This window comes from Netta rufina (assembly GCF_964035555.1).
Source record: "Netta rufina genome assembly, chromosome: 9".
In the NCBI taxonomy this organism is placed as follows: Eukaryota; Metazoa; Chordata; class Aves; order Anseriformes; family Anatidae; genus Netta; species Netta rufina.
Genome location: NC_140132.1, coordinates 15,265,524 through 15,409,702, shown reverse-complemented (window position 1 = coordinate 15,409,702; position 144,179 = coordinate 15,265,524). Strand labels below are relative to the sequence as shown.

At 43.2% G+C, this 144,179-nt stretch overlaps 3 protein-coding genes across 4 annotated transcripts; 1 reads left to right on the top strand and 2 right to left on the bottom strand.

Moving 5' to 3' along the window:
• Positions 1-21,012: 21,012 nt before the first annotated feature.
• GMNC (geminin coiled-coil domain containing) lies at positions 21,013-27,576 on the bottom strand (the record flags this gene model as incomplete). The annotated part of the gene is made up of 5 exons (XM_084292138.1): positions 21,013-21,657; positions 23,161-23,277; positions 24,427-24,512; positions 24,594-24,753; positions 27,361-27,576. 5 exons carry the CDS (start codon positions 27,574-27,576, stop codon positions 21,013-21,015), a joined length of 1,224 nt encoding a protein of 407 aa, XP_084148264.1.
• Positions 27,577-50,572: 22,996 nt separating this feature from the next.
• On the top strand, positions 50,573-122,554 carry OSTN (osteocrin; the record flags this gene model as incomplete). The annotated part of the gene is made up of 4 exons (XM_084292342.1): positions 50,573-50,605; positions 117,205-117,303; positions 119,503-119,720; positions 122,470-122,554. The coding sequence occupies exons 2-4, from the start codon at positions 117,205-117,207 to the stop codon at positions 122,552-122,554; spliced, it is 402 nt and encodes a 133-aa protein (XP_084148468.1). The 5' UTR covers positions 50,573-50,605.
• A 4,899-nt stretch (positions 122,555-127,453) lies between these two features.
• On the bottom strand, positions 127,454-134,935 carry UTS2B (urotensin 2B; the record flags this gene model as incomplete). 2 transcript variants are annotated; one of them, XM_084292318.1, is made up of 5 exons in its annotated part: positions 127,454-127,479; positions 129,146-129,239; positions 130,168-130,205; positions 132,694-132,795; positions 134,782-134,935. In XM_084292318.1, 5 exons carry the CDS (start codon positions 134,933-134,935, stop codon positions 127,454-127,456), a joined length of 414 nt encoding a protein of 137 aa, XP_084148444.1. The 2 variants fall into 2 exon arrangements, with proteins under 2 accessions (XP_084148444.1, XP_084148445.1); XM_084292319.1 differs by having other exon boundaries at positions 134,812-134,935.
• Between the last annotated feature and the right edge of the window lie 9,244 nt (positions 134,936-144,179).

Genomic DNA, 144,179 nt, shown 5'->3' with positions numbered 1-144,179 from the left:
GAATGCATTCAGCGTTTATACTGCATCAAATACAACAGGGTTCTGAATTCACTTTTTGGCTGGTAAAATAGGATGTCAAGTGAAACTCATTACCCCAGGCTTTAGAGAATTAAAAATTCAGTTATATAAATATATTAAAGGAGCAGAGAAATTCTTTTACCAAGGGGAAAACAGAAACACAATATTAAAAATTCACAGTTATTCTTTTTATAAGAAAATAAAAATTAAACAAGGGAGGTCATCTTCCATAAGCCAGGTTTAGTTTCAAACCAAGCTTGTCTTTACCAGAACGCAAATTTCACTGCTCAACCAATATCTAATTGGGGTCTAGAGTGAATCTCTACGGTGAATCTCCACGCATCTCTTCATCAATTAGTCAGGATATTTACCTCTAACCTCATTTTGAACTGAAAAGCGTGAACAAATTCCAATATACCATTTTGGATAAATGATTTAGAAACAAAACTAATCAGAGATGTTTTCTGATACGTAGAAACTTCATCACTTTCTTCTAGTAGCTAGAGGAACTACAGGCAAATATACAACCACAACCTTTAAGGTAGGCCTCTAAACCTAGGTCAGGCCTCTGATGGTACTAATAGGCCTCATCTGGGCCCTCTACTAATGGCCCCTGCCCAACAATCCTATTTAAACTCATGCTGGGGGCTTTAGGCCTGGTTTGCGCCATGTTCTGTAGCTTGATACTCCTTTAATTTTAGCAATTAGTGCTATTGAGTAAGGCTCTAGTGCCTAGGATGATTTTCTGGCCTCACCCTGGATGTGCCTTGCCACTGCAGGCCTGGCAGACTATTTTTGGATCTGACCCATGGATTGTCTTCCTGGTTGACTTTGAACCTGCCTCATCACCCTGAACATTTCTAGATGTCTCTAGTTACTTAGGGTCTTGGCTAAGCTTGGCTGCTTTCCAGGCTGGATGCGTGTGATGGGCTGGTAAGGCCCTTATGCTGCAAGTCCTTGCTGCTCCTTCATGATGTGCTTGGTGCCTTGAATGTAGAAAATCTCTTTGAAATTCCTACATTTGATGTTTTAGCTGTGGAACTATCCCCTCTTCAAAGCAGGTAAGTGTGTTGAAGGCAAACATTTAATTTCAAGGTTTCCTTTCTGTTGTGACAAAAGACAGAAGGATTAGGGTGCACCCCATATAGACCTTGCTTTGAGGAGCGATAGCTATGGCAGCCTGTTCTCAGCTACTCTCTTCCTCACATGCTCATCAGCTGGACATAGCACAGGAGATCTGACCCTTGACAGGACTGTGTATTCACTGAAGCTAGTCTTGGCAGAGGGAGGATCAGGTCTCTGACCCTTGGAGGTGTCAGCAGCATGCTAATAGGCTTAACGAAGACCCTACTGTATGCCAAGCTTGTAAGCTTGTTTTGGCAAGAAGTATCTTTTTAGTGCATATACAGCATGTACTGTTGTGTGGTCTCGGTCGCACTTCATGGTGCTGCTATAATGTAAATAATTATTAAAGTAATATCAAATTTCCAGAAGCCTTTGTTATGCTTTTCATAAGTGTACATACCAGAGAGGGCTGGAATTCAGGAGTTACCAGGAACAGACTGTAATCTAAAGGTGATCCCTCTGGCAGAGGGAGTGATAGTATATAGAGGTGAATGAGGTATGTTAACAGGTAGCAGACATAGTGGCTCTTGAGGGGAAAAAGGCTACAATTGCTTGTGAATGCCTTGAGAATTATTTAATGCACAGAGCATGCCATCCTTGTTTAAAATGTTAGAATTATTTATTAGTTCGGATTGAACTTGCTCTCTTTACCACTATGAATACTTTTTAAGTGTACCTCTTATCTGTCTAGGTTAAGCTAACTAATACCGGTGACAGGTTAAACTATTTGGTGGGTTTTGGAAATTTGCTCTTGGTGACTAGTACTGGGAGGATGAAGGATGTTGGTGAATCTGAAATGAATCACAGCCCCAAAATCACATTAGAATGACAAAAGGAAGAAAAGTAATATTGGATGAGGCTGTCTGTAGGGACTTTATGCACATAAAATGCTTGAACAACAGAGTAATGGACTCAATAATATCCTTTGTGTAGTGATGCTTATACTGCTGTGGTGGTACCTGTAGACCAGCATCATATGGACACTGTCAAGGCTCCAGTCACCCAGTGCTTTGTGTGGTGGATATAGAGAATTTGAGTGTCATGAGCACTAATCCCAGTGAGCTGTCATCCTTGATGAAAGGTTTGTAGAGCACTTGGGACTGTGGGGCCATGATCTTACCCGACACCCCTTGGGCCTCATTACAGATGATAACACAGCCTTTCAAGACCTGCCTGTAGCCTGCACTTGTGTTGCAAGCTGACACTTCTCAAACAGCAAGTTCTCTGAGATAAGAAATTAAGTCCTGAGATGACTGTTTTTCTTTGCAATTTGGATTTTTTTACCTTAGACCTAGAAACTTAAGTGGTTTTAAAGAAAGTGTCTTTTGCTTCATACATCTTTCTAGTACAATTTCTCTCTAATTCTTCACTATGGCAGAGAGTCTTGTAGATGTTTAGCATTAGTGTAGTGTATTGCTGGTGCAGCTGGAAATGGACAGCTCTGGTATTTGGGTTTTGAAATGGAAATCCGTTCTTTGACTGTTTTTCCTCCTGCTGAGGAAAAGCCTCAGATCAGTTTGATTTGGAAATAGATAAAACATTTTGTGTAGCAGCACAAGTACTTGCACTCTTTGTAGTGTTAGGTGTTATGATGCAGAAGCGACATCAGCTCAGTTTACATAAGTGCTGTCAAATACCTTTTGGACTTTCTAATAAAATAAATATAAATCAATAATATATACACAGTTCTGTCCCTGCAAATGCATATGCCCTTGGTTACACGTTTTCCTATTGATGTAAATGGCAATGTTCAAATAAATAAGCATTTAAAGTTTCAAATACCATTCGTATATATATAGAGAGAGATGCAAAAGTACATGTGTACATATAAAGTTTGCTATCATCCTCTATCAAAATATAGGAAAGAACCTTCTCTGATAAGGGTAATGGTGTGGGGAAGAGAAATGCAATTGTCTTGGTCTTAATTGCAGCCTCCCAGAATTAGGAACTGTGCTTGAGCAATGCATGCCAGAAGGATTTCTGACTCAAAGTTACTTCTGACACTTCCAAATCAGCTCAAGCAAGCATTCCTCCAGAAAACCTGCCACAAGTGGGCTTCATGTCTCATTCACAGAAGTTATTAGTGCTTGCATTAGTTATACTGGGAAAATACATGTGTGTGTGGGAACAGAACCCAGTGATTGCAGGACGTACTGGCCAAATTCCTAGACCATCTTAGAAGGCTATGGTGTTTAAGAAACTAGTGTTTGTTTCAAAATTTATTTTGTCATGTGATTTAACTGAATTATTTCAAGGGAAAAATCCTTTGGATCAACCTACTCTTTTTTAAAGACAAAACCAGAGCCTTCGCTGTGCAAACAATAGAGGCTGCAGTGCCAGCATCTCCCTTGCTCTGCTGCAATTGTCCATTCACTTCTTATGCAGCTAGACTGGAATCTCAATCCTCATGTCTGATCTGTTTAAAATGAGACAGATAAAAGGGCCTGGGATCAGAGTAAGACTGAGGATTAAAGTCCTCAAGGGAGAGGGATGAATCGTGGGTTCTGCTGTGGCCAGTTGGTTTTGGTAACCATTCACTTGTGGATCATGGCACTGTTCAGTGCAGTCCTTCAGGCAGTACTTGTGCAGACATCACAGGGGATTCCAGTCTTTGATTTGGAATCAAACAACTCAAGAGAATATTCTGTAGCGTCTGATCAAGCTGCTTTGGAAACTGTTTCTGTTTTCCTTCTCCTTCTCCACCTAATCCTCTTTCTTGAATCTTTTTTTAGTATGTGAAAGCTGAAATTATACAGAATATGGGTACTTAATGCAGGCCACCTGCACACATCCAGTGTCTTCTATACAGTCCATGAATTGTATGCCTGACAACCTCAGTGTAAAATGCACTGCAACAACAAACTGCAGATATGAGAGGGCTGTGCTGCTGCTAAGACATAGTGAAAAGCCTAAATGGTTCATATGTGGCTCCCTTCCTATAAGTTTTATTTGCATAAGTTCAGAAGAGCCTCCTGGACTTCCTTAAAGCAGCAGCTGTTCCACTGGATTAACCTCAGCCACCTCAATTTGCTCTTCTGTGTGCTACAATTCTGCCAGCACCCAGGGCTGTCTGTGGGGCACAGCTCTTTGGGTGTGTATGCTGCTCTTGACCTAGCATGTCCAGTAGCTGCCAATGGTGTAAAGTGCTATTAATGGGACAGATCCAGAAGTTTAGACACATTCATAACTGCTAGGAATTTGGTTTTACAGTAGTTTTGTACAGAACTCATGCTGTGAAGCTTAAATCTGTAAATACAACAACAGAAGTAGCAGATAATCATAATCAAAGTGCCAATGAATGTTTCATAAGCACTCCTGGCATGATGTTCTCATGGGTATGCTGTTATGCAAGCCATTTCCCCTTATTAATTGTTAATTGCTTTCAGTGTGAATGATCCCTTAACTAGCTTAACATGGCAGATTTAAGCAAGAAAATATTTCAGTTGCTCAAAGAATAAGTAGAACAAAGCCAGAATAGCTCCTGGGCTTGTCTTTCTCTGCTACTTGGTCTCCTTGGGAATGTTTCATATCACTGCTTTCAAACTCAGTGGGCTGTGTGGCTTGCAAAAGGAGAATACAGGTGATATCTGTTGCTTCTCTCTAGTGCAAGTGATTCAAGGACCATTTTTTTTTATTTCAGAACACCAGCTTCTATTAGATGTAAAAGCATATTATGGTGATGCCAAAGATGTGCCTTGAATGCTTAACCAGTAACACCATCTCTGAGGCTTTTAAACAATGGCATCAGTCAAAACAAATCTGATCACTTGGAAGGTGGTGGTGCTTCCAATCAAATCTGGACAGAGCCTTTTCTTGAGATGCTCACACAATACTACACATTTTCATCCTCAGAATAAATAGCTTTAATGGCTTGGATCTCTTCAGAAGTGTTTAATTTATGGGACTTGGATGCCAGTGCTTACCCAGAAAAGCAGGGCCACTGCTGGGTGAGTGTATAGGTGAAGGCTGATCTCTGTATAAACATATACAGAGACAGACTCAATCAGATTGTGAATGCAACCTGGCTTTAGCACCCTAATGGTATTTGCTTAAAACAGTTGAGTGAAATAAATGGAATCTATAAACAAATAAATATGTATTTGGGTAATCCGCCTCCTTATTTGTCTACTAAACTGCTTAAATGATTGAGGAAACCCAAAGTGTGCAAGGTCTTGTTGAGCTGCTTGCTTGTAGCTTGTAAAGCAGGAATATACGAATGGTTATCACTCAACCCCAGGGCTCAGAAAATGAGTCTTTGAAAACATGTCCTGGTAAAAGACCTTGTAATCCTGGTTTTAACCAAGTTGCATGCTGGAACTGTCACAAACCAGAGGTGAAGAGAAATCTGTGGTTCAGATTACCAGAAATGGGAAAAGAGCAGCCAGTCTGAGACTATCGACTGCCAGCACTGTCACAGTAACACATGATGGATAACCCAGGTGCTGGAGAAGACCTGGGCTCCCACTGTTTCAGCAGCAGGTGGGCTTTGATAGGTAGAACAAAAGTGGGCTGTGGTGGGAGGAAAGAGGTGGTCTGGTGTGCGAGAGCAGTCCCCCCCCAGCTGCCAGTATGTGGTGATGCTTTAGATGAAGGACTCTTCTGAGCTGTCTCCAAGAGAGCAGAGGGAAAATGGGGCAGCTTGAAGAGTGTCCAGGGAACCATGAGCAAAATACCCACACTGTGTTGCTCTAGGAAGAATGTAGAGACACCAGGAGCAGCTCTCAGGAACTGCCCCACTCCTTGACTCAGTCAGGTGTATTTCTGCAAGAGAAGCAAGGAACTTGGCTATTGCTAATACCTCTGTTTGTTTTCCCTACTATACCCTCTTCTGATTCCCTCTTTGGTTAAACTTATTTATGTTCATTGTTCCTTTCTTGTTCTGCTTTAAATTCACAAAACAGTTAAACTTTCCCTCTTGTTTAACTAAAGGCTAAAGGGAGCAGGGCTTGGGGATTGGCCAAAAGTTTTCCAAATGATCTAGTCAAGAGGTATGACGTGAGTAAATATTCAACTGCTTCCCTGTTGTGTGTGACTCATGGCCAGAGGGCACATCTCAGCAAAGTGTAGGCAGGTATAGGGCATCCAGTCCTCTGTCCTCCAGTCTGCAGGGAGAGCTGTGCAAAAGCCCTTAAGTTTTCTGGAAATCTGAAGGAAGCTTTGTGTTTAAATGAGCTGCAGGTGAAGCTGCTTGGGATGTTGTATTCAAGAAGGAAAGCAACTGGGAAAACTGAGTTTGAGCAATGCTCTTCTGTAATAGTGTGAGGAAACCAGTGTCTGCAGCTTAGATAAGGAGCCTTACTTCATGTAAATGATGTCAAAAGTAGCAAGGACCAAGTGTAATTTTTGCGTGCAGATGCCAAGGTCAGCATGGCAGTGAACAGAAGCTGTCCTGTCTGTGCCTGTTTTGTGCATAAATCAATTCCCCGGCAGGCCAGTGGTGCAGCTCTGCACTCTAGGGCCATAGGTATGCAACCAGATCCCGGTGATCTGTGATGTGTGTACCTACAAGGCTACTTTGCACCCAGATCAGAAGTACTGGTGTGCTAGCACAAGGAATATTCACTGAATGTAGCTTAAGCGTGCTTTAGCCTGGCCCCAGGGATTCAAGCTCTGAGGGTAGTGATCTAGAAAATATCAGACTGTAACTACAGAGTGATTTTTTTTTAAAGCTGTTTTTCATTTACTCAGCATAATTAAGACTGAAATATTTGACTAATAATCATTTTAATATCGCTAGAGTATGAGAAAAAGTCGTTTAAGATATTTCAGTGAGCTTTGGTCTTGCACATTGAAATTATAAGCATAATTTTTCACAGAATCACTCTTCTGAGCATCTGCTACAGAGGGGCTGTGAAGGCAGGAAAGAGCTGCTTTCTTACCTGTCCTGCACACCAGCACATCACTGCAGCCTAATCAGAACTGTACTTGTGACCCATCTGTGCCCTATATTGCTGTGTATTTTAGCAAGAAAATACACTACACCACTCTGACCAGAAGATGGCAATGAGAAATGAGGTTTTAAACTTTACTCGTAACTATTTCTTTGTCAAGCATTATGTAGTGATCCTTATCACAGATTATGCCAAAGAATTCCAAACAAATTCTTTTGAATAATTACAAATGAACACCTTTATCTCCGTACAGATGAGCTATCAGGGCAGCATCTGAGGGATAAGAGGTGATTTAAGATCTCTTTTCCTATAACTGTGTTTTCACAGCTGGTTTCCATGGACTGCGTGGTGGTTAAACCCCTCAGAAATGCTCAACGGTTGGGCTTAAATGAGTTCAGCAAGACCTGGCTGCTTCACCCAAGTACTGGGCTCCCTGTGCAGCTACCCCCTTAGGGTCTCAGCTGACAGGTTTCCCAGGTGTCTACCGTGAGTTTAATTGTGCAGTGGGGAGCTTTTAGAAATACTTGATTTCTCAAGGGTTTCTCACACTCAGCAGGAACATAGCAGCTTAATAAAACATTCTTTGTAAGAGTTTCCTTGATACAATTGAAGACAAAGCTGTGTGATCGCCCTTCAGGAGCTGTTGGAGACCTGTTGCTCACCAGCCACGGGGACATGAGGGTGTTGCTCCTCTGAGCCAGGAGTGGCAACTCTGTGTTGTTATATGTGACCCCCACAACACTTGGAGCTGCGTTGCTTTGGCTTTTATTCTCACTTCTGGAAAGCTCTTGATTCTTGGCACAGGATGGGAGATTTCTGGAAGTCTTCAAAAACCATTTCCCACTAAACTCCTGCTACTGCTATCACGCTGGCTCCTAATGTATGTCAGGAGTAGCATGGTGGAGTTGCAGGGGTGTACTCACATGGTGGTAGAAGAAAACTCTCCTTTAGTAATTCTATGCTTGATAGCAAATGCAGCGTGCATCCCAGGCAGATGAACTGTGTCAGTAAATGGAGGGTGGCTTAAAATGGAATCGTTCCTCTGGCCAGAGTGAATGACCAATTCTTTCAAAAATGTCTCTGTGAAACAGGAAATGAATTGCTCACGATCTTCACAAGGTCACCTTTGCCAATTCCTAGGAAATGAGATCTGTTTCCAGCAGGAGAACAGATAGTAGATCACCTAACAGGCAGTGGAGGAGAAGCAATACCACTCAGGGGAGAGGCTCGGGAGTTAGTGTCAGAGCCAGGCCAAGAGCTTGCCTTATCACCTAACTCATGCTGTTTCCACAAGGTGTTTCTTGAGATCAGGAGCTCATACCTCACTGTTTCACAGTCCTGCTGGGGCTAACTAGCTCCTGGACCTGCCTGGAGGGACGACGTTGTTGAGGCTCTCACTGTAGAGTTCAGTAGATGAGTCTCTGGTGGATACTGAGCACAGTGATGGTAATTTGGGTACCAGTGATTTACTCTAGCTTCCTTGTTTGTACTCATTTCAGCTGTTACAGTGAAGAAACTCCAGTGTCCTCTGCTGTTCAATTCAACCAGACCAAGTGTCAACAAGGAAGCAGCTAATCAAAGGCTGCTGGCGTAAATGATCAGATCCAAGATAACACAACTAATGCCCATGTGTCCACAAGCGCCCCCTCTGTTTGTCATTCCTTGGTTTTGCACTAACCTGGCACTGTTCACCTTCTCTGTGGGTGACAGTCACAACTCTGATCTCATGGGACTGTACGTGGAAGTATCTGGGCACGTGGTTTTCTCTACCTGCTGTAGTCATTTGCCAGAGCAATGTGTTTTTAGCAATAAGTGTAAGGCCTCCAGTTTGATGTTAGCATGTGCCCTCCTAGACTGAGACTAGGTTTCTAAAAAGTTGAATCTCCAGAAGTGTCTGGGGATTCTGCTGTCAAGATGTGCAGAAGCATCACAGGTGGATGCTAGCCAAGTTTTTGGCAGAAGGGAGGTGCCAAGCAATCAAAACCTTTTTAAGCTGTGGCATGTAGTAAATCAAGGCTCTGATATTTTAAGCAGTGGGTCATGCAACACCCGAAGGAAGAATAGGCCAGCCATGCTGTTATTCATCATTTCCATCAGTTTAGGCAGTCTCAGGTATTCAGGTTGTTCTTTCCCTCCTCTTATTTCTCAGTAAGCATTACTTTATTTTGTAGAGAGCACAGAAATAAGAATAGGGGAGGAACATAATGATGACAAATGGCTGCTTTGGCCTTCTCTGGGAGGACTGTGATAACCTAGGTCTGGTCTTTGTGTGTTCCCTCTGCCTCGCAGTATGGGTTCACCGAGGTGGCTCTGGACTGGCAGACCTCCAAATTGGCGTGTGTCTGACATTGTTCAGCAGGAACACTCTGTGCAGACCCAGGCACGCTCCTCTCTTTAGCATCAGAGGAAAGAAAACAAAAGACCTTGGTCCCAAGTTTGCTGGCTTTATCAGCACATATTCTGGTTGCTTCCTCCATCTTCAAAAATCTGTTGCAACCCCAAGACCAGATCATCAGTAGTGTCTGGTAAATCCTTCATTTACTAGTGAGAGGTAGCTGGCTGGCTTGGAGCTGATGCAAAATGCTTCTCTGCACACTGGCTATAAGCAGGGAGGAACAGCTGAACATCAATACATCATAGTCACTGTCACCCCGACTACCTGGTAGTGCAGCTTAAGTGTGGCTCTGGTGCAAAATTGATTCAGCCAAGGCTGCTGTATGCAGCTGGATCTCCCATGTGAGAGCATTTGCAATTGATGGCTCTGTTTTCCATGCCCCATATTTTCCTTCAAAGCTGAGAAAAGCTTTCTGTAAAAAAATCCAGCAAAAATATTTTCCATCAGAAAATGCATTTCCATAAAAATCAAAATACTTCAAGAAATACTATTGATTTCTGAGATTTCCACTCCAGGTAGAAAATGCATCCCAAATATGTTTCACTTCAAAGTCTGTCTTAACTTTTTAATTTTCCTTGTACAGCATTTTTTCAAAACGGAAGTAAAAGGCTGTGTCAAACACTATAAAAATGGAATCAACAGTTTTCAACTTAGCTTTAGGGGCCATCAGTCAAACCACAGCTGTAAAGATTGCTCTCAAACTTCTCAGGTTGATATAAGGGATGGATTACAGTGGAATTGCACAGCAATCTCACAGCTGATTTTTAATCAGCCTTCGAGTTGGGATGTGAAACTGCTTTTAGTCAGCCTGGACACAACTCTCCACTTCTGAAGCAAGAGATGGATTTGGTCTCCCCACTCGTGCTCTAGCTATAGTGTGAGGATGGAAATGAATAAAAGGAACACTGTTGGAATAGTTATCTGCTAATACTAATACCAGCTTGATTGTATTAATATGTGCAATGAATGAAAGGTGGTGTGAGAAATCCAGGTTGTGATCTGCATCTCGTACTCCATCCCCTGGTTATGAAAACTTAGCACTGCTGCAGCAGAGACCTGAGCACCTCCTCCTTGAGTCTGCAGCTCTGGGAAGGACGGCTGCTTGTGCCCAAAGTGGTGCTTGAGGCTGCGCAGTTGAGCCCCAGCACTGAGCTGTTTCTCTCTGCAGGCTTTCACTTGAAATTTCTCCTCTGAAATGCAAAAGCATAAGTTCATGTTAGACTATGCCCACTTCACAGAAGAAAAACAAGGGCATAGCATCCTCAGGGGACTTCTGCTTCAGAGTAAAGCCCCAGTACTTTGGTCTGGGCCAAACAGCATCCTGCACTGCTGTAAAAGTGAAGGCTTTGTACAGATTTTACACAGGGATGACAATTGCCCGGCAGAGTGAGCTCCTGGGGCTCTAGTGAACCTGGGAGTGTGTGTGTGGGAGTCTGCATCCCTGCTTCCCTACTGGCATGTTAGAAACAGTACAAGAGGAGAGGCTTCCAATTGCACAGGCTTTTTCCAGGGTTGCTGCCATCGGTTGGGTAACCAGCTGAGGAGCATTGAGTGCAGTTGGAACAGTTGGTGTCTCTGATCTGTCTTAATGTGGAATTACAAAAGACAAAAATTATTCTACTCATATTAAACATTAAACACGAAAGAATCACATTAAAATGCCATAGGAGAAAGGAATTAATTGAGTCTTTTTGATCTGCGGGTACTTCTTTTAGAAGACTTGACCCTGGCATGTGTCTGACTTGGTGCACCCAGTTATATTTTAAACATCAGGAGTTGAATTGTCCTTTTGAAATTGAGTGACTACGTAGCCAGGGTTAATACAGAAACCACCAGAAATGGCTGTCCTTTGAAATGCCTAGAGGAGGACATGCCTAGAAGAGTTAGAGTGGATAAATGGGATTTCTGATACATTTGAACAGAAGGAAGAGTAAGGGGTGACAATGGAGATCTGTAACCCTATACTACAGGGAAAAGGGAAGTGATGGATCATACTGCAGGTAGTGATGGCTAGTCTAAGGTGGATGAAAGGTGAATGACTCTACATGCAGGTAAATGGTACGTGAACAGATTGCTGATTGAGCAAGCGTGGTCTTAGAACCACTGAAATGTTAACAACTTGAGGTAGAAGGGGATGTATGGAGGCATTCTTACTCAAACAGGGGTAACTTCAAAGCTGAATCAGGTTGCTCAGGGCCTTGTCCACCCAACTTTCCACCTGCAAGAAGGAGGTGGTACACCACCTCCTGGGGCCTTGTTGTGTTTCCTGGGAAAGTGTCTTTCTCTTTATATCATGGGGAATTTTATCTGGAAGTACATGTATCCTTGTTTGTTTATGCTTAACACGGATGATGAAGAGATGAAGGCCAACATAATACTACTGAAGGTTGCCTAAAAGGGACTGGAAACCACCAAGGAGAGAGGAAAGAAGACTGTGTGAGTGAATGCTGTTACTCAGGTAATAGGCTTTAGCTTCACAGGAAATGAAAACGAAAGAGGAGAGGATGTTGCTCACCTGTAGCTGGATCTGAAAGAGCCCAAGAACATGAAAGTCAAAATAATCAGCAAATGCTCACCATTTATTGTCCTCCATGCCACTGAGCATTACTTGGCTTCCCTGTCTCTTGATGTCCTGTTGCCTTAGTAAGAGACCAGAGATCTTGAGCAAGCTGTGTAATTTCCTTCTCCACTTCAGGGCCTGCCAGGGAAGGCAAGGGGCTTCCAGCTGCCTTGGACAAGCAGGGGTTGCCGATCCTACGGGCTAGTGGCCAGTACATTTGCTTTGTTCATTGTAGCCTTTATTGGGATGTGAAGAGTGCCAGCCACGGATTTCATTAATTCCACCATCAGTAGGTCTGAATTCATTGCCACTAATACAATGCCTTTTTCTATGTACTGTGCCAGGGGTATTTTTTTGACACCATGTGTGACCTCCTGTTATTTCTCAACAAATGTTGGCAGGCGCAACACAGCCGGCAGAGCAAAACAGCACAGTGTGTCACAAACTGCTGAGTGCATCCATGCTGAAATGAACAGCCAATTCCAAAGTGGGCTGAAAACGAAATCAGGGAGAAAAGAATACATACTAATATTGCTCCCTGCTCCTCCAGCCTTGCTTCCTTTTGCACATTACCTCCCTTGAACTGGACTCGGGCAACAACTAAAACAAGATTGTATTTTTTTTTCTTTTCTAGCCATCCAAAAATTCTCCATACTACTGTAACTGCTGTTTCAAAGATAATTCAAAGCAATTTACCAATCAGTTCCTTCCTCTAAATTGATGTTCATACCACTTCTTGCCTTCTACAGAAAGTTTTGACCTGGTCAAATCAGCACAGATAGCTCCTGTGGTAAATGGTGATTATCACTGTAACCTCACTTTTCCCTCCCTCCTTTTTCTCTGGGGCGTAGTTTCTCCCCTCCACGTAGCTGTGTACTTCCTGCTGTGGAAGAGGAGAGCAGGGAGAAGTGTTGCAGTCAGCTGCAGGCAGCCTGAGCTTGTCCAGTGACAGAAATAGTTGTGAAAGCTTTAACAGCGCCGATGCAGGACAGGGCTGTGTAATGTTGCAGTATGTAGGGGATACTGGGTTTGCTTCTTTATTAATAACCACCTGCATCGTGTGATAGGGAGCAACCATACCAGAAACTCCCCACCACGCTACCTTGGTCTCACTGCATGCCTCTCCCCTCTGCTCAAGCCAACGAGGGGCTCAGTCACTGCTGCCAGCCCAGGGGTCTGCCTGCTCTGCCTCACGCATTCAGCCCTTGGGGAATTCAGCTCAGGTTGGTTAACGGTGTTCAGCTCTGTCCCTCAGGGTGCCTAATACGCACTGCATTTGGGCTCATCTCCTCATGGGGTTTTATTTAGCAGCTGTCAGCTATGGTGCGATTAATTTGACCTGTCTTAGGATGACCGTGGTAGGAGGTAAATGCTCGCAGAGCAGATTCATGCTGGGCACCCTCTGCACTCTGTCAGCCCTGCACGTTCTGTGGGCTCAGTACGGGGTGCTGGACTTGAGTCTGGAGACACGTTCCCCTGCCAACATGCCTTTCAGGAAAGCAAGGCAAAAAGAAATAGCTTCAATACAACTATCCTGCAAGCCTGGTTCTGTAGCGAATTGTCATTTTTTTGGCATCAAGGAAAGCATTTTAAAGTTGATGAGAAAAGGCAATGGGCTGATTTACTTGGATGCTTCAGTGTTTCTTTGACTTTAGCCAGGGGAGGCCACAAGGGGGGTAGAGAAAACCAAAATAGAACGCTGCACAAGGCTTGTTTGTATGCACTGGGGCTTGCAGACACTTGCTGAACTTGTACCTGCACGTGGGCCAAGTGGAAAAGGAGGGCAGGCAAGAGTAAAAAGCAATCAGCCCTTGCAGAGGCAGATTAACTTTCACTGTCAGCAGCCACAAGTGATGCTGTGTGGCCTGGAAAAGTTCTTAAACAAAGCATGTGGATGTGGGGGGGTGTCTTATACCTGCATGTTCATGTCCTCTCTGCAATCAGGCTCCCTTGGAGAGGAGTTTGGCTGTTGCAGCTCCTCTGACTGCACCCTCCCCTCCCTTCCCATGGGAGTGGGCCTGTAGAGCTGGAGCCCACCACATGGCACTGGCGAGATAAAATACCCTGCAAAAAGTACTCCTAGAAAAAAACATGTCCTTGGAGACTTTGACTTCAGAATCCCAGTGCATTTAGGGATGGAGATGCAAGAAAACCCATGCTCCCATTGCAATAGGGAGCATGGTGTTGCGTCTCTGGAGTAGCAGCACATGATGGCTCTTTCTGCAACAGCTGCTGGACCTGTTACAGCACAGAAACATGGGTGGAGAGGGTGACCAGTCTTGTGCTGCTGTCTCTGGTGATACTTAGATCCTTTTTCTGCTACTGTAGGAAACAAATGAGACCACAACTCACTGGCTGATCCTCCCCTTTACTGTCTTTTTGTTGTTAGAATCCAGGGGCTCAAACACAATTGCACCTGCTCTCACAGGCCTTCTGTGGGTTTTGGTCACATCCTTTGGAAACCTAGCCCAACAGTTGGGTACTGGCAGTTTTTCATTTTCTGGCTGACCTAGCAAAAATTTCTGGAAGTGGTCTTGGCTTCTGGAATTGTGGTGTATACTGCTTGTCTTGCCCCGTGAGGTCTGAATTAAATTAGGACTTGCTTTACAGGAAATCTTAAATAACGCCTGCCTGTGTTCGCAGCTCAGCTCCTTGGGTGTAGCCCAGTAGTCTGAATAGACTGTGATTTACTGCCACCAGTGGAATGAAACAAAAATCACTTTCTCTGATTTATATCCCCTATTGTAGTTAAATATTTACACAGTATCAAGATCTTAGTAATTGAATGGCTAACAGATAGGCAACAAGTGTTTATACACCTCTGAAATGGCCACAGAGCCATTGAGGTAATGATATTTCAAACTGATAAAAGGCCTTTCAGTAAGGAGAAACTTAAAGCTCTTTCAGCTCCATTTGTTCTCAGGGATAGTACTAACTCATGCAGATTTCAGTGGGCAGTGCAATTTTTAGACTGCGAGAGATGAACAACTTATTTCAGAAAAAATAGTGCTGCTGAAACAATTGGGGAGGCACACAGCAGCTTTCACACAGCAGTATTGTTGAATGCTTCAGGTAAGAAGGCAAGAATAAACACCAGATTAACATCAGTCTGTGAAGGAAACTGAAGCTGGCAAATTTAAACAATACCTAGCAGTATTAAATCAGGACTTCTCCATTCACTTGCAGAAAGGTATCATTAAATATTTCATGACCCATGGGTAATCAAAATTAGCCCTGTTTCCTGAAGCAAGGAGGGATCACTTAATTCCTACTTGTTCCCTTTAATTCTAGGCCCAGGTGAGGAAGCTGGAATTCAAAGCAGGTACAGCAGTTGCAATTGAGTTCAAATACTGCTGAGCTAATTTTTAACTTGTTCTACAGTAATCTTCTGAGCTTTTAAGTAAAGCTGATCTGGGGATACGCTGTTGTCAGGTTAGGATTTTGTCTGGGGCTGGCCAGTGGTGTCTATTTCCCAGAGGAAGGAGTTACTTGTGCCTTCAAATTGTGTCGCTGTATAATGAAAGAGATGTCAGCACTTCTTAAAACTGAAAACTGCAAGGAACCTCTTTATTTACATAGATCTTTCCTTTTCACTATTGTTTGAAGTTGCCAGATAATTTTGCACTGCTGGGATTCATCACTGGCAAGCCAGTTCTTATTTTCTGTCTTTTGATTGCTGCAAATCATCACAGCAGCAGCCTGTCATGTAATTCCAGGGTGGATGATGGAAAGTGCAGCGGAGTACTATATATCTCAGGTCCCATTTATGATGGTTTAACTTCGGATAAAACTTTTTGAAAAGAGGGAGGATATCTGAGATCCTAATTGGTGGAAAGAAGAGCAGAATTCACTTGAGAGTATTTAAAGACTGAATACCATTCCCCAAATAACAGACCCTATATTGATATCTGGATGGTCTACCTAACCCTATAACAACAACAACAAAAAAAGTGATGATTACTTTAACTCTAACAAGCTTTAGCATCCAGGTATAAAAATTAGGGTGTGTGAAATAAATTAAGTAATGTTTGAGATGCGCAGGGCCTTGCTCCGCTGTGCTGCAGTTTCAGCACCATGGCCAGAGCCGGCGGCCCCGGCCGGGCTCCGGGAGCTCCTCGCTGCTGCTGCCCGGGCTGGTGGGGCTCCTGGCCTGCCCTGCCCCTCATCCAAGGGCACTTTCCCAAGTCCTGGAAGTGCTGAAAAGCGCCCACGCTCCCGACTTTTTTGACCGTTTCTTCTGCGATCATTAACAGGGAACGCGGTGGTGGTGGCAGACGTTAGCCATGCGTACGTTGCTTTTATAAACAACGAGTGTGTTCTTTGGATAATAGGCTTCTGGAGAGGTACCTGGGAGTTTCGGCTGACCATACGTGTGTCGCAGCTACTACTCGAGTGGGAATTTTGACTAAATCAGGAAATATGCAGCCCCCCCCAGATGTTCGTGCCCCTGATGATTTCTATACTCCGTTGCTCACACTCCTCTATTGTGCTGATTTCCTTGGGCTGCGGTGCATGTAAATATTTAGCCTTGAAATAACTCAGTGATGCACAACTAATGAACCAGAGGAATGGCTGGAAAGATGGCATTTTAGGTGAATCACAACTCATTCTACGAATTATTTATAGACTGCGCTCTCTGTGACAGGGTGTCATCTACCTGGCAACAAGCCAGGGTGTTTGTGAATCATCTGCTAGGCTAACAGTGGCTTCTAGAGGACAAAAGAGTTTAAAGCAGAAGGTTTTTTGTATCTCAGGAGCAATACAAATAATAATCTCACTTTCCAATGAAAAATTGATCTTGCTGGTCCTAGCTGGTGTGTGGTCACTACTAAACCCTCCCCCAGTCAGACAGGGAAGTTAATAAATAACAGTTTTACTTTTGGTGTTGAGTATAGCTGACTAAATAGAGCCTTGCATTTTTTACTCATGCTTATCTCTCATCTTCAGTCTCTTTACATTACACCTCGGTGCCACTTTACAATTCATCACTTCAGAGTCAAAATCAGGAGTATGCAGAGTACTGTCACAATGCTCAGAAGACTAAGACAGGAGGTGTAGTTCTATTAAGTGAGTTTGCTGCAAAAATAACAAACATAAAGCACAGTACTTCCCTCAGTCCTAGTCATTCTGTAGTGTGGAATCTCTTAGTGAAAACAATAATGGATCACTGAAAGGCATTGTGCAAGCCCTGGCTGAAGTGGCATACCTGTGGCTATTGCATCTTTACTTCTGTTATAACATGCTCGCAAGCTGCACCTGCTTGTGTGGACACCCATGTTTGCAGGAAATAAAGATCTCCCTCAGTCCTCTGAAGAGGCGTGTAGTTGCTAGGTGTTACGCTGTGCAGTGTGAACAATGGTTGTTTAATAGATGTTGAAGTGTATAGTTGTGGGCAGATTTGCATCAACTAGATGTTATTTCAAGTTTTATTAGGCATAACTTAAACTTAATTATACAAGTAAAATTGATGCTTATGTATAATCATAGACTCTCAATCACAAAAATCAAACATCATGTTAAATTAACTTGTTTCTAATAGCATACATTCTAGAAACATGGGTTGTTTTAAAGTGTGCAGCTGCATGTGTTCCATTCACAAAGAAAAAACTTCAAATAAAAAAATAAAACAGATATGTTAATACAAAATGGATATTTACAGATGATGAAGTTTCCATTGCCCAAAGAGCCTCCCAGTGCCCTTGGGCCATTCAAGTCATGCCTCCCAGTCCCAGGGGTACACATCTGGAGCCGCTCCTGGGCAAGAGGGAACCTCACACATTTTGCAGCAGCAACTATTGTGTTTTCTTGTTAAATTGCTATGAACTGGTCTGGTGGTGGAACCAGTAGAAATCAAAGCACAGAAGTGAAGTAGCATACCAGAGGCCATATCAGAATCCTGAGCTTCTTCCTCTTGTTTATAAAGAAACAGAAAAGCAGAAGAGTCTCAGTCCTCACATTGCTTATTGTGCAGTGGTGCTAGAGTAGGCTTGTTTGCATTGTACTTAATGATAGATAAGGAAATACTTGTTCAAATGATGCTGTCGGCGGGGAAAAAAAGTCACCTTTAGTTATCTGGTGAATTTCCTTTCCAGTGTGCTCCTTCTGCTATGATAATCAGCAGCATTGTTCACATGGAGCAGACAGAAGATACATTTTCTCACAGTTTTCTAAACTAGAATTGTAAGTTTTTGTATTTGCAAGCCAGGAGCAGCACTATGGGACTTAACACAAATTCCTGCCACAGGACTCCATATTTTTGTGCTGAGCAAAACTCAGGAGCCTGCAGCAAAAGAGGAAGACATGTTTAGGTGAAGTATTTATTGAACTATTCAGTTACATCTATAATTTATTTGCTATGAGACAACGGGGCCAGTCATCCTCTAACAAAATGCTGCAAAGATTCAAGCACTGTTTCAGTTCCACTGAAACCCTGCTTGGAATTGTACCAAAGATCTGACTGCTTTGTGCTGGTTCTCTGCAAAGAAATTTTCAAAATGAGTTGATCTAAAGATGTGGAAAGCAAACATCAAATGGGAAAGGTTTTCTCTCCTTAGAGAAAACAAAATATGATTTATTATTTGTTTTGTCAGCAAATATTGTATTTGTTACTGCTGCTGAGTCCGTATCATTGAAAAACTTAGGCAATATTATTTGGCACCATTAGAATACAGAGATCTTTCTCTGCTTAAGTTTTACAGCTGCTTTGAACGATGTGATATCTACAGCTGCGTTGGGTATAATCCTCTGGCCACACTGTCTATTTGCCTGCATGTTGTTCATCCCATATCACCACAAATACTAGGGTTTTCCATCACTTAAGATAAGTCCAGATATTTTCTGTACTATCATATGCAACAATAAAAACTCCAATGAACGAAGTTATTTTCTTCAGTGCCACATTATATAGTAGATCTAGAGTCTATTAGTAGAAAAATGCCTTGAGAGAGGAAAAAAAAACTGTACACGGTTTCCTTAAACACTTTTCTTAATATACTTTCACTGAAAAGCAGAAAAGTGCTATAGATCAGTGGTCTTGTCAGACCAGTTTTTATCAGCTGGCCACGTTTTCACAGACTACAACAAAACCCCAGAAAAAACCAATCTTGTATTTATTTCATGTGCATTATTGTTTTTAATCTAGTGCAATAGTGCCTACAATCATGCTTTCAAATAGCCTATTCTGGAAGTCTGCCTTACGACTTTAAAGTAACTACACAGAAAGACAGTTATTTAAAAGTCTTCTGGGAAATCACTATTGCTCCCCATGGAGATATCCAAATATTGCAATTCTAAGGCACAGGAGGCTGTTTGGGAGATGCTTTTATCCCTTTTAAAAAAATAATAAAATACCTAGTTTTCTGTAGAAAAATAAGCCCACTGGAAGGAAATCCTCACATATGGTTATTTTTACTTATGAAAGTACTTCCTCAATGTCACTGGGGCCATTCTGAAAGCCAGAATAACCAAATCCTTCCCTTCACTTTCAATGTTTAGGCATCGAACTACTATAAAGCGGCAAACAAATGTAACACAAACATCACCAGTGAGCTTACTGCAGGTCATATCATTATTATCTGCATTATGACTTCGTATCATTAGTAGTGTTACCAACAGCCCTGGGCAGTGCTGGAGCACCTCCTCACCAGGCATTTTAAAGCATTCTCAAGGTAGTCATGGTCTTAGCTTCAGGTCACCACTGCCTGACAGAGACATGGAGAAGCAAGAGATGGTGTTGAAGGTCGAGTTCCCAAACACTCATTAATCACTAAGTGATACTGCCTCCACAAACCAGGAGAAACATAAGAAGCATTTCCCACAGGAAGCATGAAGGGAGGAGGAAACAGCCCCGATTCTGGGCTGATGTTGATTGCAGATAGATCTGCATGATCTCAAAGATCAAGACAAAAAGGTCAAGAAGCTGTTCCCTAGAAACATCATCTCCACTTTCACAAGTGCAAAATAGCCCAGAGGAATCCACAGAAACCACTTCTGAAGCCAAGAGTGGCTTCCTTCTTAAAACAAACAAACAAACAAAAAACAAAAACAAAAAAAAAAAACACCACCACCAACAACAAAAAAATCATTATCAGGCCAGTAGATAGGGATGAAAAATTGATCTGAAGGCTATTGGGATCCTGCAGCTGAGGGGAATGCATGTTTTGCAGAAGAAAGAAGTGCTCTGAGTATACTTCAACCACAGCTGAGAAAATGGGCCTTGGCTGTGGAGTAATAACACTGCCATCCCCAACCATCTTCAAATCTAGTTCCTGTTCTGTAGCTAAAGTTGGTGAGATACAGGGCTCTAAATGGTTTAATTCCTGACAGATAAAATACCTTTAAAACATAATGCAGAAAACACATCGGTCTTTTAATCACAGCAGAAGAAAATCTCAGACTTGCTGAATTGCTTGTAATTATGTAGCCTTTAGGCAACAGAAATTAAGTCCTGCTTTTTGAATCATTATCAAAAAATAAAAAATGACAGCACCAAGTGACTGCAGGTAGGACAACCTAGTGTAACATGTTAACAAATAGAGTGGTTGCCTTAATCCAAGGTAATCTACGTAGCCAAGAGACCCAAATCACAGACACTGCTGACCCTCAGCCTATGCCATCTTTGTCACCTGTGGGTGTTGGGGAGAGATGTTACTTCCAAACTGTATTCCCCAAATCCTTTCCAGTTTGATGCATGTGGGCGTGACCATCAATGCTGAAAGTAGTTCAGTCTGGAAGAAACCAGTTAAGAAGGAATAGTTGATGATAGAAACCACGATGTAAGAAAAAGTAAGTATCTCAATACAGGCACAAGAGAATTAGGTCCAATCTAAACACCTGGCCTGGGGCAGATACCTGTCTCAGTGCAATCTGGAGCCACACCTGTGAAAATCTGGAAGGGAATGATGAATGGGTGGGTGGCAGGGTAGCATTTAACAGGCTTGTTTCTGATGTCTGAACTTGTCTTGAGCACAGGGTGAAGTGTATGTCTCTTACATCCCCTCTAGCTGACCCTTCATGCAGGTGCCTTATTCAGCCTGATTGGGCACCCAGGTGAATCTCCATCCTCCATCATCTTCTCTGCGCACAAAAGCTTGCCCTTGGTGGAAGGTGTGTGTTCTCACATTGCGGTGAGGGCTTAGAGATGTTGTGAAGGCCACTTCTGTTCTGTTAGGTGACAAATCGTTAGTCAAATATGGCAACCCGTAGGCTGGGAGGGAGGAAACACTTGGCACTGGTGACGAGACGCATGGTGCTGAAGGAAACTGGGGAAAGAAGGTAGAGTCTGTGCTGCATGGATGGACGCTGCTGCTATCTGGAGGCACGTGGCTGTAGCTGTATGCTGCTGCTGCTCCTTCGCTGTGGCCATAGTCTATTGCTTCATCAGGGCTCAGGCAGTATGAATCTTTTCCAAGGTCTGAGGAGAGGGCACTGTAGTTAGCTGAAGATTCATCGATGGTGTCGACATCTTTCAGTCCTAAGGTCTGCAAGACCCAGCTGTCCACAGGAGGACTGGCTTGCTCTTCACAGGCAGTGAATTCATTGAAGAGGTTCCTTCTGGCTTTGGAAGCATGAGGAGTTTCTTGAGGAGTAAAGCAGTAGTCCTCTTTTAATCTCCTTTTGGTGCTTTTGAGAATAGCAGAGTTTTTTTGGCCATGGCAGGATAGCACTTTCTATTAAAAAAAAAAAAAAAAGAGAGAGAAAATTAAAGGTCAATTATTTAGTTACCAGTAAGTAACGAAATTCTGATATCAGATTTTAGATGGGCAAAGCAGTTACTACTGTCCTTATAAAAATATTTTTATTTCCCCCCTGTGCTCTTTTTGGACTCCTTAAACATATGGAATATGACTAATTATTTTGTCCTTACTGCCTTTGAAACAACCAAGTCCCTGAAAGAGAAGAATTTGACAATGTCAATAAGGCCTGTGCTTTGATTGCATTCTCACTCAGTAAGGCGTGAAATGAGAGCTCCTGTCTGGCTGTGCTGCACTTCTCTGTGCTGGTGCTGCCAGCAGCATTTGGCAGGTGAGTGGGGTATTGGGGGGGAATGTGGCAATCTGACAAAGAGGGAGGATGCTGAGGTAAGTCATGCTGGGGCAGGTGCATTTACAGCCAGGGAGCACTTGCAGCTGCAGCCTCTACAACTCTGAGCTCTTTCATCCACCTCAGCTGCTGGGAAGAAGGCCCTTCAGGCCCCTGGGGATGGTCAAAGAAAGGCAGGAATAACAAGGAAGGTCCCTACCATGTCATGGACTTGCTGCTTGGCCACCTCCCATGACAGTGTCACACTGGACTCTCCTTCACATAGCATCGAGGGGTGGCCATGTCTCCCTGCTAGGCCCAATGAAGGAGATCTCTTCTACTACCAGGAGCCACGTCTTGGCATGGCAGAGGGATGGATGTGCCACATTGTCAGCTGCGAATAGGATGTAAAAGGAAAGGCCTCTATTTTTTTTTAAGCCTTTTTACTGCATGCCCAATCCAAAGAGCTGAGCAAATAATCACTTGTTTTCACGGGAAAGTCTGGAATGCTTTTTAAAAAAAAAAATAAAAAAAAATGTTCAGGTTGATGAGAAATACATATTTTTATTTTCTTTAGGGAGAGAATTAAAATTAAAAAAAATAAAGTAAATATTAAGATTTTTAACATGCTAATTATAATACTAATACATAATACTAATTAATAAATTGGAAAAAAATGAGATCAATGTTCTAATGTAAATGAATAAAATGTACCATGGCAAGGTAACAAAAACAAAACAAAAAAGAAATCACCCAAAGCATACAAAATGGAAAATTTAGTCCTTATCCAAAGGAGTGAGTGACAAAACAAACAATTTTAATAAATATTTTAATATGATCAAATCTGAACTTCTCACTGAAAAAAAAAAAAGTTTTAGACCAAATAATTTTACCTTGCTCTACTTATAACCTAAATTTAATCATGCTATGGGCTACAATGTTTTCACAGTCAGCACCTGATAGGATGTTACTCCTGAAGGAAACCATCACCTTAGACCCATAAGCAACAATTCCACAGCTCTGTGAACTTAAAAAGCAGACCTCAGCTGCAGGTTGTCTGCACTCTTAGACCTTCCATGTATTTTAATGGCATGTATCTATTCAATGTGTTTCTTCTGCACACATTTATACAACAGGTTTGAGTACAATACCTTGGCTTTTTCTTCTAAGCATTTAATCAGGGCAGAATTCAGGTATTGTCGGAGGTTATTATTTTCTTCATGTAACCTAGCAAGTTCCTCTTCCTTCTGAAGCAAAGTATCTTGAAGCTGTGGAATAGAGATACTGCTGAATAGGTGTTGACTCTGTAACTTAATAGCAATTGCCCTATGGTACAGGCTGCTTGGATTTAATGAACTGGCTGTTTGCTTTGTGAACGCAACCCATCCCCTCAAGCCTCTTGCTTCTGTGTATCTAATTGGCAAGATTGTTCAGCTTTCATTTTTGACTTTTATTCTTTACTAAGTGTTTGAAAAGATTACTCCATTGAGAGAGAGAGAGAAAACAAACCAAAACAAAAACACCTAACCACCTGTAACTGTGGAATAATAATAGAAAAGAATTACAGGTAGTCCCATGAACAGCCAGAAACTGTCACGGGCATGACAGTAGCTACCAGCTCTCCTCCACAGTGGCAGTAAGCATCCTTTTACATCCCTCTCATTCCAGTGTATAGTTGGCTGATGGAGAAAAGGAGAAAGAAGCTGGAGGCTAACAATTTATGGGGATGGGACACAGAAGAAAGATGCACTTGTCATTGGCAGGATCTCCTGCACCCAGCATCTGCTGACCACAGGCTGAAAAACAGATTTAAATGATTAAGGTGGAGGCAAAGGTATGCTGATGTCTGGAACTAGGATTTGATTCCAGGGACTTTAAACTTAGTAAATGAGGTTCCATTGACTTTAATGTGTCAAAACATCACTCCAGGTGTTTCTTCAGAATGATCTCTCTGGAATTCCTTCATCTAGGACTGTTCAGAATTTGTCCTGTTGCTTGATGCGATTCACAAAAAAAAAAAAAAAAAAAAAAAGGAAAGGAGAGAAAATTACAAGGCAATGCTTGTTGGTCAAAATGGTTGATCCTCCGTATGTATGAGTAGGTAATTCTGGTGGAATCGTTTCTCATGAAGGTAATCCTGATGGATTAGGACAGACGTAGTGTAATTTCAGTTAACAGCATGAGGCTCTGCAACATCAGAGCCTGAAGTCCCCGGACTTCCCCTGTGCACTGTGCTGTAAGAGGGGGGAAGGTGAGCAGAGAACCTCCCAACAGTTGTTCCATCTTCGTGGGACAACATGGGGAAGACAAACACTTCAAGCAAGGACCGGAGAACCCCCAGAAGGGGGTCAGCCCCTCTCCCCACCCCCAGAAGATGCGCAGCGAAGTGCGGGCTGCCGGGGGGGGAGCACCCTTACCTGCTTGTTCCTGTAGAGCTGGGAGGACAGCTGGTCTCCCCGCCACACCTCGTCCTGCCCACCGAGCTCGGGGGTGCACAGCCGGCCTGGGCGACAGCAGCGCGGGGTTAGCCCGCTCCGACCGCTCTCTCCCTGCCGGGACCGGGCCCCCCTCGCCCCCCACTTACCGGGCGGCCGAGCCTCCCGCCGGCCCTGGCCGTGCAACGGCGGCTCCGCGGCGCAGCCGGCGGCCCGGCTCTCCCTGGAAACCCCACCGGGGGCCGGCCAGGGACAGGAGCAGCCCGGCCCCCCGCTGAAGTCCGGCTGCGGGCACGGCCGGCCGCCGCTCTGCGGAAGGAAAAGGGGTCGTGGGGATGGGGGGGGCGGCGGCTGGGTCCCCCCCTCTCCTCTCTTCCTGCCCCTCCGGCTGCGGAAAGCCCCGGGGGGAGGGGGGGGGAACGGTGTCAGCCCTCCTCTGGACCCTCAGCGGGGCGCATCCCAGTGAGGAGCATCCCAGCGCTCCGGGAGGGTCCCTCCTCGGCGGAGAAGAGCTTTTTCCCCCCCTTACCCTCTCCCTTTACCCCCTTCCCTTAATTATCCCTTCCCCTCTGTCCCAGCTGGGGCTCGCTCAGGTGCCTGGCTCAGGAGGACACCGCTGCCCCCCCCCCCCCCCCAGCTCCCAGCCCCGCCCCGGGTGCCCGCTCGGGGACCCGGTCCCTCCTCATGTCCCCCCCCCCCAGCCCGGTGGCACCGCAGCGCCCCGCTCTCAGCCGCTGGGCACCCGGCGGTGCCGCCCCCGCCGCAGCCCCCCGTGGCAGAGGGGCTCCGAGCAGAGGTGTGCGAGGGATTGGGCTGAGTTTGCTGCGGTGCCTTGGGAAATGCTACGGTCCCGAGCGGGTTTCAGATGGAGAGAGGAGCCAGGTTGTCCTCGGCCGGTTCGTCCGTCCCACCTCGAGGGCTTGATTCAGGTCTACAGCTGCACAAAACTAGCGGAGTCACCTCCAGGCTGCTTGCTCTCTTTTCTGCCCCTGCCGTTCTGCAGGAGTCCCAGGCTGCACAGTAGCAAAGCCTGGGGGTTGTCTCTGGAGTCACCCCTTTTCCCTCCTCCAAATAAGCACGATCTCAATCTCTGCAAAGCAACGGCAGAGCCTGGAGCCTCGAGAGGGGAATCTGCCCATCCTTAGGAAGGCAGAGCAGCAGGGACTGCTCCTGCAGGTAGAGGAGAGCCCTCTTCCTTCCCCATCTTAGAGGGCACGAAACCTCCTGCAAAGCCCCAAGGCAAAGAGACCAGCTGCTCCTTTTCTGCCTCCAGGTCGAGAGAAATGCAAAGAGCACTTACCATGTTAGAGGCAGAATGAAATGCAGGTCTTGGGAGCAGGTTTCTGTTAAAGCCCCAGCGAGGTTTAAATGGCTCTGAAGGAGGGGGAGAGGGGGGAGACCGGGGAGGCGAGTTTAATCTAAAGGAGCTCCCAGTGACGCCTCAGAGCTCTCCTGAAACCCAGCAATCTGATTTGGTGTAAAGCTGTCAAACTTGTGACGTGAATAAACAGCAAACTTGCTGAAATCAAAGTCATTCTGGCCCCACAAATCAACACAAGGAAGGAGGGAAAAGAAAAGAAGGAGAGAGAGAAAAAAAAAAGCCTCCACACACTTCAGGACAGCACCGAGCTGGTGTGTCTGTGTTTCACTACAGGAAATGAGCAGGGATCCAGGGAAGCATCCCACATGTTCAGAGCAGGGCTGTTGGTGTTGCTAGTAAGTTTGTTTTGTTTTGTTTTGTTTTGAAGCCTTGTTTGCAGCTGTAAAATCCAGCAGGAGGAAGCAAGTTTGTCCAACATGCCTGTCTGAGGGAGTGAGTTTTCCACAATTTCCTGGGGGTGTGTAAAAGCAAACATGATCCAGGGCAGGTCTGAGGACAGTTCTAATGAGAAAGAAAGTGCAGATTTCAGAGCAGTGCAATCTGCAATGACAAGATTCTGCAAAAGTCTCACTTTATTGGGAATTAGATTGCTGTCAAGCCCCAGGCTTCCAGGAGAAGACCTCAGGATAAAAATGCAGTGTCAATGGTATAAGATTTACTATCATACAGGGTAATGTTGCAAAAGCCATATGCAGATGTGTAAAAGAAAGATTGTCTGCATAGTTGCCTCTAACTCAAAGCAGTTCCATGGCAATTAAAATTCAGAGATAGACTTTGTTTCTTCACAGAAAAAAAAAAAAAAAAAAAAAAAAAAAAAAAAGTCAAATCAAAAACCTCTTCAGTGAGGGTCTGTCTTTGAATAGCATAGGGGATGGTGTGAACAAGGCTAACAGCAGAGCAGTTGTTGGGTCAGGATCCTGCCTCCTGCCATGGTGAGGGCTGTTCAGGGAGGTGACCCGACCTGCTTGAGGACACAAGCTGCAGCCAGCTGAGGGTGAGGCAGGGCCAAAGGCAGGCCAGGCTGGCATATGGGACAGTCTTTCATTTCCCCCCGAAGGATGCTCAGTGCTGTGCCCCATTTAGCAAGGCTCTGGGACAATAACAACCAAGAGGGCCACTTATCTTATATTCTTTTCTTACTGGCATACTTTCCTAGGTTGCTGCCCAAGGTAAACTGGCAGCTATGCCAAATTAAATCGTTGCCATCACCCGCCTCAATTATGTTTTCTTCCAAGAGAGGCATTTTATAAAGGACTGGTGCTCCAGAGCCACACCGCACCCAGCCCTGGGTCACCCAGCTATGTCAGCTTTCCTAAACCCCAGCTCTGCACACTATATCCCCTAACTGCTGCAAGAAACCCACACTCTTCAGGTGCCAGCATGGCTGGGGGGCTCGCCAGGACCACAAGCTCAACAAAATGCTCCCTGTGGGCATCAGGGCCCCGTACTGCTCTGCTTGGCTCGTTTTTATTCCCCTCACTGGGCTGCTTCAGGGGGCCTCCCAGGGCTGTGCAGCAGCGGCTGCTCCCTCACACCGGGGGCAGTAACACGCCGGGGGCAGGCAGGCAAAGCCCCCAGAGGCCGCAGGGTGGGAGAGGCGGCGGGCAGGGCAGCCTCGGGCGGGCTGGAGGGGACGGAGGGGTCCGCAACAGCGCTGCGTGAGGCGCCGAGGCCGTGCGGGACCCGCCCGGCCCCGGGAGCCGCTCCAGGAGCTGCGGCTTCAGCCCCGGGCCGGCCGAAGCAGCCGCCATCTTGGGGCTGCCTCAGGCAGCGGGAGCGCCGGGCCCGCCATTGGGAGAGGCGAGCGGGCCCGGTGACGTCATCAGCCGGCGTCTGCTGGGGGGGGGGGGGGGGTGTGATGGTGGCTGAGGGGTGATGGTGGCTCCAGGGGGCATCGCCTCAGCCAGGGCAGCCCCGGGGTGTTCCTGCTTCTGGGCCTCCCCCGCGGTCTGCAGGCAGCTCTGCTCGGCCCTGTGGGTACCACAGGTGCCCTCTGCGCAAGGCTGCTTCTTGTAGTGCCCCCTCGTCACAGAGTTATTAAGGTTGCAAAGGACCTCCACGTCATCTGGTCCAGAAGTTCCCCTGCAATACCATTTCACATTTTGTTCCTCACAGAGTGTCTAAAAGCACGCCTGCAGGTGCAGGGAAAGCTTCCTTCCTGCCTTGTGCACCTGGGTGGGTGGATTGCTGCTCAATCAGATAATGATGGGATGAGGGGGAATGGTTTTAAACCTAAAGAGGGGAAATTTAGATTAGAGGCTAGGAGGAAATTCTTCACTTAGAGGGTGGTGAGGCACTGGAACAGGGTGCCCAGAGAGGTTGTGGATGCCCCATCCCTGGAAGCATTCAAGGCCAGGTTGGATGAAGCCCTGAGCAACCTGTTCTAGTGGGTGGTGTCTCTGCATGCGGCAAGTGGGTTGAAACTGGATGATCTTTGAGATCGCTTCCAACCCGACCCATTCTATGATTTTATGATTCATTCTGTGCTGGCCCACAGCTGCTACTAGGTGGCCCTTTGCCTGGCACAATGCTGGTGGCTCTGTGCTTCCTCTTGGCTGAACCGTGTATGTTCTGGCACGCTATTTGCCTCTGAGAAGTGTAGGAGGAGTGCGGACACACTGAGTGAAAAACAAGTACGAACAAAACCTGTGGTCACCCCATTGTTGCATCTACAAAGCTGGCATCTTGTTGGTTTTTACTGTTGGCTTTGCTTTCTAAGCTCAACTAATTCATTTTGACTCCCTGCATCATGGTTTCCATGCCCGACAATGAAGGATGGTACATGGTAACAGGCCACCATATCAGAGCCCAGCTGCCTCATTGGTTTGGGGAGATAACTTCTGAGTCATATTCTGTCAAGGGAAGGCCAAATGCAGTTGGTGTAAGAGAGAAGGAGCTAATTTTGCAAAGTGGCCTGGGGATGTTACACATGATGATAGAAAAGCTTCAAGTCACACTAGCAATTATACATCAATGTATTGTGTAAAACAAAACCAAGTAACAATCACCTGCTAATTCATTTCCTGTTTATCTGAGGCAGCTGGTCTCAGAGCTCTTACTGCTTGTTGTAGTTAATCTGGCACTTCAGTTGGAGTGAAAATTCAGGGGTGAGATGTTTGTGAATACTGTAGTATTACTGTTGTAATAAATAAACTGTGTAGATACATTTATCAATGTTTTAATTAAATTTAATTTTCATTAAATTTTATTGTTATTTTTGTTTAAATGACAATAATGAAGCTAATCCTCCTTGGATTTTTCTAATTTAATGAATTTCTATGTAGAAATGGCTCTAAAATTGTGTTTGGACCATTGTGAACTGGCTTCCAGAAGTGATGGCTTACAAAAGTATAAAAGTTTTCTTAAACTATTTGTAAATATTATTATTTTTTCTGGATTTACCTCAGTCTTACTTTTTATGCTATCACCTGCACAGATGACTCACCCAAAAGCCTCCTCATTTATTCTGTCATACTGCTGCTACAGTGCTTCTTATCCCTCTTGGGAATAGCAAGCGTATTGGTGGCAAAAAAAAAAAAAAGAAAAAGAAAAAGAAAAAAGCTCATATAATATGCCCTGGTATTGGTCCTGTACTGGGGTACATACAGGTCTGGCATTTGCATGATTTTCTGATGATGTTTGTGAACTAAAGGTGTGATTAGTTAAGCCTGATGAGACTAATTTGCAAGAATGCTTTTCAATGGAAATTTGTTCAGATACAGGTCCTGATTCTTTCTGTGATTAGTTGTCCTCCACAAACACAGGTCTAAAAGGCACTTCCCAAACCTAATCCCCTGCTGTTTACTTTCATATTTTTTCAATCTCCCTCTTAAAACTAATTAGGTTATTTTCCTTATGTCATTCCCGCTGAGAGGCTCTCCGAGCTCTGATGGCTAGGCACTTCCTAGTTTCCAGACTGAATGTATTCATAGCTGGTATAATCCCTTTTGTCCTAGTGCCAATATCTTGCTTGATTTTAGACAGTCCTTGTTCCTCAGTGGTGTTTATCTTTGATGTCTTTGCAGAGTGCTGTCACGTACTGTCTTTTCCCTTGCTTTTTAAGTCAAATAAGGCATGCTCTTTTACAATCTGCCCATAATATATACACCACAGGGACCCATCTCAGAGAATATTCCAGCTGACATTGACCTGTTTCTCAGATGGATGACAAAAATTACTCAAGTCTGCTGTGTAATTCGCCAACATTTTAGAGAAGAACATTGGTAAATCTTTTATTTCTTCCTGGTATATTTTAAGCTAATGTTTAGCTTTTCTATCACTCTCTCAGATGAGTGACTAGTTTGGAAATTGTTGTCAGCTGGCAGTAAATACAGCAAATGAAGTCCACAGGTGTAAAACACAGTTTGTCAAATTGAGCCCCAGCCTATTGAGCTCCATCTCTTCTGTTTCTATGCAGTATAGCGCTGTGGCATTTCAAGAGTTTTTGGAAGCCAAAAAATTCAACAGACAAACAAAAAACTGTAACAGACCCTTCTGGATTTGCCTGCGGTTTCTCACAGTGAGGGTGGTGAGTCAGTGATGGAGTCTATACTACACAGACATGATTCTTTTGGTGGCTTCAACGCTTTCTTGTGGTTTGAAATGAAGGCATACAGTACATTTAGATATTTGTGACTGCATTTTTGTGTTTTTCTGGTGCACGCGTGCTGGATGAGATTTATCTCTGACAGATCCCCAGAAGTGAATTTGGTATTAGTAGTGTTTAGTTTGCTGTTATTTGAAAAGGGTCACTTGCTATTTTTTGTTAACCCCCTGAAAGAAATAAGTTGTATTTTAGCAGCAACATGGAAAAGGGTAACATTGTGATGATATAGAAAGTTAATTTGAGTAATGAATATTATTTGATGGATTTATATGCATGTGGTGCTGTGTGCGCTCAAATTAAATAACAAAACGCCAAATGAGTATCTCTTACTTTTAGTTAATCTTGAATGGCTTTGACATTATTTGTGGTCTTTTAGAAAGTGTTCTACAGTGCTTAAGGTCCTGAGAAGCTTATACGCCTCCCAGTTTGCAGTCATCTTCCACACTTATCCTCTGGATAACAGCATTGCAAGGAACTCATTATCACCCTATGCAGACACTAGGATTTTGAAAGGATGTTCTTTATTGGACATGCTTAATTTTAAAGTGAAAAATCACATTACCTTGCATCACATTTTCATGTATAAACGGAATTCTGTAAATTTGTGGCCATGCTTCAGATTTATCTGAAAACATTAACTTTTATACATAGGTAGCATGCTTCTTATGTATAAGAATATCCTTACAGATGAAGTATGTAAGCAATGTGCTTGAATAATGTAAGTGGTGTTTGTGTGCCATGTGTTGTGTGCACAAGTGCTCACCCATCTGTTACCACCCGTGTTCTGTTAACAGCTCAGCCTGGTTGTCTAACTGCTGTTTTAAAAGAGACCAAAGATCCCTGCTTCAGAGAGAGATCTGTTAGCTAAACCCTGGACAACAACTTATGGTAGCCTAGGACTTGAAGGGGCTTGTGAGTCATCTTGTCCCATACCCTGGTTTTGTTAGGCAGTCAGTTCATAAAAAATTTTAATGACAACCCTCCTAAGTGTTCTTTTATGACATTGGTACTACTTCTTACTTCTAGACAATTTGAAGTGTTATCCTAACTTCCTATCTAAATTTATTCGTGGAGATTAATCTCTTCTGCTTTTTTTTTGGATTTTAGCTCATGTAGTTCTTTTTCATCCTGTGTGTTTGCCATCTCAATGTGCTTATAAGCAACAATCTATGCTGATTTTATCTGTTTTTGTAATCATTTTTCTGTTTTCCTGATCATCTGAGAAACAACACACCTCTAGCAGTTAGATCTCATCTTTCTTCAGTGTGGAGTACTCTAGATTGCAGTTCATCGTATTTCCAGATATGGGAATGAGTAATCACATCCTGAAGTGAAAAGACAAATAAAAAAGTGCTGTTCTTATGTAGCGTGGGATATGTTTATAGAACTCACTGCTATACTATGTCATTGAGGGTGAGAGTATCATGGTAAATAAAATAAATAGAAGAAAACTTTTTATCATTCTGGAGTTTTCTTCTAGATATTCTATCACAGGAGGACACTAATTGCACTGCTTTTGTGTTTATCTCAGAACAAATCCCAGTCCCTTTACTTTGTAGGTGTCTTGCTATTTCCTTTGAAGGAGCTGAAACTGTAACATGAAAATAAGGCCCTAAAGAGATACTGATCTCATGTCTGCCTCTTGACATCCTGATAGGTTCACTTGAAAACTACAGGTGGGAACCTGTTTCTATTGCCAGTTTGATAGCTGTATAAAAGATAAATATGTTCTGCTCCTGGGTCTGTTGTTATACAGTGACAGCAGTGTTTGTTCTGAGGTTTCAGACAAGCTCGTGGGATCACCCGTTGTCTTTCTTTTTAGCAGAGTCTTCGTGGGAGCTCTGTGTCACCAATTTACTTTGTATGCCCGGGTCATTCTTGCATCTTTGTGTTCAGTTGTTCATTTCTCCATCAGGAATGGTGCGTCTGCTTAGATTTTATATTGGTGTAATTGCAAATGTATTTATATAGCCCATGGCCAAATGAATCCCTCTGTTCTTGGCTGTGACCACTGGGGTCTACAAAAGCCATGTTAATTTTGAACAGGAAACTTCTTTCATGAATTTTAGGGACTAATTGGGTGGGAGTTTTAACACAAACCTTGATGTGGTTTTGGACCTGAAGCCTCCTCTTTATGTGGCACCAGCAGCATGCTACTACCGTGTTTGTTTTCCTCCATCCAGAGGTTACCATTGAGCCGAGTTGCCATGCTGCAGCTAAGTAACCTTTTCATCGCAGAACTCTGATTCTGCAGTGCAAACAAATGCACTGAGGTAGCCCCATGGTTAAATGACAGATCATAGAAACAGTTTCTCTTGACTATGTTATGAGGGTTGACCATCAGTCACCATTTGGGTGAAATTGCTGAGCATATGAGAGAAACAATGGTGTGCTGCGAAGCCATGTTTTTCTCCATGGTGTTTTCTATTGAAGTCAAACTATTTTGCAGGGAGACCTGCCAGAAGAGCTTAGCTCGTGGGTTTTATCCAAACTGGGATGAATTTTCATGGGAGCAGATGCAGAGCTGGATGGAGCTCCATGTCTCATCAGCCACTGACACGTGCATCTGTCTGCTTCATAACCTGGTCTGTGGGCTCTCCGGTGTGCACCGTGTTGCCGGTACCTATGGACTGGACTTCACCTATTTAGTGCTGCTTTTCCTCTTGGCTGGTGCTCAGGAGCTGGCAGTCTGGCTCCCCTCCATCTCTCCTTGGGTGTAGTGCTGGGCACTTTCCATTCTTGGCTGGCAGCTGGGAGGCTTGGCAGAGATCTCTGATCTGAGTAAATATATGTGAGGGCATCTCTTCATTGCAGAGCTGTATAGCGCTGCCTTCCCTAATCAATAATGAATGAAAGATCCCAGGATGCGTGGAAATGTGTTGGGGGTCAGAAGGTGAAGGATGTTGTTGTCACGAGCTGAGAAAGATGTCAGGGTTTTTGTGCACGCCATTCAAAGGCTGAGTTAAAACAGTAAGTCACTAGGGAGACGTTCTAGTAAAACAGCTCTGTCCGTATACACAGACTCTCCAGCTCCTAGTCCGTGCAGGTAGTGTTCGATGAACTGGTGATGAAAAGGAATTAGTTGGCTGGTAATTCATCTAAAAGATTGGCAGAGGATTTTACAGGCTTACACCAGAGCTGGCTGGAGACAATAATCTCTTTTCTCAAAGAATGCTGAGGTCCTGACGCCCAGCTCGTTGGAATGAAACCTGAATGCTTTTTAATTCTCTGTGAAAGATTTTTTTTTTTTCCTCTTTGGTTTTTGTTTTTAGGAAGGAACAAAATGTTTCATTGTGATTTTGTCAATGATTTTGATATAATGGATTAAAAGAGTAAATGTCTTCCAAATCCCAAAGCTTTTTAAAAGAAGAATTCCATTCCAAACACATCAGAGCTGTTTTCTCCTTGGAATTTTTGCTGAAATTTCATTTTAAGGAAAAGTTTACACATTTCAATGGCAGTGTGGGTTCTGTTGCAGCAATGATGTGCAGTAGAGATTGACTGCTAGCAGGATTTTTTGTACAGTTATACTCCATGCTATCCTGGAGGTGAAAGGGGTGGTGGGGGAGGCTTGCATCCACTTCGCAGCCTTTTACTATGCCAAAGCAATGTAAAAAGGCCTCAGACGGAATAAGAAACAAGAGAAATGTTTGGTTTTTAACTGCCTCAGATGACAGAGCAGGATTCATCAATGCCTTACTGTAATTTTACACTTGTACAATTGCATTGCAAAATGTAATAGGACAACAGGGAAAGAAATGAGATTAGCAAGCTGCTGCAAGGTAGGCTTCAGAGAAGAGGCTTCTGTTGGCTCGAGGTTCCTGTGTAATACTCTCCTGATGTGACATATTGCCCTCCAAGTCCCTTGCTTCTTCCTTCTTCCAGGGATATACTCTCTGAGGAGACTCTACCTTGCAGTAAGAACTTTCATGTAGAGTTTGTGTAGAAAACACAGCTGTTTCTCTGAAACATGGCTTTGGGAAAATGAATCCTTGTACGTTTTACAGTTTCCATGGAGTCTCCCTGCCCTTGGTTCTGGAGACTTGTTTGTGTTTGTGACATTCAGGCCTCCAAGCATTCTGATATGGGCCACAGAAGACACCTGATGCCCATCACTAGATTCTGGCTTCTGTCCTTGTGCTGTGCTATGCATCTCCAGAGCTTGTGGTCTCTTTCTCAGTATTCTGCTGAAGTGCTGTGGCCATTCTGCAGGCATTCACTTTCTGTCTGTGCCCTTCTGTTTCTGTGGATGCAAGGTGGAACTGAGCCATGCAATTTGGATAGGAACCCTAGTTCATGAGGTTTTCGAAGTTTTGGCTGCTGTTCTGTGATTTGTCAAATATCAAGGGAGTTACTTTTCAGTGACAGAGCTTAGACCTAGGTGAAACCCCCAGCACTCAGAACCTACAAGGAGGTGTCTGGCGAGCATACCTGATGCATCAGGCACAAAGGAGCTGGATCCCCCCAAAACAAAATCCTCCACTGGGAAGCTGAAAGGCTCTACAGTGCTAATTCTGGGTCAGCTCCTGCCTGCAGGATAGTCTTCAGCAAGTCACTTTATCTCTTTGTATACAAATTTATGCCAAAATGTGTGATGAAGAAAATGCTGGTTTAGATGTTCTGACCAATTAATAGCCCTCTGCAAGTGCAGGTATTTTTATTTTCAGGAGTAACACTGATTGTAGACTTTAGTCCTTCAAAGATGTGGTTTGCTGCTGTGAGTGAGGAGGGATAAGACTGAAAATGTTTTGGTTTTCAGGCATCCCTGCGTGGTGGTGTGTGTTACAGAGCTGTGCAATGTGTGGACGCTAGAGGGCTTGCTAGCATCCCTCCATCTGCTCCCACACAAACAAGCAGATCGAGGTTGTTCAGTGGAATAAATCAGGGAGCCTTCACTCAGGTTCTTGCCATGGGTTTTAAGTTTTATTTTTGGGACAGCCTGGGAGCAGTCAGCAGTTCTCTATCATTTATTCACCGAGCACAATTATTCACCAGATTATTTCCATTAATCAGTCCAGGTCTATTGTGTGTCCTCTGCTCCCCCCAAAGTTATATTCTTTTACCAGCATTTTCCAAATCCAGAAGAATTGGTTGATTTCATCTAATGGCACAGATAATTCGATCTGTGTGTTTGCTTCAGTGGAGCAATGTTTTTAAATCAAAAAGGAAAAAAAACAACAACAAACACTTTTTTTTTTTTGATACTGAAATCCATATTGTCCATGTAAAGAATTAAAATAGTGTAAGTCATGTTCCCTGAATCTTAAGACAAACTGTAAAACATTTTTTCATCATTTTTATCTCTTGTTAGATTTACCAAGGTTCAAATTTTCTTTTTTGTTTTGTTTTGTTTCATTCTGGTTTTTTGTTTGTTTGTTTTTGCAACTCTGAGACCTTCTAAGCAGACATTCTTAGGTAATTGTGTAAATATAGTCCCTGAAATTTGTGCTTTAAGACAACTCTTTCACATAGCGAAATATCTTTAGTATAGAAGAAAAGAAAAAAAAAAAAAGTGTGCCAGTAGAAGAGGGATGTTTACTCAGATTCTGTAGACTTGATTTCAGAAATCATTTTTTGAAGTGCATATTTTAAGCAATTAAAGATTTAGAAACTTCTTTTCAGTCATTTGAAAAAAAAAAAAACTTCATGAAAGTCTGTTTTTGCATTTCATTGGACTGTCATTGTAAGCTACTAGCTATTACTTTTAAAGAATTAATCCAACATTTTGTTCTTCAATAGCATTTGTAAATGAAGAAACAATGATAGATATTAGCGGTTTTATGTCAGGATCCCAGCTTCTACTTAAGCATTGTCATCTTAAAGTCTACAACTAGCGATTGGTCTTTCTTTGTAATTGTGGTCTTAATAGTGCCCAAATACATCTGTTGTATTAACATAGTTTTGTGGCCATGTTAACTTCAGCTGAACAGCATGGAGATAGCAAGGCATCGCTTTCTGAAAGAAGTTCATGACACCTGAAGATGTTCAGGTATTCTTGAGATCCCAGCATCTGCACTTCCACATCGTTTCCCAGCTCTGCATACTGGATGAATTCCAGTTTTATCTGGGGTAGAATAAAGCTGTTGTGTTTATCACCAAAAAGCAACCAGGCACTGTACTGCCAGATACGAAAGCAAAACATCTGCGTTTGAAATGTGTGTAAGCTGAATGTAGGTTTTTGAGTGTGGCAGTTTGGCTGTGATAGTAAGGTTTAACATCCTTTTTGGTTGTTTTTTTGTTTGTTTGTTTTTGTTGATTTGTTTGTTTTTGGTTTTCCCCTGAAGGGTTTAGAGGCCATGCCATGGTTTCAATGTGGTTACACAAAGTGACTGATTGGCAAGACTACTTAACACTTACTGAAAGTGAAACAAAAAGATCAAGGAACTCTGGCAAAATCAATGGTGTCTCTCCAGCTACTTGTGTTTTGCAGCAGTCTGATTTTTAATTAGTCCAGATTTTTAAAACTCAGCCTTTTTCAGAACAGCGTAGTTCTGTTTGGTTTTCATTCAGGTGTGTCAGTGACAGAGGAGATCATGTAAAAATAAATAATTTTTTTCCCCTTATTGGACAGAACTGAGAATTTCAGTGAATAGATTTGGTAACTAAAATGTAGAAGTGTTCTAAAATTCTGTAGGAGTTTTATTTCCATAGTTGTTTGTTTGTTTTTTCTTTTAATGCATCAAAATGAAGAAAAAGAGCTTCCTGCCAAAGGGAGAATACTCAACCAAGAGCAGGGCACCAGTTAAAGCACCTGTCTGGGAGGGAAGGGCTGGCCTCTCAGTTCAGTGCCAGCAGCTGTTTGTGGGTTCTGGCCAGCAAATGCTTACTGTAAAATCTGAAACAGGGCTGGAAGCAGGATAAGAGTTGTCTTCATCTGGGAGGTATATCCTTAGCACTGGGCCAGGAAGTTATTCTTGCTTGCTTTTGGCTGTAAAGAATCTCGAATCTTTTTCTCCACGTCCTCTGGGATGTGTTAAGTTTATTCTGAGATTGCCTGAGAGGCTGATTGCACTAGCAGTTAACTACAATCATTTAAGCATTTAGTTTTCAGTGATGTTCGGGTTGGCTGAGTCTAAGTGCTGAAGTTAGACTGGTTTTCCTACAAAGAATCTCTGTAGTGCGTGGAGGTGCAAGGACCCTAGGATAGCCAAGCTCCTGATCCAAGTGCTGTGGATCACTTTCTAGAAGCCTCCAGCACTCTCCATTGATACAGGGAATGTGGCTTAGTGTGGGCAGCATGACTATTGCCCTGTGTGATCCCAAATCAGAGCAGTACCCGATCTCAGTCTGATACCAATGAACAGAAAACACAGGAGCTTTTTCAGTGTGGCACACTTAGGACTGGCCCACCGCTGGGCCTATTGTAATTTACCATTTTCACTGATATTTAAAAAGGTGTTTTTCTTTTCCTCCCTATAATTGCATCTCCTGAGGCTCAGAGTGGAGCAGTGAGCGCAGATGACTGCTGTGCAGCCTGCTGGAAATTTGGTTGTTTGCAAGGTATCCCCTAGTCGTGCTGCTGCTGCTCATGTACGAGGCTGAGCACAGAGCTCAGTGCAGCACTCACCTCGTGGTGGTGTTCCCAGCCACTCTGTCTCACCCTCGATCTGTTGGCTCTAGTTCTGCTTTACCTGCTGGCTGGGCTGCTACTTCACATTATGTTTGACTGGTTTAGAAACAACTACATTGCTGAGTCTCCCATTTAGAGTTTAACAAGAAACCTCTGACTGCAGCACTGGGGAATAAGAGACAGAATGGCTTTCGAAGTTAGCGTGCTGCCATCAGGCAGCCTTACAGCAACGGGTTAAGCAGGTACATCCCTGCAGTCCGTCACTCACCAGGCCTTTTTTGAGTTGACCTGCTAGGATTTTTCCCTCTGCTCCCACCCCTTCCTCTTTTCTTTTTCTCTCTATTCTTTTCCTCCAGTCTCTTGATTTCATGCTGGCTTTTTAAATTGAGGATAAAGGTAATTCACTTCACAATGCCACAGCTGGAATGAAATTCGGCCGCTCGCCTGTGTGGCAGGGAGGGGTGCGTGCTGGCTGGGGGTGGCTCATTGCATCTCCTAAGGCCACTACGGGCTGTCGCTGATTTATTGATAGTGCCTCTAGCGACAAAGCAAGAAGTTAACTAATTGTGAACATATGGTTCAGCTCATGCTTGACTCAGCAGAAACCTTGTTAGCCTGGAGCTGGCTAGGTGTTCAGAAGCAGAAGAGGAAAGTTTTGGGTGGAAGTTGTGGTCCAAAGTCCCACTGACAAGCCAGAGGGAGACCTGATTGATCCTAATCTATCCTTTTTGTTAGCAGGCAGCATGCTGCTGTCAGGAACAGCTTGGTAATAACAGATTTGTGGCCTCTAAGTCCTTGTGGTTATAGTCAGCACGCGACACTCAGTCGGCTCCTTGCATGCTCTGTACTTAATTGGTCTCAACGGTGGGGTCTGAAATGAGACGGTAGTTCAAGGTGCAACACATGCTGTACCTGCGATTGCAGCCTGCGAGCTGCCGCACAGATGTCAGCTTTTTGCCCGTGGGCTTACCACTGGGGAACCGGAGGGTCCCCACAGAAAGGGACAAGGGATGTCTGAGAGGACCCTGCAGATTTTTGGTGCTTAGTATGGGCTTAATTAGAGGAAAATGTAGAATATGTGTGGCTGGTAGAGGAAGAAGGAGGGAGGCGCACAGAACTTGTTAGGAAGTTCATCAAGGTGAATTGCAATTTTCTCTGCATTGAGTGGTCAGTCTGGACACAGGAGTGTTTAACAGGAACTGATACCAGTGAAAGGGGGAGGAGGGTGTCTCTTTCTGTCCATCTGTTGGTCTTTCGCAAGTGAATTGGGCTATTCCACAGGATTCAAAATGATGTAGTTAGAGGCTATTTTTTTTTCCATGTGTGTGCATGGTCTCCGGGAAGAGCAGGCTTGTTGCTGTTTGGATTGTAGTGAGTTTAAAACAATTTTAGGGTTCTTGTTTGCTTGACTGGAAGCGTTGAGGATAGAAAGATAGCAATTTTAATGTTAGGCAGCAGAAAGAACAACAGAGATGTGTCATTTCAGACAACCAACAAGTTATCTGTGACTACCCAGACAAAGCGGAAGCAGGCAGTGAAGGCTACCTGTGTCCTGGGCATGCCTGCTCACCTCTACAGGCACTGGTGAAGCTGTATCTGAAGTACTGCATCTGGTTTTGGTCTTCACGGTACAAGAAAGATGCTGAAAAGCTGGAGAATACAGCAGGAGGGCCACGAAGTTGGTCAGGAGGCTGGAGCACATATGTGAGGAGAGGGTGAGCGCGCCGGACTTGTTTAGCTTAGAGAAGGGGCTGAGGGAGTCTGACTGTGGTCTTTACTGCCACAGGGGAGTGCAGGGAAGACTCTTCTCAGTCATGTGCAAAGGTCAAGTGGCCAAAAGCTGAGACAAGTTACATTACAACTAGATAAGAGGGGGTAAAAAAAACACAATAAGGGTAACTAAACACTGGAGCAGGGGCTAGAGAGGCTGTGAAATCATCATTCTTGGAGGTTTTCATAACTTGATTGGAGCAGGTCCTGAGAAACATGATTTAAATTTGGAATTGAGCCTTAGTTTTTCGATGATTTTGTGGGTTCCTGCTTAGGGAAGAGCAGGATCTTGCTCAGACCAGGCAGCAGCTGGAGCCTGGCCCAGGGTGTGGGACAGTGACATGGCTCATGTGCTGCTGGGCACTGCTCTGGCATGGTTGTGGCTGCCATGCCAGTGTCATACCACAATGCGCATGGCAATTATCATTGTCTGTCTTAAAATGTAATGAGGTAGAACAGTTAATTAGTGGATAGAGTCTGTATGCTTGTTTGGAATATAGTTCACCCAGGTACAGCCATAGCTTTTCTTAGTGGAGGCTGTGCTTAAATGGTTAGAGCAGAAACAGATCTTGGGCCAAAGAGGTGCCTGTCCCTCAGCTATTTCTTATCGCTGCTTGTGAGAGGATGCTGCAGGTGAGTTGGAGACCAGAATGTGGGAAGCCTATGTGTAAACTCCTGTGGCTGCTGAAAGTGGTTTGAGCTCACCTGGCTGACTGTACTGCTGCAGGTTGGAAGCACTCGTGTAATTTATACTATGGGTTCAGTACACTGAGATGTTAATCCCTTGTTAAGTCATCTAAAGGAAGCGGAGGAATAAATTCTTAAGCTATTAAGGCTGCTCTTGCAGTGTTCTTCTGACTAAAGCTTTTCCTTTTATTTGCTTTTAGGGATCTTCTTTGATGGAAAGCTTTGCCTGCTATTGTAACCAAATAACCGTGTTACTCATCGCAATCACTGTGTCAGCATCTCTGCTGTGAGCTCTCTCAGTTCTTTGTCTGATATTAAATGTTCAGGCGTAAATCCTCAATAAATTCTCATTTATGTTGCTCTAATAGTGTGAGGAAGAGATCTGCATGGAATAGCACTTAAGCCCAGCATAACCTCTTATTAGCATGTCTGCATGGTGCAAAGCAGCTTTGGAGGAAAGGAGAAGCAGGATTTGATGCTTTTCATTTTCTCTCAGAACTCATTTTCCTTTGATTCCTTACCCAGTGAAGCAGAGTGGGGCAGCGGAGACCTTCTCAAGGTGGTGTCAGCATTCCTCACTTCTAAAAAAAACAGCCCCTGCTCTGGTTTGTGACAAACGCATGTTATTTCAAAAGAGGAGGTGGTGTTCATGAACGTTGAGGTAATTGAGCTCAGGTTTGAAAGTGTCTGGATCACCGAGTGGCTTTGTACCTAACTCAGAAAGGGAGCTGGGAGTGAAGGTAAGGATTTAAATCCTGATCCAGAAATCCTGTATGATACTCAGGAGGATCTGACTGGGCAGTTTCTGACTGTGTTTCCCTGTCTGCTAATTGTCTTTGGCTTCCCAGCAGAAATCCAGCTCTTAGCAGTCGCCGTGCCGCGATGCTCCTGTGTTGACACCAATTGCTGCTCCCTTTCCCGCCAAACGCAGATGCAGCAATTAGGATGACTTGCATCCTGCTGCAAGCAATATGTCCGATCTTCGGCGCACAAAGGTATTGTTTGAAGGGCTCTAAAGATTTTGAACAAACTGGCCTGGCAGGGGGACTTTCAGCTTCCCCTCCCTTATGGGCACAACAGCCTGTGTTTGTAAACAGAGCCTTACAGGACTAGTGGGAGCCACTAGAGGACTGTCAGCTAGTTAATTGGATGTCAGCTCCCCGCCGGGGATAAAGGCTAATGAGTCATCCCGCATAAAGAGAAGGGCCCTGAGAGAAAGGCAAGGAATTGTACAGCAATAATCACATCCACAGAGGAGCCCAGAGCTTGCCTGTCGGGATAAAGGCAGAGCAGCATTTGGGGACAGAGGGCTTCCGTGGTTGGATTTAGTTAAATAGAGATTAAGCAGGTTATGAATCTATAAAGATGAGGTGTTGCTGATGTGTGTTGTCCATGCATACATGCATGTGTGTAATGGCTATATATACAATATAAACAACATTTTTAGTCTTAATATTTTGTCTCCCTTTATGTTTTATGAAAAATATGTGCTCATCTTTATGAAGTAAGGAAACCAAAATGCCTTACTATTGGGGAGTTTGCAGAGAATGGCAAAAAGGAATCAGGAAAGGAATACTGCAGCCATTACTTCAAGCTATGAAGTTACTCTTTTTCCTGTGAAAAGTTAAAAATAGTTTTTAGCAAAAAACTGTCTTCTAAAATGATGAGGTTTTCATCAAGAACCTGATGTTCTCCAAAAAAAAAACGAAGTTTTTTTTAGAATTTAGCATTTTGTGCATAAATCCATCATATTTCAAAGAACATTTTGATTGAAAATATATATCAGTGTAGTTACATGAAAAAATAGAGGAATTTTTATTTCCATCTTTTTCAGGAGATGAAAGAAAAACGTTAGATATTGGCTTCAAGTTGTATAATAAGGGCATGTGTACCATTTAAACCATTTTGCCAAAGGAAAGGCTAGTAATAGAGAAGTAGTCAGGCAGACACACAAAAAAAGGTAAATAAAGCTTAAAAGAATCAGAAAATTTGTCTGTATGAGATTCTGGGAAGTTATTAGGCTTGGCTTTTATGCCTAAACTCTGCCTGACAGGTGTTTGCCTAGCCAGTTCTTAAAATACAGAAGAATGGAAGTTCCTTAGTCACCCAGTTCCAGTATGTCACCATACCTCTGTTGAAATTTTCTTGACTTTTAAGTTAAGCTGTTCCTGTAGTTATTTAAGTCTGATGCTTCATGACCTGCGCTCCTTGGACAAACAAACAAATAAATAAACAAATCCCATTTCCTCTTTCAGCAACCTTTTCTGTATTTGCTATTGTAAAACTTATTCAGAACAAGCAACATGTTATTTTCTTCCTCTTTCCTGGTATCCAGACAACTGATCTTTCTGGTATCTCCCCACAGGGACTTCTCTATTACTATTTATTACTTTCTTGAACAACTAGGAGGGGGAGAAAGAAGAATAAGGAGGTTTTTTTTGTTGTTGTTTTTGTTTTTTAAACAACAAAAAAAAAAAGGTGAAGATGCTGCAAAGACAATTTGTTAGTTGGGAGAACTTTGTAGGCAGGAGCTACCTGCTAATTGAAATGTGTCAGGGATGTGGAGATGGTGCTGGATGCAGCCAAGCCACAGTTATCATCCTAAAACTTCAACACTTCTTGGTCCTGTGTGGCCCACTCGTCTTGTCCTCTACAGCACACAAGTAGTTCGCACCCTGATCCTATTATAGCTCATGGCAATAGCACCAGGAAGACCTGTATGCCTCAGTGCTCTTAAGTCATTCAAAAGTGGCAATTTGTATGGGCTGAGAGCCAACCGAGTAAATGAGGCGTTGGCTTCTCTCCAAATTTATGCAACATGCTGGATTTTATCAGTGCTGCTCTGAGTTTTTCAAAATAGGCTTGGAAAACAAACATGCAAAGTGATGTTTGTATTTGATCTACAGTCATCTGCAGGTACAGCTGAATCGGTCCCAAACTGTTCTGAAACAGTTGAGGAAATACTACCTCATTTCTATAATTGCTGAGAGACTGGAAGGTGGTCTGGGACTGTGGGACTTCTTGGTTAGGGAAACACTCAGTTTTGAAATCTGTAGATCCTTCAGCATCTGTGACAATCCTATGAGCTCCCCCTCTTTATTTTCCCCTGGACTTCTCTGTATGTGCCTTGTAACAGAGGAGCTGTTTTGGAAATAAAGTTTTCTAATGAAGCAGTATTTATAAAAAAAAAAAAAAAAAAAAAAAAAAAGCTTGCAGAGAGCTGGAAGGGTGGTGTGGTTCCAGTTATCCAAGGGAGGATGAAGCACCGTGCCACCTCCTTCCCAAGCAATAGTGAGTCATGTTAACCATATAGCATGGTGTATTTACCTGGCTGCTGCTAAAGCTGGTCAATTCTGGGGAGAAAACTCAAAAGGCTGTCTGTCAATCCTGCACCAAATTAAAACAGAATCATGAGAATTAATGTGCTTTATAAATGCAGGTTAAGCACACTATAAGCACGCTGTAATTACAGTCAGCTGCCTGGCTAGTGCAATCCAGTAGCACTGAGTTTAGGATTAAGTTGAATATACAATTAATAGGAGCTTATATTAAAGGCATTAGTAGAGTTACAAAAGCTTTGTAACAACAGTGTGACCCAGGCTTGGACACAGACAATGGGTTTTTGTGTGCTATAATTAGCACACACAAAAACTCCCTATTAACTTGACAGTTTTCCATTTGTTCTTTAAAGAATTGAGCAGTGCAAAGTAGCATTGGCCCATCGGGAATGGGAGCTGTGCTCCAGCACAGGGATCTTAGTGGTGTCTCCTTTTGGGAATTTGGGCAGTGCCAGCTGGTTGGTGGAGATACCTGATGAAATCACCTCCAAGGGCACTGCTTGTGCCTGCCCGAGTAATGCCAGGACTGGGGCACAAAGAGTTGCAACCAGCCCTCTGAAGTCCCCTTTTGCTGTCATTCTCCAATTTTGGGGACAGGCGTTAGACCCCCCAAAATGTTATTTCTTTAAAAACTTGCCTGCTGCATGATGTTGTTTGGACCTAAACCTTGTTCTAGTGCTCTCCTGAGATGGAAGCATCTGTCTGCAGCTTTCATGTACTTAGAGTAAGGGGATGCTACTTCTATGTAAAAGAGCACGCTTTTCTGGTGCCCGAGTTTCAAAAATTTACTACTCAGAAAAACTGTGTATTTCCAAGTGGTTGCAGAGAAGGTCAGAATTGCTGGATAAAATCATTCCTTACTGCTTCCTTTCTTTTTCTATTAAGTACATCGTCTGTGCTGGAGGATTTTATGAAGCGCGCGTTACTAGTGGCTGTGGCTTTCCTGTAGTGCACTAATATGTAGTACAAATGACATCTGTCATGTTAGATTTGTTCTGGTGCTTAATTTCAGGCAAGAATAGCTCTCACTTGTGATGGAAAGTTTTGAGTATCTTGCTGTGTGTTAGACTTCTGTAATTTGTTAGGGGCAGATAAGAGGGATGTTCTCTGCTGAAGCTAGGCTAAAAGTCCTACTAATGCACTAATTCATAGACCCCTGAATGGCTCAGGTTGGAAGGGACCTTAAAGATCATCCAGTTCCAACCCCTGCCATGGGACGGAATGCCACCCACTAGATCAGGTTGCCCAGGGCCTTGTCCAGCCTGGCCTTGAGCACCTCCAGGGATGGGGCATCCACAGCTTCTCTGGGCAATCTGTGACAGTGCCTCACCACCCTCTGAGTGAAGAATTTCCTCCTAGCATCTAATCAAAATCTCTCCTCTTTTAGTTTAAAGCCATTCCGATTTGTCCGTCATTTATCTGCGTGAACAGAAAGTTGCTCTCCATCTTTTTATGAGCCCCCTTTAAGTACTGGAAAGATGCAATGAGGTCTCCCCAGAGCCTCCTGGTTCTTTGGTACCTTTGTATCAACATATTATTTGTAAAGATCAACTGATTAACTTTCACTCCTCTCCCAAAAAAGGACCAATTATCCAGCTCTCCAGTGTCATGTTGCTTTATTTCTTCTGTGTGTGCCACTTCTCATCCCAAAGGTGCTGATAGCTGGAGGGTTAATGTTATCTGGGGTTTTTCCTGTGATGAGTTAGAAAGATGACTAAAATAAAATGTTCCAACCAAGACAGTGATTTGCTGTCTTATCTTCATCCTGAACAGTGACAAAACTCAAAATAACAAATTTCTTACTGAATGTTACTTTCAAGATAAATTAGAAAATATCATTAGATTTGCTTCTCTTTTTGGTCTGTCCTAGAAATGGTTGTCTTAGGTTGCAAGTCCTTCTGCGCTTCCCAAGTCTTGGCTATCTGTCCTGTATTACTCCCTGCCCAGTGACACAGTCTGTACTGGGGATGCAAAGGCTTTCTACTGCATTTCATATGAACTGTGGCTCACTTCCTCACTTTTTTTTTTTTTTTTTTTTTTTTTTCCCCCTTGGTGCCTGAACCCTTCGGTTTCTGCCGTTCTACCTTTAGTTCTTTGATGTTGATGTAATACTTAACTGAAACATTCTTAAAGCTGGTCGATGGTTTGCCTGAAATACAAGCAAATAGATTTTTCCTGTTTTGTGTAGAATTGTAGGGGAAAGCTGTGTTTGCCAAGGTGTACTCTGATGTGCACGTGCTTTTCAGTTTTATATGAGCAACGTATATTTTTTCTCTACATATGGACACACACACCTACCTACCTAATCTGCTTTATCACCCTGTTGTGTGTGCTCCTGTTGTACGCCCTGCCTCCAGATAGATTTCATACACCCAGCCCGACCGTCTGATTGTTGCTATTATGCTTCAGAGTATGTTTTCAAAAATAATTTCCTGCCACATTCCTGACTGTATTTGTAGGCTGAGTTTATCCTCTTCCCTGCTGTTCCATGATCTGCCCCTAGGTTACTAACAACCCCAACAGACAGCCTGGCTCATGCTACCTGCTGCTTAGACGCAGATTAACTCACTACCAGCCATATGGACTACCGACTTCACAAATTCCTCTCCTTTTGCTTTCTGCGCTCAGAAAAGTTAATGGACAGTTTGCTGGTTAAGAAAACACAAAACAAAACCCCAAACCTGTGACATAATCACCTGGGTTTAACACAACTGGCCCCTCCATCTGCCTTTACACTGGGATTTGTGCACAGAAAGCAGAATGAGGTGCTGTGCGCAGTGTGGGTTCATGGTGGCGACTTTTCCCTTATGGCATATGGGCTTGTTTAGAATACAACGGAATTAGAGAAAGGTATTATGCATAAATCGCATGCACACATAAACATATATGACTTTATATTTCTCAAGTAATTCCCATTGAGGGACTGGGCTTTACTCAGCAGTAACACTTGTGTTGTTGTTGGTTGCTTTCTTTGCTACCATTTTCTGGCCTGAGCTCTGGTATTGGAAAGCTACACCACGTTAAGCATTATTAGATTGGAAGACCATATTTCAAAGTGATTTTCACAGTGATGTATGAAGGTATACAAGGTAAAGATTTGGGGAGTGGATGTGAGACCAGAAAAAAAAATAATTTCAGGAGGTTAGGATGATGTGACATAAATAAGGAGAGAGCTGGTTATCAGAAAACTGAACTCTTTAATGCCCAGCATTGACATTAGCGTGTCCTTTCTAAATATTATTCACTGCCAGTGTTTTAGAGATAGTGAGCCAAGAACCTCAGGAATTACTGCGCTGAGTAAAGTACTAAATAATTATGAAAATGAGGAGGACTTGAGGCTGTTGATACACAATGATGTAATTCCTGTAACTGCTGTGACAGTTGGAACAGCAGTGGGTTCATGGGTTGTATACTTTGCTACACACTAGTGGAGTGGTTTATTCTTTGAGCGTTTTGGTGAATAAGAAATTTAAAGCTTTAGAAAGAAACAAGTGAAAAGTAAAAATATAATTTATACTCTTTAAAATATTTTTTGCAATAATCTCAGGCTTCTAAATAGGAAATACAAACACTTTCAAAATACCTTTGACTTTACTACTTGTATTGCACCATAGAAATTCAAAGCTATCTTATTGGAGCTGATACAGTACTTACCAGGCAACCTCTTTTCCTTACTCCTCCCCCAAATTAACATTTTTGGCTAACATTTTTGCATTTTCTGAATTTTTCAGTCTTTGGGGAAAGAAAAAAAAAAGAATTGTACAAGCAAATAATCCTGTATGGCTTCTCCAGTGACAGAAAGCAGAGTGGGTTAGAATAAGGGAGAAGAAAGAGACTAAAGTATAGTGTGCTTATCTTCCAAATGATGAAGGATTTTCAACAAAATACTTCTGCGTTTTCTTTCTTTTTAGAAAAAAACAAAACAAAATATCACAACTTCTGATTACATTTTGAGCTCTTTAACAGAACCTGTGCGGATGTTCACCCTCACCCTGTGTGGGAAATACTGGGGAAAAAAAAAAGTTTGAGGTTCAGATTAGATGATGTACTCAGGTGATACTAGCTTTGATGCCTCCCTTGAGCTATAGCAGTTACTACTGATTTATTTATATATATATACATATGTGTATATATATATACAGATTCTGGCTTAAATTTTAATGAAGGAGATTTATTGGTGATCTTTTAAAAGTGATAATTGATCTGAAATATATCCTTTCTTGTATAGTCCATTTTGTAAAATGTGTCTTCAAATTGTCAGTAGAGTCAGAGGTAAGCCTTATTCCTGTTTTTATTCCAGACGGTAATAGGGAAATGGATCACAGAGCCCAGAGTGGCTGAGGTTGGAAGGGACCTCTGGAGATCATCTAGTCCAACCCACCTGCCCAAGCAGGGTCACCTGCAGCAAAATGAAATTAATGGAATGAGCTGGTTCTCAGGTAGATCCATTGAAAGATTCTGCTGGAAATTTGGATGCTGAATCTTAACTGAATAGAGTCAAGTAGGGCTGTCCCTCATCCCTGGGATGCTGGGGAGCTAAATATCTGGGGACATCCATCCTCACCACTTGCTGACTATGACCCCGTATGTCATTCTGTGAAGCTAGATGGATTTACTTGTGTGTCTGAAGAGAGGGAACCTGAATTTTCTACCTCTGAGTTTAATAACAAAAAGCTCTCATTTACATCTCAAAACTAGATTTGACTTTGACTTCCCTGTCTTGAACCAAACAGATTTTATCCCCTTGGGTTTGCATGGATGTTGAGGCCATCTGAAAGAGCGTGGCAGAGGCAGGCCTGAGGGCTGGTATGTTGGGGAGGAGGGAATACAACCGTCTTTCTTTTGTCTTTAGAAAATGGGAATGTTTCTTCAGTTCTAAGGCTTGAAAACCCTAAGGCTTCAGCAAGGAGGGAAGCTGAGACAGTGGGCCCAAGGTGCAAAGCTGTGCTACAGCCCAGTGCCAGAGCAGCCCAAGAGCAGATTCACCTGGCTGCACCACAGCAGCAGCGTGGGAGGAGAAGGGGTTTTGCTGTTCGCTTCGCTCTGCCTGGCTTATGTGGCCTTCTGACTGGCTGACGGCGTGCTCAGAGGAGCGGGCACGATGTACAGTTGTAACGTTTTTGCTTCTCTGATAATACACGTCCAGCTTGAGTCCTCTGTCCCATCCTCGTGTAATGAAAATTTCCCAGCAGGATGGTGACTCGTGCTGTGGCCCCAGGGCCTTGGGAGGAGGGGCAGGGGGGGAGGAAGAGATTTCTGTATCAGCAAATACCTCGGGAGTGGACGCAGGATTTTTAGTGAGCACGTGCAGGCCGCCATGAGAGCAACAGGGAACCAAATGCTTAATGAAACCCTCTGACAGGAGGGTAAGGCTGGCTGGCGTGGTCACTGGCGCTTAGCTCTGGTGTAGACGCCAGCCAGGCCCTGCTGAAGTAATCCTCTTAGGAAAGAAAGAGGAGAAAGCATTTCCATCCGCTGCATGTTCTTGTTGGATGTGGCAGTTGCTGGGTCCCATTCTTCTACATTTCACCCTGCCTTCCCTCTCTGAGGCATGGCAGGAGATCTTAGGAAGGGAGAAGCACTTAGAGTTGTAGCCTTCTTCATCTGAACCTGGATGTAACCACGGATATGGGAAGGAAAGCAATAGGAGTTGGTCTGCCACCCATGAATCACTTTGAGTATTGGCTGGCAGTCCTTATAGCCCCACTTTCTGCTTCTGTTCTTACATCTCTGCTTTATTTCTCCTTTCTTTCTTCTCCAGTGCTGGATCACACTGCTGCTCTCTTGATATGGCTGCCTCCTAAAGATCTCATACAGAGACATTCTGCTTTCCACAAGCTGTCTTCTAAGGTTCTGCTGATGGTTTGGTACCTCTTCGGACTAAATGAACGCTGAGATCAATATTCTAGAATAATTCAGTTTTGGCATCTAAATCCTGAATACAGACATGTTTTATGCAGGGAAGGAAGCTCTGGTCTGAATATTGCTGGTAATAATCTGAAACAAATCTGCACTTTTTTAAACAAAGGAGTTACAAAATCAGATTTCCCACTGAATTTAAGGAGTCTTAAAGGCTTTAAGGGCTTGCCATCTTCAGCCTAAAAGGACGGGTCTCTACACCTTCCGAAGAAGAATCAAACCTTCACACACTGTTTTTGCTACCACTCCTGATTATTATTATTATTTTTAATGATGTGGACAATCTCTGACACTTCCTTTGTAGCATTACAAAGGTTTCTAGCCTAGTGCCATACAACACTCAGTGTGCTGTGTGCTTGCCATTCTAGGAGCTGGTCCTAGTCATGTGGGGTTTGGTCTTTGTACTGGCCAGGTCAGGTAGAGGAGCAGCATGTTTATTTCAATATTAAGCCGTCAGCAGATTATAGCAATATGTTGTAAGGAAAAAGAGGTTCCTGAACATTATTAAGTCTTTAGTTTGGGATTAGGAGGTTTTAAGACAGATTTAATTAAACAGAGCAGGGACACCTTTATAAAACTGAAGTTGGGGTTAATTCACTCCCCTAACGTGCGCCGTTTCTTGATTACACAAAGATGAAACAAATTCCATGTCCTACCTGGGGAGCCCTGCAAGGGAATGTGGAGTTTCATCTCCAGACAGTTCAGTGCCCTGACAGGCCATGATTAATAACCATGTCAGGGGACTCTCAATGATGAGATGAAATGAAATCAAGCCATGTCTGACAGTGAGCCAGTCCCACACAGGGTACTTTCATGGAGATAGTGGCCCTAGCTGAAGGGACAGGAACTGACCCGGTGAAAGAGACCCTTCAGAGCTGCAGCAGGATGGGAGAAGAGGAGAGTGGGATCCTGAGGTTGTCAGCAGTTCATGAGTAATGGGATCAGAGAGAGGTGTTTGATTGGTTTTTGCTTGGCATCTTTTGGACTGTGAGGAGCCTCTTTCCAGTTAAGCGGTGAAATGGGTCAGCAAACTGCTACCACTACAGTGTATTAACTGTATTAATACAATCCTGAATTGTGAACTTTATGCAAACTGTGTAATAAAGAAATTAGAGTATTTGATCAGGAGAAATGATTGAAAATGTCTGGATGTTTGGCAGTAAGACAGTAAATACAATTTTGGGGATATAACAGCAAATTTTCTGTTCTGTATTAATGTGTTTAGAAATCATTAAACCCAAAATGCACCATCTTGCCTCTTGCAATATAGCTCTGATGTTTTTTTTTCTTAGTTTTCTCTGTACTGAGACTGATGTTTTGTATGTGATTAAAACATCCTTTCCCAAAAGGCATCTGCCCTGGTTTTGAGTTTCTAGGGTAGGGGAAAGTTGCAGTGTCTTCTGAGAGCCAGTTCCAGTGCTTCATCACTGGTGTTATTTAAAGTTTCCATTTCCTTCCCATTGTGAGTGGCAGCTTCCAGCTGTTGAAGGAAAGACCCCTTGTGTACCTGGAACTGGAAGCATATTCACATACTGCTGTTGCTCTACATCCCACTTACATTTTTCGGTGGACTGAACAGACTGGCCTCTTTCCATCTCTAACTGTTCGGCAGGCTCCCAGGATACAGTCTTTTCTGTCTGTAAGTTTTATTTCTGTGCTTAACCCACCATTGTCTCCTGAGCCATGGACTCACTATGCTTGCACAGAGCACCCTCCTTCACATCCTTGACAAAAGAGATTCTTAATCCAAACACACCACGAATACTGGGCAAGATGAGGGAAAAGTTGGTTCCCTGTTCCGTAGTTTCAATTGTGTACCTGAAATGTACTGCTACATGCTATCTTAAAATAAATAAATAAATTTCAAATCCTCTGTGTGAACTGAAAGTACATGAACGTACAGACCTAGCTTCTGTATCCTTTGCAACTGTTTTTTGTTCTAAGTATCTGTATAAAGCTGGTGCAAGTTCATGGTGTAGGCAATCACAGCTGAACACTGAGCCAAGGATACAAATTAAGTCCAGATTTTCAAAATGTTCTTTTAGAAGTCCTCTACAGTTAATGCACTGTCAGCCTAATAGCAATGCCTTTGGTCAGACCACTTCATACACACAGTATTCAGGGAAAATTTGAAGCTGGGGAGAGGGTCAGAATTTGCCTTTGTGTAGTATTCTGAATGCCACTTGGTACAGCCATTATTTTCTCCTTTTGTTGGTGGTGTTGTTGTTGTTTCTGGAATACCAAACAGCTTGTTTGCAGCAGGGTTGTATCACTACTGACATGCGGATCTGGACTCTGGCCCTGCAGATAGTTAACGAAGGGAAATAATGCCACCTTATGTCCTGATTTGTCACTGCCGAGCCTGATGTTTCGAGTCAAATGCATTTTCAGCAAGGACTGTTCTGAACTGTTTCCCCTGCTTTGTGGAGTTATTTCTACTTGATCGGAATGGGTATGAGATGGATGTGAAATGCTTAAGTGTGAGGGTAATGATTTGGCTCCTACTTTGCATGAGCTTGGTAGCATCAAAGCAAAAGCAAGTAATCATCAGCCCCAAAGGGTTAGCACCAAGCCACTGAATATTCACATGAAATACTTCTTGGGTTACTAGCAAATGAGAAAAAAATATATAAATGCAAAAAGGTTTAAGCATGTGTTTCATTGATTTGAAAATCTACACAATAAATTTAAAAGACTTTAAAACAAATGACACTAAAAGTGAACTGCATTGGAAATGTATGTTTACAGGTAGTAGATTTCCTTGTGTTTTAACTGTTGCTTTGTGTTTATGCTATTTTTTTTTTAACACAAGTTTGATTTTTTTTTTTTAAAGAAAGTACAGTTACTTTCTGAAATCAAATACACACATTATATATACAGAGAGAGAAGTAGTTGAAGTATTAGAAGCTAACTGAGCATGAATATGTGGAGAGCAACCTGCTAAAAGACCAATTACTATTTTACTTGGACAAAGGGAAATAAACCTGCCAAGAGGGGTGGTGCTGAACTCATTGGAACTCTCTGAAGTAAGTGGAAGTTGAGGGTGATGTTCTCCAAAAAGAGAGACAGTTTAATGAAAATAATAACTTTTCATCATATTTTAAGGAGCTTAAAGATTTCCTCATCTTTATTGTACAATATTATAAATGACCAAGGCAGATTCCTGCCCCTCAGAAAGGAACAAGTATAAAAGATATTTTATTTTCATTAGTCATACTCTGTTAGGAAGGTTGGTATGCTGCTCTAAATAATCTCAGGCATGCTCAAATAATAGACAGGTTAACACCTTCCCCTCTTCTCCCAACAAAACAATAGAAATAAGAGCTTAATACTGAAGGAGTACCAAGAGGTCACAGCTACAATTTTTAGAAATTGTTAAAAGCAGGGCAGTGATCAGATTGGATCATGGCAGAGGAACTGCTGCAAGGGATGGTGGCCTTCAGAAAGGAAAGATGTGTTTCCTATAAGACAGTGAGTTTACTCTTGCAATGGCATGAGTGTATGCTTGTTTACCTGCTCCTTGTGCTGACATACAGGAAAATGCACCATAGATTGGCATGTCAGCTTTTTCCACATTGCCACAATAGAATTTATTAAAAATAACTGTGCAAAATCGTTGCTTTTGTGGTCTACTAAATTATTTTGTGTAATTCTCTGCAATCAAGGCTTTATACAGGACTCTAATGCAGCAGAAATTGTGCTTCTTTATATCTTACAGCCTGAGGAGAAAATATGGTCACTTGCTACAGAAACGGGCACTTGAGTATTTCGTTTCTCTGGTGAAAAACAGAGGTTCTGATCTTTGAGTTTTACTACAGCAAGAATTTGTTTTTCCTCATGCTCAGATTGCATTCTAGGGGGTTGCTGTTGTCTAAGCAACTTCTTTGGGATGGAATACTAGAGAAAGAGAGAGAGAGAAAAGAATCCACTCACTCTCCTGCTTTTGTAGTCTCTTTCCAGGGTTTTGGCATCATCTCTCTGTGTATCTGGTGTGCAGTTAAGAGAACATTTAACTCTGCTTTTGCTGTCTTTATGCCCTAGAGGGCTCCTTCATAGGTAACACCTCCTTCTTGGAACACATTCATTTCACTTGCTTTTGTCCTGAACCCTTATCTTCCTTGGTTAAATAAAGTGAAATAGTTGGCAAACTTTGGGCATCTTTAATTATCATTAGTAAATTATTGAGAACACAGCGGACAATTGATGGTCTGGTCTTCAGAGCACCATTAAAAGAGATTAGAAAAGGCTGTTTGTGTGCGTTGTACAAATTTGTTTGTTTTCAAGCACAGAGTATAATGAAAATGTCGCAGGAAGGCTTAGCTGTTGCCGTAGTACCAGTCAAAGCCTGGAACATACGATCGAGGCATAATTGTTCTGGGTTACCCAGGACCTCTGGGTTACTGAAGCTGGCCCTTCTGAGTGGAAGGCTCAAAGGGAAAATGAAAGACAAGCGTAGACCGACTGCCCTACCTCAGGACAGGTCTGTAGACCTCAGACCTGTCCAGGAGTGTCTGCCTGTCAGTTGCAGGTGGATTCTGAAGGCATTTCTTATATAATGGCATCACTTAATTATATAAATCAATAATATATTGAGTGAATATCTCAGGTGGATATATGCATTACCTCCAGCAAAAATCAATAACAAATGCTTTGGTTAAGAATGCAAAAAAAAAATAAAATTGAATGAACGTTCAGCCTGTTCTCCAATTAAACAGGCAGTTAGGTGTTTTTAATTGTAGGCTTTGTCTAATATAAAAATATATTCTCTTACTACTCATGCAGGAGCCTTTCTAAACATTTGGTGTCAGTAATGTCTTACGTCTGATGGATTTCCCAGAATAAATTTCCTAGTGCCAGAGTGTGTCAAAAGAATATGGTGAAATGTGAAGTACAAGGGTCAGAAGGATGGAGTCCTGCTGCTAGGTGTAGGTCTTCTGACTTGGTTTAAATTTCTATTGAAAGTTTTTCTGGTTTGCATATATCTTAGTTATGTGTGTCAATCAGGAAAGATGCTGGAAACATCCGTCACACTTTGCAGAAATTCATCTGGCTTTTCCCTCTGCATTGCCCATGTGTTTCTAGCAAAGAATCTGTCACTTCATTTTTGGATTCATACATGAGTTTGAAATATTGAAGCGGAGCTTGACAAAGTGTCTTAAATTTCTCACTTTCATCAAAATTCTGAATGGTTGTGTTTCAAATCAACAATACTTTCTCTCAGGTTTCCTTGGAAGTGTGCCGAACTCTAGCAAATGCCTACAGACATCCAAGCTTCTCATAATGTCTGGTTGGTTTAATACAGTTTCTAACAGTGTTTTGCTGAAAAATTCACAATTGTCTTGATTGTGCAGATATTGTTGTCTCTGTACAGGTATATATATTCACTGTAGGGTGGAATTAATGGGTGTCTGGAAATGGTTTTCAGTTCCTCCAGCAAAATGTGCTTTGTGAGTTCCAGTACTCTGCCTAAGATACGTTGCCACAGTTTATCATATGAGACAGATCGGATGTGCAGGAGAGCCAGTTTGGATTTCCTCACGTGTAAAGTGTTACGACAGTTTTTGAAAGAGAGGAGATGGTCATTTTGTTGAACCTACAAACTGCCAGACGATGGTGTATATCACTACCTGATGTTATAAATAGCAGGTGAAAAACCTTACATATTAGACTGAGTGTCTACTTGCCAAAAGATGCTGTAGAGGATAAACTTTTACATGTGTTCGAATGAAAACTGGAGCAGTTCAGGAAAGAGAAATGCAGCCAGGTTTACTAAACATGGAAAACACCCATCTGACTCGGGAAGTTCCTGAGCTGAAAATAGTTGGAGATGCGATGAGTTTAAGGGTGAAATATCACATGCGTTTTGGTGTCTGTCAAGCCGAGGTCAGGGTGCTTGGTTGGGTTGATATTCAATCTGATCTGATACAGCGAGCTTTCTTATGTTTTTACATAAAACTTTGTTTATTTTAACCCATTTTTCTCATAATTCAATACTTGTTAAAACTACAGTATAGGGTTATCAGATGATTGGGTCTGGCTTGAAATATTTCCATCCAGAGCTGAACGAATCCCTTGAAGTTGCAGACCTTTGGGCACACAAGTGAATCTAGACTTGATGCAAAGTTACTTCCTTAATTAGACCAAAAATCATACTATACTAATGCAAAAAAAAAAAAAAAAAAAAAGTTTTTGCTTTCTGTCCCATTAATTATGCCCCCTCTTCTGTGTGGCTGCTATGCATTGAGCTCCTGCAAATCCTAGAGGAACAGTTAAGAAAGCTACTGTCTGCTACTCTGTGCCCTAGAAGGGCAGCATGTACAAATGTGAGCATTTCTTCTAGCCACTCTGCCAGCCAAATATTAATTAATTCAGCGATTAAGCTAGATTTGAGCAGGATAGCTTGCTACCTATTACAGTGACAGAGATGAGGGCGTGAAATTCTGGTTCAACCAAAAAGAAAGTTCAACCAGACCAGGGGGAGGAGTGGGTTTTTGTCCATTCCTGAAGGTCTTCGAATGGCCCCATCATTGCCACGTTCTTTTGCACACACCCTGCACCCAGACACCAGAGTGGCCGAGTTTCACATGGCACTGCACGCGATGCAGTTCTTCGGTCCTTCCTCTTTTTGTCCCCCTAATCAATTTTTTCCACTTTCTTTGGGGAAGACATAAAAGGTTGTGGAGGCGGGGAGAAGCAATTTCCTTTTAATTGCTTGTTTGTCCTTGTCTACTCTCCCATCCTTTCACGTTTCTCAGAGAAGGGTTGGGGGTGTTTTTGTCTCTCTTTTTGTATTTTCGCTGGTACTGATGGGGAAGAATGACATTTTCTGCTTGGATGGAAACCAATCGCTTCCCCAGACCCCCTTGAAAAAGCTTAATTTGCTCAACTAGTCAGTATTCCGTCTTCGTTAAAAACTCCCAGACTGGAATTTGGATTTAATCCTTTGACTCACGTTTTTCCTTCTCTCCCTTGCCTTCCACATACCCACTTATACTTCCCAAAGTACTTTCCTCACCACCTTTTTTATTACCATAGACTCAAGTTACCCTTCGTTTGGTGGGAGGAGGAAGGACAAAAACCCCAACCCCCTCCCAAACAAAAGCAAATAAAAAAGACCCTCACCAAAATAAATAAATAAGTAGCTAGAGAAAACAAATTGCTAGTTCATAGTCTTCTGTCTTTCCCCTAAGGCATGAGGTAATGCCAAACTATTCAGCATGTGATGCAACTGCCTGATAGACATTCAGAGAATCTCAGCAGCAGCAAACACAGAGTTTACCCAAGCACAGTTTGGCAGCGAGACCAGTCTTCCCAACAAGAGGCTATTTAAAGCCACAATGCGACGCATTTTTAACATTTTCATTCAGCACAGGATTTAATTGCTCACTGACAAACCACCTAGACGTTTGTGCCAGTGTGTTTGTGACTGGAATTGTTTGCTATCTGCGTATTGTGTCTGTACACTTTCTCCTTTTTTGCAGAGCTGTTCAGTTGTCAACTGAGGTTCTGAGGCAGGAATGAGAATGCGTTCCCTTAGCACTTGCTGTCTGAGACAGGTCAGGAGGGGCTTTACCCTTTGGTCATGTCTTGCATCCTCCATTTTTCTACAGTTACTTCTTAGCAGCCTTTCCCCTTCTGCCAGCTTGTTCACAAGCTGAATGGGATATGAAGATGTACTTAACTGTATTATATTCATATAAAAGTGAGAAACTGTAGCACAGAGAGGTTCAGTGTCTTGCTGAAGGACGTGGAGATGATTTTTGACAGAACCAGGAATAACCATGGTTCCTGACTCAGTGCCACCAGGATGATTGGGCCACACAGGCTTTGCACTAGCTAGCTTTGTGGCTGCACAGCCCAACTGCCAGAGCTTTATCTGTGCCCCTATGGATTATGCTGTCACTATATCCACCGTAGCTATCTGATGGTAGCTCATGGATATCCATACACCTTGGTGTTCCAAGCCTTGAATAAATGTCAGTGCATGCCAGAAATATTACATATACTCCCCCTGAACAGAACAGCAAGCTATGATCCTCAGTGCTCTGTGCATTTCTTTTTGTTCTTACCTGCCTCATCGGAAAGTCTTGAGGTTGAGTTAATTTTACCAATTAAAAAACACCAGCACTTTAAAATGTGCTTAAGCTGCATCAAAATTAAATCAGGTCAAATCATAGGGCTCAGACATGTTTTGACACTTTGTTGAGCCAGGGCCTTGATATCTGTTGAATAGTTTGACATCCGTAGATAGGAGTAGTTTTGTGCAAGTCAGTGAAGGAAGATGGAGTTACACATGCTGATCATAGTTTTATTTCATGAGAACTCTCCAGGTCGATGAGCCTTAGTAGTATCCTTTTGGAGATGTCCGCAGCGAGCCAGCATTTTCAGCAACTAAATCACCAAAGTTGGATTCAGGGCAGCTGGATTCAGGTAACCCATTTGTTTACTAATCTGAGCTCGCAGAAGTCACTGTATCTGTCCGTACCTCGGTTTCCCCACATGCCATGATGATTGTCTTCCTCTGTGAAGTGCCGCTGGTTTGCAGGAGGTCACCATGGGTGCTGATCATCTGTGTACATTGGCGATGGGAAGAGTCCAAGAAATGCCAGGCAGCTCCGCTCCCTGCAGCCTCCCTCCCATCACAGCACAACTTCCGGTACTTAAGTGTTAATTAACAAATGAGCCAGTCCAGAAGCACTTAAATGATTGGCTTGGGTAGACTGTCCATTCCCTTGAGGCTTCTAAGCTCTTTTTTTTTTTTTTCTTTCTTCTTTTTTTCCTTTTAAACCAAGGCAATGTCTCAGATGTGGTGAACGTGTTGACATTGCACAATATGGAACCATCCGCTCCTCTATCGGTGCTTTTTCTGTGCTTTTTCTGCCTTTGCATAGGACATTACTGCAGAAATGCTGCTGGGACGTTACGCTTCATGCCATCTCGTTGCATGGCAGGAGTCCAGGCCAGCACCCGGGAGCGAGTCAATGTATGAGATTAGTTTAATCCTCCCTCAGAACCCTCTGATGGGGAGGGGAAGGACAATGACCTAGTGCCAGCGTTTATTTTGTCCACAAGTTCAGCTTGAATAGAGAGGAGAAGGTGGCGGTGGTGGAGAAAGGGGAGAGAAAACCTTCCTAGAGTTCATTGGGTCTGGAGGGGTGCCAAGCCCTGGGGGTGGCTCGCAAATGGGGAGCGAAGAAAAGGGGGGAAAGGAGAGTGGAATGGTGATTAGAAATCACAAATGAAAGAATCCCAAGGAAGGGGGAGAGGAAAAAAAAAAAAAAGACAAAAAACTTCTCTGCTTTTCTGAATATGGGCAAGAAGGAGAAAAATTCCTTGCCTTTCTAAGGGTCCTATTCATCAGCAGACACACTTGCTCTTTTGCCAAGGGAAAAGGAGTACCCTGAACAGTCCTCCCCTCTCTCCTTGGGAGGCACCTGCTGGTGTGAGAGAAAATACTGTCTGTCTCCTGCTGAAGCTTCTTTTACAGTCCTATTTCTTGCAAGGTTCTTTGGTCTCTATCTCCTTTTGCTCCAGCCCCACTCTCACCGTTGTTATGCCTCATTTCTGTGGTGTGTGTGTGTGTCTGTGGGCAGCTCAGAGACTGCTGAACAAGGCTTCTCCAGTCTGCTTAGCAGTGCAGAATCAGCCTGTAGGAGGATGCCTTCTAACACCTCACCTGTGCATTGCTGTCAGTGCAGAGCTGTTCCATACAGACATTTTCACATCTCAGGAGAAATCACCAACACACAGGATCCAAATCCAGGCAGAACTCCACATTCTGCGAGTGGTCCTGGAAGTTGGGGCTGTTTAGATCTCTGTGTGGTCAGTAAAACACAAACTTCAGTCCCTCTGCCACTCTGTGCACCTGCAGCCAGGCGGGGTGAGAGTTGTCTGGATAGCCAGGCTCCCTCCTGAGGGGCAGAGGGACTGTACTCTGCAGGTACTTGGACGTGAGCAGCCCTCAGATGGAAAGCCAGCAGCACACACAGAGGAAAGCACGTTGCAGGGTGTTATCCATAGCAGATTTAAGAGGGAACCTAAGTTGCTGCTTTACAAGGGGGCTGTTTTTGTTCTTTTCCACAAAAACTGTATGCAGGAGTGCATTTAAGAGACCTCTCTTCCAGTCTTACACCCCTTGTGGAGTTTATTTTACTCATGCCTCTCTTCTGCTGTGAACAAGCCCGCAGTGACGTGCAGAGACAGTGCACCTGTGGCCCTCTGGACTCACCAGCATTTTATGTTTCCCTTTTACAAACCCTTCCAGCTATTCAGGCTCATTTAAAAAAAAAAAAAAAAAAAAAAAAAGCGTGTTGTGTATCCTGCTCTCCCTCCTTTATGCATAAAGCAGCTTTAAGCTAGTACCCCTTTCCATGGCGTGCAGCAACTCTCAGCCTTGGTGGGGCTCACGCTCCCTTTTGGGGAGTGAGGGTCTCGAGTCCCACCTCTTGCCATTGCAGCTGACCCAGCCACAGGCTCTGTCTCTCAGGTGAATGAAACCGGTGAACGTGCCTTTCTTTTTCTAAAGTGAGACACGCTTTTATGCCAAGAGCCATCCGGGCAAGGTGCATCCTCCCTTTTTTCCTCTGGCACGCTGCCTAAAGCCCACCCCTCGGACACCTCTGACTGCTGGCAGCTGCTCGGCTTTCCCCTTTCCACCAGGGGCTGAGCAAGAAGACCCCGAGCAGCAGCACCCAGCTCCCACCTCCCTCTCCTCCTGGGCTGCAGCCTAGCAGGCAAACAGGATTTTTTTTTCCCCCGCATCTGTGTCGGGAGCTTTGCGCAGCGCTCGGACAGCCCCACCTGGCGGCAGCGCCACCGGGAGGCAGGCGCGGGCCGGGGGAGGGAGGTGGGGAGGCAGAGAGAGTCGGAGCTTACCCCGTAAAGGTGAAACGGATTCTAGCCACTTGCTGCAGAAATGAGAGTGCAGGGGTGTGTGATTTTAATTATTATTATTTTTTTTTTTTTTTAAACCAGATGTGATGTTTGGACCCGAATCCAAATCCGGATCTGAATTTTCCTCCCAGATCGGGTTTCCTTTGTTCTGGGACCCCATTTTAATTTGTAGACAGCTAGAAAGACAGAAACACATGTTCCCTGGAAGCAGCCGGCGTGATGCTGGGCCGTTAAATATCAACAGAAATGACTGAAATACCACATGTGAGTGCTAGTGGACAGAGTAACAATTCTGGAAAAAGTCTTTTTGCCGGAGTGCTGCAAGATCCAATTGTTTAATCTGGTAGGGCAGAGTGAATGTATTTGGAAGCTGGAAGCCCAATTCCTGCAGGCCCTGTTTCCTGCTGTTCTCACTTCCCTGTGCTATCTATCAAGTGTGCTTATTGAATTAGTTTTTGCCTGTTCTTTTTAATGACTTTTGACTGCTTTTTAACACATCACTGGGGCTCTCTAAGAGTGCTAGAGCTGCAGTGGAGTCTAACTGAGAACCTGGTGGAAGGTAGAAGGCACCCCTGCTGCTTGCCCTTTCTGAGCTCTGTCTGATTCTTATTCTTCACTGTCAGCAGGGTACTGAAGTTCACATCTTTCCATCTGATGTAATTTGGGAATCGGGAGTGAAGGAGCTGTGTAATCCAAAAAGACTGTAGGGACTTTGCTACTAGCAAACAAGCTCAGGTTCTCTTTTCCATCAGAAACCGAACTGGGTGTACCAGGATTCCCCACCCCCAGCTGACGGGGCCATGTGCAGTAATACTTAAACGCAGCACATCCTAGCGTGACAATACAAGACACAGCTATCCTGGCTTTTCAATTACTTCACAGGAAGCTGTCAGGAACGAAATATTCCTGGAGCAGCCCACTAAGTCTAGGATTTAATTCCTCTGTATATTTTTCTAAAGCAATCTCAGATTATAACTCTCAAAGTGGAAATCCAGGGGGTGAAATTTGCTATATGTTTCCCTCGTGAAGAATGCGTGTGCTTGAAAGAGGTGGAGAGAGAAAAGCCAAGGCTGTTTTCACTGCTCAGCTGTCCACTGAGAGCTGTCTAGAATAAACATAGGTTTACATTGCATAAAAAGTGATTGATGCTTAACCTGTGTCATTGTTCTGTAACTATCTTCTGGAGGAAAAACATGTCTCAGGGATCATTCATAAACAGATTGAACGTATCTTATTTTACATGTATGTAAAATGTGGATCAAGCTTTATCAGTGTTTTGCATCCTTTCCTGAGCTATGCACTTGACTCATCCTCATGTCGCATCAGTATAATTACTAAAGCAAAATTCCAGGCAGCAAGGAATCCCTTGCAGTACAAATGCACTGGTTCGTTTTGGGGACTGATTTCAGATGGAGCCTTTATTCGTAGCCAGCGTTAAATCCTGTGCAAAAACCAAGCAATAACTTACGTGTTCTGTTATTTTGTCTGTAACAAGCTTCATTATTATTAGCCATCTCACATGAGGGGAACAACCTAAGTCTGAAAGCACTGCAGCCTCATTGTCACTGTGCTGTGCCCAGGCCAAAAAACCCCGCTGCCCCTCTGCTGACACACCTTCGCTTTTGGTGGCAATGGTACTGGAAACTCTCTTAGCTCAGCCATCTCAGCCCATACTGCTGTTCCCGTGTGGTATCCCTGTGCTGCTCACTATAGAACAAAGAGGAATTGGTCTAATCACTCTTTTATTTTCATTTTTTCCTCAAAGTGCTCTTTATGTAAGCCAAGACCTAGAGATATTTAAAGCACGGGTATTCAGGTTCAGTACTTCTCATCTGGCTGGGAATCACATTTTTTCCACTGGGCCGTTCTTCCCTCCAGGAGGCCAAGGAAAACCAGCAGCATTGCACAGCATAGGACCATGCAGGTTCCTGGCTTTGGCATCTCTGTCCTTGATGTTTGCAGGAGTGCCCGATATCAGATGAAGTCATGTAAGTGCTTAGGTGCTTTAGAGGGTGAGCTCTGCTCAGCATATGGGAGCAGCATGTTTGTCATGGAGATATTTGGGTGCTACTTCTGTGCATAAAACAGAAAATACTGTTTTTTTTTTGTTTGTTAACAAAACCTTTTCTGTATGCTTAGTGAAATTTTGACACCCATTCCACGTTCGTTCCACCAAGCTGCCTTTGGTCTGATTTTTCTTTCAGAAGGCTGGATTTTGTTCATATTTATCCCCTAACCAGCTCTAGAGAACACCATCCTCTCCACAGCATAACAGTACAATTTTTTGAGTATGTGTTTTAGCAGGGTTTATCCCTCTGATCCATCATCGTGTAGTCTGGCTTAACACCTTAGCCTTTCACACAGAGGGCAGTTAGCAATATACCTGAAAACTGTTTGCTGTAAATTCAAGGTGAGACCCACGTATGTGGCTATCAAAACTTTTTCATGTGAGAGACATTTATGGGGGAATCCTGGCACAGGTTATCAACAGGGAGAGTTTTTCTGTTGACCTCAGCGAGGCAACCATTTCACCTGAGGCCCCTGATGAGATGCAGTGGATGCAAGCCAGGACCCCAGAACACCCTGTTCTGTATCCCATTGCTAGGATCCCGCAGCAGCTCATCCACCTGCATGGCACATGGTAGAACCTCAGGATAGTCTGCAACCCATAAAAATGCAGCACGCCTTCCCTAAAAACTGGAGGTAACAGCAGCATCTTGGCTGTATCACATCCGTTTGTGAACTTGTTTGCTGGGTCTGGTCGTGTTCGTGTTTCTGTATCCTGCTGTACCACACTCCACAGCTTACCCAGTGATCTGTCAGAGCTGCTGGATCAGTCCAGGGAAGTTTTTGTATGCCCTCCTTGCTGGCTGTGACAGCTGCTTGGATAACCACCACAGCTCTATATCCTCCTAGCCATAAAAGCAAAAGCATTTATTTGAAAAGCAGCTCACTGAGGGTTCTTTATAAGGCTTCAGATTGATTCTGGGAGGCTGTAAAGCCCTTTCTAAAGCTCATTAAGAACTCAGTGAACAAAGGGAGTTGCAGCTGTTTGACAGATTGTCTCAGGGCTGTCACACAGAGGCTTAACGTGACCTGTCATGTGTTATTTAGGCTCATGAGTGATGGAGGAAGAGAAGTTCTGGAAATAGGAAAGGGAAACCATAATAAGCCAAGGGAAACTGTGTTCTGGGCTTTTGGCCGGCAGTGGCTTTAAGCATAGATCATTTGTATGGCAGGCTGTTGGGCTGGCATTAGACCTGTAGCTTATTTAAAAATAGCAGCATCTTAATAATTTAAGAGAGTATGAGTATCAGTATGTGTGAAGTGATCAAAAATACACTGGTATAAATACACTGGTATAATTCCAGGAGCCTTCTGCTGCATGACTGGACTCACTGCAGTAGGAGAGGATTTGGGACATGTCTTAACAGTTGGAAAACATCTAGAATGAATGAATTGCAGGAAGATTTCACGCTGTATTGAATCTGCATATGTAAGCACACACATATTACAGCAAACATATATTTTTCCATGCTGTTTTCATGTTTCTATGATTGATTTCTAATGTATTAGGGGTTGAAAACTGTCACTGGAGGAAAAAAATGGTTTCTCGGTTTCTCTAGTGTAGACAGAGGACTGTCTGTTTGATTTAAGGTCTGTTGTTGTGAGTGATGGTGTTTGCTCCCTAAAGCTACCATACATGCAGGCAAACTTAGAATTATGCGGTAGACATGCTAAATGTTTATATGTTTTTCAAGGCTAACCACAAATAGAAAATGAAAAACAGAAGGGAAGTAAACTTTTTTTTTTCTTTCTTCTTTTTTTTTTTTTTTTCTCTTTTTTTTTTTTTTTTTCCTTCAGGCTTTCCTCTGACTAGTGGAATGAAACATCTCTGGGCTGGTTAGTGAATCACAGTCCATGATGGAGGTCCCAGACCCAGCCTGTTAGTCATGCTTGAAATTAGCCATTGAACTGATCAGATCTGGTAATTCCTGTTCTCTTTACCAAAAAATGCTAGCACAGATTAATTATGCGCCCTTGGATGCTAATTTCTGCTTGCAGCCCCATCCCCACCATATCTAGGAAGCAGAAATTGCCTTTCTGAATTTCCAGATCACCACTCTGTCACACCCTGAAGAGAGGAGGGTCAGTCCTTTGTGGTCTCCCTGCTAAAGCTGCTGCTTAGGTTGCAAGACGTACATTGTTTTGCCTCTCTGCATGCAGACATGACACCTAAAACTTCAAAGTGATAGCAAAAGTAAAACAAAGGGTCTTCTGCCACAGAAGGAATCTTGATAGTTCCTTGCTAGATGTTCTTCCTACTGTCTGGCAGAAGGAGATGGTGCACATGAACGCTTACAGATACCCACAGGCAGCCACTTTGCAACAGTAACTGTATGGTGTGCAAAGACTTTTTCTTCCTTAAGAGGCAGCGTGCTTCACATTTCATTTCATTAAAGTCAGAACAATTCATGCCAAAGGGATCAGGAACCTAATGGAAAAATCAGTCTTGGAAAATGCTTATTTGGAAAGGGTTACTACCACACTGGGCGGTTGGCATTGCTTTGCTTATTAGATTTGCTAGTGCTTGAGAGTGATGGAACGCTTCAGCAGAGCAGCAGTATTAAAGCAGCTGAATGGCTTAGGTTTCCCCTTTACTCCTAGGTGAAAGGCAGAGGAAAGAAATGGTTTAAAAGAAAAGCAGCAAGATGAGAATTTGCTGCTTGCTACCATCAGCTCTGGGAGGAATTTGACCAAAATGAAGGACTGCACTGGTAAATATCAGCTTTGCCTTGGGGAGAGTAGAGTTAATTAGAAAGCCAGAGCCAGCCTTGCAAAAATCGCATCTGTGCTGTCATGTACACCAAATAACCCAAAAGAATGTGGTTTGTCTCCATAATAGTGACTTACAGGGCCAAATAACACTTCTCCAAACCTTTGGCTAACAGCCATAGAAATCTTCTTTAAACAGATGCTGCCAACATGAAAAATCATTATATGTATTCGTTTGGAGATATATATCTTTATTAATGTTCCTAACCTGTGTTACTAAAATAAACTCTTTGCTTTAAGCCTCACTGAGACTTTGCCATTTCTGTGGTCTATTTGCCTCAACTCAATTTGGGTTCCCAAATTTGACTCATCAAGTTCCCCTTCGCCCCGCAAGCCTTTTCAGTGACAGCACCAGTAAAAGGGAAAATGACAGCTCTTAAATTCAGCTTAATCTAATGTGGGACCAAAGGTGTTTGGGTGCGTTTTCCCCAAACTGCACATTTTCAGCTTCCCTTGTGTTAGGAGTTCTTCTCAGTTGAATCACTACAGTGCTCTTTTTCTGTTGTCTTAGCACCTGGTGAGGTGATCAATACCATGTCTCTGTGATGTATTTTATTAATATTGGGTAGTGATTGCTTAGGTTATGGTATCATTTTGTCTAGAATATAAATGGGTTGTTGCATGGGGCTATCTTATTCATTTTTTTCCCTGATAAACTGAATTCCTCAGACTTAATTTAGTCCTTGCCACACAAGTTGAGTCTGAAGAAAAAAGATAAGACAGGAAAAAAAAATATAAAAATAAGCAAATGGAAACAAACTGTTAACTGTTCCTGAAATGTTTGGAGGTAGTTCTTGGCTTTTTCTGAGGGAAGAGTAAACTCAGGCCCATCTCCATACGGGAGGGGGCATGTTTTTTCCTATTAACCATACCTTTCTCTTCACTTGTTTCAAGATAGCAGAAGCACTGGAAACCTTTCTTGCTTCTTTTCCAGACTGACCATAACCTGCATTCTACTGTGTGATCTTACAGTGAAAGGTAAAATGTTCCAGTGTGTCTGGTCAGCGCAGAGCTTTGTTTCCTTGGCACTGCCAGTGACTTGTTCTTCAGGACCCTTGGCAGTCTCCTCACCCCTGCATTTCACAGGGAACGAGTGATTAGCCCAGCAGTGTGGAGGGTTAATGAACATTTGCAGAATGTTTCAAGATCCATGGAAGTAAAGCACTGTATGGTTTCCTCTAAATCCTCTTGGCTACAGCTCCGTGGGATTCACTTCTTTGCTGTGACTTCCTTGCCTACATTCACTGAGACCCTTTTCTCAGCGTGCACATTTAATTTAAATTAGGACTTTCACTTCATCTCTTAGAAGAAACTATTTTGCTTTCTTGGTGTATTTTCTTACTGAGCTGCTAAGTCTAAGGCAAACACTAACAGGTAAAGGATATTTTAAACAACAACAACAAAAGGCCGAGGCAGAGCTATTCAAAGCCATCACAAGCAACATTTTCTTTGGCATCAATTCAGGTAATTGTTGTGACACGTTAGTGACTTACAGTGAAAGAATCCAGGTCTGAGAGCAACGGTGATTAGATAAACATATCTTTATGATGGGAGCAGACCTTGTTAACAGCCTGTGGCATTTATGTTCCTCTCAGATCACTGGTTTATGGTCAGAAGCTCTCCAGTGGGAAACACAACTGCAGTTTTTCAATATGCACCTGACAACACTTAGTTTCGGTGACTCTTTTTCTGGCTCTGGTGCAGACCATGTGTACTTTTAGCCATCTCACTTGATCTCTCAGTGGTCCAGTTCCAAAAAAGCAGGGGTCTTCATCGTCTTTTGTTAGCCTCTGGGAATGGTGGAGTGGATCACCAGGGAAACCTGAGTCAAAGCAGCACATGCTAATGTGAAACAGCAAAGAGCATGTGCACATAGCTGTCTTGTGTCTAACTGCTAGTCCAGAAAAGATTTCTTATAGAAAGGCAGCAAAGTTCAGATATGAATTTACCAGGAAAGGCCTGGGAACTGCAGCACTGGAGATATTTGTCTGGATGGGGTTGACCACCTGGGATACCCTCTGCCCCTGGTTTAGTCTTGGATTCTGTGAAATTAGGACACATAGCAATGAGCACAATGATGCCATGCCCTCAGTTAGGTTCACTAACCATTGCCATAAAGCAGTTCTTAAATGGATTGACTTGAAATACTGTGTTTTCTTCTTGTAAATAGAACCAGTCACAAGTATTTACCGTCATTAGCTTTTTATGCTTATTTGTGACTTCTCCTTTTAATCACTGGGGACAGCCACAGATTAAGGAAGTTTTTAGTAGTGTAGAATTCTTAAAAGTTCAATATTATTTATATCCTGAGTTTGGGGTAGTGTCTACCTTTAATAACAATAGCTGAAGTCAGTGAAGTGCAAACAGCAATTTAACTATTGGAGGAGAAAATATTAATGAACAGTCTGTGAGCTCCCAATGCTTTGATTCAAGTTTTGGATGATTGTTCAGCTCAGTTCTGCTTCTAATTGAGTGTGCTTCCACCCTGACTGTATCAATAAATAAATAAATAAATCAGTCTCCGGAGAATTCTCAGTAGACTGTATTAATTATTGCTCTAGTATCTGATTGATCCAGAAAATAATTAAGGCTAGCCTCATAACTGAGAATATTCAACATGAGAAGGCTGTAATTCAGCAAGGCCCAGGAGGGTCTTGTACTATCTGCGGTCACTTTGGTTCTGACTATAGGCACTTTTATTTTAGTGTATTTTTGACTATGATTACATTTATATTTTTCTATCTCCAAGAGTTAGTTTATACTTTCTGCTTTTCAGTCATGGTGGTGGAGCTGCATATTAATTTCAGATTTCCTGTATCAGATCATCTATCTCGAGACACTCAACTACCTTTCTATTTTGGTATTGCATTACAAACCCATGCTTATCTTGATGCAAACTGAAGCAATTTGACTAAGCGGGGAATAACATGTTTGGAAGGTGAATAATACTGTCGCTCCCCAAGAAAATGGGAGCTTTTTGTGTCGTACCTAATAACATGGAGCTGTATGAATTTAACCTGTTCTTATTTACAGTCTTCAGATATTTTCTTGCATTACCTCTGTAATGCAGGAAAATCTAATCTGATACCATGCCGCTATTAATAAAATGCATCTCTAGTTTTAAGAGTTTTTTCCTTTAAGTAATTATGTTTATTTTTTTTTTATTTTTAATTGAGGAATGTGATTCTTTGTTAAGTAGTCTTTTCTGATTATTGCTAAATTCCAGGGATTAGGGACTGGTACTGCAAGACCAAAAAAAGAAAAAAAAAAAGTGTTTTTCATTAAGAGACTAAATCCTTAGTTTCCCATGGTAAGTAACAGAGATTGAATCAAGTCCACTAAGATGGTAGGATAAAGTCTGTATCACACAATCCACAGGAGTAAATAAATATATCTATTTTAAAAAGCACATAAACATGGCTAAGAATAAGTTGCAATACAATCAGTATTTCCCCAAAGGTTGTTTAGTTGTTTAGCTGTCAGTGCTGTTCTTGCTGCTTTGGTACAATCAGTTCCCTGTATGTTATCCAACAGATTTTAGGAGATTATAGGAAGTTTCAATATCAATGAACAACATCTGGCTTTTTGACATTCATGACTGCATGGAGTAGAATTTATTCTGCAATTCAAGAACATCATTATAATATTTGTTTCAATATTTCAAAGAGTACGTCTGTTCATCTTCAGGAATTCTGTAGGGATATGTACTGTTTCCACTGTATTTTTCAAGTTGCTGTGGTAACAAGGAGATACTGCACTTAATATTTATCACGTGCCAGATCTGTGCCCTGGATTTTGGCCCAGTTCTTTGAGGTATTTAATACTGCCTAAAAGTGTCAGAGAGCTGTCAATTTACAAGTAAACCTGAAGTAACTGAGGGCATTTAATCAACAACACTGTTGTGAAAATGGTTATACGCCTATTGGTAGCCATGGAAGGATGCAAATTCAATGCCCCCCTTTGGCTGCAGGTACTTGCCAAGAGATACAAGTGTCAGCCAGACCTGTTGACCAAGAGAAATCTGATGAACTTGTCCTCAGGAGCAAGAGAAACAGAAAGGAATAATTTTCCCTATTTTTTTTCCCTATTCTTGTCTCTAACTTTTTCCCTAATAATTTTCCTGAATTATTAATTTTCTTTAACACCTAGAGGTTATTTGTTTTTCCAGCCTATGTCCCCTGTAATCTGTAGTTGGATTTCTTGGGCAGAATACTCAAGAGAGTGAGTGTCAACAGGAGAGGTGTGACTTTGTGTAGGATCTCCCCAGTTATAGCCTACCTGGAACCTGAGGTCTGGGGTTCCATCCAGTCCTGTAGACCATGGCCTGAAGTATGTTTGCTACTGAAGTCCAAGAAACTCGACAGTGAATAACTATGGAATTAGCTAAACACAGCTGAAAATTTATTTTTGTCAAGATGTTCATGTCTAGAAAGAATCCTTTATAAGCTTTGTTATTGCAAGTCTGCTATAAATCTGTATTATTACTGATCTGATGCTTTCAGTAGCTGTTTAAATGAATAATACTTAAAAAAAAAAAAAAAAAAAAAAGGGAAGGAAAAGAAAAAAACAACAACTACCATATTGAAGCAATTACAGAAAGAGTGGTCTTCTGATAAAGGGATACACCTGTATGTTATTTTTCATTATCAAGTGAAGCAGGGAAACACTGGCACTGTATTTGTGGTTCTGGGAAGCTGTTAGGTCCTGCAATCTGGTGTGCTCTGGGCTTCTTTTGTAGCCATGGGAAAATAGCTTGGATTCAAATACATGCTCATATTGCTGTGGCTCAACGGGTAATTACTGCATGTTGTCTGAGCTGTGGTAATTGTCTCAATGCAGGTGCTCAGCCCTCTCTTTGTGTAGGGTCATGCCGCCTTAGTGAAACTCCTTTTACTGCATGCTAAGCTAAGTCCTACTGCTGTGTGTTTGCTGAGAGGTGAGAGCATTCATGGATTTGGTTCACCCAAATCCAGTGGTACCTGCTAGCTTACTGGTGCCTTGGGTCTTTCTGTCTATGTGATGTTTGTCTTAAGCATAAGTTTGCCTCTGCTACATGATGTGCTGCAAGCCAGCTGTAGTGGCAGCTGTACTGGCTGTAAAGTGTTCTTTTGTTCATTTTCTGATTTCCTGTAACTAAAACTCTGTCTTTCTACAGACACAAAACAATGTCAAGCACATGCACACAGTGGTCATGCTATTAAAAAATGCAGGTGAATGCTTTGAAAAGAGAGTGATAGCTGCCACAGAAGGTTAGGCTTATGCCTGGATTTAAGATGGAATCTGTGCTGAATTTTATCTTACCTGTTTTATTGACAGTTTCACATGGAGAAAACATTGGACTGGAACTCGGAAGCCCTGACATGTATCCTTTGTGGCTGTTCCTGACCAGGTGCTTGATTGTGGGTGAGTCACATCATACCCCTCTGCCTTGTGTTTCCCATGGGTAATTACATCCCACAGCTGTAAAGTGCTGTGAGACTTTCCAGCGAGAGCTAGGTGTGATCCGTTATCTTTAGAGTAAATATCCAACACATGCTGTCTAGTATCACAGGTAATGTAGTTCCAAAAGCTTGGCAGCCTGCCATTAGAGGTCACTGTAGCTCTTTATGTACTAGATATAGAAAGCTGCTCAGAATCATAGCAGTAGTCACTTACCTTCCAGTTCAACCTGGTTTCATGGGTGTTTGTATAGGAAAGAATAGCTTGGAGTTAAGTGATACATAAGTTTGCTGAGATCACATCTGGGGAAGTCACATGTTGAATAAAGATCACCAGTCTCAAGTTTGGTTTCCCTAGTGATACTACAAATAGCAAAACCAAGCCAGAAAAGATTGCACGAGAGTGTTAAAACTGTGCTTCTCTCCGGTCATGAGGATGTGAATCTGTCCAGTTTGGCATGCAGGTGTGGTTTCAGCAAAGCATTAAAAATGATCATGAGAAGAGAATAGCACAGATGGTCTAGCTACTACTGAGTCCCCTGAACTTGGGACCTCTTACTCTAAACATACTCCTGTCTCTTGTGGATTTTGAGATAAACCATGTAGTTTGTTGTGATTTGTGTTTGCTACTATCATGTAAGAGAAATGGATAAATAACACTTTTGAAACTTCACAATCCAGTAGGATGTAGATATGGGGGAGTGAAACATGAAATATGCATTGCATAAAGCATGTCTAGATGTGGTTGGTGCCATACAAATTTCAAGTATTAAACAATCTCAATCTTAAAGAAGTTGCAGTAGAGTGATATGAACAATTGTTATTATGGTATGATTTCATTGTTTTTCATTGACAGCAAACTCTGGCCAAACTTTCCTCTATTTACTTGAGAATGCAAGACACAATTTCCTTGAACATTTGTTTTTACCATTTTGTGTTATAACCAAATATCAAGAGACATTTCTCTTCTGCTAATATAGCCACTTTAGAAACGAGGAAATGATGTGGACTTTACAAAAATGGTCAAATGGTGACAGTAGATAATGCAAAGGCTGGCACATTTTCAGTCACCTTTATGTCTGTTTTGTGGTGATTACCCAGAGTACTGGAGGATGCTACCAAGCATCTGTATGGGCTAGAGTGTACTATGTGGAGTACTGCCAAGTTAGAGATACCTGAGCTAGGTCTGAACAAATTGTTGTATTTGTAATGCACAGCATAGTATTGTATGGAGCCTGTAGCTCTGCCACATCAGCCTAGTCCTGCAGTAGCCTCATTTTCTGTATCTTTCAGCAGCATTAATTTATCCAAGTGGAAGAGAGTATGCATGCATTATTCCAGATTCAGGGTCACCTACTGTGGGACTGTGTAACCACACAAGGACGTGCCCTCAACACGCTAGAGCATTTTTCTCTCTTACATGAATGAGAGTTGCTAAAGATAGTGCTGATCAACAGAGATAAATGTGGAGAATAAAAGTAACTTGTTTGGATGGAAGTAAACAGAATGTGGTGAAATGAAATGTGCAGAGCTAAATGACAAAACCATGAGATCTTCAATAAGGGAGTCTGTACACGGATCCCAAAGTGAGCACTGCCCATGATTAGACTGGGAGCTGCTCAGTTCTGTCAGATCAGAGGTAGCCTGACTGCATCCCAGTTCATAACGTTACAGAGAGGAGGGTGATGCTGTGCAGCACGACCTGTGCACCAAGTTGGTCTATCATTTAAATCACACAGCTCTCATGTCCTTAAATTCTTGGTTTAGTCTTAGTGGATATGTTCATCACCTCTTTGTGGTGAGACTAATGAACCTATTACCAGAAAACCTGACAATGATTTGAGAAAATCAATGATGTAAAGAAAGGCTGTTAGCACTTAGTATGCTTTGCAAGCATACCAGCTGGAAGGTCGTTGCTAACAGAAGAAATTATTTTCCTCCCATCAGTGGTATGGCTGGAAGCTGTTAATGTCACGCAGCCCTGTGCTGGCCTAAGAGAAATAAGTGGCATGAAACCTGCCAAGTTTTACTCAAAGGGCTGCTGTTCATATCAGAAACCTTGTCACCTCAGTGAACTTAAAGGGAGGAGTGGGAAAGGAAGTCCTATTCTATCATTTACATGTGGCTGTGGGTTTTTGTTTGTTTGTTTAAGCAATTTTCCATATTAAAATTGAACTGAAACATCAGTGTGCAGTGTTGGTGCTCATAGGGTGGCAGTACTCTGCCAGTACAAATACAATCCAGGTGTATTAAGCAGGTGACCTGTGGAGATAGGGATGTTTTAATGACACTGCACAAGATACCAGCAAGATACCTGGAAATGAAGCTGCAGTGCAGAGCAGAAAGGCTCTGGAAGTGATTTGAGTGCAGGCTGAGGTTGTTTGGGATGAGGAATCAGTGGGACAGGAAAGAATAATGTATGAAGATATCTCAAAATGAAACAAGATGGAGAGAGAGAACTGGTCCTCACTGGGTTGAAAGACAGCTGGGACAAATGTGATTAGCTCCTTCCACGTGATTTAATTAACATTTTTGAGAGACCAGCTGGGCAAAGAGCAGAGTAGGCTGAGTGACAGGACTGACCCTGTGATGAGAAGCTTAAGGAACAGGTGTTGGGCTAGAGCCTAGGTAAAGACTCTGAGAAGGCATAGAAGAAGATCATTACAGGGGTATGAGGAGTATAAGCATGTCTGAGATCCCTGTGCTGTTCTCTGAGAGGCTGGTGGATGTCTGTTGGGGCCTGGGGAGGACAGTTTTGCAGGCCCAAGCAAACCTCTTGGACTGCAAGTGGACATAACCTCCCGTGTTCTTTGGTACACAATACGTAGGAAAATCATACCCAAATACTCACGTGCCAGTGGATTTGGCATCAAGAAGCCACATCATTCAGAATGCTGCCCTGCTTCACTCGCAGTGCCTTTGAACATGCACCAGGCAGTTTGGCAGGAGAGCCAAGAGATACTGGAGGAATGCGTGCCTGAAGGGCTGTCCTGCCCAGCTCTGGTGAGCTCCTGCTGACCCAGAGAAACAAGGGACAAGAGAGCCACTGATGTCAGAGCTGGACTGAGCAGCGAGGTTCTCTGAGACTGTAGTAGAGCAATTTCTCCAGAAGTCTCCGAGTCAGCATCGTATTTGGATAGTCTGACGGGCTTCCTGCACACCCGTGTATTCTCACTGAGCATCTTGAAAGCCTTTTGGCCAGCATCACAGGTAGAAGTTCCCTTCTGTTACTAATATTCTTCTTCCTGCACTTTAATTTAATTTCCCCTATCATTCCTTCTTTTTCCACTGCACATTTCCCCTTGAAAGCTGAGATTGCACAAACGGATGTATATTCTTCCTCCCCAGGTGCATGTAGCCTTTTCTCTACTGTTTGAAGAAGTTAATGTTCTGCCTGCAGTGCACCTGCAATTCCCATTAATGTAAAAGAGTGAAAATGACCCACTGGTAGAGAGAGAAGCTCTAAACTCCCTTCCTCTGACATCAGGTCTCAGGGGAGGAAAAGAAGGACACACAGAAGATGGTAGGGAAGTCTTCTTTCTAAGCAGTGGCAGCACGTAGGGTATACTGGCTGCTGGTTGAGCCTGCGTGTCCAAATCCTACTCGTGTGCTTAAGCCTAACCTTGCCATTAGGTGCTTTAATCTGAACACAGGCACAGACTGCAAAGCCCCCAATTCTTGTTTAGGGTATTTAATCCTGTACGGGTGTTACCCACAGATGTGTGACCCAGATGGATATGCTAAAAAGTTCCACAACTCAAACTGTATACAGAAAGAATTACAGAGTGCTAGAGTGTAATTCTGGTCCTCTGATCCAATAAAACAAATTAAATTCTGACAAAAGCTGTGTGTGAAGAGCAGTTCAAAAGAAAAGTTCCAAACAGTTTAAGTACCACGTCCCAGACAAATTATTCTTAGGACAGTGAGTCAAGTTATTTATTAAGAATAATTTTTGTAAGGAAATAACTTCTCTATTTTTTCCTCATTTATCTGTTTGTTCCTATTATAGCTGTTGCTTGCCAGATAATTTGGACAAGCACATGTAGCGTGCTTCTGCTTTTGTTTGTGCAAGCTGTTCCTCGTTTGATGTTTGTGGCACATCCAGATGATACTCTGGAAGGAGTGACTGAAATGTGGTAAAATGGGCACTGTCAGTAAGGCTTCGAGAAGAACATCATCATTAGGAGGAGGATTAAAACAAATTCTGCAGACAAGACCATGGGTTTCAAGTGGTGTTTTGCATGTTGTGTCCAGTTAATAGCTCAAGCTCTGAAAATGCAGTGGGGACAAAGGGGCAGGGTTGGCTTTCTGGGGTGTGGAGGGGGGAAAGATGCAAATAGTGTTCTTTGCAGTTATCGTCTAGATTTGCCTTCCCCTAAGTCTTTACCTGTCTGCTTTCTAACAGGATTGTGAAAACCTGTCTGTTTTCAGCTATCTAGCTGGCTCTGGTTACTGAAGATAAAACTGGTGTATAGGACAAGCTCTCTTGTATCTGAGCTGTGGATCTATTTTGCTTCAGGTACTGCAGAAACTGACTCATGAGGAAGAGATGAAAGAATTAAGAAAGGACATTGCAGGTAATTGATTACAAAGTGGCCACAGGTAGTCTTCTGCTAGAGATACACAGTCTGGGGGGGGAAAAAAAATCCCGTATGTATAATATGTAGGCTCGTGTTCTGAGGGTGGTAAGGGCTGTGTTTCCTTTCAGTCCCTTGTGAAGTAGGTCATATTAATGAGATTTTGTATTTTTCCTTCTAGGAGCTTCTCTCCTTCAGCCTCGGTTTCTCCCACACCATTGTGTGATTACTGCCTATCAGCATCCTTAGTGTCCTCCTCCTGCTCTTGACGTTCCTTTCAGACCTCTGTTTCTGACAGTACCTTATCATTATTACACAAGAGTGTTGTTCTCTGCCCTTCTCCATGATGATGACATATGTGATCCAAAAGCCTTTCCTCACTCCCCTTTCTGTATGAAGCTGGTAGATATCATTGCCTCTTTGCCAGGTGAAGCAGGTCAGTGCCTTTTGTGTCACACTGTGTTTTCTGCTGTTTGTGAAGGAGGCATCTCGGTGCTCTGTGCTGCACTTCAGCTGAGGATTGAGTTCAGGACACTCTCGTACATCTTTGTGGTGGGCAGCAGCCTCAGGGACTGGCTCTTGTGGCACTTACCACTTCTGAGCAGAGTTCCAGTCATGTTTGCAGGATCTTATTTGCCGTGTCAGGCAACCAGAGGTTCTTGCTTTGATGTAGGAAGGGTAGATAGGAAGATATTGAACCAGCAGTTTTTGTGATTGTTTTATATGGTATGTATTCTTGTAGTTTGAATTTCAGCATCTCAGCAGTTCATCTGAAAGTTGGAAGTAGGCAGAAAGAGCAGAGGAGACTGTGGCATTGAAAGGAAAAAATGTAGAACAAAATTTCAGTCTGCAAGATAGCTGGATTCAAAGTGTGCTTTTTTTCTCTTTCTTTATAATAGGAAATGAATCCCAGATTCCAAACTCTGTATCCCTAGTATAAGTCTGCGGTAGCTGTTAAAGCTGAGTGGGTGTAAATAGGAGCAACACTGGGCCTTCAAAGTTTAGTAGGAATCCTAGCTGGTGAGTGCAGTTTGTGAAAAGGCAGGTTTCCTGATAGATCAAATTGCTACTCCCTGTTGCATTAGCCCTTTCAGTTTCAGGGAATGACACACCAGCACAGTCCAGGTCTGCAGTTGGTGAGACCGGGCATTTGCAGATCCCGGTGAGCCAGAACACAGGATCTGCAAGGAGAACAGGGAGGGGAGGAAAAAAAAAAAAAAAGAGAGAGAATTGAGAACCAAAAATAGATCTCATAGTCCAGCTGGCAAATATTCCCAGGCCACAATTGTCTTTGGCACCCCTCCACCCCCCAAGGTCTCCAATGGTTCTGAGGCCCCCACCACAAGAAAATCAAGGGTTTAAAAATACAACAATTAAAGAAAATCTTGATGTCATCTGGGTTTGGGAGTATTTGGAGGCTAGTGTTGTATGAGTGTATTTGCACATACGTTTTGTTCAAGTCTGAACTGTTCAATGACTGAAATCCACTGCTCTGGGGACAGAGGGAGGGTATTCTCACCCACGTCTCACTTTAAAAATCTTGGAATTGGTGGGATGAGATAGTGCTTTCTGTGGAAGAAGCTTTAAATTGGCAAGTCCTTCTGCTTGCTTTGTGCCAGCTCCATCCCTCTGACCTGCAGGGTTCTGGACTATATTCAGCTTCATGTCATGACGTGGGTAGCTTGACCCAGTGAAGTTGCTTGTGTTTGCCTCCGGTGTTTTGTATATTGGAGCAGAACGCTAATGGGAAAAGTTGTATCTGGATATGTCTTAATTTTTGGACTAAACTTAGGCACATATGCTTCTTGTGCCCTCACCTGTGAGAACAGGAGAGACATGCATAATGGAATTGTTCATCTGACGCATCAGCAACTGAGTCAGCTGCAGTAGAGATCTGTTCCCCTTTCAATGTCACTTATAAACAAATCAGTCTTCCTCTGACTTGCCTTTCTTTCCAGATTGGTTGAATTTGCCCTTGCTTCTGGGTTTCCAAAGGATGCCTAGAATGGATTGTCTGAGCAAGCAGCAGATAACATCCCTTTTTGTCTGCGAGTTGCAGGACTGCCCAACACAGTAAAATGAGAGCTGTTGGCTCTCTATGCTGTCATGATCACTATATTTATTTCAAGAAGGGTGACTCTAAAGTGGCTGAGTTGAAGGCTGCTCATTATAATCCTATCTGATTAGAGATAAGGATTATGCAAGTTAAGTATGCAGAAATTAAAATGATGATGCAGGGAAAAAAAAAAAGCATAGTTCCTCTCCCTCTGGAGTTGGAGGGAGAATGTGTCTCTTGGTGGTTACAGACTTCTCTGGTGTTGATTTCAAACACTGTATTTGAAACCTGGTCTTCTTGGGCAGAAGCTTGCCAGCCCTCTTCTGCAAATCAGCAGCTCTCTCTTTGGCTTCTTTGGAAAGGTATTTGAAAGTAGAGCAGATATAACAAATTCTTTTGAAATAATTCAACTGATGCAGATGCTGACTGTAATTCAAGTGTGTCTGATTGTTTATAACCAGCTACTTAAAAAGTATCAGTTAAGGCAGTAAGTTTTCTTAAAATGTGTCATTTATGATAGTTTTCTCCCAAATTTTTAACAATTGCTTCCTTATCAGTAGGTGAAGTCTCGTGCCTAATTCATCCTCCCACAGTTTGGAACTGAATGAGGAGAATTTTCACAGTCTTTTCAAAAAGAAAAGACACAAATCTTTTTGAGGAGGAATAAGGCACAGAAAGTTTCCGCCCAGAAGAAATGTTTCAGAAATGAGCATCTCAAAGCAGGGTTATTACAATAGACACTGTCTTCACTCTCGACAGGGTTTGCTCACACTAAATTCAATACTCTCCATGTTCCTTGGCCAAGTGGTGGTGCTCACTGATGTATATGCTGGAATAAAATAGAGATGAGTATTTTTGCAGCTAACCGCTGGCTGAACCATCAATGTTTCTGCACTGACGGAGTGAGAGGAGTGGAGAAGAGGCATTCTTATTAAATAAATTGCTCCTTCTTTCCTGCATTGCAGGTGATGTAGGGATGGGACTAAATCTTCAGTTCTGTCATCTTTTGCTTGTACAATCTTGCTCTTTTCTCTTCAACAAGAGCAATGTTAGGCACATGCTGATAGTTTTAAAAAGTCATAGAGCATGTAATAGCTGATAAAAGCTTAAGTGAGGCTAGGTCTCAGGGAACATAACTGGAGTCTGAGTCCCCATTTCTCTGCTCCCTGAAGGGAAGATGGCCAAAGCTGCAGTCTTGTTCTCTGGAAGCAGTACTCAGACATGAAGGGATGGGAAGGAGAGTGGATAGCTGTAACCCTTCCTGCAGAGAGGCCGTGCTGCCCTGCTCCAGTGAGGTACAGCTCACCCTGAGTACAAACTACTGCCTTAGGTGTTACATAGCAGTGGCACGGGGCATCTGGATCGACCTCAGAGCAGGTCCTGGAACAGACGGTGAAGATGCATGCCCTGGCATACAGCGTGGTTATCAGTCAGCACCCTACCAAATAGCCCAGATCAGAGTTTCGTGTCTCACATGATGAATTTCCATTTGCTTCAGCATCAGGTGAGGGCGAGGTGACCAGGCCCTTAATCTGCCAGCTGTGGCAGCCTCTTACCTGAGCCCTGCTTAGCTGCTGTGCACTGACAGTGTATGGCAGCTGTCTGCCAGCCAGAAGACGATAGAAGAGAGAGTTGAGCACAGCAGTGTGTGTTGGGGGGGGTACAGGTGGGCAGGAGCCCTTCTCTTGTGGCCTCAGGGAGCTGCCTGCCTGCTGTAGCAGACCCCGACGAGAACAAGCACAGCCATCTCTGCTGCTAACGTTTACAAGCAACTGATCTCTCTGTAGAAGTGCCATAAATGAAGAAGAGCAATTTTGTGATTAAAAATACTAAAATCTTCCATATGGGAGAAAGAAATTTTCTTAATTACTGTATATTTAGGGTACAATGAGAAAAATAAACAGAGCAGTGTCCAGCTGGCTGAAGCACAGAGCAGAATGAAATATCTGCCCCATCTATAAAGGCACGAACCTATAAAGTGCAGATGACAGACTGAAGTCTCAAATCTTCACTCCGTTCACATATATGGAAGTTTTACATTGGCTTCAATGAGACCAGAACCGGGATTTGGCTCACAGGAAGGAGCATCATCCAAATGAGGATAAGCACATGAGTCAGAAGTCCTGGGTTGATTCCTGCTTTTCCCACTGTTTGGCTGATTTCTTTACTGCTTTCTGCCTCAGTTTCCCTTATTTATCACAGTGTGCAACAGATTGAGGATTACTCTTACCTTACAGCTGTTAAGTTATAAAGTACTCATATTACTTAGTAAAGCTTAACTTACACCTATGATGCTTTTTCTTTTTAGGGGACTTTTGAAACTCCACTAGAGGTGCAATTTTGCTAGCATAAAGCCAGTTTATATCACGAGGATTATCAGCTTCTGTCTGTGTGCCTGGCTCGCTCTGCTCATCCCCAGCAGTTGTGTTTGTAAAAGACCACAGCATCACTTACACTGTAGGTGTTCAGGTACAGAGAAGCCACAGTCACTACTTTGAATAAGTGTCCTGATTTTTTTCAGAAAAAGGAGGGGAGCAAGGAGCTTTCCATTTCCCCCATGAATTGTAGGTTGGTTTTGAGAGGTGTCCAGCTAAAGAAGCTCTGCAAATGTAGCTCCAAATAACACAGGGTCACCTCTGCAGGGATATTGCTGTGGTTAGTACAGGCACCGCTGTGACCATCTAAGGACTTAAATGTATCCGCATGGCTTAAAAGATAAAGCAAAGCGGGAGAAGCCACTCAGTGGATATGGCTTCGTGTTATTTTTGGATGATTCCAGCTTTTCTCTGAAATGCCATCTTTGTGCTTAGTGGATGGTTTATCTGACTGTATTGCTGTGGTTGGAGTGCAATGCATAGGACAGCATAGTTTGTGTTAATAATAATAATTAATAAGAAGGCAGTAACAGTAGCAATTGTTATCCCTCGATTCAAGCATAGCATCTTTGCTGTTAAGACAGATGGGTTTGTTCTGAACTCCAGAGACTGTCACTTTTCAAAAGTGTTATTTTCTTATTTTTTTCCTAGCTTTATTATTTCAAGATCCTAAGATTCCTTGCCAGTCCTAAATTATCTTTTTTTATATTTATTTGGCTTCCCATTGAAACCATCCATTCATCCAGTTTCCATAAAACCCCTAATAACTATTTTAAAGCTTTTGTTCTTGGCTCTTTCCAAACCCATAAATACTGGTTTGAAAACCCAAGCTGAATTCTGTGCAAATAATCCTCTCTACCACCCCTTCTCCTCTGGTTATAAGTGGGGCCTTCATTATTTTCCTTCCCAGCTCTTGTTAGTTATCAGTGGTCCATATACCCCTTGGCTGGGGGCAGAGGGAAAGGTAATGGTGGAAAAGGTAAGGAACTGACAGATGGTATCTCAGAGACATGTTGGAAGCAGTAATAAATCAAAGTAGCAGTAGGTATATTAGTTAAAACATGTTTTCACTCCAGATGTCTTTTCTTCCTTCTTTAGCTTAATCCTATCTTAAGCATATGCATGCCCCTGAGTGAGGAGGGAATTATGCTTCCATAAGAGTCAACAGATCTCATTTTTTGTGTGGCAGACACAAACCAAGCCCAGCACTAGCACCACTCACTGGTGAGGGCATGGGGAAAGTCCTGACAGCCACAACTTGCCCCATGAGATCTTTAAGCTCATGAAATATTGCAGTGCTCTGATAAGAGGAGTAATCATAGCTGTGCACTGAGCTGTTGCGTAGCTTGTCAGATTGTGAAGGATGTTGTGAAGGATGGATCAGTAAAGCTGTCTTCTTTGCAGCATATCAGTGTCTTGGGGAGATATGGCTCTTTACAGAGCTGCATTTTGGACAATAAGCTAGCCTCAGGATCTTTTTCCAGAGAGTAAGTCTTGCCACTGATATCTAGGATGACATCTGCTTGTTATGGGAAAGTTTTGTTCCTGTCAAAAAGCACACTCCCTTATCCCTGAGAAACTCCCTGGTATGCTTGTACCAGTTAAGTATGGAGCTCAGTCAGGACACAGATCTTTCATAGACTTGGTGCCAGGTCTGTCAGAAGAGGATTGGGTTCAGTCTCCTTTCTTTGTGCTGTGTTGACTTTTCTTTGTGTCGTGTAGGTGCTAGGGTGCTGCATCCTGAGTGTGATGGACTTTCCTTGTCACAGCTTCCATAGCCATGGACACCAGATTTATTGCAGCTAACCAGAGCCAGCCCTTTACTTAACAAGTACCTGAAGTGAAGTGAACTCAGCGTTAAATGTCCATCTCATGTCCTTTGCAGATGCTCAGTCTTGTCGATCCATCAGCAGAGCTGTTTTTTCAGAAGCTAACCAGTGTCAGAAGTGGGAGGCCAGACCTAGAGCTATTGAACTCAGTGGAGAAAAATCTTCTGGAGCCTTGAATCCTCACCAAAGATAAAAGTAAATCTTCCAATATGCTTTTTCTACGTAGAGACACTGAGTGGGGCCTCTGGCCAACATCTGAAAAACTGGGGCCTAAAATTAGGCCCCTAGAATACCAAGAGCAGTGAGTGATTCCAACTGATACCAAGTTAGGAAAAAGGGCCTGAAATAAACAGATTCCTCAGTAACCAAGATCCTGTTTTTGAGACAAGTGTTCATTCTCACAAATCAAAACAACAAGAAACCAAAAAAAAAAAAAAAAAAAGACAGAAAATGTCAAATCAAATCCCAGCAACCCTATGATATTATCAACCAAAGCATGTCTTAATAGAATGTTTTCCAAAATTCCTCAGGGAGTACCAGTGAGCCGTGAAGGGGATATTGCTCTTTTTTGAAGTATTAGATTGGGGTTTTTTTGGAATGCACTACATTTATTCATGTGTCATATTTGCTCTTCTGTTAAGTCATGTATCTGCTGTATAGCTCTTCTTGTCTCTTGTGAAGTTTCTTCCCTTCCCAGGCTTATGCTATAAGATATATCTTTTTTTTAAAAAAAATCTTTTTTTAAAGCATTTTTCTTGTCATCTTTCTGGCTTTGTGTTGGGCAGCATGATTGTCTCATTTGGCAGGTAAAGTAAGAAGACAATTAGCAACAGTGAATACACTGTCAAGAGGATAAGACTGATGTCTGGGAGTTATCTTGCTTTAATAAGCGTGTACACAAATTGTCTGTTGCAATCCTGTTCCCTGGATTGCTGGGGCTACTGAAATGTAAGTGTCTAAAATCTTAATAGGAATGACAGCAATCCTGAGAACATCTCAGAATTCTTTAGAAGTAGCACTTGGATCTGGTTTTCAGCCTTCTTCTAAGGTCGTGGTAGTGTTCTTTTGTTGTTGTTCTGTTACATCCCAAATGTTCCTAATAAACGTATCAGGAACATTCTGGATGAATGACTAAAGCAATAAGGTGTAGGAAGTCTTAGACAATTATTAGCTGTTTATTATTGTATACGCAATTGTTACAGGGGATTGAGCACCTAGTATGTATATATTGTTTTACTTGAGTTGCTGTCCTGTGCCAGTACCCTGCTTTTCAGTGAAGATCTCATTGCAGTTATACAATAAGAAGGCAGTTTCTGTCCCAGGAGACCATGTACCTGCTTGGCACCACACGAGGGGAGGGAGGCTGAACCTTGTAGTTCCCCAAAGTGAGTGGGTGTAACTTTGCAGGCTGCTTTGGGCACCAACCAACTTTTTTGTATATACCTGTGGAGAACTTAAGAAAATTAGTGTGATTACTGGCTTAGTTTTCATGCTTTTAATACAGGTTGAGTAACTAATATCTCTAAGAATATGCACCTTGAAATCCATGTATGAGGAGGAGTGTAGAGGGCACCCTAAATTTTTGCAGCAAAGAAAAATGATGTCTCTCTGTGATTTTTCATCTCAGTTCGGCACAACATCATTTCTAACAAACATTTTTCCATTTTTTTTCTGATGTCCCATGCTACCAGATTGCCCTGGCAGCTGTAGACAGGGAAGATCATAAAAAACTGAGCAAAAATACTCTCAGGACAGGAGAAGTGCTATACATAGCCAATAGAGTCTGACCATCCTTATGAAATCGAGCAGGAGCTTCCTTTTTTAACAAGGCATCTGAACAAGGGCTGGACTCCACTGCAGTCCATGCAGTCCACCTCTCTGTAACTAGAGAACTCGCTAGTCCTTGTAAATGGGGCATGGTAAGAAGCTGAATCTTCCAGAAGCCCTACTGGCAACTTGCTTTGCAATCTAATTAAAAAGGGAGGTGGTCAGAAACTAGAGACTGGCACTGCTGCAAAGCCCTCGATAGACCCTGACATAGAGAAAGGGCTTTTCCTGACAATCCACTCAGTTGATTTTTTTCCATTTTAAGTTCAAGCGCAGTCATGGTGGCTATAGTGACTTGTTCTCTCCAGTGTCAGTTTATGATGGAACATAAATGTAGTTTTAAAAATATATATTGGGTTTAAATGCAGCTCAAAATGTCAGCATATTACTCTGTGGTCTTGCAACAGCAGAGTTCTAATAAAATCACAGCTATTTAGCTTCTGGAAGACAACACAGAGAATGATACTCCACTGGTATTGTAAGTTATATTTTCCCTTTATGGCTCTGGCAGATTTCTCGAAAGTTCAGTGATGTCCAGAGAAAAACTGTCTTAAAGAAACCCGAACTCTGCCTAGAAAGGAATCCTGATGTTACCTAGATGTGGATCTTCCTCATGCTAATTCTAATGGAATGCTTTGGTGATTGAAGGAGTTTTTATGTGTGTTTGTGTGGTTGGGAGAGTGTCCCATTCCTCTCTTCCATCCCCATTCAAGAAACACTCTGTTTTAGTAAGGAGATATTTCTACTTTTAAGATTTCCAAGGGAGTCCAAGGCAATGTATGCATAGCTCAGCTACAATGCGGGGTAGTGCCCTCTGTGCTGAAGTCTTTATGGTGTCTCTGACACCCTTTATGAGGGCTGGTGGGACAGACTGGGACCCTCCATCCTGGGAAAGTGACTACATGTGGCAGTATGATAGATGCCAACAAAATCACGGGGTGTGGTACCCCCAACTCTTTGCCACTGCTGCTGTCCAGCCTTGAGACTCAAAAGTCCCCTTTCTCCACTTCCTAACATCTCTGCAGTTTCTGCCCTCTACACCTCCTTCATTCTCAGCTGACAGCAGCTCTCAAATAAGCAGGCATGTGTCTGATGTTGTTGGGCAAGTCCTAGGGCAATTTGCTTCTCCCCCTTGTCAGCTTGTCCCCCTTGCAACTCTTTGTAAAAGTTAGGTGCTGTCTCCCGCTCTCTTTTCCCTACCTGCTTCAAGAAAAGCTGAGATTTTTCCACAGTGTGTATTTGTTGCTTTACCTCTCTTCCATTCCCTCCCAAAATGTTGCTCATCACCAGTGATTCACAATGCATGGCTACCTGGATTGAGCTGCCCTTGGAACGTAGGACAATCTTAGACTGGAGAGCTGAAGTTGATTGAGAGGAAGGTTTTTCAATCCATGGGACATTTGAAGTCATGGAGAGCCCACTGCAAGTCCTGTCTTGGTTAGGTCCTTGGGGCAGCCTCCTCAGAGGGAAGAGGAGAACAACCAGAAGCTAACATCTCTGTCTTCCATGGCAGGTTGCTGGAAAATGAGCTCTTCCTTCGGATGATAAAAAGTCAGATGTGTGTGTCATATAAATCATATAATAATCAGCTCTTATGTGAGATTGATATTGCAGTTGCATGAAGTAGGTTTCTTATACATTTCTTAATTTCTTACCTAAGGAAGTGCTGAATTATCTGACTACATATTCAGACTGGATGCCTCTGTTTTAACTTAACAAAAGTTAATGAACGCTGACTTAGTAAAATGTTAGCATTATCTGTAGAGATCAACTCAAGATCTGGTGGCCTGATGCTCTAGGAGTCTATTAGTTCTTCAGAAGTTGCTTTTCACCTTAAGTAACTTACAAGCAGTTTCTTACTGACATCCAAGCAGATAAATATGTGAGGTTTTCATAGGCATAATTTGTTGGGTTTAATTTGGTTCTTTCTTTGAGCAGTGTATGAAAGTGAAATACAGTGAGAGCTGGGTTAAATTTTTCAACTCTTAAAGCTATTTAATGTAAAAATAAACAAGATTCTGGGCAGAGGAAGGGAAAAATATTTGAAATCATTGCAGGAAACTTAACATTATTTTCAAAATGTGGACTTGCATTTATTTTCCATCAGAATAATCAAATTTTGAAGAAGATATTGTAAATGTTAGGCTACTAAAAATCTCTCAGCCTTTTCAATGATGGGGGTAACATCCTTGCATGTCATAGCAGCTTCCAACTTTACCTTCCAATCTACTTCTTCCTTTAGTTGCTTTAAGCATTCCTTTACTCTTGGACTCATTTCTCTTCCTTTACGTTTGTATCAGCCCTAGCACCATTACATCTCATGACATTCCTCTTTTGTCTCTGTACAGTGTCATAAAAGCACCATTAAGGAACCCTTATAGTTTATCCTGAGACTGCAGAATCTCTTTGTATACAATCTTTTCAGTTAACACTTTGGAGTGCATCACTGAGGGTCTGCAGTACTTGAAGGATTTGTGCCAGCTAAGATATGCAGCAACCCACTTTAAAATCATTTATTAAAATTTGTTTGAAACATAAGAAGTTTGCCTTTTCTTGCCTCAGCTTTGTTATGGACTGTCAGCTTTCTTCTGTGAAGGTAATGGACACAGTGTTGATGAGTCAGGCTTCAATAGAGCTACGCTGATTCATACTGGCTCAAGATCTAAGCAAGTTCAAAGGCATGTGGCATTTGGAGTTGGAGCAGGAACCTTAAATCAGAGGTCTTTTCCATCTGTAACATGTGGGTATGGCAAGAAGGTTATCCATTGGAAGGCACATGCGGTGTCGTAAAAAGATAAGTGCCGCTCAGTTCTTCTGTTTTGTGGGTGCTGCAGCTAGCAGAACCGTTGCCTAACTAGAATGCCATGCTGTTTCTTCTGGATCCCAGTGAGTCATGCTTCTGTCCCTAAAAACAGGGAATGCAGTGTTTCCTTCCTTTCTTCAGGGGCCTTGTCTCCTTCATCATCTGCAAGGAAATACTGTCCCTTTGCCAGGCAGAAAAGGCAAGTCACCACATCAGCTTTTCAGCCTGGAACCAGTCCTGGAACTGGTGGAGCTCAGGCTATGGTAAACCAGGAAGCATAAGTCATGCCTTTGCTTCTTATGATCGAGGTGGCAGCCAGAATGCCAGCTTCAGACATTTCCCTGGCTTTCTGCTTGCTTTCTGCCACATGGGCGATGTCTCTAATGTAACACTCACATCCTGTATGTATTATTGTCTGTCTGTAGGTACTCAGACATGCAATTGTGTTCCAGAATTTAACACATCCCCACATCCTGTCTGCCCAGGGCACTCTGAGCCTGAAGGGATGTAATACAGTTTTGCTTAGTCTGCAGTGGAGGAAGGTGAAGCTGAATCAGGTCATCCTGTTGCAAACTAAAGACGCACAAACAAGAAACACTACAGTCAGCTAATGCACAGTTAAGCTGTGGTAACTTAACTGTACCCAAAGCCTTTGACTGTAAGGCTGTGAAACAGGAGAGGGTCTTTCCATCCTGTTCATACAGCTCTGACACCATATGGCAGGACTGTGATCTGTGTTTGGGACCACAATGAGCAGTAATGTAATCCTGCATTTTGCTTAAAACTGCAGCAAACATCTTGTGTGGAAACTCTCTTACTTTGAGAGCACATGAAGAATTGGAGGGTGAGTAATTTTCTACCTGAGCCTTGATTCACAGCACAGCAGGAGAGGGAAGGAGCTGGAGGACTGCCTTGCTCCTGGAGGAGGTGCAGGAGAGCATTGGTGCTGAGCTCTGGAGGTGAGTTGAATCCCCTGGTCTGCCGTTAATGAATGTTGGGTGCCTACTGCCAACAGCTCCAGGAGGACCAGCAGAATGTGACACTTCAGATGATAAGGCTTTCCCAAGGTACACATGGCCATGGACAAACACAGCCCAACAAACAGGCATGGTGCAACAAACCATCTTTATCCTCCACTGTGCATGGGGGTAGAACAGATTCTGTTCTGCTTGTCATGCAAGCAAGGTTGACTTGTCATCTTCGGCTTTCTGCACAGAGAAGCTAAATCTCTGCTGCCCCTTAAAGCTCTGATCCTTTAGTGAAGGCAGAGGGACCTATTCTTCCCTGCAGGTAGTATTCCTATGAAGTTCATCAATGCTCATTTGAAGTATAAGGCATAAAAAAAAAAAACAGAATCTAATACTGACCCCACATGATGGCCATGGGCAAGGGTTTGCCAACTGTATATATGGCAAAGAGAGACCACAGTCGCAGCAATTAATTTCTTGCCTGAGGGCGGAATAGCAGACTTCCTCCACTCACACTTAATACGGAGCCAACCCCTTTTCCAAAAGCCAGTGTGCTCACGTTACACCGTGTTCAAAAGTCCTTGCTGTTCTCAGAATATTTCCTTAGCTCGTTTGTCCAGTGAGGGGCACAAGGGAAAGCAATTACTGCAGCAAAGGTGGAAAATGGAGGTAACGGTTCAATGTAATCACCACCCCACCGTGGAGAAAGCTACATCTCTTCTAACCACAGAGGAGGTGTTTAGTGCTCCAGCTCAAAGCAAATATTTCCTCATCACTCAGCAGCAGTTAGGCAGGACGTGCCAAAGCCAGACAGGTCTTGCAGCATGAGGAAAACAAGAGCTGCATGGAACTGTCATCAGCAACAGGAGTCTTACAATTTAGACTTGGCTCTTCTGGCTGCCCTGAAACAGACAGGCCACATTACACAGACACGGAGATTAAAATTCAGCAAACTTCAGTGCAGAGCTAGGTGTCAGTCATTGCATTTAACTCTTTGAAGACTGGGAGTGACACTTGTACTCTTCTTGCTAAGGCCTGAAGGAAGGAGGAATCCTCTCCAGAGGCAGCTGTGGCTGGTGCAGAGGGTCCCTTCTGCAGCCCTGCTGGGTGCTTTTCTTGTACAGCTGTAGCTACCCTTAGCCCTAACTCCGTGCGAAGAGTGGCAGCCTTCTTCACCTGCTTTGCCCTGGGATGAGCCCCTGCTCCTGTGGTATCAGGGACCAGGCTGGATTTTATGTCTTCCAAAGTCTTTGTATCTGGCTGACAGAAAGGAGATAAACCAGGACAGTCTGATCTCTTTCATATTATCTATATCTCAATGAAACTTGCTGTATTGATTCTCATGATGTTATTCCTTGTTTGTACTGAGGTCAGGACACAGCATACTGGATTTATGTCATGAACAGGTATGAAAATAATTTTTCTCCAAGTGCTTGTGTTTATAAGGTATTAGGTGATAAGAGTTTCTTGGGAGAGGGCTGCTATAGCCTGAAAGAGTTTTAAAAAGGTAACTGTTTTGAAGACTCCAGCATGTTAGTTGAATTATGATGAAACTCCTAATCTAGTCCCAATGGTGGAGATCTTGTGGAATATTAGAATTACATTGCTTTAATGGAACGAGTAAAGTGAACACCCAGTGAGAACACAGGTACAGGCCTCCATCGCTTCGTTACTTTAACTAAGGTATAGCTTTTGCCTTTAGAAATGAAGGCTTGAAGATTATCAAGTCTTGCTTCCTCTATTATGGGCAGTCACATCAGATCATACCACTTATGAACTGATCAGAACCAGGAAAAGTTGTTTGCTCTTTTCAATGAGCAGGGTCCTGAATATTGAACTGTGTTTCTGCTGGCCAGATATAGTTAGGTTAGTCTAAGAGATGGTGTTTTATTCATGAATATATTGCAACTTCAGTCCAGTTTGTGACTAAAGACTTGATGTAGAGGTTGCTGAAAGAACGCCATCCAAAAGAGAGTTCAAGAAACTTCAGGATAAAATGTTGCTTCTCTGCAGGTTGACCTGTATCTTTATATACTCTGACACCAAACTGTGCTCATATGCAATGACTTTCCAACATGGATGCTATATACTGGATGTCGATGCCCAGTATGTAATTTTTTCAGAGATGTTATTTTTTAAGTCCCGAAGAAGCTATTAACAAGATCTCAATTACAAAGGATTTGTACAAGTAGCAATTAAAAATGTCAGATATTTGCTGTATCAAATGTCAAGTCACATACATCTGTTTAATGAAATCGGTTTCCAGTAGAGTCCATAACATCATCAATGACCTAAATAGTACACCTGACAGCTTGTCTGCCATCCCAAGATGTAAATCTGGGTAACTAATGGTATATTGAAGAAGAAAAGGTCAATAAATGCAGAAATGTGTGGAGAATCTAATCTTTCCCTGGCACTTATAATTCCTCCCTTTTCACTGTTCTTTCCTTTTATAATTTGTCACATTAAACTAGTTACGCTTGGCAAGAGCCTGATCAGGGCAAGTTTCCGATAAAGCTGCAGCCGTTCTCACTACACAGCATCGGATGGACAAAGGCGATACGTGACTGAAGATCTGGGAACACTCGAGGGGAAAAGTCTGTTTTGGAAATGGAATTTAAGAAGGAGCCATAAATACATGTAAATATATTACATTTGAGTAAGAGATGGGAGAGATTACACAAGTCAATTATCTCTTCACACGCAATTAAAAAGGTTTCTGATGAGCTTGGTTTTGTTTGGAGCAAAACTGCTACTGCTGAGAACAAAGCTGTCTGAGGATTCTGAGCACTAGACCTGGTAGCCTTTCCATCTGCCAGTACATTTTTTTCCTTGTAGTGTGCTTAACACTTTGCCCAGTCCAGAAAGAAATGACTCAGTCAAAAGGACTTTCTCCATCTCCCTTGGGTGATTATTCCACAGCCTATTAGGTCTCCCCATTAGGAAATATTTCCAGCATCATTTTTTCTGTGCTTACTTTTAAATTATCCTTCTGTGGGTAGGTATTATCCTAAACAATGCTCTTCCATTCTTAGTGTTTCCATTTCTTCTGGACTTGTCTATGGTTATCATATACCCTACAGCATTTCACTGGCATTCAGTTGAGCTGCAGATGTTTAATGTGTTTAACCTTTCCTCGTGTGCCAAGCATAGGACTGGCACTGGGATATTTATACACCATTAAACAAGGGTGGTGACTGTTAAATGTAATTACTTTCTTCTCTTTATTTCATGGTAAAGGTTGTGCTAAAGAACAAGGGCAGCTTCTATTCTGAACTACACGGAAAAGGTGCGACTGCTAAACAAGAATGACTTATAAACAGACTATATATAATAATATGCTAGTTCAGTATCCACCCTTGATTTACGTCCATAGGGGAAGCAGTTAAATTTAATAGATGCCAGCCTCTCAAACAAAGACATTGCATATATGGGCACATACAAGAAATTCCAACCAAACTGATGAATATTATCAGGTTTACTAGTATTCTGTATTTTAACTGCAAAGAATATCTCTAAAACCACCAGAGTCTTTTAGACTGTGGGAAACATTGCAAATGTTACCACACTATGTCTGGATGCATAATATGTATGTGTTTTTGTATCTCAGCATATTTGGGTTTCTTTGAACTTTAAGATTAACTCTGAACGTCTTGAGTATACAAAGCTCACTTTAGGGATAATTATATCATCACTGTATTGAATATTATCCTAAACTGCTGATGCATACTGTTTACTTGAACTCAAAATACATTCTTTTGAATTAAAGGTAGGGATGATAACATTTATTTATTAAAGTTGAAAACAGTTAGCATTTGCCTTTCTTTGGTTAGTTATAAATTTACTAATCTTGAAGTCTTTGGGTTGAAATTTTCCATGCCAACTCTGCTGAATGTTAGATGTAAATGTTATGATTGTTTCAGTTAATATTTTTAAGCCATCTCTGAAAATAAAGAAACAGAAAAATGCATTATAAAACTGCAAGAGCAGTCATACCAGGTCAGACCAGCCGTCTGTCTAGCTCAGTGACAGTGGCCAGCACTGCAAGCTTATTTGACACTTCCTTCATATATTCTCGCAACCTCCAACAATTTGTGGCTGAGGGATTTTAGAACCAGACACGATATTTTGTACTTAATAGTCTTTGAGGGATTCTCCTTTGGTGACTTTGTTTTTGAATCTGTGCAAGCTTTTGGCATCTAGAATATGGTGAGGAGTTCCACTGTTTAAATACACACTAGTTGAAGACAGCTCCTTTCTGGTTTTTGAGCTTATTTCCTGTCATTTTCAATTGAAGGTCCCAAGCTGTTGTATTGGAAGCAATCATTTAGAAGGCCTGTATCTGCCAAACCCTATCTCAGTCCTCATTTCAGAGTAGTAACAGTCAGCTCAGAGCCCTTTGCCATGCAGACAACTAGAAATATTTAAGAATGTTTCTTCCTCTCTGCATCACTTCACACTTGAATCTTAATGTCATCTGCTCTTTTTCTGGCCAGACACTCCATCGAGTCGTCCTCATCTGAAATTTCTCATAATCATCCCTAAACACCTGGAATACCCCATTATCAGTAGTGAAGTGTCTTTTTACTAATGTCTGTCTTTTCTAGATCATTGCATAGAGCGTATTTTTGTCAAGATAGAAGTTTTAAGTTTTCTTTGAGCAGCTCTTACCCTTTCACATGATAGAAGAGACGCTTCAAGTAGGAGACAGTATTGCCATAAACGTGTTTTGTTATTGCCACCAGTATCACAAGATGTCATGGGTCGTGTTAAAGGGAATGCTGCAGAAGTTTAACAATAATTAAAGAAACTATGGATGTTGAGCTTCACTGAAAGATTAGTCCATTTTATTTATATAATCTTAAAGACATTAGATACCCAGGATCAGAAGATCTTGCCTGAAGAATAAAATAGCAGACCCAGCAGTGACTGAAATTGAGAGAGACTTCTGCGACTTGCTCAGAAATCAGTAGGGTGTTATAAAAATAATGTCCCTGCATTAAGAATGAATAAGAACAAGTCCAGGGCAGCAATTGAGTGAATGGCTAACTATACATGCTGGAATAAACATTTTCAATGGAGATACATATGCTGAAATCGAAAACCAAACTTAAATGCTTCACTGGACCCCTTAAGGGATGGCATAGTCTGTGAATATGGAAAATATGTGAATAGTTTGCAATGTATGAGCAGGGGTAGGTTGAAAGTAACCTGTCTATCAGAATGCTTCTGACTATCAACCTTGACTGATCATTAGTTGTTTGCTTCATTTTCATGTATTTCTCCCAGAATCCCTTGTGGGGGTCTTCTGTGGGGGGTCTGTTTTGGCCCCTGATGAACCTCATCAAAAACTATTAACAGGATTTTTTTTTTTTTTTAAATAAAGTCTCTTGATCGCCTCCATTCCTTCCTCTCCTTCCTTTCCAGGAGATCTGTTCCATGCAGCCTGTGGAATTTTGGCTTCTCATTCCTATCTGGAAGAAAAACAAATTTCAAAATGCTGGAATTTCTCACAGATCAGAAATTCCTTTTTCCAGATAATTTGACACGGAAGGGTCCTAATGGCTTCTGTGGCACTTGGACTGCCTGTGTAGAATTGCCAGTTAGGTATCACAACACCTGTATGAAGGCGGAGGGACTGTACAGCAGCACCCCTCTGCCACCTTGTACAAGGTAAAGCACCCCTCTGCCACAGAAATGATAGCTGGGGCTCCTGAACCTCCTTTTATCTGGTCCTTTGTTAAATCTCTACTAGAATATTATCTGCTGTGCTGAGTCAGTTTAAATTTTCCAGCTGTAAAGGTAGCGGATATCTTTGTTAGAGATGGGATTCTCAGAAGTTCCTAAGAGAGTCAGCTGTCACTTCTCAGCAAATTTAAGTGGGACATTTCAGCCCAAGCCTGCTGGTGAAAGGGAATTTTGAGGTGTGCCAGAAGCCATTGTTCCTTCAGATGATACTTTTTCCCCAACATAAAAGAAAAAACAGAAGTGGGGAAGACTCCAGTTACTAGGAAAGGAATGAAAATAGTCCCAATATGTCCCTTTACCCAGTCCCTGAAGCTATTGTTTCCACTTTCAGTGTGTTATTTTTGCTACATAAAACTGTCCTCCTTCTGATAAATTTCTTGGGAGAATGGAAGATGACTGAACTGAAGTAGAAGCAGGGATAAGTGGGGACAGGAAGTTCAGTTTATGTGGGTTGAAAAAAGAGAATATAAATCAGCCCAGAAGAAATGTGCAGGGTGGCAAAGCACAGGCTGGGGTGACGAGGGGAGGGAGATCTTGTAGGGGTTCTGCTCCTCTTCTGCTGCACCCTCTCAATACTAGTTGTGACCATGCACACTTAATTTTTGAATATAGGTATGTCATTCTCCAAAGCATGCACCTCCTGTAGTCATTTCCCCCAGTATGAAGAATACGTAACAAGCTAGTGTCACTCTTTCTAGCTTTTTAATTTCTTTCATAGAGGACAGTCAAGGCTTACGCTTATACAGATGAAAAAGGCACCGGAGAAAAGTTGTAAGCATTTTCTTCCATAAATGACAATGAATTGCCTTTTCTTTGTTGGAAAGCAGTAGTTAAAGGAGACATAGCTGATGTAATTTGTTTACAGCACCCTTAATACTATGACAAAGTCAGTCACAAAATGTTCTTAGAGAAACTGAGTAGTCAGGAAGGAATGATAAAATAATGAGCAGTGGACAAAAAAAGAAATCAACTTATTTTCAATATGTCTTGAGGGACAACAGCAGATACCTCAAGGTTCAGTAGTAAAATTTAACGTACTAATTTCTGGAAAGACTGAACAAATAGGAAGTGTGCAGAGTTGTGCAGGTGTAACTATTTTATTTGGGTTGCTCACAGCTGGGGAAAGCTGACTTATCTCAGAGGGATCCAACTTGGTGGGGTCTCAGTTCAGGGACAAGGTTCTGAAGTACAAAGGTGATGCAAGAAATGGATAGTGGGAGTAATTAGGTAAGACTTAGTTACAAGAAAAAAAAAAAAAGAAATTCCTTAGCTTTGTGTAGGTGGTTCCTAATGATGTACCAACACGCGCAGGATCTATGTTAGGCAATGTTCTGAGATCTGTTCTCTGAAGTTGCATGGTAAAATGAGTCTCAGAAGATAAGGCTTTCTTGGGAGAGTCCTTTGGGCCCAAGAAATCCCTTTTGCAGGGACCATGGTTGTCCTGATAGCCAGGGCCATGCAGGCACCGTGCACATTTCTCACGTGGCCACTCCATGTGCAGCAGTTGTGGTTCTACTGCTGACACTCTGGAGGAGGTGCAGCAGAGGCACATCTCACCCAAAACACCAGCAGCCCTGGTTCAGAGCACGCTCACGTAACTGTCAGAAGTGAAGGAAGATGAAGGAACTTTCACAGGTAGCAGTGGTCCACCTGGTTGTTTCCCTGTAGCTCCCCTCTGTCCTGCTGTGGATTATCAGGGGAAAATACCAGTGGTGTGAAACAGAAGCTGCTTTAGATGGTTGAATTCAGGCTTCAGTCTGCTTTTATCCAGACCTAGCTCCCTGGATTTCAATGATTTTTTTTCTAATTGACACCAGTAGAAAGAGGAGAAAATCAAGTGATAAAAATCTTTTCCAGTAAGTAATCTTGGAGCTGTCTTTGCCATTAAAGTCTCTCTTCACAGCAGGGTCTTAAGAAAGTTTAAGGAATGCATGTCTGTAGATTCAGGAACAGGCACAACAAGTCTAAGTGCCTTCCTGAACCAGTGTCTCAAAATAACTCCACCAGTGGCCATTTGTGCAGTGACATTTTGGAAATGTGCACTGCTTTATTAGAAAACTAGACTGTGAATACCAGGCAATCTACTGCAGTTCCTGGGATGCCAGCCCAGAATCCCAGCAGCCTTCCCATTTCAGCATAGCTCAGAAAGGCAGTTTTTAAATTAAAATCTTCATGTAAAATAATAGACGTTGGGAGATGGGATGCCTCATAAATTGAAAAATGTCAGTTGGTTTTGCAGGGGCAAATGAGAGGTTGTTTATTTATTTTCACCTCATAAACATTTCAGAAGGGATTCTAGCACTTTGTTAAACTGCTGCAATATTGCAGTCTTCCAGGTTTATTTATACATACCTAGTAAACTCCCAGAAGTAGCAAGATTGCCTGGTTTCACCACCCCACGGCTGATGACCGGGTTTGTTATTTTTGTTGTTTTACCCAATTAATGTTCTGATAGACAAATCCGGGTAGGATGAGTGCATTAAACACAGACTTTAGTTCTCTGAGGAAATATGAGAGTTCACCAGCTAAACTGCCTAGTCCAGGTGTATGTGTCCAAAACAGGCTGGTGGTTAAATGACCAGCCATGTGTATCCTTTCTTTTGCAGCTGCAACCAGAGCTCTGATTTCTGTTTGGAGATACTGGCTTGTATTCAGACTCCATCCTATCAGCAGCTCACTTGTCACACTCGGTGCAGTTGGGTCTCGCACTGGGTTCAGGATTTGCCGAGGACTTGTTGTAAGGCAGGATCCCAGCCTGATGTGTTGGCTCAGCTCCAGTCAAGGTTATTGGCCAAAGTCTCAGCTGCTGGAAAGCTGAGCTGATTCAAAGTCCTTGTGCAAATCCGTGTGGCTCCGTACCGTGATTTGTTTCCACTTGGTTTCAGGGTACTTGTGCTCACTTGCCCCACTGGAAACTTGCTTGAGCTGGTGGAGTACAGGGGTGTTTCCTCTGATTTCAGCTGGTCTCAGAGTCTTCCAGTTCTCCTGGACCACAACTTGATTTCAGTTATGCTAAACTAAATGTTACTGAGAACAGAGAAGCTGTAGCACCGATATAATACTGTGAGATTAAAAAAAAAAAAAAAGGTTATTTATTTTTCTACTATATCCATTACCCTGTCCTTACGTGTTCTCGTGTCCTTTACCCTGTCTCAGTACAGTGGATCAGTCACAGGTTTCCTCCCTGTGAAGTCAGTCTGACTGCCAGTGGGGTAAGCTCTGGAGCCCACTGGCAGCGGTACCCAGGGTACCCCCACTGAACACCCTCCCAGATGTGTTTTTAAGGTAATATCGGTTGTTAAGCTTTCACCCAGCAAAAGTCAGCGTCAGGCACTGAACTCAGTGGTCTTGGGCCAGTGACAGGGAGATAAGTGTCATGGGCTAACAGTGCAAAAAGTTTTTGCATGGGTGTTAAGGGATGTGTTTGTGACAGACACCAGGCGAGGTTAACCATCTGGACAGCATCTCCTGTATCCCGTATCTGTGGGTGGTTTTTGTTCCGTTATTCTTGTTGAGCTGTATACCTCTCTCATCTGGAATATCTCCATCGATTTAATAAATGTATCTGGATTTTCACCAGAATAAAAGAACATTTAGTTCATGGCTTGTAATACTGATGCTGCCTCAGCCGTGCAAAGACCATGGCAAGTAGGCCAAATACAAAGTTGGGGTAGACAAGAATATCCTCCACTGGAAATTTTGTGGTCCTGAATATCTATGCAAATCAGACCTAGTCAGGATGTAAGCTGGCCAGAAAATGTGCACAGAATGAGTGTGCAAAATGAACATGAATTCCATTTTACTGGGGCTAAGGGGAGGTATGGCATGGCAAGAAGAGAGAGTTGTGATGCAGAGTACAAGTGTGGGGATACAGCTGTGCGAAGAAAAGGGAAAAAAAAAACACTGCAGAGATTTATGTTATCTGTGGATGTAGCTGCCAGTGTTGTGGGGAATCTATTGTTGCTACTACAGCCATCTGTAGCATGCAAAAGGGGTGACTCACAGCTCATGGTTTCCAGAGAAGCAGTTAGGACAATTTCTCCAGTTCCCAGCTCTTTGGAGGTCAGTACCTACAGCTGTGCTTTTTGTTCGTCGTGGGAGGGAAGGAACAAGTGACCTGCACCTTGTCTGCAGAGAGCTCCCTTAGGTGTAGTGCTTGCCTGTTCGCATGTTCTCCAGACAGCTGCCCTGACACGCATCTATCCTGCCAGTTCTGTAATCTGTGTCAGCAGCTCAGATTTAATGTCCATCACCCTGCTGTGCTGAGGACTGGCTGTGCATTGCTGGGTGAGAAGTGTCCCCCTGTCCTCCCGCTGGTATGTGTGCGCTCCCTGCTACCCAGGGTGGGAGGGGAAGGGAATGTGTTAATGTTTCTGTAACGAGAAGGGGGATTTTTCCTGGCAGTGCTCTTAGGTTTGCTTCCAGAATGTGTACAGTTATCATTTATGCTCCTTTAAATTCTTTCCTTTTCTCAGAAGAGGTCGGTGCATAGAAAGAGAATTTGGATTATCAGGCTGCTGGCACCAGCCTGCATTTTCCATTGTGTGTGCTTGAAATACAGTTTGGTCTTGTGCCTCTCTTCATTTGTTTACCATTTCCCTTCCCCTCTTCCTGCTCCCCACAGTAAGTTGTTGGACTCCTCTCTTCATTATAAATATTTTAAAATTAAATGAGACATTAAATCACCTTTACAATTCATTTGAAAACCTTAAAATTGATCTCCTGAAGTGTGAAGAGCCCAGTGAAATGACCAAGACCAAGACATATCTCAGATCTCAGAGCACTCAGAAGACACCAGATCTGGGTCCTTGCTATGGGAACAAGAGATTTGAAAATGTCAGGCTTGATCCAGAGGTGTCACAGCTGTCCATGTAAACTAATCTCTGTGCAGATGGGGAAGTGCTCAGCATATTGTGCTTCCCCTCCCTCTGTGTCAATACAAGACGGGTGGCACCTCCCTGCTATTTCTGTTGCTGCTGTCCTTAGTGGGCTGCAAAATCAGGCCCTGATTGTAGGAGGCAGTGAGCAGTCAAAACAGGAGCAAAGGGACCAGGATGCTGACTGAGAGCATCAATTCAACCTTTTCTGTTCAGGGTTTCTGTGCCGTTCTAAACAGGTTGGTGCTCAATAGAACAGGACAGGACAGCTCTGGACTGATCTGGATTGTAGAGCTGTACACGAGGATGCTCTTCCACCCTTCTGAGCTTAAACATCTGTGGTTTTGGGTATCAGTGCTCCTGACTTACTTACGTGAATCAAGTATAGCAATTTTAAATTCTGCTCTGTGGATTCAAATCCAGCCCCAAGCCACCGCGCACAGCAATTATCACTGCTTCATAGCCAACTGATGGGTTCCTGGGAAATGAGAAACTTGACCCATATCTTTCTGAACTGTTAGTGTCATGAAAAAGGCTACCTTGGTTTGTGTGAGATTGGCCTGGTGAGGTTTGTCCACACAAGGCTGTCTGCCAGTGTGTGATATATTCTGCTGGCAGCTACTAGCAGAGTGGAGAAAAGGGGCTGCTCCCTGCACTCCTGTACTGAGGGCTTGGGACTGGGGAGACAGGGGATAAATTTTTGTGGGAAATGACCAGGGATGCCTGTGATAGAATGATAAAAAGTTGCATTTCCTAGGAACCAGTCCTGTTTCAGAGCAAGCAACGGAGATAATGCTGCTTCTAACTGCAGTTTGGCTCTGAAAGAAATATTAATGTAAAAATAGAGTAATTTAGAAATAACTGTCTTCCCCCAGCTAGCTGTCATGGCAGTGAAAGCCCCATAGCAGAGCGAGTCCCAGAGCCAAGGTTATTTCTAAACTGCTTCTAATTCGTGGAAACCAATTTGCAAAATTTTGAGTGGTTTGGGAATAAGAAAAGTCACTTTACAAATCATTGTCTGCTGCAGGAAAGGCAATTGTCATAGACCCAAAATGTAAAAGCACAAGATGGTGATTTTTTTCAGTGTATCAAGCCATGTGACAAATTAGAGGGATACCAAATAACATAATTTCAACACAGTCAAACAGATCGTGCTCCGCTTGCATGGTGATTATCCTCTCAGTTTACACAGATCTTTGCACTCCTGTGGTGCTTTAATAACATCACTTTAAAACCCTGACATTTTGGTAACATGAGGAGCAGTGAATACTCACAGCACCTACAGTCATCAGTCACTGTCAGCTCCAGGCTGAGGTTTCTCTGCTTTCTAACTATGTGTGCTTAGTCTAAACTCCTTTTTCTGATGCAGAATATTTGACAAAACCCCCCCCAAACAACCTGGAGAGCCTCTGGTTTGTATGTCCAGCTGCCTGAGACCTGAGTGCCTGTGCAGATAACAGGCTAAGGGAGAGGTTTCACACTTCACTCAAATGCTGTTCATTAACCCTGGCTGCATCCGAGGGTAACACAGGTTACACTGCAGTATTTGCATGGCAGTCCAGTGAGGGACCGGCTGGAGATGGAAAGGGGGAAAAAAACACTGAATAATAAAAGACAGCCATTGGTCTGAGGAGCTTAAAGTGCCAGGTAGAAAAAGGGATGAAAGAAGGGCAGGAATGAGGTGCGTCTGGTAGTGCCTTTGTGCCATAAGTGCCTTGAGGAAGGGTCTGATTTTTCTCTCCATTCACTCCAAGCAGCCAGGCTTTGATTTTGTTAGTGCTTATGAAAATCACAGATAACTCCACTGACTTCAGTGCGATGCCAGCACGTTTTGTTATCAGGGCTTTTGACTTCAGAGCAGTTATTCCACTTGTAACCTGGCTGCAGAGAATCCAGTCCTGTACATGGGATGGGAAGCTGAGGACTGGCAGGCAGCAGGCTGTATTTTCCAGTTATTGACTCCCTGCTGGATCCAGTGACAGCCAAATTCAGTCCTCAGTGAAATGGTCACTCTGCTCCTGACAGCATTGGAGTCTCCAAGCATTTTGATGTAAGTAGGACTTACATCAGTGGCATCATTACACATCCAGTAATGTCTGTGTGCAACCAGTGCCATACAGCCTCAGCAGCCCATGGCTTTTTTGTTCTCAGAACACACCTTGATAGCTTGCTGTCATTATTTGTAATTTTATTGCAGTATTTAAAAAAAAAAAAAAAAAAAAAAAAAAAGGGTCAATCATTTCTCCTAGCATTACCTGAAGTACATTTAGTGTGCAAGGCACTGAAAACCTCACAATGTCATTTTGTTTTCCAAAGATAACTGGGCTTGGCTATGGCAGGGCAATGCTACAGTGAGCATAGATGCTTCGGACCCATGAAGGATCTACTTGTGACCTGATGCCCAACTTACTGTGACATGATGCCATCAGTAGCCCACTTCTGTATCCTCTCCTGTCTAGTCACTGGAGCTGTGTGCTCGGTGGCAGTGCTCTTGATCTGGGGCTGCAAGATAGGGCTCAGAGTGCTTAGTCAGTATTATCTGCTGTGTTTCGTTCCACTGGTTGGTTGGTTTTAAATGTATTTTGGATGCCTAATAATTCCAATAAGAAATTTCTAAAAGAACATCAGAAAAGCCATCCACAGTATTTAAATCACTATGTTAATGCGACTGAGCTCATGCGGCTAAGAGATTGCAAATCATTTTCAGATGCAGTCAGCGGCTTTTTTTGCGCTTGTCTATGTCCTCCCGTGACCATTGCTTGGAGAGCCATGTACACACTCGAAGGATTTGCTTTGAGGGGAGGGCTCAAATATCAAAGCGGAAAAAAAGCATTCAAACCTAAAAGCTGACCATAAAGCCCAGCACATCATTTTCAGAAGCAGAACATTATTGTTACTCTGCTGACAAACTTCTTTTGAGGGCAGCAGCACGGTCCAGCACCATTTTAGATTTGTCTTGAAGCCGCACGTAACCAAAATAAATATATGGTTACATAAGAAACTATATTGCATTCTTGTTCCTGGGTTCCAAGTCTAATTGTAAAGTAAGCACAACTCCTCTGTGTCTGCCCTAACGGAGGTAGAGGGCCAATCTCCTCCCACATGCGAGTCAGTTGATTCACACCTGGGATAACCTGAGCAGCCAAGTGGCAGGAAGATGTATTTTCCCTTCTTCTAAGGACTGAGTGGTGGAGGCCCTCTGCAGAGATGGATACAAGAAGGACAGGTAAGGAGAGGCTCGGGTGAAGAGCTCTGGAGAGCAGCTGCATTTCAAAGAGGGCAGTGTGTGGTTTTTGGACATGGCCCAGCTTGGTGCGAGTAACTGAAGCCCAGAGGATTACATTGCTCATATGAATCAATAATGATTTATACAGCTTCATTAGCATGCCAGCAGCAGTGCCTATAGTTATAGTGACTTAATGCCGCACATGATACAAGCCTGCTTTCTGCTGCATATGACTGGGGAAAGAATTATGTTGAGAAGCTGTGACAAACCTGCACTTTTAGAGCTAGGCTTTGAAATTTGGCAGGGGATAATTATACTTCTTTGCCCCTGAAGGTGTTGTGAAAATATATGAATCATTGTTTATTTCCAAAGCACTTGGACAGTACAACTAAATGGGGGAGAAAAACCCATGAAGGAATCCAGTTTACTGAGATACTTGTGAAAATTCTCATGAAAGACAAACTTAGGCCTGCAGAAGGGAAGGATCTGGCAAAGTGGCTGATGTGATGCAGAGAAGGACAAAGAAACATACAGCGAGAATAAGCAGGCAGTCCTAGGACCTTGCGTTTTCTGAAGTTGGCAGTCTCTCAGCATTAATCAGGTACAAATTGTTCAGTTCCATGCAGAAGGGACTGGATAATGTTTACTGTCCTGTACTCCGTATGAGAACAAAATAAGAAGTTCTTCTTGGCTTCTTGGTTAGGCTAGGGTACTGCAGCAACAGAGGAAAAAAGCTGGTAAGGTCCAAGATCCTTTGTCGTTATGTTCTGAAGAGGACTTTATAGCCCTTGGCTGTAGGATGCTATACACTGTTTGGTATTCAATCTCAGTTTCTAAACTTGTAGTGTACATAGCAGAATAATGTGTGTGTGTGTAAGCTCCTAAGGAAAGGACACCACAGCAGATAAAATAAATTAATTAGTGTGTGAGGCATCTAGGCAGCAGGACAGTGACTTCTATAATGCCCCATGTGGAAATGAATGTTATCAGTATGAAAGCCCACACATTAACAGAGGACAATAAGATAATTACCTGTGAAGAACAAATAAAAGTGATACCTCCTTCAGACAATCAAAGTATGGAATCTCTTTACAAAGATGACCAGTATCATCAACACTGTATCACACTTGTGGACAGTAAGTCCTGGAGAGCTTCGTCCAGGGATATCTGGTCAAGGCAGAAGTGAAGGTGAGAACAGCCCCGTGCACCAGCACAGTCTGAGGGCTGAGCTGCTGGAAAGCAACTTTCAGAAAAGACCTGAGGGTCTTAGCAGACAACAAATTGACCAAAAAACAGCAGTACCCTTGCAGCAAAGAAAGCCAACAGCATCCCACAGTGTCTTAGTGTGTGCAGAGGTCTGGGGTGCTGTGTTCCCCTTTAAAAGGGGGATATGGACATACTGGAAGGACCACAAAGATAAATAAGGACTTGGAGCACCTGATATAAGTGGAGAGGGTGGGGCTGCTTAGCAGGGGTGATCGTATCAATGCATATAAATACCTGATGGGGAAGTAAAGAAGACAGTGCCAGACTCTTTTCAGTGGTGTCCAGTAAAAGTACAAGAGGCAACAGTCTGAAATTGGATAAATACAGGAAAATCCACTTAAACATAAGAATTTATTTATATTTATTTATTTATTTATTTTACCATGACAATGACTGAATATTGAAACAGACCGTCTGGAGAGTTTGTGGGGTCTCCATCCTTGTGGATATTCAAAACTAGACTGACCAAGCTCTGTTTTAATTGAGCTACTTTAATTGACCCTACATTGGACCAGGCAGTCTCCAGGGGTCCTTTTCAACCTCCAAGGTGCAGTGATTCTTTTCTAATAGAATCTTCTCTTGAATAAATTTAACAGAATAAAGCCTCCTGAATGCCGGAGCAGTGTTCATAATGAAATGTTTACTGGGATCTTGGATGTCTGCTCTTTTTCAGTTCACTGTTGCCAACAGATATATACATTCAGGTGTGGGGCTGCACATGTGCAAGTGGTCTGTGCATGTGTGGATACCTGGAGAATCCCTGCATACAGAGGTAAGCCAGAGCCTCTGGCCAGCCTGCCAGAACATAAATAAATAAATAAATAAATAAATGTGAAAAATTACTAAACTCCACCTAGACAGAATTTCCAGCTGGAAAAAAAAGAGGATGTGTCTGGGGAAACCTGGACATGAGCTATTCCTGCCTCCAGGATCTTGTGCTAATTCTCTGCACAGAACAATTTCTCCTTGAATAAATACCTACTCGAATAATGTTTTCACACACCAGAAACAGTATATTCATCATTTGATTGCAGTGGTGGGTTACTTGCTATTTATCACTCTTTGTACTTTTCCGTATAAAACCTTTTGGCAATTCCAACCGAGGGAAAGAAATGAGAGTATGTAGTTGTGTTTATCCATAAAGGCTTGCTGCTTCTGTGACATCAACACATCCAACTTGTGGGGACTCAATTCTTTCAGTTGTGCCAGTGGCATAATTTACACACATTGCTTGAGAAAAATAAGCTGTGACAGAAGAGAGATGGGTCTGAGAGTTATTTTTACTGCTTTTTATGATAGCTGTGTCATATAGCTCTCTGTCTATTAGTTTTACTGCTACCTGCAGAACCATGGCTACAAAATATATGAATGAAAAATGCTGCGGGTTGGGTGACCTTCCAGGCAAGAAAGGGACAGAATAATTGAGGCGGTGACAATCAGCACAATCAGTAATTTGTCCCTGTAACAGCACACAGATCTACTCTAATCAGCAAGTATCTTCCTCCTGCTGCATACAGAAGTGCTTGGTCCGGCAGATAACTCCTGTGCAGCAAGCCAAATCAGCTCCAGCCCGAGCTGTGGCCACCTCTAGAGGGCGGTGACTGACTGATTAATGTTTGTGCTGTAATTGAAAATGATTGCTGGTTTATCCTGGATTAATCCAGTTATGATGCTGCAGCCATTTAGCAAATTACAGCTTCACCGCAGAAAGCTGCAGTGAGTCCGACAAGAAAACGTCTCTGTCCAGTTGAAATGATAGAGGAAATGTGGCCAAATAATGTAGCAGAGTTTGGCCAGAACATTAAGATGAATTTACAAACTGTTGTGAGATCTTTAATTATCAGAAATACCAGGGACCTTCACTTCTAGAACTTCACTTGCTTGTGAGGTTCCTTGCAGGAACCAAGCCGTAAGTGCATTTAAACCAGAGCAAAACAGGGAAGGAAATCAAATCAGTCTGCCTCAGTTGCTCTAAACTCCTAGGGTTTTGCTAATAACTTTCTCCAGCTGGCTGCCCGCATAAAATGGTCTCAGTGTGCAAGCTGCTGTTCCAGGGACAGCCTTACCAGGAATGGGAGGACAGTACCTGCCTTATTAATGTTACTTGGTGGATGTGAATTGCTTCCAGACAGAAACAGCTGCCCAGCCCCACCTGCGTGCCAGGTACGAAATGAGTGGTGACATTTGCTGCAGCCTCCCGTGATGTGTGAGTGGTCCGCATGTAGCCTTGCCCAGTTCCCTGACCACTCATTGTGTCTGACGAACAACACTCATCTTCCTCTTTTCCCCAAATATCGTCAGCATTTTGCTGTTTAGCTGCTTGCTTTAATTGTTCTATATCTTTCTTGTGCTGCCAATGAACCAAACTCCACCTTACTTCTCAGCTCTGAGCAGAAAAGGGTGAACAGTTGTGTTAAAAAGAGGTGTGAAATCAGGACAGACATATTTTTTTTCTTGTGAGCATCTCTTTGAATTTAAGCTGCTGTCATGCATTCTGCATTCATCTATGCTACATTGCCAGATTTGTAATTAGCTCAGGGCTGACGCGTGTGCTCTGGAGCCAAGATGCACACTTTGCTGCTCCGTGGCACTGCACCATGCCACAGGGGTTCATGGGTCAAAAGGTTTATTTCAGTGACAGGTGACATCAGCACACACGTCTTTGTTTGACAAGAGAGGCAGCGTGAAAACATCATAACCAAGGCCTCTCCCTCTTAGTACAGAAAGATGGGGCTGTTTCTCCGTATGGCGTCTTTATATTGAGCATTGACTCCAAGTAACATGGCTGCAGGGGATGTAAACACAATCTCCTGGCTTTCATTATTGTCTTCCAGTTTGAGTTACTGCCAGCCTGGTGATGGCTCAGAGTGACTGCTGTTTGATTAGTACTTTTGAGACTTCTTTGGATGGTTTTGTTGCCCTGTGGACTGCTGTGTCCGTAGCACAAAAGGCTCCATCACTTGTCCTGACCACCTTGGGCCACGAGCCAGTGGCATGGGCACAAAAGATAATCTGTATTTGTTTTATTTCCAAACACATCCTTCTGCATCATAGCATGACTGTTACAAAAGAAGCTTGCATTTAAATTAACTCTCCTTGTTTGGGATTTTTTGCATTAGTTTGCCAGTACTTTTTATGGATTCTTAGTTGTCATGACCCAGAGCCTGTCACAAGCACTTAATTATGGCACAAAGGACCTCTTAAAAGCATATACAGAGAAACTGCTTGTAGGAAGTTTAGCAAAATGTTACTGACTTCAGTTTTATATGCTACCTCCACTTTGTGGGCTTTGCTTCTCAAAATCTGTTAGCTGCAAGGAGTCATCTTAAATGGAAGTGACACAAGAAAAGCTACTTGGATAGCTTGCAGGTTTCAGAATAGCTGTGGTAAGATAGTTCTTCCTTCTGAGGTAACACACACCTTTAATTGGAAAACACGTATGCACATGGTTAATGTAGAGTCTCTTTTCCATAGCTCTGTCTTGCAGTGAGTCATCTGCTCTCTGTCTCCGTCTATCTACATGAGAGTAGGTGGGAATAGCTTGCTTTCTGAAAGTTCCTCTTACGTATTAACTGAGAATCCATGATAATTATTCTGAAATGTCTTCTCTCAACAAGAGATGAACAGCAACAGAAGTAATATTGGATGTTCTCTCTGAATCAGTGATGTAACTGTAAAATGTTGGGTGTTTGGTTAACCTAGGTGAATGCTATTCCACTTTCAGATTGGTCAGAATTGGGCCCATTTTATCAGACCAGTTGATTGTTTTAAGAAATAAAAATAGACTGAAGACACCATAAATAAGAATATCTCAGCTATTTAAATAGAGCCATATGAATCAATACCGGCTGAGCACCTAACTTACAGAGATCAGCTCTTTAACAAAACAAAACAAAACAAACAAACAACAAAAAAACACTTGTTTTTACTTGAAAAGAAAAATAATATCATTGATTATTTCTTGATATTTGAAATAATATTTGATTATTTCTTAGACTTCTGAGTCAAAACTTTCAAAACTGGAAACAAAATCCACTTTTTCTAACTTCAGTGTTGTCCTTATTTCCCACACTAAAACCAGAACTATACTTCTAATACAAGACTCTATTGCTAGTGAACTAGAATGTTCACTGAAACTGAAAAATTCTAACAATCGGTATGTCAAGTCCCATGCTTTTATTTCATGCCAATTCAGGAATTCTTGAGGACACATCTACTGCTTTGGCCAGAACACCATCTGGACCCAGCACTGTTCGTGTTGATTTATTAGTGACAGATGTGTGACTTTTTGTGAGTAATCGGTGATCATTGGAAAGGATGACATGATTTGAAGAGGCTGGAAGGTAGGCTTCCCGTGTAACAGTGAGAGAAGGGGAAAACTTCTGTGACTTAGGCCACAGTGATCTAACAGTACTGACACAGGTTTTGGTGAGAGAAGAAAAAGACTAAAGGTATGATACAGCAAAACCACGGAGTTTTGACACAGGCAAGGCTGATGAAGACCAAGACTGCTCAACACTTACACAGGTGAGCACTTGCTACCACCAGTTCCTGAATTGAATAAGAACTTGTCTATTGAAGGAGTTAAGGAAATTTTTGAGCCTGATCAATTGATTTGCAAACAGGTGTTGAAAAATACAGAAAATACTTGCAAGAGTGTGATGGCAGCAGGGAGGCAAGCTTGTCTTTCTCTTGAATGGTGACAAAAAGAGCTTCAAGTGTTGTGCCTTCCCTCAGACAAAATCACATTTTGTTTATTCACTTGGATTTCACAGAATCACAGAATTTTCTAGGTTGGAAGAGACCTCAAGGTCATCGAGTCCAACCTCCAACCTAACGCTAACAGCCCTCCACTCACAATAAAGATTCCTACCAAACTCTCAGTTGCCCTAACTTAGTTAAGTACGTTGGAAGTATAATTAAACTGTAGCAGTGTTGAGGACATCTGTTCCTTGGGCACTCTGCCAGCCAAGTAACCGCCATATACATTTTTCATTATCTGGGGAGCTTCCTTATCAGCCTTCTTCAGAAGGTGTCAAAAAGATATCTGCAAGTTGTTGCTAAATCTAAGTCACTTCAGAGCAGGGAATTGCAGGGAATTGACTGTTAACACTCTACTTTTTATTATTATTATTATTCCCCCCCCCCCCCCCCCCCAAAAAAAAAAAGAAGTGTGTGCTGGTACCACGTGTGCTTTTCTAAGGTCATCAGCAGCCGTCCTGGTCAGAGTTCCTGATAGTTGCGTGTATCAGTATCCATTTCTGAATTCTTTTAGACTGTATGCTTTTACATGAAGAGAACAGTGATACATTAGTTTTGAAACAGGGAAAGTGTGTATTATTTATCTAAAAGGAAGAGCCATGACCTCATAGTAGGTCCAGGTGGTAGAAAAGTAGCTGGAGCTTTGTTACAAGAGCATCAATCAGCAGAAGGTTTAAAAGCAAGTTTTGGAACCTAGTCTTGGACACCCTCTTAGATTCAAAGCAGCTGACAACATGGCTTGATTTCTCCTCCTGCTTTTTCCCCAGCCCAGCATGCTCCTGTCTTGTGAGGCACTGAGACCCAACAGGCTGATTCTCAGCCCTGCTCCAGGCTTCACTCTTTGATGTGAAACACTGAAATGCCTGTTATAAGCATTCACTTGTCTGTGCTCAGTGTACTCGCATGGGTACAGCCTGTGTCTCCTACCAGCCGTATCCACATCAAATGTGGTGGCAGAAGGGAGCCCTGCAGAGACCTTACTTAAAGAGCCTGAGATAAAACCTGTAAAAATTCCCCCAAGAGGAGTAAACGCTGGTGAGTGCTGCCTTGTGTCTGTCCAACAGCAAGAAGAGAAAGAAAGAAACCAAGTGAACAAGTGGATAGGGCTGCAGCTGCTGCTCAGCAACACCTCATGGTCACAGTAGCAAAAGTACCCCATACGTCTAATAATAACTTGAGATTATACCATGCTTATCTTTTTTTTTTTTCTTTCCTTTTTTTTTTTTTTCTTTCCCCCTGAGATCCTGATTGCGTTTGTTATCCAGATCAGTCAAGTACTGCTGTGTTCCTAGACTTCAGGCACCCAGCCTCCACCTAAAGCAGGTAATCCTATAAAGCTGAGGCAGCCCCAGTGCTCTTCCAGTGGCAGCATGTTGGGCTGTGTTTCCTAAATTCAGTGCCGTTTGGCTCTGTGGTTTTGGTTCTGCTGCAGTTCTAGTACCCACAGAGCCCGTTCGGGTTTCTGCTGCTGCCACTACTGTTCTGTTATACCCTGTAGTGGAAAACAGTCCTAACCTATGTGCTACAGCGTGACGTGGGTGCTCCTTAGCTAATGTGTATTTTTGCAGCACTAGACTAGGCCATACTTAAAATTTATCTGCCTGTACTGAGAGATGCTGTAAAAATACTTGCTTTGCAGCTCCTTTGCAGCTGTACGTTTGCATTGTCTTCAGGAGCCAAAGCAGCCTCTCATTCTCCATTTGCTCTTATTTCCTGATACCTCATTCAGGGAGCGTGGCAAAAACATGCCCTGCAATGAACAACCCTGATTTGGCACTTCACGTCAGCTCTGCAAAATTCTGCTGCCATCTTCATCTAGGAAATGAGCTGTGTTAAAATATGATTAACCTCTTGCCTTTTTCTAATCACTCTGATCAAGACAGATGATGAAACCCAAGGCTCAGCTCCTGGCTGGCACATTTTGCCACCTAATGCAAAGCTATGTTTGAAATTTCCTTTTATTCTCTGTTGCTTGTAGGAAGGATTTTTGGAAAGTCAGACTATTTTGAAAGTATTGTAACTATCTGTTATGAGAATAAAGTAATTATGAATAAACTGCTAAGGAGTCTGCACAGGTTGGAATTGTAGACCCCCAAATTGTTCTACAATTTCTATGTAAATTACTTAAGAAATGAGATAAACAAAAAGGGGCGAAAGAGAAGATAGACTTGTTCTGGTGCACAGGCAAAGAGAGAAAGAAAAGGGCCTCTGGTATTGCCTAGGGAAGACACTTCCATAGCTCACTGTAGTCATTTCATTAACTGAAATAAGGTGTCTGAAAGATTTAAGTTCTCGTGACCTGCTTTTACAAAGCACACTCCTTTTCTACTGCTTAGCTTACAATATTGTTGCTCTGGTAAACATAGTAATTAATTTCTTCCTAAAGTAAAGGTAGCCCTTCTGAAGTTATTTCTGTTGTCCTCAGGAAATAAAGTTATATATATATATAATAAATATATTTCAGAACATTAGGTTTCTCTATAGCTGTTTGCAGAAATGAGAGGTTATAGAAATGATGATGATGCTGAAAATATTTTCACTCCCATGTCTGTCTCATTCTCTGAAAGAAAAAAAAAGAAAAAAAAAAAACAACAACACACACAACAAAAGCCTAGACCTTTAATTATAACCTAATCATCTTGATCAGAGCAATAAATGTAAAAAATTGTGAGGCAAGTATGTGTGTGAGAGTGCAAGACAGGGGAAGGTTTAGGGCAAGGATCAGTGGAAAATCTTTAGAAATGATGTAAGAGAAAGCACAGGCAGGGATTGGAGTTTGTAGCCTACAGCAGAGACTATAAAAACTCTGAAAGAAAGCTGAACATTAGGGATAAGTTAAGGGAAAGAACATAGCAGGACCATTAAGGTTGGGATTGCTTGTATCCAATGCAAGGTAAGATGAGTGAGGACAGAGAGGGGTTTGGGATGTTTTGTGTGTCTTTGTGCTCTGTTTACTTCTCTGCTTTCTTCCCTCCTGTGCTTTCTTCTTTTCTATTTTTTTCTAATTTTGTATATTAACAGGCATACACAAAGTCCACACATGCCCTTGTCAGATGGGAAAAGTATAGCTGCTTTTTCCAGCCTGAGATTAGGATATTAAGGTGCCTATCACCTAGTATTTTTGGTACTAAAATTGAACTAATAATATTCTGTGGAAACTTATTTCCTTTAGTTAACCAGCCAATATTTAAACAAGATGTGTCAGGGCATTTTACAACAGTGACTAGTTGCTTTCATGCTTTTGCAGTGCTTTGCAGTAAACTGCTGTCTGTTTTTATTGTTATGGATTTTCCTCTGTGTCTTATTGTCAAATGCATAATACTTCTTAAAATAAGCTGAAGAGCTATGACAGAATAGTTCCTTTGCATTACTAAGTATCATTTGCAGTAGACAAGTTAGCTGCATGTAGTATGTTGTAAAATACAATATAAACAATTGATTTAGGGGAATATTTTTGCTTTAATTTATGAATCTGCCAAAAGGTTTTATTAAGTCCTATATTAGCTAAATGTCCCAAATTAGCAAAATGATCCAGATTCCATCACATTCCTGCAATAACAGAATAATCCTGCAAAAACATTCCTACACTAACACAGTAATTATCATTATCCAGTGATCTGATTACTTCAGCTTTGTACCACTGTAAATGAAGTCAGACTGATTCAGTGATAGTCATTTGTAATTTCTCCATTCTGGGTTCAAAACTATTTCACCATTTCTTTTTGCCTCCCAGACTGGAGTCATACAAGTAAATACATGTGTATAACCTTTGCTTTAGATGTCTAGAGGCTACTGTAAAGTTCAGATCCCACTAATTTTTGAAGCAGAAGCACACACTGCCTTTAGCTTTCCTTACTTGGTTTTTCAATTTGGAATGACCGTCCTCTCATGGGGAGTGCAGAGCTGAAAGCTGAGGAACTGCGAGGACATTTTGTGCCCCTGCCCACTGATTCTTTTAGGGAGCCTGGGGCAAATTATAACACTTATCTATCTCTGCTCACCTGTGTTCAAAATACAACTCAGCCTACTTTTCTTGTAACATACTTGAGTATTGTGAGGAGCAATGGGCAAAACAAACAAGCAAACAAAAAAAAACACACCAAAGCTATGGTATAAATGATGAAAAAGCTGCAAAACATATCAAGCTGGACCAGAGGTTTGTCAGTATTTATAAATACCTGCCATGCTGATTTCAGCAGATTAGGGCTTGGTTGTCACTCTTTGAATTAACGACAAAGTTACCTCTCTGAGCTTTTTAGGCTATAAATTTAAAAGTTTGAACCGTACAAGTGGTATAAGAACTCTCTTGAATGACCGTGCCAAAATTGCAAGTGATTGCAGCTTTCTTTTTCTTCTAAGTAAACCCAGAGAACCAGATTAATCTCTAATTTCCATTTGCAATTCTTCCAAGTAATTGACTTTTCTTCTTCTTATGTTAATATCCTTGATCAAAACTTTAAAAAATGTTTATCCAGTAAATCACTGTAAGGGTTTGATTCTCTTGCTAACAAATTCCAATGCCATTCCTGCCTCTTAAGAGCTTATCTTGAAGGCTCATCTTGAAGGATATTTTTACTGGACTTTAAATGTCCAATGTCTTTGTATTGGTAATATATTATGATAATGTACTCATCATACCAAGCATGAAGAATTTCCATTTATCACTCCAATGCTGTTAGAAAAGGAGATGAATTTTCCAAATGTAGGAAAACACAATATATTTCTCAATTTTTATTGATATAATGGCTTCTTGTTTTTAACTTACATGCTGGAAATGGCACTCCAACAATGAAGGCTTTAGTTCTCTTGCTAAAGATGAAGGAAGAAAATTAAATGTAAAGCTATTAGAAACATTCAGAAAAATTGGCATGTTCATTCCATAAATATATAAATGATTTAGGGCTGAGAGTTTGTTGGCAATGAATAATAATCTAATAATGTTTTGTTTTCCATTGTGCATACCAAGAATACTGTAGCTCACTCAACCATCTCACTTAGGAAAGGTGGAAATAGGCTCTTCTTGTTAAGGGATGTTTTCTTATAGTACATGGCATCATTTTTATTTGATAGTCCTTGGGCTTCTAGATGTGTTTTATCACTTCTGGTTGTCTGCTGCTTCCTAGTCCCCTACTTTCATGGTCCTGAAACAAGTTTGCTAAAATGTGTTGCTAGAAATGGTAGTGTAGTCACTTTTGCAAGGTGTCCATACTGTGCACAGAAATCAGGGTGCCATGTATTCAGCCTTTCCTGGTATGAGCGGTGTGATTTAAGCACTGCTCCCACACCCTTTGAGCCCCCTTAGGGCAGGGTCAGCGGGAAGCCTGGGCAGGCCCTGCAGGGACCACCAAAACCATCACCAAACCAGTGAAGATGGGATGAACAGCTGTATGTGTGAGCATCCTCTGGACACGTCTGCTCCCAAAAGCCCAACTATCAGTAGCTGGGTCAGCATTTTTAACAGAAACTGCAGTAAAATGTGGGCTATGATAACTCGTGATGAAACACAGGTAGATAGGACCAAACACTGGAAGCTGTATCATTACAGTGAAAGTAATTATTAAAATGAAGACATTGAGAAATGATGACTGGTCCCAAATGCCTTCTTGAGAAACCTTGAAGGAACTTCATTTTCAGAAAGTGGAACATTTTTGTCCTTGAAATACTGACATGAAATATTGACAGGAAAACATTTCATTTAGGACACAAAAACACCAAGACATTTTCTGAAAATCACTAGTCCTATTGCTAGTCTAGCCACTAGTCACTTAAACCTCTTGCATAAGTTCAGAAATTTTAAGTTACATCGGAAGAAACCTGCCTGCATCTATTTATCTACATAGTTGGGAAACTGAAAATAGAGGAAAATTTACATTGTAGAAGTTGACAGCGTCTATACCATATATCTAATAAAATATATGGCGTTACTTAAAAACCTAAACCTACTCCAGGAAGCACATTATTAATAACACAAAGTGCCTGACACTGACTGCTTGCATTTCTTTTTGCCACAAACCCCCATGCTTCAATGTCGTGCTTCAGTATCTTTTTAGAAAGCAGGACGTAAGAAGTGCTCTATATCTCATCTGTGGGGTGAGAACAAAAACACCACTCTAACCTATTTTTGGACTCTGCCTTTTTTTTTTTTTTTCTGAGGGTGGGATTTATTTTGATTTTTCTCCCTTTTCTTTGATATTTACACGGCTAGAAAATTACACTTCAGATAAACATAGTCTCTTAGGAGTTTCTGAAATCACTAGGACTGCTGCTATGGGCGTATTTTTGGCTTTGTGGTAATGAATATGCTCAGAGGATCCATCCTACAACTTTTAAAAGTAGGGCAAATTGGTTTTAGCAGGAGCCGGCTTATTCTCAGACCTTCACATGAACTATTTATAAGTTGTTCTTTTGGTAAGAAACTCACCCATCAAAATCTTGTTTATAAGGTAGATTCCCATGAGGTGTCCGATCCAAGGCTGGTGAGGCCAGTGTTAAGACTCGGTGATAGATTTAAGATGGGTAGCAGTACTTCATTTCCTCCTTTATGGCATTGGAGCAGCAACACAATGAGTCAGTAGCTGGCTTGCAGACACAGCCATGATTTCCCCCAACTGTTTGGACCCTGCACAGTATGAGATCCTGACAGCTATCAGGTGATGGAGGCTCTCCAGCACCATCCTAGTGCTCGTACAGCAGAAGGACTGGAGCCTTAATGGGTGCTGCTGGGAGCTTCCCATTGCCCAGGGGACAATTAGGGCTTGGCTCTGAGGCAGCTCAGTCTGGGTGTACATGGCACAAAGCCTCAGGGGCTTCAGGGCTCAGCCACATCATTGCAAGAGCAAGGTCCTCATTTGCAGGTGAGCTTGGACACGTCCCACGTTGGTGCTGTGACAACAGCCAGAGCACAGTCATCAACGTGTAGTGGCAGCTGGGGTGAAAGATTACAGTGCAAGGCATGATGTCTTGCCTCAGTTCTCTTGCTAACAGGCTAGCAAGAAAAATAAAGCTCTTGTGATTTATACTTGCAGAGTAATCTCTGCAGTAATGTGAAATATGATAGTTCAAATGGGTAAGAACAATGACAGCTGTTACTGTTTTTGACAGGCAATGGGTTTGGAGCTTGGTGATGAATTACGCTCTGTCTGGGGTTTGTTCAGCCCACTTATCTTCAGGATGTCACTTTGTTTTTTTGTTTTGGGGGGAAAGTTTTGTGGTGTGGGTTTGCTTTTTTTATTTTTTTTTTTAAAGAAAAACATCTTTTAAGTCTTTTGGTTTGATGTTGGAGACTTAACAGTTTCTGTTTGGTAAAGAATTTTGCTTTCTTGTGATCTTTTCTTGGAAAATGTCTCTGCACTGATTCCTTTAAAAAGTTTTGAATGTTTATCCTGCTTTGATAAGGTAGAATAATGTTCTCCCTTTTATCTTTGATTGTATTTTAATTGGAGCTGCAACAAAGATACCTAACTGTATGAGGAATTTGAGTTTTGACACATTTCAAGCTAAAATATCATTAAAACACATAAATATGTCTGTTTTTCAGACTTGCAATTACATTTAGTGAAGGGTAACTCATATTTTATGTCAGATAACACCAGGCCAGACCCTTAAATACTAAAGACATGGAATAATACCCCAATCCCTTGACCTGTCTCCATGAAACCAGTGGAAAAGTGTTTTTTAGAATGAATAAGAAGGCTGGAAATCCAGTCCAAGTGGGGAGGGTGCATCTTGCAAAGGCCCATGTGTTCGTCAGAGCTTTGTTTTTTCTCTCCTTCAGTAACAAATGCTCTCAAACCTTGCTCTAGGTCTCTCTGGGAACAGGACAAGGCGTTATGTAGATAGGGTGAAGCAATAACCAGTGTATGGCTGGGAGGGGTACCTACAAGTTTTGGGAAACCCTCTTCAGCTGGGGGGGCTCTGAGTGCACAATCACAACAGATAAGCTCGAGTACAAAAAGCAACAACTGCTTTTAACATCTAAGATCCTATGACATGGCTAAAGGTGGCGAGCTAAATTCCATTCTGGCAGAAGACAGTGTGATTTTAATTATGTTTCCATAGTCCTCATTGCACCCCAACTTTTGCAGACACTTTTCTAGAGTTGAACTGCTCCCTTATCTTGCCTTGATCGCAACACCGCATGAAAATCCAGCACAACTTGGTCCTGCTGGACAGAGTTTTTCTCCCTGTTAAACCAGTGACATTTCTTCTCAGCTACTGATTTCCATGCGAATTAGAGCCAAGTTTTAAGTCCTTACAATTTCCTCTGCTTCTAATTTCACTGGCGTCAAGTTCTGACCAGCTAATCAAATGTCTTTTGTGTTGCAGGTGCCTTAATGTTTATTTTGATTAGTGTACCAGTTGCTATTTTTAGCTCTTTGGTCCTTGGGATGAATGAATACCAGCACAGACCTTAAACCATAATAAACATGTGTTTTTAACCTTGCCATTTATTTTTATGTCCCTGTATCCAAATAATCAGGATGTGGTTACCTGTGAAGGTAGTAGACTACTACTTCGAATTTCAATGCACACCCACGTACAAAAATATACATTGTAGAGGGCTACAGCTTTAAAAACACCAACCCAAACCCTTGTCTGGCTTTAATGGCTCTTCTTATCAAGCTGAGAGACAGTGGTACCACCTCGTTTGCTGCTTTGTCTTTGCCCTTTGATTCCAGTGAACTTTGTCTGCTTCACCCCTACAGAACAACTAGCTGCTATGTTCCTCACTATAACAAATCCTCAAGAACAATATAAAGAAGATACGTAATAGGGTGACCAAATAACAGAAGCACATGCAAAACATATTAAAAAGAAACAAGCCACCAAGCAAGAAACAAAGCTTCAAGAAACTGTATAAATGATATATCTTGTTAAAACTGGACTCCAAGCACTTTTGTGGCTTCTCTCTTTTGCAGTGCAGGAAAAAGTGCAAAGCCAAATGCTTTTTACCATGTGTATTCTGCCTGGTCTTATGGGAAATTTGCTAAGCAAAGGATAAAACAACTGCTGTACATCATAGAAACATATTTATACCTCCTTTCTATTTTTGCTTTTGCTGAGAGAAGGGTCGGCAAAAAGTTGTAGAAGCAGGCTTGAATTATACTCTGGGGCTGAACCTGGAAACAGGCTGGTTCTTATTAACATCAGCTGAAAGATTCCCACCTGGTCAAGTCAGAGGAAAGTCAGGTTTTAAGAGCTAGATCCAGTCAAGGACTTAAACAATGTTAGCCCAAGTCCATGGGCAATGAAATCCCTGCATTTTTCTGATCTTGAGCCTGTCAAACCTTGAACCTCTCTGCCTTACTTGAAGGCTCTGGAGGCATCTGCGGTTCTGCAGTGGTGGCATGTGGTCACAACAATACCAGTCTCAGCAATGGCTTCCTATGTATGTTATTCCTGGTTGTGGGAGCTATAAAGCTTTCTTTCAAGATCCCAAGAAGATCCTGGAAGTTGTGGCTACCATTAACTCGCATTAGAGACTAGTGAAATCCAGCCTTGCTTTCAGAATGCTGCTGGGGAGGTGTGTGATTTCTGTAACAGCTCCAGGCACCTGTCCACCGCATGGGGAGGTCAAGATTAACCTGGGTGGTCTTGAGCCAAATTCTCTCTGCTTACAAGTGAGTGTCTAATTTACCTCATTTTAATCCAATTTTGCATTCGTTACTCCTCCCGCTGCAAGGAGTGGGCCATTGTGCAGAAAGGAATTAAAAGATCTACAGAGCCCTAAAGGAGTGAAGAGGAGGGAGCTGATTCTACACCCAGAAAAGAAGGGCACTTAGCTGGCACTGACTGGCTGCTGACTCTTACCCAGTGATTCTGTAAGATAAGATTTATGAACAACCATGGGAACAGGGCCACCCTTTCGCTTTTAAGGACCTTTGAAGTGAGATACCCTCTTCATCTTTCCACCATCAGTCTGTAAAGCCTTTCATGGGTATTTGCTGCCTTCTCTCTCTCATCTGGGAATGTGGCTGTGGAGCCACTAACAGATTGTTCTCCTTTGCAGATGCTGCAGCTTCAGCTTGTTGTGGTGCATTTGGCCCTCGTGATCACCCTGCTGCAGCGGCACTCCAGCTCGATGCTCCTAGCAGAGGCAGCTCCAGAGGTAGGTGAATGTTTCTGGTAGCTGTCACATAGCCCTGCTTTTCTGAAGTTGCTCCTGGCCACAGCACGTGGAGGGCACGTGCTGAAAGATGAACAGTGCATATTGATTGTGCAAGGCAAAGCAGGAGCAGGAGAACTTCCCCAGTGAAAAAAGAGTGATGTAAAGTGTGTGGTGCTGGGAGGACAGGTGGAATGAAGTCTCACCCAGATTCACACAGGCTCTCCTCAAACACAGTCGCATTTCCCTGTGTTAAAACATTGTCCAGTGACTCCAGAGAGAGAACTCCTTGGAAAGGGGAAAATGTGGTGAAAGGGGGGAAACAAGCTAACACTGAAGGGAGATTTTCCTCCTTTTTCTGAAAAGACAAATAGTCTGAGGAGTCAGCAGCTTCCAGGAGCCATAAGGAGAGCCTGGACAGAAGACCCCCTGCTCAAAACTTACAAATTAAAGGAGACATAAGATCAGGAGAGGAAAGGAGAAAAGTAACTTTCCTAATCTTGCAAAGGAAAGCAGCGGATGAAATGGGAGAACTCCTATTTCACATTTCATCCAGTAAGATATGTAGAGATTGCACCTGAAAATACTTCTAGTGCATTCTCTTTTATGTCATCCTGACATAAAACAGATGTGGCAGCAAAGATATTTATGTAACGGTTTCATGTCATAAAAATCAAGGATATAAAGTTTAATCAAAGTAGCACTGTCTGGCTGTAGGGTCTTTATACAGGTTTTTAAGATGAGCTTAGAAGTTAGATGCATACTGGAGAATGCTGATGGATCCTTCTGCCTTGCTCTCTGGCTTCAAGTGAGCATGCCCTGATTATAAGAAACAATATTTGTTTTAGGAAATAGGACTTGGGGGATCCACTCCCCATACTAATGCTGCAGCGGCTGCTGTTGTGATACTACAGAGACCTGGTATCCTATCTCTAATACAGACAGATGTTTGTGAAAAGAATCTAGGAACAGAACATCTTCAGAGACTTCCTGATGCAGAAACTGCACTGGACCAGGGCTTTTTATTTAGCTGCTGATGGGGAGCTTAAATTTCTTACCAAAGTCTTGGTATCTTTGAAATCCTTTGGCAATGCATTCTACTTCATCTGTGCATTTAAAAAAATAATTGCTCATATTTATTTTAAATCTGGTGACTTCAATGAGTGAACAAGTGAACTCTCTTTTTTCTTTCTTTTTTTTTTTTTTTTAAATGAAAAATTACTAGTTTTTACTAGTCTCTTTTATTCATGTCTCTTCTATCCATAAGTTTATAAACCCTCCTTTGTACCCTCTCCCCTACACTCCTCTCTTTGCTTATCTGTGATGTTGTGCTTTGTTTGGTGATTCATATCAGGAACACCTTTGGCTACCTCTGATTGTCATTTTAGCATTCTCTTCTTCAAATTTATAATGCCCTTTTAAAGATGAAATAAGTAAAACTGCACATAGTTCTCAAGAACAGAGGCTACTTTTTACTTTCCATTTTCAAGCATTATTGTAGATATTTATCCCTACTAATCAGAGGGGAGAGTTTATTCATTTTTGTTTAAGGTGTAATTCTGTTGTAGACCTTTATGAAAGTTTTATAGCCCTGAAAAGGAACAGAAAGGACCACTCAATGGCACCTGAAATTCATAGAAAGGAAAATCAGAGGACAATATGAGATCCTTCACAAAAATATTAAATGTTGCTTCATTCTTATGATTATTGTGGTCATGTGCTCTTCCTTATATACTGGTTGGAGTTTTATACGCTCCATCACACGTTATGCCACCCACCAGTAGTAAGAAGTGTCACCACCACAACTATGGTGTGGAGCACGTAGATATAAGCATATTATGTCACCCCTGTGATGGTTATTCAGCTCATGCTCTAAGTGATAGTGGTCACACTGCTGAGATAACAAAAGTGACCTCGCCCACAAAAAAATGGGCTTTGTGAAGTCCCAAGTCTTTATGATTTTGATGACTCTTTCAATAATAATGAAGAGTTCAATTCTACCAAAAAGCCTTTTATATCAAACTCCTGTTGCTGGCCTATGACCAAATTTCACAGAAAAACAACAACTTTGTTTTAAAACAAAAAAAGCCCAGGTTTAGCATCCTAGTAATTGTGTATTTATAGGGCTGCTGCTTTGATATTGATTGAAAAAGGTTTTCTGGACCTTCAGCAGTAAACAACCATCCCTGCTTTCTTTTGCAGCCTTTGGAGCCTTCTGCTGCTCTGGGCATGGAAGCACACCCAACTGCCAGTGAGGAGAAGGCAGCCTCCAACCTGGCAGCCAAACTGTTCCTGCTTGATGAGCTGGTGTCTCTGGAGAATGAAGTGACTGAGACCAAGAAGAAAAGAAGTTTCCCAGGATTTGGCTCCCCAATCGACAGAATTTCTGCAACCTCTGTGGATACTAAAGGCAAACAGAGGTAAATTCTTAGATGGCTCCTACCAGTGATAAAGCTGGAAGAAGGCTGCTGGCAGGTGGTCCTGGATACACATGGCTTAGCTTTAGCCACTACCAATTTCACTAGTCAGTCACAGGGTGCCTCTGAACAGGGTACCAGAAACTCTTCAGAGTGTTCTGGTAGCACGATATGTAATCCTTCAGTTGTGATGAATAATATATGAAGTAGTTCATTTTATCCCCAAAGCGCCATCCAGCTAACAAAGAACATTCAAAGACATGCATTTTCTTAGTACACTTCTTTGCTCTGATGTGAGCTAACATGCAGTTTAAATCTCCCTTTTTGGTTCTGAGATCATTTAAAGCCAAAATATGCCTGAGGTTCAAAAGCTAAGGGGCAAGGTTAGGTGTTCCCAAGGCTGGGGTGAAGAGAAGGTATGGTGGTATGCATCTTGAATGGCAAGACGAACATCACATTATGAAAATGGACAGGATATAGAATGGGTTTCCAAGGAAAAAAGCTTCAATATCTTGATCAACTTACAATAAATCAAGGTTTAATGAATACAACAGTATACCAGTACCTTCACAGTACGTGCTGGAAGATAAGCAAGTTCATAACTGAGGGCTAAGGAATGGCTTGGTATGGCTGTGGAAGGTCAGCATGTCTGGGGCAACGCTCAAGGAGATGCTCTCTGTACCTGAAAGAGCTTAAGTGTCTTGTTCCCTTCTTCTGGTAACTGTCTTCTTTTTGAATGGAATCCCCAGTGCGGTCAGTATTTAATAACATGCTTAAAGCTTAATCTGAAAATGGAAAATATTCACAAGAGCCAGTCAATGTTACAGGTTTTTTAGTTGTGGTTTTTTTTTTCTTTTCTTTCTTTCTTCCCCTCCAAACAGTGTTTTGCAATATTTTCTTGTCATTTTCCACTTATCTGTCCAGCCTGCTACTAGGACTTTTTGAACACAGCCAGAAGTGTTAAAGTATAAAATTTTTAAATCCTTGAGTAGAACTATTTTGTCTGTATATAAGAGATCAAAATCAGTTCATTCTTTGTTTGCTTTTTTAGCGTGTTTTCCTTTTGAGGGGAAGAAATTCTAGTTCATCTTTGAAGCCACAGTGCCTTTTTTGCAGAAGTACATGGTAATCCCAATTTGTCATGTGCTTTTTGTGTGGAAATCTTGTTTCATTCTACGTGCCACACAAGGGTTGGGGGGAACATTCAAAGGGGAAATTGTGGTGAAAATTTTTAGGTTTTATAACAGCTTGTCTCTGAATAATGAGACCGTGCAAGTGAGGGAGACACTGCACAAAATTTTTCTCCTTTACCAGCATCATCAGCACAGTTTGCAGTTTGGCTTTGAGGTTATCACTTCTGAGGAGCTGACTAGTTTTTGAGTTTGGGATTGACACATTTATGAGAATCACCTGAGCTGCTCTGATGACTGCACTGACAGTCTGACACTGTCATCAGCACGAGCCATGGATCAGATGCGTGCTGTGACGCAGTCGAAAGGCTGGACCTTCATGTGGAAACAGGCAGAGGCTGCTGCACTTACAGGAATAAAACAGAGGATTGAGCACCCTGTCATTGTGCCCACAGCAGATAACTGTCCACTCACATACTATTGAGAGGATTACCTATAGAGACTTTAGTTAATGACTTTTGAAGCATGAAAATCGTTAAGTAGATTTAACCCTCTGAAGTAATACAGCAGGCAAAGTACCTGTCAAAAATAACAGATTTTTTTTGGAAGAGGCCACTTAACAAATGCAGGGCCACTTAACAGCAACCACTGTTGTGGCATCCACTGGTTACAGGTGACCATAGATCCTAATCTTGCTTGTCAACATCAATCTATGAAGCTTTGAAAGCAAGGGAAAAGCATGCGAGAAGTGATGGGCTCTAAGAAGAGGGTGGAAGGTTCTGTAGATGAAGAGAAGGAAAAAGACTCTGGAAATCTTTTTAAAGGCTGTTTTAAATAGAAATGATCGCTCTGTCCCTAGTAAGTGCTGAAATCGGCAGCTTTACCTGGAAGATGAGCGGCAGGCTGTGGAGGCAGATGGTCCTGTTATGGCCCCAGACGGCCACAAGAGGGGAAGCTCAGCTGCACAACTTCTCCGAGACTGCTCAGCCTTCCCCGTTGACATGATTTTACAGTCTCCTCTGTTTAACTACAGACCGCGGCGGTATTGCAAGTGATGCAGATGCAGAAAACCCCCACACAAACCAGTCTGGGAAGTGAAGTCCCCTTCTTATTAAAGCAGGCTCAGTATGACTCCAGCAGCCCAGGTCCCTCCTGCCCCCATCAGCTTGTGCCTAGGCTGTGCGGGGGCAGAGCTGCCTGGGGGGCAATGAGCTGAGGAGCAGCCCTGAGCCACTTTGATTTCCCTACGGCTTAGTGCAACAGTGCTTGATGTATATAGGTTTTTGAGAAAGGGAGACTGAGGGCTATGCATCTCCTTTCTTTTATTAATAGCAGCTAACCCGTGAAGTTGTTTGTTTGCTGTCAGATAAAAGCAGGGGTAGCACATCAACATCAGTCAGTCTGTAAAACAGGTGCAACTCTTGACTATTCGTTTTTGAGAGAAGTGAAGCTTTTTTTCTTTTAAACACATTTTCAGCTGCTGCAGTACAGCTCTTCTGTCTGTACAATAAAGTTGTGAGTGGGATGAACAGAGGAATCAAAGATTTAGTAACACTTCTGATTATTCCTATGATGTCTCTTCCCAATTCTTTCCGTCCTTCTTTCCCTCTTTCCCCCTGCAGGAAAGTGGTCGAGCTGCCTAAGAGACGGTTTGGGATTCCTCTTGACCGGATCGGAGTGAGCCGTCTTGGCAACACCAAGGGTTAGCAGTTTCTGCAAGTAAGCCAGAGTACTCCAGGGGTGGGTATGCATGGCACGGAGAGCCCCACCTGCTCTGTCACACGGAGGTACTCAAGTCGTGCCAGTAGGTTTGGGTAGGGAGCCCAGGGGAAGGATGGCTTCTCATAACATGGTTTGTGATGCAGCTTACCTTGAAGCCCCTAAATTAGAACTCAGTACCCTCTTAAAAGAAAACAAGTATCCCTTAGCTTTTTCATCTCCTTATTATGTCTTTGTCCAAGCCTTGCAGTCCTGGTTTGGGAAAATGTAACATTTACTGCTTTTCTGCCTACAGGTTCTTCTGTTTTGAATGATTGATGCTGTACTGGAAACATCACAGAAACGTGGAAGATGCACCAGAGCATGTCTTGTCATTGACTAATGATTCAACACTCAAGGAAATGACCTCCTGCAAAATCTATTTCACATTGCATTTTACAAACATTGCATTTACAGATAGTAACAAATTTTATTCATCAGGTCAGAATGCTCTCACAGTTGTGCACAGTGCCACTGATAGGAGGAAACAGAAAATATGTATATAGTTTAATTGCATGGCATTTCTCTCCTAAACCTGCAGAAGTTCATTTTCCTAGCAAGGACTGTTAGATTTTTTTTTTTTTTTTTTTTTTTTTTGATTTAAAATAAAACTTTCAGAGAAGCCAACTGCAGTCCATGAGAAGCAGACAGTTTGCTTTGCACATTTCTTTCAAGAGGGTGTTTGTCTGGTAGGTGAAGGGAGATTTTAACAGTTATGGGACAAATCCAGGTTTTATTTGAACTGCTATTTGGGAAAAAAAAAACATCTACTGATATCATAGGAGTTGGTCTGAATAAGAAAAATGAAAATACCTTAGGATTTGTACTGATGCTTTTAACAGTCTTTCTCATATCTCCACACCAAATTTAGAAATGTTTTCATTGTATAGCATATCCTGAAATGTGGTGAGACTTTTAGTTTCCTCCTCTAAGCTGATGAATACATTTCAGTCCTCCCTATGCATAACATAGGATAGCGTCCAAATATGAAGTCATCTACTTCCTAAGCCATCTGCATCGTATGCCTTATTTTAGCCTCTTGATGCATGCACGGGGCATAATCACATGTCCAACTGTAAAAGTTCAAGCATTTCTTAGTCTGATAACATGTAAACGTGTGCCTGTCCTCTCCATTTCAAGTCAGAGTAAAACAGGTGATTTTAAATCCTGCTTCATTTCTTTTCACTTTTTTCCAGCTTGTAAAATATTGCTGAAAAAAGCTGTCTGCTGACATCTCACTGCTCAGATTCTTAGCTGATCTTCTTTAAACCTCACATGCTCCTTGTTGGACTATGATCCATGTCAGCTAAATGCCCTGGATTGCTATTCTTGGGTATAAATCATCCTTAGAATTGCAAAAGATGATCCACTGAGAAAGGATTATATAGGACTAGGAAAACAAAATACATCTTGCCACATATTTACCTTGTGTTAGGCAGAGAGTTGTAGTAAGGCAAGGGATAGAAGTTAAGTGTTTATTTCCTGATCTTAAGTGAGGCACAAAGAAACTGACAATCAGCTAGCAAGACAGGGAAAAATACAGTCAGGTTCTCCATCAGCTGTAGGAAAGGAGTTGGGAAGTCAGTGCATCCTTGAGATTAAAGCTATTCAAAGGATTGGCACTTCAGGGCAATTGCCCCAATATAGGCCATAGTGGGAGGAGAGGTCCCCATTCAGAAGGGCAGGCAGCATCAGGTATACGTCCCCTCGTCCCACTGCTCATTTTCTACCTTTAAGCTTGCAGATGAAGGGTTTGGGACTGAGTGGCTGACCTGTGACAAGATTTTCTGTCCATGCTAGAAAAGAATCCGCAAATGGAATCCCAGACAGTCTCAGCCCCTGTCCTCTGGAGCATGCTGCAACCACCTACCCCGAGTGTGTCCTGCGATTTAGTAAATGGTTATCTCATTGTACTGAGCTCACCCAGACAGTCTGCAGATAATCTGATTGTGATGCAGCCATATGTACAGGGTATGGGCAGATTATGGAAGTCGTGTGTTCCTGACCACTCATACAGTTGTCAGTCAACAGCAGCATGGTCACACTCATTGCAGGACATATTTTGGGAGACTCCGATCAGAAGAATCCAATGCTAACATACCAGATCTGCTTGATTGTGAAAGTTTTCCAACAGTCAGTTAGTATTAGTGTGGGTTTCTAAATAAAGAGGGGTTTTATAGCCCAGAGTTGGGTGCAGAAATGCCTGCCATCTGAAAGAAAACATGAAAGCAAATCAGGACAGAGGACTCCATTGCGGTGTAGCCTGTAACTATGACCTGAAACCTTCAGTCCTGCTCTTGGCTCTTGTCACACTGCATTGATTACCTGGGAGAAAGAAACAGCCTTTCTCTTCCTCTGCACCATCCACCTCCTCCTCAGAGCACACTCCAGTCTCCTGTGGCTCAAATACACTTTAAAATCCATTAATCAACAGGCACTATTTAAAGTACAATGATGTCTGAAAGAATAAATGCCATGGTTTGTTCATGGATAGATGTTGGATAGCTTTAGTCATCGTGTGTAGCATGCAGGTCAACAAGCATGAAGTGAGGATATACTACAGCATCCATTGCACGCTAGATTAGCCCTGTGCTGCCTGCTTGCAAACCCATTCAGATGCCTGTGAGGATTTTCTGCTAATAAATCAACATGATCTACCAGGATGCCTAAGTGAATTCCCTTTAATTATCGCCTGTGGGTCATTAGCTTTAGCAGCAGTGACTGCCCAGGCATGGGTAAGGTGCAAGCAGCCATGATGTGGAGGTGGCATCTGAGGAAGGTTTTCTGTCCTGTGTGTTTAGGAGGAAGGACAGGAGCTCCACAGTGTCACGCTGACGGTGAGTTTTGCAAGAGCATCACCACCTTTGCTCCGAACTCATACATGAATTGCATTTGACACTGATGCTCATCATCCCAGCAGAAGCAGCCAACACAGCAGGATAGGAAATAGTGGGGTGGTCTGGGTACCGTGAACACTTAAGTAACTGCACTGGTAGGATGCAGAACATCACGTGGGCTAAAAAGCACTGCTGAACAGTACGGTGCATTGCACTCCAGGAAGTTCCTGTGTATGGGATCAGAGCACGATGTTAAATAGCCATGACACTGTATTCCTTTTCCTGACTCACTGGTGAGCTGTCACACCGGGCAGGGGATGCATGGCTCCAGCTAGCAGGTAACAGATGGAGCCCGCTGCTGCTCCAGCCTGTCATTGCACTGGGATATCCTGCAAACTGAAAGCACCTGTGCTGAACACCATCTTGGGGCACTCAGTGTAGCTCCCCTTCACCTGCAGCACCAAACACTTAAAAGGAAAGAGAGACCCTTCTCTTAGCGATAGGCTATCCTTTTTTCCTGAATTCGATGTTGTTGTAAGGGTATGTGAAGGTATGTTCCCACAGACCTTTATCACATTCACAAATTCAACAGGAAATGGGAAATTTGTTCTGAATCACTACTAAGGAAATAGTAATGAATTAAGGCTAACAGCACGCTTTGTTTTCCATATGATTAGACCTCACCTATATAATCAAACTGTTTTTATTCTATATATGCCAGCTTTATCCTGTGATAAGATGAATAGATCTCCTGTTGATGAAGTACACACAATGTACTGCTGTGGTAAGTGTGCACATCTTGCCAGAGCCCTAGGCAATGAATGTAGCATGGTAATTAGTGCTTTGGGAGAGATAAACTTTTGAAGAATACATAGTATGCAAGTTGCAGTTAAATAACGTGGTTAGACAGGCCTGGAGAGACAGTTCAATTCTAGTCAAAGTCAGTCAACATGGTCCTTTTGCTTTGCAAGTGAACTTGGATAACATACTTAAAATGATTACATGTAGGACCCACAGAGGGATTGTGATCTCCTCCTTTTGGGCAGGTGCAGACATAATTCTGCAGTAGGAGAAAACAGCTAGCATCTGCACTGACCAGAGAAAAAAAATCTCTTCTCAAAACATCTCTTTGGGGTGAGCAGATAGAAGTGAGTGGGACTGGTTCAGTCCCATGAGTACAGTAGCCCACACACTGGGCAGACCCAGCTCTCATTCGCAGTTCTGGCTAAAGGAAGGGCTTATTCCTCAGGTATATTATAGCAAAGATGTTGCTAGGTGTTTAATAGGAGTATTTTTCATTTTAAACTTCACATGGCCCATCAGGTAATAAACATGCTCCCCCCATTGGGCAAGTGACAAGAAAGAAAACAACACGTGCTTCTGTGCAACAGAAAATCTTTATTGGAGTGATATCCAAAGGGTCCAGACTTCTGTGCTTGTCCTCCCCCAAACCTACTGTGCTCGCTGGCAGGACACGACAAGGAACAGCTCTGGCTCAGCAAGCTAAGGCAGGCAGCCCTGCACCTTTCTCATTGCACCCAGCCTGCCTTCCTTTTGCAACGGAGGGTGCTGGGGCATCACTGACCTGCTCGTGGGAGGCAACGGGAAGCCCAGGCACCACCATGAGCAACACCTGCAAATGTGGGCAGAGGCCCAAGATCAGGGAGACTGAGTTGGTGTTTGGTGCCTCGGGGGACATGGTGAGAAGGGGAAGAGGGTGTGGTGGCAGCAGACTGAATGGCACACACAGGACAGCAAGGAAAGTTGGGAAACATCTTCCAAGCAGAAGACGGTGGAAGGTGAAGCCTGAAGGAGGGAGGAGTGGAGAGCGGCCGTGCGTAGCCACTCGGGCTCCTGTCACGGTGCCTGTTAGACTTGGCTGTGGTGCAGTCATGGAGGATGGCATCCAAGTTAGCAGCACGGTGAGAGAACAGAACAAACTCTTAACATTAATACCCAGCGAGGCAGTTTGGGGAAAGGCCCATCTTTGTCTTCCACTCCTGGCAAGCCTTCAGATGCAGTATTTCCAAAAGCAGGCTGGGGAGGGATACAAGAGAAGGGTTTTAGCATACAAGAGACTTTTTCCAACTTCCCACTGCAGCCCTGGAGTGGGTTTCAAATGCCTAATGTCTTGATAGAGTTGGGTGTTGTGATTTCCAGGCACATCTCAGTAATAAGCTTTGATTTCATATAATACTTCTAGAAGGTGACCCTTTCGGCTTCTTAAAATACAAAGAAGTGGTCTGAAAGTTGTTTCTGTGTAGCTCGATTTATAATGGTTTGCTATTCCTTTGCTGTACTGCAGCAATATCAGGAATCAGCTTTTTCTTTCCTGTCTACCAGCCAGCAGTTTTGCAGCCTCAGGGTTTCTCACTTGTCACTAACTGGAAAAGCCGGATACTGACCTGCAGACACCTGATCTGGACATTACATTTTTTTTCAAAAGCCCAATCACTCTAGCATTTTGCTACCAGCTACCAAACAACATTGATCACCGTGGGATCTTCTAAAAAGAATAGATTAGGGAAAGATGTGGATTTTGGTGATGGAAAAAATAGCTGTATTGCCAGTATGCCTGGTTCTTTGGGCCCTGTGCAGGTCTTCTGTTGTCAAGTATAAGAAGGGATTTCTACCTGTTTTTTGAGAGCTGAATCTTGGGAGAAAGCTTCTACTGCATCAGCAGTGCTCAGGCCGAGACACAAGCTCCTCCCAAACTGGAAGGACCTTTAGATGAAAGCAAACACTCTCTGCTTTAATATCTGGCAAAATCTGATTTAAACCTGGCTGGGAGAAGCAGTTTTATGTACAGTTGAAACTTCCAGACCGGTGGGGGCATGAATTAGTTTACCCAAATTAATGACTGCCTCCAGGGCTGCTTATAAATTGCAAATTGTCTAAGGATCACCTAAGCACTTAATCCAGCCTTGCACAAAGGGAGATTTTCCCTCGCCTCTCTGGCAGGTCAGCAGCCTGCACACGCACAGAGCATGTGGGGTAGCTCTTTTGGCTTTAGGCCAGATCTGTCATCAGCGACTTCTGTTTTACAGCTGGCACTGCTCTGTGAAGGAGTCTTCTGGAAGCCAGCATGCAGGGCTTTGTCCTTGTCCTGCCTTGCAGCAGGGCTGGTGCAGGATGCTCCCTCCGGAGAGGCTGGATACAGACAAAGCTCAGGGGACGTGCTGCAGAGAGCAGTCCTGCTTTCCTCGCAGAGGGGACCGACTGGGGGACCTTCTAGATATTAGCTCCCTGCATTCCTGCTTGATTTCCACATCCCTTTTCTTGCCGCTTTTCAGCGGCACAAACAATTGCTCCTTTTTTCTCTGCAGGGAGGCAGTGACCTTGGCGGAGGGGAGCGCCTGCAGACCACATGCCTCATTATTTCTTCAGCACGAGCTTTGTGCCCAGCCGAGAGCGAGGGGTGCGCTGCGGGGATGCGTTCAGACCCAAATCACCTCCGAATAACCCCGTGGTCATCCACGAAAAGGGGGCTGTGGCCCTAAGTGCCCGCAGTGGGGCCTGTGCCTGTGCTGTGAAACCCAGCAACAAGAGAGGGATGGCATGGAGGGAAATGCTGTTCTGAGCCTGTCTGGGGCATGTTTACCGTCACCATCTTGTGGCAGAAAGGAAGCCCTGGACATGAGGCCTGAGTGGAATGGCTGCAGCCGAGCCAGACCCATGGACAGGGCTGTAGCCCAAAACTTACCGCGTTTTTTGGGCTGGGATGCTGAGAGACTTTCCAAAGCGTAGGCCACCTCTGACCCTTCCTCAGCTGAGAGCTGATCCTTCAACTTCTCCAGCTGTTAAAAAACAGACACAGCAGTGAATAACTGCTCCGTCACGAGGAGCCCCACAGCCTGCTGGCAAGCACAGTGCAGGAGAGGCAGGGAGAACAGGCAGCCAAGCCGGCATCATCCCTGGGGAGGGCAGGCTCTTCCCTGAAGTGGGATCATCCCAGCAGGATTTGTCTTTGGAGCACTTAAGTCTCCTTGTGTCCCTTCCCCTTGCTCTTGCTGACTTCCCTTGGTTATTATGTGGAAAGCCCGCAGAGCTCAACGTGCCTCAGCCCTGGAGCGAGGGGCTCAGCTGGAGCTGGCAGCCTCCCCTGCCTGGCACCCCCCGCTGTGGTTTTTAACTCAGAAGTGAGAGGTGCCAAGTGGAGCTCAGCAGGAGCATGAGGATCCACCTGTGTTTGTGCGTGCCCACACAGCACGGTGGGGCTTCAGCCATGCTTTGGGCCTTCCATGCTTGTAAAGAGCCCCAGGAAGGGTCAGTCTGGGTGAGGTGCACAGGGGCTGCCCCCCTTGCTTTAGCACAGTACCAGCTGCAGCCCGCTGATGTAATGACCGACAGGCAGCAAACCTCCCCTTCTCCCTCCCTCTTTCCGTGGTGATTTCCTTTGGCAACTGTTTTTTTTTTTCTTTTTTCTTTTTTTTTTCTTGCGTGGTTTTTGCTGGCCTCTCAGCGGTGGTAGAGGCAATGCTGCCTCAGCCTGGACTGCATTACTCTACAGCTTTGCTCCACTTTTATCTTTCCCAGGTTCTGCAGCCGTTTAGCCCAAGTTTTGCTTTGCCTTTTGGGGGATACACTTACATTAAAGCAGCAGAATGAGCAGTAGCAGGATGTAAAGACAGAAGGAGAGGGCATCGAGACAGCACACATAGTGTAGCTGAGGTCTTACTCACACAACCGTAGGCATGTATGTGTCTATGTATTTCCTTCTCTCACCTGTTCAAGCTCTTCAAACTTCTTTGCCAGCTCCCAGTCTGCAAGAAGGGAGAGCAACATCAGTACTGGCATTGCTCCCCAAAGCTCAAATCAGCAGCAGTTTCCTCATGTAACGTCTTTAAGGGTTGACAGGGAAAGACCTATTTAACCTTTAATTCCTGTTAGTCGTCTCCAGACCAGAGGTAGCAGACACAGCAACAGAGAAGCAGACTTTCTGTGCTCAGTCCCACGGGACTTGGCCCTGGCTCTCCACTTTAAGGGAGGCTTCTTGGGTTTACCAGCTCTGGTAAACTCATCGGCCCTCACATGGTCCTGCCAGTCTCTTCCCTGCATTTTAAGTTTTATCCTGGCAACTGCATAAGATGTGGCAGGATCTGTGTGGGCCCTTCCCTGAGCAGTTTCTGCATCAGACTGAGCTGGGGCTGAGCAGCACCATACCAGGCGGTCAGAAACCTGTGCTCATGGATGAATGAAGCGCCCCTGAGATACCCTGTCCAGGACAGGGGGAGCCAGGTGCTGCTGGATGGGATCTAAAGCCCCCACATGAGCTGGGAAATGCCTGGGCTAGCAATAGGAAAGCTGCAGGAAGGGCTGCGGGATCTTCATCTCGCTCCTCTTGAAGGCTGAGGGACTTTATTCCAGATTCAAGCTGGTGCCAAAAGCAGATAATTATTTTAAACACGATAGCTGAAACAATGGAAAGCACCACACGGAACAAGCTCGGCCAAAGCTGAGTGACCAGACCACAGCAGCTCTTATGGAAGGAGAACGCAAAGCCATCTGCTGCTTTGAAGTGCCAGTTTGTGAAAATATGCACTAAAATAAGCAGAAGAGCCAGGAAATTGCTCAAGAATGTCTCTGCTTGGGCCTGCAAGAGCCAAAAACCAGCCCTGGAGCTGCCTGGAGCTGCCTGCTCTGTCTGCTCCCAGCGTGGCAGCAGGCATTGCTCTGCACCTCCGAGGGGATTTAGGATATCATTCCCCTGACTTCAGATAAGCCTTCAGCACACAGACACCCTGCCAGACTTGGGCTTTTTTTTTTGAATTTGAGGCTGAGCAGGAGGGTGCCAGAAAAAGAGCTGCCTGCGTTCATAGTTTCTCCTCCAAGAAGGCAACAATTTAGTTGAAAAATCCTGAATATTTTTGGACAGATATTCATAAAAGCAGCAGTTCCTAAGCTGACCCTTTACACCAGGGCTGGGTTTGCAAGGCAGAAGGGTGCTGGGGACAGTCAGGGAGGCAGGCGGTGGGGCTGGGCTCCTGGCACTGCCAGCAGCAGCCTCAGGCAGATTCCTCTTAAACATGTCGTTACGCATCCATATGTGAAAAGTGCCACTTAACAGCTTATTATTATTGTTAAAATTATTATTGTTATTGTTGTTATTATTACTATTTTATACATTTTTGCCTCTTTCAGAGTTTTGAGTGCCCGTTTTGGCTCGACTTCCCACAAGGCGTAAACTTGGCCAATGGCTGCTATGAATAGAAAATGAACAGCGGTCGAAATTTGGAACAGATTATCTCAAGCAGGGGGAAGGAAGTTAATTTATGGATGATGCCTTGAGAAACTGCCTGCTGTAAATCCTCTGTCTGTGCTCTGCTCAGAGATTCATTATATTCAATTGTCTGGCATAAAATGCAGCCTTTCCTCTAGGAGTAATAAGTGCAATAATCCATAAAGCAATCATAAAAATGTTATTTTTGAATGCATCTCCTTTGCAAGAAGAATGCCTTTGTTAGTATAAGGACTTGATTTATTTGTATTTATCTATTTGTCCCAGGATCATTTTACCACTGCCTCACTGCATTAACAAGGGGCTGGGGAGGAGCACTGCGTGACTCTGATGAATGGATTTTCATGGTAACATTTTTGCTGAGCCCCGTTCTCTGCTGTTTTCACAGGGAAAACCAGCTTCCTGCCCTGAGACCACCACATATGGGCCAGCCCCTTCCCTCACTGTGGTGGCCATGGGAAGATCTGACCTCTGAGCTCCATGTGGCTGCTTGCTGTGCGGTAGTCTCCTGAAAAACCCAAGTTTTTCTCCAGTGAGCCTGCGTTTGGAGTCTGTCCCAACATACAGCCTGAGGTTTGGTGTCGGTTCACATAACACAGGCAGAAAAATCTTGACCTCCCCTCTGCAAAAATCTACAAAATCTTAAATCTTAACCTGTGTGCTCACACAATGCTGCTGTTTTTAGTGTGCCAGCAAGACATGGAGCTGCAGCTCCAAGTGTGTGGGACTCTATGGCTGTGTGTGGAAAGGTGGCTCCAAAGGCTGAGGTGGTTCCAATGTTGAGAGCCTGAGGATCTAGGGTGCATGTTCTCGGGCAGCTTTACACCTCATTGCAAAAGCAGGTCCAAAAACCCATGATGCAGAGCATCTGGCTCTCACCACATACAGCCATTGCACTGACACACGGGGCTTCCACTTTCTGAGCAGTCAGACTGTGCTGAGGAACCTGAGGAGAAGGTTCCTTGCATTCATACGAGCACAGCTGCAAGAAGCTGGGATCTCCCTTCACTTACCAATATTTTCTGGTCTCCGCCATGCGAGTTTCTTATTAAGAAGCAGAGTCAGCAATGTGTCCTCGTGATTTGTGTCTTCTCTCTCCGGAAGCACTCGGTTCTCTGCAGCACATAAAACACCATTCTTGATCTCTGGTGCCAAAAAGGACGGACCCTCCAGCCCCCAACAGTAAAACAAAAATTAAGGCTAAGATGTCTCCTGCAAGGAGAGTGTATCAGGTGCCTCTGAAAAGCCAGACACCAACCCACGGCACCCTCTCTTCTCAAAACTGGGGTGCTACCCTTCTCCCCCCCAACCCCATCCTTTTCCAGGGCTGGTGGAGGTGGAAGCTAGCTCCTCGTGAGGGTGGATGCATGCACCTTAGCTGGAGAGCCCTGCAGCCCCACATTTAACCTTGTTCTCGCTCAGCACTGGGGCTGATCTATCTGACTGCATTCTGCAGTGGCACAGGATTCTTCCTGCCCATAGGCAAAGTGTGGAGGAGTTTAAAGCAAGCCTCTTTTTCCCTGAGGAATCCTCTTACGGTAGCTGTCAGCCATGAATAATTTTCCTGTTTTCCAGGAAAATCCTCCCCAGGCTCCCCCAGCAATTTGGGCTTCTCTACGAGGCCTGTTTTGGGAGCATTCTCAGTGGTTTTTCTCTAGTGGTTGTGGCTATTCCCTCAAATGAATGGTTGTGAAGGTCAGGGGTTCAGCAGTATCCGATGGACACAGGAGATCGGATGATCAGAGCCAGCAAGGCTCTGAGACCCTCTGCCAAACAGATTTCCAGGAGCATCTGAAACCTGTGGGATGCATTCATTTGGGGGCATAAAATAGGAGAGTGGCCGTTCCCCAAAATGTTTGGTCTGCTTACCCCTGCCCCACGCCCAGATCTTGCCAAGCCCTAGAAAATGCCTACAGAACCCGTGTAAAATGCAAAGAAATGATACAGAAATACATATTTTCCTCTCTTTTGAGGACCTTTAAGACTTCTGCTCACTCCCTTCGAGGAGGTGAGAAAGGTGCAATTGGTCTCGCACAGCTGTCGGCCATACCTAGCTGTGGTGGGACGAATGCAAATATTTTTGACACACATGAGACAAAACATTGTAAGAGATTAGCTTCCGGGATGCTCAAGAGGGTGAGGGAATCCATCCCAGAATCCACAGGCACAGAAATCTGCATAGGCAGAAGGTCCCCTGGCCCAAGTGATGCTCTGGGTACGTGGCCAGGTTTATCCCCACGCAATGCGGCGGCTGAAGGCAGGGGTGCTGACTGTGATCTCAAGAAATAAGCCCGAGGAATGCAGCAGAGCTACGCACTGTGTAAGACTTGCCGTTAGCGTGGAGTGCTATAAGCCTCCTTCCTAAGTCTGGAAGTCAGTTATGATTTTAAAATAGTTACCTTTAGTCATTTGAGGGATTTGATACAGAAAAAAAAAATACATAAACACTGTAGGAAAAACTAAACAGAAGCGGTATTTGGATAGAGTGGCCTCAGGAATGTTTTGGTTGTTATTACAAAAATAAATAGGTGATATAAAAGGAAAAATCATTTGAAAAGCAATGTTATTTTCTAGCCTATATTTAGCTGTGTTTTTTTTTTTCTTTTTTTTTTTTTCTCTTTTTTTCCTGCTGCCAAATCTCTCTAAGAAAGAAGATGAATGATTGACATTTTCCTGCAGAGTAAGTTCAAGCTAAGATTAATTTAAATTATGGGAGAAGAACATATAAACAGAAGTTTCGTGAATAAAAAAAGTTCATCAGCACCCTACTACTGACATTTAAGGAGCTGTCAGATCTCATATGCTACATACTGGAATTGCTACTCTCTGATATTTTAATATATTTCCTTGGAAATATTCTTTCAGGAGGAGAAAAAGAAACACCAGATATCACCAGATCTGATATTTTTACTGATTAGCAAAATGTGTTATACGACCAGCTGCAGAGCAGAAGGACATGCTAATACGACCGTCTCTGGGTAGCACCCGTGTTGACTGACTGGTTAGTATAGCTCCAGGTTGCTTGTATTTTCTTTCACGAATTAGCAAGTGTTGCATGGCCATGATAAGCAGCAAAGCAAAGCAAAAAGATAGCCACCTACCTGTGTCACCTAGCCTGCATTCCAGCTTACCTTGTAGTAAAAAAGGCTCTCCGTGTGTAGATGGGACACACACAGTCATGGTCAAGATGGTTAGCACTCCAAGGGACAGCTGGACAGACCACATCTTCTCCATGTTCCCACCACCCAAAATCATTCTTCCTTCAGGCACGGTGGAGGACTTCAATGCAACCCAGTGCCAGATGAGCTCACTTTTAAGAGGCAGTGGATGTGCCGTGATTGCAAATGGCCTTTGGAGGAGGGGAGAAAAATATCTCTTGAGATATAATTCAACCTGTCAATATGATTCACTCCTTTGGGAGTGGACAGAACGACCCAGTAACAGACGTCAGATGGAACCTGTTCAATATATCTCATATCAGACTGATCTAATGAATTTTGATGTTCCCACAGGCATGCACTGTCCATGCACGTTGATATACGTTCCATACGTACATACATTAAAAATATTTTTTCGTGGCTTTAGTGTTAATGGAGTTCAGACATGAGGACTCCCACATTAGCAAGGAAGATTTGTCTAACGTACCAGTTGCCATATGTCACCAGTTTGGACAGAATCAGGTTAATGGGTTTTTGTAATTTATCATTGCACTTCCTAGTGCCTATATTAATTAACGTGAGATATAACGAGTGCTGAAATGGTGGGAAACAGAGGGGCACTTTCCATTTAGCTGATTGGACGGTATTGAGTACGTCTCGCTCACGGTGACTTATGGCTTTGTCAACGGGAAAAGCATCACACCCTATTTTGGGATTCTGTCTGAGTGGGGGAGTGCAGGTTTGGCAGCAGATATGGAATACATCAAGGATGGGCAACTATCTTCATTTTTTTTTTCTGGGAAAAAGAAGAATTGGAAGGTCAGATGCCAGTTCTGGGTGCACAGCCATATTTTATTAGTTTAGAGCAAAGTACTGAGGCACATCACACATATTCCATGTCTTCTCAGGACGTGACTCCATCTTGGTTTGTTTTCTCTTTGTTGTTTGTCCATCACTATTGATCAGGGACCTGCTCCTGGTTTTTAATTACAACCTTATGAAGAAAAATGCCCTAATAGTAACAGCACTAGGCTTTGTTCTTCGTTTCTGCTTCTTCTGCCAATCATCATCTGCAGAACTGAATCATCTGTACTATACTTTGGCCAAGCTCTGACTTGTACATGCACTCCTAGTGACTCACCTCTTGTGCTTTTTTGACACTAAATCATGCCAGATTACCCAACATAGCTTCATCTGATGGTACCTGCACTTCATCTTAATTAAGAGACAATGTCATTTCCATGTTTGGGCTTTTGGCTTCTGATCCCAGCTCTCCCTACATCTTGCTGTGCACTTTGTATGGTTTTAATATCCCTTTTAATATTTTTTTTACTAAAATAATGTTTTTTTGTTTGTTTGTTTGTTTTTTCAATAAGTGTCTATGAAATTGAATGGGACATTTCCATTAAGGAATACTTTCCCTACTGAGGAAATAGTATTTTTTTGTTTGTTTGTTTGTTTTTTTCCTGCAGAGATAATATATAGAAATAAAACAAACTCATCTTTCCTTTCAGCCTTATGAACTAATGATCAACCAGCTGAAGTAATCCCCTTCTTCACCAAGTCCTCTTCAGGCTGAAGGACACCTACATCCTACTGGGGGTGCTTTTTCAGCCACCTCTCTCCCCAAGCTGCCCATAGCAAACTGGTCAGTAGCGAGCAGCCCCCAAGAAGCCGAGGCCGTAACATGATGAGCACCACCTTGCACAGGAGTCCGGGGTGGATGGTTCTGTAGCTCTGCAAGTGACCTGCAAACACAGTGCAGTTATGAGGTGGTTGATGTGAGGTGTTACGCTATAGTAAGATGCCCACCTGGGAAATATCTTTGCTTTCAGCCCATTTGTCTCAGTGCTGGAAGTATTATTCTATTTTATTGTTCTTACATATTTTATTCCCAACAACAGTCTCCACATTCTCTCAATTACTTCACTCAGTGATAATATCTCTATACCATCCACTGAGCACGTGTGTCTAGAGCTCAACAATAGTGAGAACCTGAAGGTGGGAGCTCCATCCCTAGCTCCTGTGGTCCTAATTTGTCTAAGTCTCTTCACACAGAAGTTTCTCTTTTCATAAAACTATGCGAAAATTGGGTAATCCAATCCAACTGAACTGGAAAACTGACCAGGGTGGACAAAACCACAGGGTGGGAATGGAGAAGACCTGGCCCAGGCAAGCTGGATGCCACTAAACTCAGCTGCAATGCCCCAGGGCATTAACAGACCTTAATGGCCCTGAGCAGCTCCAGCTGGGGCTTCTACCCATGCTCTCTGCTGCAGGCTGAGGAGCCTCATTTAAGCTCAGCTCCGGGCCCTGTTCCTGTTTGAGCTATGCCGGAGGGATGCTGGTTGGTTGTGTCTCTGCCCAGAGCACCTACTGCTCTGGGTGTTGAACTGGAGGCTGAACAAGGCTCCTGACTTGACCTCAGACCCATCCTGTCACCACGTATGTCTGTTGTTCACTGGGGTGTGTTGGACCCTGGTTGCCACTGCTGGACCTGGTTCTGACCGGTGGGTTGGCTTCTACCTTGACCTTGGATCTGCCTCATCCCCATGGACTTTCCTTATGACCTGGCCTGGGTTGTTGATGGAACTTGGCTGCTGTCTCTGGACCTGTTCTGCTGGCTGTGTTGCCGCTTGTGGCTTGCTGATCCTTAGGGGATCCCTGACAATATCTTCCTCAAAGTCTTGAGATTCTTTCTGTGTGCTGCCCACTCTTTTCTTTGCCCGGAAGAACACCAGATCTGGGGGCAATAAAGGCTCTTGGGTATTTTGTATGAAACTCCAATGTCTCTGAAGTCACTTTGAGCTTTGTTTCTAAATCTAATGGATATATCTAGAGGAAATGGAGTTCCAAGATAACCAACCTTTAGCTTAATCCCAAAGCAGTAACGCTTTTTTTTTTTTTTTTTTGAATAAGCCTCAGACTAGAGGAGTTCAGCAACTTGCAAGATGCAGGAGGCAGTGTTGAGCTGTTGCAAGTAGGAGAGTCTGAGCCTTGCTTAGAGTGGCAGGTTTCCAAACCACTGTGTATGCTGTGCATTTGGGATTTGAAGAGAGGGAGGAATTTTTCTTTTCCAGTGCTTCCTGAGAACATTGCATGCATCATATATTTCAGGTGAGCCTCAGCAGAGTTCATGGGCTTTGCTGTGGTCTTATGGTCTCCACTTAAGCTTTGCTTGTTTGGTCCTAAAGTGAACAACCTGCTGTGGGAGGACCTGTGGGAAAAGAGCCTTTGCTTAAAGTTGGGAGAAAGGGTGTGTAAACTGTCCTGCAGCCTCTGCACCAAGGATGGGACTTGGCTGAGACCAGGTGTCTCAGCTGGTGGAGACAGGACTTTATTCTGTGCCACATGGGGAGACTCCTGTTTCTGCTCCGAGCATTTCCAAGGATAAAACAAGGGTGGGGAATGATAGAGTTGGAAAAAAGGAGGGGTCGTGCTCCACATAGGGGAAGGCAGACTGGAGGCATAGCAGCCTCAGCAAGAGGGAGGAGTTAGGGAGCTGTTAGCAGCAAGAAAGGAGAGCTGCCCTCACAGCGGGGGTGAGGTGAGCTTCGTAGAGGAATTCAGAAAGGCGTGAATCATTTTGCTCCCATCCTGAGCAGTGACTCGCAGTGCATTTCCCCAGCCTATTGTATACCCCTACCCCCTCCGTCCACTTGTATGCCCACTAAAACATTTCCCTCCTCGGTTGCCCAGTCCCTGTGGTCCCCTAGTGTCTGTCCTTCCCTGCATAACCATCATAGACCTGACACCCCTTGTCTCTCCTCTCTGCTTTATTCTTGCAGCTGTCTGTCCCTCTTTCTCTCCAATGGTGCTTCACTGATAGGAATCAAAGAAGGAGACACTGAAAAACACCCTGCCCTCTTCAGCCTTCATTCTTGGTATGTTTAATATCTGATTTCTTCTCTGCCTGTGTCAATTCTACCCCGGGGTGAACCTGAGAGAGCAAAGCCCACTCTGGTCCTGTTATTTAGAGCACTACTGGAAGGTGCTTAGATACCCTGCTGCTGGCTGGTGCAAAGCCTCGGACAGCACAGCACAGCTTCACTGCAGAAAGGAATTAAAATAATGTGCGCATAAGCCAGAAGAGCAGCCCCCCTTGCAGCTCCCTGAGAGGAGGGAGTGCATAATGGGGAGGGAGACGTAGTTATAAAATGAGATTCTCTGTTTCTCAGGGGACTGTTAAAACCAGTCAATATTTATGAAGCTTTTAGTCTGACTCATGCAATTTGTTCCCCCTTCTACGTGCTTGTCTTTGGGACTCAGCTGTTGCTTGGCCTGTTACTGACACAAAATGAGATGCTCTGGTTTAACTGTCTCCTTGCTTAGCGAAGGAAGAGACGAAGGTCCCAGGCAGGACATGAAATGGCTCCACTTGTCACCTCGCTGCAGCCAGCCAAGGGAGGGCACAGAGAAGCATCACCAGCTCCCATCAGAGAGGGATTGCACTGGAGAGAAGCAGTGCCTCATGGTTAAGGCAGAGGAGGGCAAGAAGTGCAGCTGGTCTTCCTGCCTGCCTTTCACATCTGCTCTGGGGACTGCCAGGTGACCGTTCAACTTCTTAGAGAACAAGCCAGCTCCAAAGTGTTCTCCTGGAATGAGGGCCGAAAGAGCAATGCAGGACTGTTAAAGCATGGGATGTGGGGGGAGGCAGCCTGCGGAGAAGAAACTGGGACCAGAGACAGTCGAGATGCTGTTTGCACCTCTGCCTCTTAATCCCAAGCTGGAGCACCTCCTCCAGACCAGATCTCAGTCTCCCATCCCTCCTCAGAAAGGGTTATTTAGCTGAGCCAGGATAGTGTCCTGAAGTGGCATGATCTGGAGTGACCTTGTTACACCATCAGTTTTACTCTAAATTTGATCCTTCTGTTCTGACTCACCTTCTGCAGGCTGAGTCCATCCCAGATGATGTGTGAGCAGTGTCCCTGAACTCAGCAGGGACTCAGTGCCCAGTAAGCGATGCTGCGAGGTTTCCTTACAAGAACAGTATTACCCTACAGAGGCTAATCTTCCCTGGCCTACAGAAAGAGGAGGAAGGCTGAGAGTGATATGGAGATGGTGCTGGTTTTCAGGACATCATCTTCCCTTTCCATCAGCTTGCAGGACATTAGAGAACAGCCACTTGTGGAAGTGGTAACTGAGTTAATAGATCAGTACACAGCAAACAAGATGTGATTTCTGCCCTGGAGCTGGGACTTGCCCTCCACAAAAGTAGTTACAAGCCCATCATCCTGCCAGCAGTGACAGACCTCAGCTCCTTTTTTTATAGAATCACAGAAAGGTCTGGGTTGGAAGAGACCTTAAAGCCCACACAGTTCCAACCCCCTGCCATGGGCAGGGACATCTCCCACCACACCAGGTTGCCCAGGGCTCCACCCACCCTGGCCTTGAACACCTCCAGGGATGGGGCATCTGCAGCTTCTCTGGGCAACCTGCTACATTGCCTCACCACTCCTCACAGTAAAGAATTTCTTCCCAATATCTAATCTAAACCATCCTTTAGTTTAAAGCCATTCCCCCTTGTCCTATCACTGAGGCAGCCTCTGCAGAGCTAGCCTGTTCTGAGCTGTACTCAGCAAGCTCCAGCACCCCAGGGCTGCTGTCAGTGGGGCACCGTGTGTGTCCTCCAGACCACACCGCAGCCACCAGCTGGTAAAATTCACAGCCTGCTGTACGTGCTGATGTGTACTTGGCAGCTCCCCATGTCACTGAGGAGGAATGAACTGCCTCTCAGTTGTCTTGTTGCAAGTGTTGGGCTGAAGATGCTGAATGCTACCTGCATCAAGGACCTCTGTAAGGATCCTTTGCTGTGGCCAGAATCCTTTGTACGGGAATGTGTGTGTGTCCATCTGTCTCTGAGTGTTTTGCCTGGATTTTGCACATTTCTACTTCAATCAACAATTCTCAGTAAGTCTAAATTGAACACAGCCTGTACGTGTACTTGGGGCAGCATGGCCATAAACGAAACGGGGTAGTTTGCTGCTAGAAATGCTCACTGGGGCACTTTTAGGGCTGTGGAGGTCAACTCTGTCTGCTAATGGTGCCAACTTTCACGCCATCCTTCCCCTTTCTCCCTCTTCCTCATCTCAGTTTACATCATATGGCCTTCTGACTTACTGAGAAATACTTGGTTTTTGTGTTGGTATGTTTTTATTTGGAAAATGTTCTCACTAATGGTCACCCAGGGGAGGTCTTGTAGAGTAAATATATCTGTTTTGTTTTGAGGAAATTTGCATAGGCAACCATAATACTTGCACTTCTGACAGTCTGTCTTCTCACCTAGCCTGCCATTTGCACACAGGGCTCCTGAGACTCTCTGGTAGCTCCTGCACAGGCAAAATATTTTTTGTTGAGCGAACATCAATGCTTTGTGGATGTAAACTTGTATGTACAGAATCATGACTTGAAATGAGGGATACCACTGAGATTTGAGGGTCTATCCATCCCTCACATCAAAAAACCCTAAAAGTGGCCTTGGAAATCAAGGCTGGCAGAAGTGATAACACAAGATTATTATTATTATTTTTTTTTTTTTCTAACCAGCAAAGTATGGGAGGGTGGAAATGAAAAGGTGATCTTAGGTAAATTTAGCAGTTGCTCACTGTGGAATATGGCAAGCTTGGTGCCATATGAGAGCTGCACTGACTTCAGCCCCCACCAAAGTCCTTCCCACGACATCACTGTTGAAATCTTATCCAGGCAGTAGTGGCTGAGTAACTGATGGCAGGCCAAGGGGCTTCCCCACTACCTGCCACTTTTATTAGGTTGCTTCTGCCTCTGTTGTGCAGGCTTACAGGCAGCTCCCTGTGGAGCACAAAGAGAAGAAGAAATATCTGTTCTGGGGGGTTCTGTTCTTCTGACCTGTAAGAGTAAATGAAAGCATGAAGCACAGCAGATGAGAGAAAAGTGGTAAATCCACCAGTTTTAGTATTACTTCTCACTTTCTTCAGTGCAGGAGAATTTTGGAACGCTTTTGGTCTCTTTTGCTGATGTGAAACTTAACTGCTTCGTTGGGGCTGGGGGTGAACTACTGCCCTTGCAAATGCATATGTAAAATTGCGGGCACAGATGCCGAGCTCATTTGCACACTGCAGTTTCCTGGGCAGCCTGTGCGAACATCTGATCTGTGCGTGTAGCTGAGCTGTGAGCAGCATTATACCTGACTTCCTATTATATGGGTTCTCTCTCCAACTGGAAAGTCAGCGAAAGCCCTGTAAGTGCACAGCTCGCGACTTTCATGCTGCCTCCCATTATGTTACGCGTAAGCACGGATTTTATTTCCTTTGTTCTTCTGTTGCAATCACTCCATTCATCACCCCTGGCGTGCTTTGTTTTATAATACCCTAATCCTTGCAGGCTCCTTCTCCAGTTTTCCTCCAGGGAGCCTGAGTTGGACCCTTTAGCTACCTATGGAAATTGCACACCTGCTTCTTGGTGCTCCTTGCCAAGTACTGTAACATCGCTTCCTCTCATCGGTCCTTTCTAGCACAGCACTTGAAGCCTCTCCTAAAGTGCATCTTTGCTTGCTTGGAAAACCCTCATGGGTTTTGGACACAGGTTTGTATGGCATCTGATATCCCAAAACACCTAGAACCATTTTTTGCATCTTTTTGCATTGACCAGTAACTGACAAACACGTTCCTGCCCGTGGGATCATTATCCTCTGTCTGCCCCCACAACAGCCTCATCAGTCGGGGTTAGCCTTGCAGCCATTAAGGAAACTTTAACAAAGACTGTTCTGCTGAAAGAGAACATCTTGATGAGGCCCAATTTATTTCACAGTTGTTATCCTGCTGACCTAAAATGACAGCATGACACTTGGAGCAGCGCCTGGTTTATTTAAGAAGCGAGCACAGAATTGTGTCTTGTGGCCTGCAGAAGGAACAGAGCAGCACAAGGCACTCCCAGCTCCTGGTCCTAACAGCTCCCACCCCCAAAATCTCACTGTGGCTTTTCTCGGGGCCAGTCCAGATGGCGTTGCTTTTAGCTGTTTTTAATAGTTCCAGTCTGTGCTTCACGCATCCCTTCAGGAGCACGTGGAGGGCTGGGGGGGGCATTGTGTGGTGCCCCAGGATGACATGTCTGCTGTTTGGGGCAGCACTGGATGCCTGGAAACAGCTCAGGAAAGTGCCCAGGCTCTCTGGGGACTGAGACTTGCCCAGTGGCATGCTCCCAGCCATCACTGACACCCTGCCTGCAGCTGTCTGATAGACCACACTCCTGTCGTTGCAGTGTGCTTGGTCCTCAGGGTCTGCTGTGGAGGGAGATGGGACACAGTGTGAGGACGAGGGGCTGGAGTCGCAGGCTGCAGCATGGGGAAGTCCGTCTGTGTCACAGTAAAAAAACAAATGAGAAAAGAGTGGAACAGTGCTCGGAGAGGTCATGCGATCTCTAGCCCTGAAGATCCTTAAAACTCACATGGGCAAGGCCCAGAGCAAGCCCATTAAATTTTGAAGTTGGACGAGAGCTCTGCAAATGTCCCTCCCAAATCAAGGTGCTTCATGGAAGAGGAGTTAAATGTGTGCCGTGAACTTGAGCTCAAATTCTGGATCAGATTCCCAGCTGCTTTTGTCCTGGGAAATGAGATGGGCTTGTCTTCCTATGAGATTAAGCTCTTGTGAGAGTTCCTGCTTTTACAAAAGACTGAATCGTTTTCTTATCTTCCAGTGTTTTCTTATCTTAAATAAAGTGGTTATTTTTCCTAGCTTTATTGGTATTAATCTATCCACTGCGATGTCTTTTGTCAAGCTAGGTGCTGTGCAATTTGCACAGGAAAAGCCCATGTCAAGCTAGCAGAAGGGACACCTTCTGTGCTTTTGCCTGGTAGCAGCAGTTTTTAGACACAAGTGAGAGCTGGGAAGGTGATCTGAGATCTGCCACAATTAGGAGCCCTTTGGGAACATAAAACATCATTGTGCCGCGGTGCTAGCTCCACATCAGTAACACATTTCCTGGCTCCTGCTTAATTCTCTCTCATCTCCAGGCCCCCTGTGGTCATTCTCATGTTTCTGTAGGTCTTTGAAACCTTCTGTAGTCTTCAAATAATTCATGCCATCTTCCAGCCTCAGAGTTTTCATCTGAGTGTCCCCAGATCAAGCTAAGATGAGAGAAGTTCAGTGTCACAAAGGCAAAGACAATGCTTTGTGTGGTGTGCAGGGCCGTGCGCTGGGGAATGGCGCTGAGAGATGCTGCTCGCTGGTAGCGCTGGTTTTACTCGTGCTGCCCCTCACAGGAGGCTGCTCCAGCTCTTCTGGGCTCTGGAGATGTTCCTCTTGTTTCCAGCACCGAGACCTCAGCACCATGCACAGTGTCGGCCTGAAGCTTCCTCAGGCCCTAGC